General features: G+C 43.5%; 1 protein-coding gene across 3 annotated transcripts; it reads right to left on the minus strand.

Annotated features, from left to right (window-relative positions):
- Nucleotides 1–24,561: 24,561 nt before the first annotated feature.
- Nucleotides 24,562–110,902, minus strand: LOC147881602 (nuclear pore complex Nup85-like protein). Of its 3 annotated transcripts, XR_015543954.1 has the most exons (19): nucleotides 110,412–110,902; nucleotides 109,658–109,760; nucleotides 109,408–109,518; nucleotides 109,234–109,317; nucleotides 108,962–109,033; nucleotides 108,774–108,830; nucleotides 108,568–108,687; nucleotides 108,282–108,482; nucleotides 71,437–71,547; nucleotides 71,251–71,288; nucleotides 70,406–70,562; nucleotides 69,927–70,031; nucleotides 69,699–69,755; nucleotides 56,980–57,132; nucleotides 36,752–36,822; nucleotides 36,547–36,658; nucleotides 36,376–36,452; nucleotides 25,357–25,413; nucleotides 24,989–25,043 (listed from the first exon to the last, which is right to left on the minus strand). XR_015543954.1 is itself a non-coding variant. In XM_087401692.1 (18 exons), exons 1-18 carry the CDS (start codon nucleotides 110,786–110,788, stop codon nucleotides 24,846–24,848), a joined length of 2,184 nt encoding a protein of 727 aa, XP_087257818.1. In that variant the 5' UTR covers nucleotides 110,789–110,902; the 3' UTR covers nucleotides 24,562–24,845. The 3 variants fall into 3 exon arrangements, 2 of the variants coding, with proteins under 2 accessions (XP_087257818.1, XP_087257819.1); XM_087401692.1 differs by lacking the exon at nucleotides 36,376–36,452 and having other exon boundaries at nucleotides 24,562–25,043; XM_087401693.1 differs by lacking the exons at nucleotides 25,357–25,413; nucleotides 36,376–36,452 and having other exon boundaries at nucleotides 24,562–25,043.
- Between the last annotated feature and the right edge of the window lie 33,277 nt (nucleotides 110,903–144,179).

The raw sequence follows: 144,179 nt of genomic DNA on the forward strand, positions 1-144,179 counted from the left end.
CTCTCTTCATGTATGCAACTTATATATGAGGGAAATGATAGTGCTAGAATTGTGGGCCATGTCAATTGAGCATCCACCACCATATTAGTACTCATTAGATTCTTCATTCTTGCATCTAACAGGTTAAGAGATTCATCTAGTCACCTTGGATGATCTATGGTCATAATAGATGCATGGGACACAAGGATTCACCCCCTAGCTACATGCAACCAAGATGGCCTTCTACAAAGAGGGTTTTGTCCACTTCAATGAGGATGACTTCATCTACACACTAGGGTACCTAAAAATTCACCCATGTAGTATGGCTTATTATGTGATAGCATAGGACGTGATCTCACTAATTCTTCTGAGTATTGGATGTGAGATTTTAGCCACATCCATGGCATTGCAACATCTAGGATCTACACACCTTGTGACACACAAGAGATGGAGATAAAGGTGGAAATAGAGGGGTGTGTCCTATTGATAATCCCTATATACTATGTGATGCAATGGAGATATCATTGGATACACACTAATATGGGCAAAGTCATTGATTGTCTAAAGCATAGATGTGCCGCACTCTTTGTACACAAGCTTACTCAACTCAAGTCTACACTCATGAGACCCACCATGGATTTGGTCCCAAATAGTAGGATATCATAGACTTCTTCTTTATAGTAAAGTGATGGTTGGAATACATGATTGTGAGATGATTGTGAGACCATACTTACAAACACAATAGGTCAATGGGACACTAGATTCAGGTTCCATGAGCATCCATCCTAGTTGGGGTACTATCATTACTACATCTCATCATGTTGCCTCACATCACTTACAGAGTACACCCTTTGGAGAGGACTCAAGGATGCTAACAATAGACTTGAAAAAGCTTAAGAGTCATTATGACTCCTAATGGAACCATAGTTTGGCCCATGTAGAGCTCAAGCTATTATGCTTGACCAACACATGATACATGACACACAGTACAACATCTCAAGGACTACTCTTGACACACAAAGTTGTTCCTAGTTTCATCAATATCTTCTTAGGCATGTGATAAGACACCTTTAGCTCCCCCCACTGGGGATTTTGGAGATTTTGTATTCAAATCATGGCTCTTGGAAAACTAAAGATGTGGTGGGGTTGGGACCTTAGCAGATTGCAGGCAACATCAATACCAAAAAATTTGGGCTTGCCATGCTAGAACGAGTCAAGCTCCTAAAGCCTATTAATGGATTTCATTTGAATCCCTATTTCAAGAGTCCACAAAATGTCATGTTGCTATTGAGTATGGCACATATGTCTCTATGTGATGAAATTCTCAAAGAGAAAAATAAATGGCATCAAAATATGGCACTAACACCAATAGTTTTATATTTTACTGTTGAGCTATCAATTGTGAATCTCTGAAGTATGAGTTGTGGGTTGAGTGGCTAATTCTATAGCAAAGTTAATTAAGTCTATGGTGAGAAGATAAAGACCAATATCTAAATAATCTAATGATTTGGCAACTCTTGATTCTACCTTTATCCTATAGCTTTGTTCTTGGTATTTGACCACGAGATCACATAGGTTTTGGTTGACTAAGGTGTGGGTTCAAATCTCACATGAATTGCATTAGATCCTAAATGTGTGAAAGTGTTGATTAGAAGTCTACATAAGATCCAAAAAACATGGATGTTAAGGGACTTGGATTTAATTACAAGGTGAAGCAATGTTTATAGTTTTAGTTCCACATTAAAGGCTAAGATTAGAGCTAGGCACTAGATTTGAAGAAATTATTTGAAGAGGTATATCTCTAGATGGGTGCTAGGTGCCGCTCATCTTGAACAATCCATCCCATCACTTGTGGAGTAGATGTTTATTGAAGGATCTAGGAACAAAGTCTATGAAAAAGGCATTTGGATTAATGTTATTATAATTGAAAAATTTTAGTGATGGACTAAGTTTGTGTATTAGCACATGCATGAGTCCATAGCATTCTTTTAGCATTTCTATATTGGGACTAGTAGTTGCATTCTACACTATGGGGCTTAAGAATGACATTTAAGATTGCTACTCACTATGGCTTGAAGGTTAGCATGCCTACAAAATCTTGTTGTCAAGTCTATGGAAGAGAAGAGGCTAATAGCTCATGGAGTAGTGCAGTGCATGCAAAAGATTTGGGTTGATCAAAATACCACGTTTCGTACATCGAAGTTGTTTCATGTGTGTGCACACAAGCTGTTTAAATTTAATTAACTTCCAAAGCCATTATCTTCATATCCATGGCTTGGTGAATTCTATTCCCCATAATACAAATTCAAAGCTTCTAAAGTATTTGGGAAGAGTTTGAAGTTGCATACCTTGTGAATTCTTGAGAGCATGAGGCCTTGAAATTGCCAACAATTAAAAGCAATTGAAATCCAACATTTATGGATCCCCATCTCCCCTCCCCCTTGTCATTAGAGAGCACTCCCACATCATGTCATGGATTTGTCAGCTAGTGGCCAAAAGAGCATGACACTTGTCCTCAGGTGTCCATTTGTAATCCTATTTGACCTTTCTCAATATGTTCCCAGTGGTGCAAATAGGTTGCAACACAATCCATGCAAGGGTATGAATGAATTTTATGGGAAGTGCATATTGGATGCCATGAAAGGGGACCCTATCAAGATCCTAAGATAGGATTTATACATGTCCTTTTATATGCACTACTAGTTAAATATTTTTTGTAAAAAGACCCAAAGCATAGATCCATAACAATCCAATATCTCCAGATACAACTAGCACCACACATGAATATAAAGACAAGTTGCATTAGGATTCAAATTCAAAAAATAGGGTTTAAAAGACCTCTTGGAAATTAGATTACCTCAGTTGATCTCCATGACATTCATTGGATCGGAGCTTTGGTAAACCTTTACCCTATTGGGGGTAGATATTGGACCAATTAACAAATTTTGCAATCGGAATGAACACTCTCTCCCTCACCCTCATTCTCTCACAACTCAATTGTGGTCCACCTTGCCCTAACATGCTAGGTGTAGGAACAATGGACTACAATCTTGGTGAATGAAGAGTACTTAAGGCTTTTACAAAGATTTTTGTAATTAGAAGACAACTGGAGACCAAGGAAATATTATCATTGGTAATATGTCAATAATAGGTCAAATACCAATGGTAATACTTCAACAACTGATTGGTATTTAGCCTATTATTGCCAATTGTTCTTTTATTACCCCACCAATTATCAAAGTTATCAATGGTGAATTTCAGTTGAGTTCTCGTTCACTATTTTCATCAAGATCCTTTGCAAAATCTTATTAGTGGATTCTACCTAAGCATTTTTCTATAGATAGCACCATGTCAATTTTTATGTGTGATGTGTCACTAAGGCAAATGATGGATTGTGATACTCAAGAAGTGACCCCCCTTAATCACCCGCTGGCTCAATGTAGTAGCCAAACTGTGTCATGATCTTTCTATAAAGGGATTTATCCACCAAGTCTTCATGATTATCACACAAAGCATGAGCCTCCACCTACTTGGTGCAATAAGCTATCACAACAATAATGTATCCATTGCTAATACAACATGTAGAAGGCTTGAAGGGACTAAGAAAATCTAAGCACCTTTTTTGAAAGGATTCCAATGGTAGTATTTGACAGTGAGACATACAATTTAAGGCATTATGTTGCCCCAGCCACTAATAGCTATCAACTCTCTAGTGTACTACTAAGGCATTATGTTACCCCAACCACTAATAGCTAACAACTCTCTAGTGCACTACTAAGGATCAGGGTAGGCCATGACAACTAGCTTAGAATTATATTTCAAGACATAAATTCCCAAAGAATTGGCCCCCTTTTATTCCTCAATGGGTTCCCGTAGCACTACAACTTGTTCAACACACCAATGAATGACTTTGTCAATACCCATCACATTGTAAAGTTGAACCACAATGCTTGGATTTTTGGATGTCATCTCTGTTCATAATTCATGCCATCTAGGAAATTTCACTTCCTACAAGATTAGCCTGGAACCTCTCCATTTATCCAATTTCTTTTAGAACCTATCCATGAACTAGTCCCATCTCTACTTCATTGAGATGTCAAAACCCATTGGAATGCCTAATAGCCTAAATAGAACGTTTGGGTGTTCTGAGACAACCCAAGTCCTTTAGAATGATTTTTCTTCCCCCTTGAGAGTGGAGTAACTAGTCTTGGCATGATTAATTTTTGACCTAGAGGCTTTGTAGCAGTTCATTACTCCCTGGATATCCTAAACAGTATTCCTTGGTGTGAGATTGGTATCATCTGCATACTATTGGCACACAAACTATTTACTAGTAGGAATCTCTATTCGTCTAATTGCTCCCTCCTTAACCTAACTTTGGATAAGCTAGCCTAAAGAGTTAGCAACAATGGCAAAGATAAAGGAGCCAATGGGAAAACTCATCTTATTGACCTCCTGAGATGGGAAGGGTTGAGTCATTTCACCATTAGTGCAAAGTTTAGCTAAGGCATTTGTTAATAAAAGACTCAGATAAGAAACAAAGAGAGGACCAAGCCCCATGTCTTGCAAGTATTGAATGAGGAAATCCCATTTCAACTATCATAGGCCTTGTCAAAGTGAACTTTAAGAAAGCAAGTGTCTTCCTTTTATGAACCCTTTTTGCTCTTGTAAAATCCAAGTGTCCATTATCTTTTGAATCCTAAGGGATAAGGCTTTGGCAAATATTTTGTAGATGCACTTTAACATAGTGAGGGGTCTCCAATATGGTAGCTCATTTTTGGGTCCATCTTTGGGAATGAACTTAATAACACCTCCATTAATATGGCTAGGGAGTGCCTTATCTCTCTAACACTCTCTTGCCAGAGAAGTAGGAGGTAAGTCCCCACAACCTCCCAAAAAGCTTTATAGAATTCAATGGGTAAGCCATCCTCCCCTAGGGTCTTTCCATCATCCATCACCATAACAACCACTTTGAGCTCTTCAATGGTCAAAGGCTCTCAAGAAAGAAATTGTCAAAGTTCAAGACAGTTTTCTCTCTAGTAGGTTGACAAATCTTCCTCTCTCTTTGAATTTCATCATCCGGTATGATAGAGTAGGAGAGAAGGTTTTGGAAATGATGTTGAATGAGACAATATTTTCATCCTGTTGATTTCTTAATAGAGAGTCATCTCCTCTCTTTAGTATGGGCACCTCCTCGTTATCCTCTTTCTTCTAATTAGTTTTAAGGTTTCTTTAGTGGGTCTATCAAGCTTACCAGCCCACCACTCTCTAATATAGATTTTGGACTCGTTCAAAATAATTTGTTCTTGTTTTATGAGCTCCGCCCTCGTTCTTATTAAATCATCTTGTGCATTAGTGCAACCTTGCCTAGCAGCGGCTAAATCCCTAATGTTTTCTTGAATTCTGTCCATCCTCTTGGCCCTGATTTTGGCCTTGTTTTTTCTAGCAACTATGAAAACTTTGGGTCTACTCAATTGTAGTTGCCCAAGAAAGACCAGCAGGTCTGTTTTTAGAAAAAGAGTCTGTCCAAATAGACGTAACCCTCTGTTAAACACTCTTATAATCACACAATGAGAGAGAAGAAGACACTTGAGTTATGAAAGAAAGAATTTTACCAAGGTCCTGGGAGGCATAGAGCCTATCTATTATGGCTTCTCTCTCGAGATCACCAACCTGATTATTGCACCAATTGAAGTCACTACCAACATTAGTGTCTACCAGCTGCAAGGTATCCTTGAATTTTTCCCAAGTAGCCAGTTCCCCACCTTTAATCATACAACCCTTTCCTGCCCATCTGTTCCCCTTGTTTTCAACAATGTTAAAGTCCCTAAGGCACAACAATTGCCACCTACACCAATCATAGTCTCCCACATAGTTTTTCTATCAAGAGCATTATTGGGGGCATATATGGATATTCCAGCAAAATCCTGCCCCCCCTTAATCATACATTGCAGTGAGAGCCATCTATTTTGGAGGTCAACAATCACATTTAAAACTCCTTTGTTGTAGTGAGATGGGATTCCTATAGTAGTACCCCCTCTACCTTCCTCATGTTTGGTAAAATACCAATTCCTTCTTCTATCTACAATCTTTAACCTGGTTTCTAAATTGGCCCCAATAACCTTAACTTCTTGAAGAGCTAAAAAGATGGGTGAGAAAGAATTTGCTCTCAGCCAGTGAGCTAGTTTCTCACCTCTAACAAGGTTAGTAAGGCCCCTCACATTCAAAGTCAAGAAAGATATGGCTCTATTTGAAATTCTTATTGGGACCCTTGTTAGCCCTAGTGTTTGGGCTATTTGTCTAGGGTGTACTACCCTTAATCTAAGATTGTATTCTCTTATTTTGAACTGTAGTGAAGGCTTTACCTTGAACATTAAAATCCCTGGGTCGAGAATTGGCATTTATCTGCATGTCTTCAGGGTCATCATTACTGAGTCTTTCAGCTGCCATTGAATCCTCTCTATTTAGACCATCCTCAAAGTCCTTTGACCACCCAGCTTCTACCATGTCATCATTAGCATTTTCTTGCTATTCGATCCACTCATCTGTCTCTATATCCACTAGAGCTTCAAAGCCATTTTTTGTAGCTATGGAGGGAGAGGCAATCTCTTTTCATTTTACCTAAAGGCTATAGATTTTTCAACAAAAAGTCCAAAAGCATAGACACATAGCAACTCAAGCTCTCCAACTCTGCAATTCAAGCTCTCCAACTCTTCACAATTTTGCTCTCCATATCTTTCCTATCTTTGTTGAAAAATCTATTGATTAACTAGTTCATTGACCCACCCCTAAAATTTAGGATTGGGGTTATTAGAAGCTCAATAGATAGCGTCCTACATTAGTCCAACTATGACTAATGTCATTGGTACATGGTTAGAGATTTTAAGGGGGCCACACGAGGAGACATACCCTCACATACATCCAGCCATGGATGGAGAGGATGGGTGCCACATGGCACCATATCATAGGTCTAATTAATTTGTCTTTATGTCACACAAGCAAGCATTCATCACCTCACACACTCTAGTTAGATAATCAAAAGTCAATATTGCATCCATGTATGTGTTAGTGCATTCTAGGTAGGTATACAATGTCAATGCCACATAGAGTGAGGAAACTAGGAGGGGCTAAGGTCCTAAATTACGTCCGAAGCCACAAGGTTCCTTTACCCTCACAGTTTCACACCTCTTCACTTAGGTTTTACAATGTATTGGTTTCATTTTATGTTTAGCGGTTACTTGCTACACTTTCAATTGTGTGCATTCATCTAGCATTGTTAGCATTCTTTTGTATAAGATTTGATTGTTGTATCTGTATGTATTTCCACCAATGTGTGAAGTGTATCTATTATAGTAAGCCTCCTATGTTGTTTTTCATGGTATTAGATCCCAAGTTTTCCTAGACCTATGAAGTACCACCTATTAGGAAGTCATCTAGAGCAATTCTACTAGAATTCAAAAAACCATACAAAAGGCAATTTTCTATAAAAAGAGACTCCTTTTTTAAGTCATAGCCAAAGTGAAATATATCCATTGCAATAAGTGTAGAGAAGTATTTTGAAGAAGATTTTGTGACAAAGTTGACTATGTTAGATATGCTCAATGCCCCACCCTCCTGGTAACCACCAGTGGTCCAAGGTGCTCAAGTTGTAAGGCCCCCATATGAGGAGAATCCATGTGTGAGCCCGAGACATTGGATGGATCCTGACTTACATGTCAGATGAGGTCTATCAATGAGACCGTTGATGGTATAAAGGTGATTGTATGGGAGCCCCTTATTCTTGCTGGGGCCTGGGGGCCAGCAGCCCCCTTGGTGGGGGTTCGGGGGTAGGAGCCCCTGAGGCGACGGTATAGGAAATATTCCCTGAATATTCCATGGATGACCAGTCGGTTCCACCGACTAGGTTGACTGGTCGGCTCCATTGACTAGGTCGACTAGTCGATTCCACCGACTAGGTTGACTAGTCGATTCCACTAACTACGTTGATCCAACTACTGCCCTCATAGCTATAAAAAGGCAACCTCCCCTGTCCATCGTATCAGATCAGTTCAGATCAGATCAGATCTTCCAACTAGTAGCTCTTCACCTAGTATCTATCTAGATCGCCATCTAAGCTCCACTGTGGGAGCGCACGGGTGGACGAAGCCATCATTTGTACTACATCAGTATTGAAAAAAAAATTTGTTCCTCTCCAGTTTGCTGTACTCTCTATTCTTTGTTCAGTTTCTATTCCACTGCACCGTGTAATTTAACATGGTATCAGAGCCCAGGCGGCACTAAGGATCGAAGAGTAGAAGAGAGGCGAGGGCTTCAACAGCATGCAGAGTGATGGCAACAAGAAGCAGCTCGAGTTCAGCAGCTGCTGCTACACCAACAATCCAGGTGTTGAGGATTCGCCCACCAGCCTTCACTGTGAAGGCAAGCTAGATGGTACGAACTACACTCTGTGGAAGTTTAAAATTACTACTATTTTGGATTCATATGAGCTTCTAGGGACAGTACTGGGGAACCCCCGACCCAACAAATCCGGGGAGTATGATACATCCTAATGCCGACCTTCTACGAGCTTGGAAATGCAGTAATGCAGATGCTCTGTGTGCCCTGGTTACAAGTACTACTGATAGTGTTTTGATCTTGATTCAGCATACATCTAAGGCAGCTATGGCCTGGAACATATTGAAGAGTCAGTATGAGACGCGGAATCAAACAAGGATCCAGAACCTGGAGAATCAGCTCACAGCTGAGAAGTTTAATGAAGATGAGACAGTGGAGGCATTCATAACTTGAATCAAAAATTTGCATGACCAGATGGCTGGTGCTGGGATACAAAATACTAGTGAAGAGCTAGCTCGGCGGTGTCTCCGGATATGTCCACCAAGGTTTATTGGATTGGTAATAGTGCTTAACACTCATGTGAAACCCCAACCATTGTCATTTGAGAAGTTCTGTGCTTTACTTATGGAGGAGGAATTGAGGCTTAAAGCTCGAGATGGAGGCAGCAATGGGGATGTTGCATTCTCTGCCACTGCGAAAGGCAAAGGTGGTTCCTCCACCAAAGGTGAGTACTCTACTAGTGGTGACAAAAATAAGAAGGGCGGCAAGAAGAAGGGCCATGTGATTGTAAATTGCCAGGTCAAGAAAGCAGATTAAAAGAATGGTACCCTGAAGAAGACAGATAAGGGGAAAGAGATAGCTAACACAGCGGAAGCAGAGTTGGATCTATTTTTGGCCATTAAGGAAGAGTGTTCCTTAGTTCAAGAAGCATCAACCACTGATTCATGGGTGTTGGATAGTGGTGCCTCTCGTCACATGACCTGCAAGAAGGGTCTATATTGTCCCATGCAGCCTCTACAAGAACCCATCACTATGACGGTTGGAAATAATGCAAAATGCCCTGTTGAGGGTATAGGTATGGTTTCATTTGTTTATGTAAATGGAGATGCTAAGAAACTATCTAATGTGCTGTATGTTCCACAAATCAAGAGAAATTTGCTATTAATTGCTTCCATAACTAACCTTGACCATGAGGTGAGGTTCGACAAGACAGGAGCAAAAATTCTAGATAGTACTGGCAATCTTGGCACAGGAGTAAGGAGGAACAACCTGTATGACCTAAGTGCTCTTACAGCCACCGCTGGAGTGGGCACAAGCAGACTTTGGCAGGAAAGATTTGGCCACATTGGATTTGCAGTGCTGAAGGAGATGCAGAAGCAAGGTATGGTTGCTCACTTACTTGCAGTAGCAGAAATGAAAGAACCATGTGAAGCTTGCATGATGGGCAAGCAACAAAGAAAGGAATTCCTACAAGAAAGCAAGAATAGAGAAAATGCTCCTCTGGAGTTGGTGCATGTTGACTTGTGCGATAAGATGCCTACACAAGCCTTGGGGGGATCTTCCTATTTTTTATTGATTGTCGACGACTATAGTAGGAAGATGTGAGTGTACTTTCTTCATGAAAAGGCTCAAGCTTTTGGTAAATTGAAAGAATGGCTATAGCTTGTTGAAAATGAAACATGGAGGAAAGTGAAGAAATTCAGATCGGATGGTGGTGGTGAGTTTGTTTCTATAGAGTTTGGAGATTTTTGCAAGAGCAAAGGGATCAAGTGACAAACAACGACATCACATACACCTCAGCAAAATTCAATTGTTGAATGTCGAATGCAGACCACCGTGGAGATGGGGAGGTGTATGTTGAAAGCTGCTGGACTACCAAACCATTTTTGAGCTGAGGCTGTCAGTACTACAGTTTACATCCTTAATCGCAGCTATACAAAGGCACTCAAAGGTAAAACACCACATGAGGCTTACAGCAGCGGTAAGAAGCCATTTGTCTCCCACTTCAGAACGTTTGGGTGTGAATGCTATGTGCATGTGCCAGACAAAGAGACTAACAATCTACAACCAAAAAGCACCAAATGTACCTGTTGAGATATCGAGCTCCACTCGTGATATGCCAGGGTGACCATTGTGCATTTATGTCATCGACTTGTTAGCTGCAGATGCGGTTGGTACACCGCCCATGAATAATAGCTAGATGATAGCTATCTTTATGTACTCTAGTTAGTGGCTCAGTTAGTATGCCACCTAGGTTAGCTGAGTTTGGTTTGAGACCCACATATAGGGTTCACCTATTCCTTTTGTACTTAGAGAGAGAGAACATATGAGCATTAATGACTACCACATGAAGGTGAAGAAGATTGCAGATGCACTTGCTTCCATTAGGGCCGCAAGTGGAAGATGATGATTTAGTTTTTGTGACCTTGAATGGTCTAGGAAAGGATTATGCACAGTTCCGATCATCCATTGCCGTCCGTGAGAATTTTTTTGATTTTGGGGTGTTGATTGCTCTTCTAATTTCTAAAGAGTAGAGCAATGGTGTTGCATCTTCTTCAGGAGGAACTTCAAAAGAAACTATCTTCTACTCAAATGCTGGAAGAGGTAGAGGCAAAGGTAGAGTAGGCCGACCGTGGCAGAAATCAGAATATGCAGCAAATTCAAGAAAACCAGTCCTATGGAGGAGGACATGGTAACTTTAGAGGCAGGGGGAGCCAAAGAGGTCGTGGTGGATGGCAGAGAGGCCAAAATGCAAACAGCAATGTTGAATGCTACTACTATGGTAAAATGGGTCATATGGTTAAAGACTGCTATAAAAAGCAGAATGACATCATGACTAGAAAATTGCAGCAAGGCAATTATGCATCCTCTAGTAGACAAGGTGATGACAAAAATGAGCATTTGTTTATGGTGCAGCACATGACCAATTTTGTGACAAGTGCAGAAGACTACAACGATGTGTGGTATGTTGACTCAAGTGCGTCAAACCACATGACAGGTCATGCAGAATGGATGCAGGATGCAAGGAAAATAGAAAGAACAGGATTTGTGGAGACTGGTGATGATATTGCACATCCTATTGTGCAGATTGGTAAAATTCCTTTGTCTATGCAGGATGGGAAAAAGAAATACCTGTCTGATGTATTTCATGTCCCGAATATCACCAAGAACCTGGTTTCTGTTGGTCAAATGGTTGAGTAGGGCTTGCAGGTCAGATTTAATCCTCATGGATCCTTTGTTGAGCATATGAAAAATAAAGGTCTCTTGATAGCAAAAGGGAAGAAGAAGGGCAGGATGTTTACGTTGGATGCGGACATGCCTGAATTGAGTGCAGCAATGTTTGCACATGGAACCAATGTAGTTGCAGATATTGATATCTCGCATAAACGCATTGGTCATGTTAATGTACATCGACTTAAATTAATGCAGGCCCAAAATATTGTTGCAGGATTGCCTAAGTTCAAGGTTGCAGAAATGCATAAGGTATGTGAAGCCTGTCAATTTGGAAAACAGGCAAGGAAACTATTTCCTAGACATGTTCAAGAGAGTAAGAGGCCATTGGAATTAATCCACTCTGATGTGTGGACTACTAAACCTGCATCTATTGGAGGCTGTCATTATTTTGTCACTTTTATTGATGACTACAGCAGAAAAGTTTGGGTGTATTTTATGAAAAAGAAAAGTGAAGTGTTTGAGCATTTCAAAGATTTTAAAGCTATGGTTGAAAAAGAAACAGGCTTGCAAATAAAATGCCTAAGGTCAGATGGAGGGGGAGAGTACCTCTCAAATGAGTTTGCAAGGTTCCTGCAGGAGCATGGCATAAAGCAGCAATATTCATGCAGTCATACCCCACAGCAAAATGGACTTGGAGAAAGGAAAAACAGGCATATTGGAGAGGTATCTCGTGCCGTGCTCAACGAAAAAGACCTGCCATATTATTATTGGGCTAAAGCAGTTGCTACAGTATTCTACATAATGAACAGGACTCCCACTGTAGCAATACATGGCATGACGCCAGAGGAGAGGTATACTGGTAGAAAACCAGATATTTCTCATTTGAAAGTTTTTTGTTGCATTGCCTATGTTCATGTGCTAGATGAGTTGAGATCCAAGTTGGATCCAAAAGCTGAGAAGTGCATCTTTATTGGTTATTCTCTATAGTAGAAAGGGTAGTAGTCATTGCTATGGCTGCATCAAAGGGATGTTCTTTATATCAGATGGATGTAAAGAATGCTTTCTTGCATGGTGATTTGCAAGAAGAGGTCTATATGGAGCAGCCACCAGGTTATGTTCATGCTGTTCATCCTGAGTTTGTTTGCAGTTTGAAGAAAGCCTTGTATGGCTTGAAGCAAGCACCTAGAGCATGGTCTGACAAGATAGGACAATATCTTGTCACTATTGGCTTTCAAATTTCCAAGGCAGATTTCTCACTTTATGTGAGAAAAACAGAGAAAGGCATTATGTTCCTTGTCATTTATGTTGATGATTTGATCATCACAGGTGATAGTGATGAAGATATCCTTCATGTGAAAATGCTATTAAAGCAGAAGTTTGAGATGAAGGATTTGGGAGAGCTGCGTTACTTCTTGGGCATTGAGGTGATTAGATCCACAAGTGGGATATGGCTCTTGCAGAGGTAGTATGGATTGGACATGCTGTCCAAATATGGGATGACAGGCTGTAAGCCTATTTCAGTTTCTTTGGAGCAAAATGTGAAGTTGAGCGTAGATGCAGGTGAGCTTCTGGAAGACCCTACTATGTATAGACGCATACTAGGAAGTTTGATCTATATGACTATTACAGAGCTATGATGTTGGTTTGGTAAGTCAGTTTATGCAGGCTCCAAGGAAACCGCATTTGGATGCGGCTAGATGCATACTGAGGTATGTGAAGTCCACATTGTAGTATGGACTATTTTGTGAGACTGGGGTTCAGATACAGTTGCATGGATACACTGATGCTGATTGGGCTGGTAGTATTTCTGATAGACAATCTACCAGTGGATATGTGTTCTCTTTTGGGAGTGCTGCAGTCACTTGGAGCAGTAAGAAACAGCCTACAGTTGCCTTGTTGAGCACAGAGGCTGAGTATAGGGGTGCAACAATGGCTGCATGTGAGATAGCTTGGTTGCATAAGCTACTTTATGATATGCATCAATCTACAAATGGGCCAGTTGTCATTTATTGTGACAACATGAGCAGTATACACTTGGCAAATAGCCCAGTCTATCATGCTAGAACAAAGCACATTGAGGTGCATTATCACTATGTGCGAGAGAAGGTTCTAGTAGGTTTTATTGATCTAGTTTATGTCAGCACAAAGGATCAAGTAGCTGACATATTCATGAAGGCATTGGGCATAGAGAAGCTTCGCAAGTTCAAAAACCTGCTTGGTGTGCAGGAATTGGGATTGAGCTCGAGGGGGAGTGTTGAGATATTGAGCTCCACTCGTGATATGCCAAGGTGACCATTGTGCATTTATGTCACCGACTTGTTAGCTACAGATGCGGTTGGTACACCGCCCATGAATAATAGCTGGATGACAGCTATCTTTATGTACTCTAGTTAGTGTCTCAGTTAGTATGCCACCTAGGTTAGCTGAGTTTGGTTTGAGACACACATATAGGTTTCACCTATTCCTTTTGTACTTAGAGAGAGTTTTTTTGGCTTTCACAACTAAGAAGAGGAAAACTGTTTTCAGCCTCCACCTTTGTGTGTATTCCCCCATTGTGTATGTGAGAAAGCAGTAAGTGAGACTCCTTCCTTCTCTCCCACTCTGTTGAGCAGCATGCAGATGGACCAAGGCGGTCTTAGAGAATCGAGGAGAAAAGGAGGGCTTCTGCTCACATAGTCAATATGGCCTTGATGGCTAAGATTATTGCAGAAGTAAAGGAGCCTGCGAGTTTGGAGGAAGCACTTGCAGACCGAGATTGGAAAAATGCTATGCAAGTAGAATATGACAGCATCATGAAGAATGAAACTTGGGAGCTGGTAGATTGACCACCTAACGGAAGGGTTATTGGCACCAAGTGGGTTTGGAAGGTAAAGTACAAGGCCGATGGGACTTTGAAAAAGTACAAAGCCAGATTGGTTGCACAAGGATTTTTGCAGGTTGAAGGGTTTGATTTTTAGGAATCTTTTGCTCCGATTGCCAAATTGACCACTATTCACACAGTACTATCGGTGGTTACTCATAAAAAGTGGCCAGTTTATTAAATGGATGTTAAATCAGCATTCTTGAATGGTGACCTCAAGGAGGAGGTGTATGTGGCTCAGCCACCTGGGTTTGAGGCCCCTCATTCTGAGAACAAGATATGTAAGCTGAAGAAGGCTCTGTATGGGCTAAAACAGGCCCCAAGAGCATGATACCTATGGATAGACAAATTCTTTCATAAATTAAACTTTAAAAGATGTGCCTGAGATGCTAACTTGTATGTGTATAGGAAAGGTGGAAAATATGCTATTATTGTTCTATATGTGGATGATCTCCTTATTACAAGTGACTACGAAGACATGATCCAACAGACTAGAAAGGCATTGAGCACAGAGTTTGAGATGACAGACTTAGGCTTGATGCACTACTGTTTGGGGATTTAAGTCTGGCAAGAGCCAAGCAAGATCTTCATCTCTTAGCAGAAATATGCAAGGGAGATCTTGAAGGCATTTGGTATGTCCGAGTGCAAGGAGATAGCTACACCTATGGAGGTAAATGCGAGGTTGTCTATGGAGGATGCCTCACCACCAGCAAACATTGGGAGGTACAGGAAGTTGGTCGACAGTCTCATTTATCTGTGCAACACTAGACCGGACATCAGTTTTGCTATTGGCATTTTGAGCAGGTTCTCCAATAAGCCCCAAGAGAATCATTGGAATGCAGGGATGCGGGTGCTTAGGTATGTGAAGGGCACTCTTGATTATGGCATCACCTATGGTACGAGCACTTCCTTGGCTAGTCATTATGACTCAGATTGGGCTAGAGATGTTGATTCCAGGAAATCAATTTCTGGATATTGTTTCTCTTTAGGTTCAGGTATCTTCTCTTGGATCAGTAAGAAACAACCAACAGTGGCATTGTCTTCTATCGAGGCTGAGTACAAGGCATCATGTTTTTATGCTTGTGAAGTAGTTGGCTGAGGAGGATCTTATGGCACATGGGAGTGCAAGAGGATGAGGCAACTGTGCTGAGGTGCGACAATCAAAGTTGCATGGCCATTGCTAAAAATCCAGTGTTTCATGGGCGCACAAAACATATAGAGATTCAATCTCATTATGTGCATGATTTGATCGAGGATGGGATAGTGGAATTGGTCTATTGTCCAACAGAGCAAAATGGAGCAGATATCTTCACCAAGGCATTCGGGAAGGATCAGCTTCAGGGTTATCTTCAGAGACTCGGCATTGGGCCGAGAAGGTAGTTCACCTATGGGTGGACATTGAGGGGGGGTGTAAGATATGCTCAATGCCCCACTCTCCTGGTAACCACTAGTGGTCCAAGGTGCTCAAGTTGTAAGGCCCCCATATGAGGAGAAGCCATGTGTGAGCCCGGGACACTGGATGGATCCTGACTTGCATGTCAGATGAGGTCTATCAATGAGACTGTTGATGGTAGAAAGGTGATTGTGTGAGAGCCCCTTATTCTTGCTGGGGCCTAGGGGCCAGGTGGCCCCCAATTGGGGGGTCCCAGGGGGGCCAGCATCCCCCCTGATGGGGGTTCGAGGGAAGGAGCCTCCGAGATGACAGTATAGAAAATATTCCCTGAATATTCCATGGACGACTAGTCGGTACCACTGACTAGGTTAACTAGTCGGCTCCACTGACTAGGTCGACTGGTTGATTCCACCGACTACATTGATCCGACTACCGCCCTCATAGCTATAAAGAGGTGACCTCCCCAATCCATTGTATTAAATCAGTTCAAATTAGATCAAATCTTCCAGCTAGTAGCTCTTCACCTAGTATCTGTCTAGATCACCATCTAAGCTCCACTGTCAGAGTGCACGGGTTGATGGAGCCATCATTTGTACTACATCAATACTGAAGGAAAATTTTGTTCCTCTCCAGTTTGCTATATACTCTCTATTCTTTATTCAGTTTTCGTTCCGCTGTGCCATGTAATTTAACAGACTAAAACACTCACTAGCTATTATCATTATGATAGACTATGGAGTGTTGATCAGTTCGGGTTGACTTGGTAAAGATGTTGTGTCAAAATTCACAAATAGTTGCGCTTGTGGAAGATAGAACGAACTTGAATTTGGATCCAGCAAAATAAAATATGCCAACTATTGAACTCAATTTTGTGAATGCTACTAGCATGATATAACACGAGGTCTCAACTATGGTTTTGGATATGAAGAATGCACTATGGCTCATGTTCACTCACACTAAAAAACTCACAATATTTCCTTCAAATGATGGAATACTTAGCAAGAATAAAATTCCATGATTAATATGAAGCTCTTTGGCCTTAATTTTTCATGAAAGAAACTTATGGTATGCTTGATCATGAAAAGTATGCTATAATTTTGATCGCTAGAAAAACATGCACATTTTGTATGCCTTGCATATGAATGTAAGCATGGGGACAAGAGATGTGCTTGTAAGAATGTGAATAATAGGCCAATATAACACTCATGTGAGTTTGTAAAAAGTAAGGATTTTTTGCAAGGTTATGCATACTATGATAGTAATTTATGATACTAGGAGAGCGACCAAGGGACATGAGTTTTTCATCACACTTGGTCAAGTTGTTGGAAAGAGAGATATTTATAAAGCGCCATCAATATGAAGCTTTATCTTAACGAAGGATATACCATTAAGGAAGAAAGAGATCCCCCTTATTATCTTTGGTGGTGTGTTATACATTTATAAGGTGATCACGAAGCCATTTATGTCAAAGTCATATGCCAAAAAGTACTTTGATGATTCTAGCATGAATTTGGTACAAATCTTGAGGAAATGTGTTGAGAAGGCAAGTAAAATTTTATATACTTGTGCAAGTTTGACAAATTCTTAACAAGTCATCACCAATCAAATAAGAGAAATAAATTTATTAATGCACATTTTGTGGTGCATCAATGTATAATGCACATGGAAGAGGTGGCTTTCCTCTAGAAGGCATGGTACCTACTCTAAGACCATAAAGGAGGGGACTTCCCATGCCCCACTCTATTTCTAGGCTCACCAATTTGGATCTCTTCAATAGAAAACTTCCATTACATTTTACCTTAAAATTCATGGTACAAATCTCAACCTTTTATTAAAAACTTATTTTGCACCTTGCTAATGGCTACAAGTTTGTATGGTAGTCGGTAGAGCAAGTGAGAATTTGTTGAAGCGGTAGGAAACTCAAGTAAGCAAAGAAAGAATCTAAGTGTCCCATAAAATATTTCTTGAAGTAGAAGGTATTCAAAAGGGGGGTCATGTGTCACATTTCTTGAAATTGAGTAGTCCAAAATTAAGGACTATTTTAATGTGACCCCATATGGGTTTGACAATTACCCTAGGGGAGTCACTCATAAACATGTAACATAGCACGTTAGTACACTGAGGGGTATATTTTTAATGGGGGGACTTACATGCCATTATGTGCATGACGGGATTTATAAAATAGCAACTCAACGTAATTTATAGATCTAGATTTATGAAGGGGTGTCACAATTTTAAGATTGAAAATGTAAACACATACAGGGGTTTAACAATTACATAAGAAAATGTAAAAATGCAAGAACAGGGGTACTTTTTAACACATGCTTTATGGGTTTATAAAGAGTGACCCCCGAGCATGGCAATTACCCAAGGGGAGTCACTCATAAACATGTAACCTAGCACTTTAGTGCACTAAGGGGTATATTTTTAATGGGGGGATATAGATGCCATTTATATGCATGAGGGGATTTATAAAATAGCAACTTAACATAATTTATATGTCTAGATTTATGAAGGGGTGTCACAATTTTAAGATTGAAAATGTAAACGCGTACAAGGGTTTAACCAATCACATAAGAAAATGTAAAAATGCAAGAATAGGGGTAATTTTTAACACATCGAAGTGCGAATGATGAGCAACATAGAAGTTTTAGGACCTCCTGAGTCCACCGGAACAGACAGATCTGCAAATGGTTGCTCCAAACTTGAGTTTCAACACCCGGGCAGAAAAACGTAGAAATTGACACAGTGAGTCCAATGAAATGATCCCAAATTCAAGAATGAAGGTGTTTCCAAGCTTCTGAAGTGAAATGGACACCAAAAGCAAGCAATAGTTACCTCTACAAGTCAATACGGAGTCTCTGTCGTTGAACGGAACAGGGAAAAGCTTAAAAAACGACTTTTTCTTTGAAAAACACTTAATAGGCTCTCAAAACCACTTCGCAAAACCAAAGTGACCTTTCCAAAGGTTCCTTCAAGGTCTCTGCACACTCAGATGCAAGTAAAATCACCCACAAAGCTTCCCACAGAGCTTCTCCTTCCTCCCACAGAGCTACTGAGCTTCCATGCATTCACGCACGCTCAGCTAGATCACCCGGGCTCTGATACCAATTGAGAGTGCTCTCAACGGAAGTAAGAACGGAAGAGGGAGAGAGAGAAACATAGAGCCACACAAGTTTTGGTGGGTGCAGAACACCCTAATCTTCTTTTTCATTCATTTATATATGTGTTTGAGTATTGTACATGACTGGGGTAAAGGCACAGTGACCTTTAACCCCCACACGCAGCTCTTTACGAGTCCAAAAACCTTTCAAGATTCTCACACTGAGAAACCAGAGTTTCCACAATAGCAGTGAAACCGGTCATGCCTACGTACTCAGGATCAAGGATTACAACAATCAACTCGTAGTAGTAAGAGAGATCATAAATCCCACAAAAATGGTTCAAGTCATCCTGAATGGACTAGGAGAGGGATACGAGCATCTAGTCCAGAGTATTACCATTCAACGACAAATTCCAGCACTGGAAGAGCTACAGTCAATGTTACTTGGTGAAGAACTCAAGACGTAACCCATTCACACACGCAAAGGTCACTCCAATGATCAAGCATTCACATCTTTAGATAGAAGCAGAGACAAAGGCAAAAGCAGAGATAAATTATTTCAGCAAAGTGATCATCATCAACAACAAAGTCATCAGCAAAGTCAACATCAGCTTCATCCTCAATAACATCAACATGAGAATCCAAGAGAAAATCAATCCAACAGAGAAAGATTCCAAGAATAGAGAATGCATCCACCGTGTCAAACATTCAGTATAACTACTATCATAAGTTTGGACACTATGAAAGAGATTGCCACGAGCAGTACAACTAAGGCGATCAATCCAGTAGCAATCGAGAGAATTTTCGAGAAGTGGATATTCAAGTCACAGTCATTTTGCCAATGAACCTGAGAATATGTTCCTTGCAAGCGAGGATATACAGAAGACTAATACAACGTATCTTGACATACATTGTAATTCAAAAGGGAAATGCAGTTATCAAGTCGATCAAGTAGATCAAAATCCTTGGTACATCGACAACAGCGACACATCATCTCATATGACAGCATCAGAATGGTTCACAAAGATGAAACTATTAAAAGGACAGAAGAATATCATCTATACGACACATAATACACCGAATCCAGTTCAAGGGAAAGACATTGTCCCTATGAACAATTTCACTGGTACGAAAGAATTAGTGAAAGATGTACTCAATGTTCCGAAGCTCACCAAGAACCTCTTATTAGTTGGTCAAATGACGGAACACAACTATTGAGTGATCTTCGATGGAGATGAATACACTATCAGAGACAAATCCAAAAAATATCAACTAGTAGGAAAAGCAATGGAGGAGGAACACTTATTCAAAATGCTAGCTTCAGTACCATACTTGCATGCCATGTCAACTCAACCTCAACAGAGCCACTTTCCGCAGTATGGCACAAGAGATATGACATGTCAATTTCAAAATCTTGATAGCTCAAAAATCAAAATATGACAATTGAAATTTCTAAGCTTTAATTTCTTGGAAAAGTTTACGACGCATGTTGCTTTGATAAACAAAAGCAAATCAATTTCAACAGAAGCACCTCTCGAGCAAGATGTATTCTTTATTTGATACATACAGATGCATGGTATTATGCCCAGACCACATCAATGGTTTACTTTACTACTTGACTTTCATCGACGACTACAACAGATATTATTGGGTCTACTTTTAGAAAAAGAGATTTGAAGTCTTTTTCCAGGTTTAAAAAATTCAACGCCTTGGTTGAAAACCAAACAAACAAAAAGATGAAAGTCATGAGATCAGACAAAGGAGGTGAATACATGTCTTCAACATTCATGAACTTTTGCAAAAGTAATGGCATTAAAAGACAATTCACTTGTGCAGATTCTCCTCAACAAAATACAAGAGCTAAAAGACAGAACGATACTTTAGCAAACAATGCTAGAGCAATGATTAATGAAACATCTTTCGAATCAATATTGGATAAAAGTAATTGCCATTGCAAACTACTAGCTTAATCGAATTCCGACCAAACCAATTCAAAATATGACACCCTACTTAGCATTCACTGGACACAAGCCACATATTGGACATCTCCGCATATTTGGTTGCATATCATATACCCATATGCATGACGATCATCGCAAAAAATTACATGTAAAGTCATGCAAACGCATCATAATTGACTATAGTGAAGAAAGCAAAGCATACAAGTTGTATGATCCCATCAACTGAAAGGTTATTACCTCCACAAATGTAATCTTTGATGAGGAATCAGAATGAAAAATCTCAAATACACAAGAGATAGATACTGATTACTCAATTACCTACAAAAAAGGTTGAAGAAGAGCAAGAATTGCCAGAGATACCTAGAGAAGAGCAACAACTCAGACGGTATACTAGAGAAAGCAAACCACCAACCATGTTGACATATGCTCTATAAAAAAAAGCAATTCAAGTTGAAACTACCAATTATGCTCTTATGACTACCATCATGGCTACAAAAGAGCCAATGTACTTCAAAGACGCAGTAGCTAAGCCAGAATGATAAAACTGCTAAGAATGAAGAAATAGAAGCTTTGTACAAAAATAGTATTTAAAAATTATGCGCCCTTCCACCAAAAAAAGACGACCATAGCAAACAAATGGATTTACAAAGTGAAGCACAATCCATATGCAAGCATTGAAAGATACAAAGCCAGACTAGTTGCAAAAAGATTTGCACAACAAAATGGTCAAGATTATGATGAGACTTATACTCCAATAGCAAAGATGGATTCTAAACGATTCTGGATATCACTAGCGATACTCAGCAGATCGAATGTGTACCAACTCGATGTCAAGAATGCATTCCTCAATGGTTATTTAGACAAGAAAGTTTACATACAACCATCAAGTTATGTTGAAAGAGAATCAAATTTGTCATCTCAAGAAAAGTCTCTACGGCTTAAAGCAAGCATCCAAAAGTTGATACAATAGAATGGACAAGTATTCTTCTAATCTGAAATACATGAAGTCCAAATCATACTCTCTACTACAAAGTTCAAGGAAAAGACATTACTATTATACTTTTCTACGTAGATGACCCGATTGTGACCAGAAGCAATAGTATCTTCATCAAAAAGTTGAAACAAGACTTATCTGCAAAGTTTTACATGAAAGACCTTGGACTTATGCACTATCATCTTAAAATTGAGTTTTGAAGAGACTCAAACAACACCTTCATGAGTCAACTAAAATATGTTGACAATCTCTTGAGGAAGTTTCACACGGTAGATTACAAGATTGTAACCACTCCCATGAGTTTGAAACTTACAAAAGAATTAAAAAAGTCTACAATCAATAACAAGTACTATCATAAACTTATCGGATCTCTATATCTGACTATCACACAACCAAATATTTGTTATGCAGTAAGTTCACTAGCACACTTTGACAAATCCAAAACAGTTTCCCTGAAATGCAACCAAGAGCGTCTTTAGATACATCAGATGATACAAGACAGTTTGGAATAGAATACAAAGGAAGTCATCCAAGGTTGCATGGATACTGTGACAGTGACTATGCAAAAGATCATGAGATCAAGAAATCCACACAGAGAGATGCATTTCTTAAGAAAGCATCTACTTCATGATGTTGATCTTGAGGAAAGGTTTGAGGAATCATCTCAACATCATGTACGTAGCACTAATCCAATAAAGTGCTATAAAGAAAAGGATTAGAAACCCTAACCGTAACCCTAGTACATATATTTTACATTTTCAACAAAATCTAAAATACAGTTAGTCATTTGTGATGTGCTCTCTAGCTGTGCTCTCTCTCTTCATCTCCACTCCTCTCCTCTCCCCTCTTCATATTTTGTACACTTTGCCTTTATTAGTCATCTGTTGCAAACCTAAAGTTACACTAAATCAAGAATTAACCCCTCACAAAAAGAAGTCATCACAAGACTGCACATGTGCTCCAAAGCATCAATTGCACAAAGCATGTCATGACCAAGATTTCTTATATATTTAGCGAGTTTCAAAATAAGATTCCATGCCTAATTTAACCACATCCTTCTGCTCACCTTGAAACGAACTATAGGATTCACTTTAGAAATAGTAGCCAACTTTAATTCCACTACATTTCAAAACAGGATGTCATCCCCTTCTCAATAAGCTACTTTTCTTCTGGACATAAAACATCTCCTACTTCCAGTGCACTCCATGTTTGAGATCTTCTTGCTTCGACTTCAATATTCTTCGTTCCCACTCTTACAATAGATACCATACCTTTCATATCCTCATTACATTCTCTCCTTCGAATGCTTGATACAGAATATTTCCACCACTTTGCAAGGGGTTCAAAAAGAGAATTGACAAAATTAAAATGCACATGAAATCCAAAGCATGTGGCTCATGAAAGTATCCAATTAAAGACTTCAACTTTAGTAGATAAAAACACAATAACCAGTGGCACCTTGCAGCTCATGTATTCATTAACTTCAAAGTTGTTTTTGTGTTAGCTCGTTTGGCAAAGAAATAAATAAAGAAGGACCTCTCAATCCTTCAGTCAACCACATGCATTGAGGCATGGAAAACCTTGATCCCATAACAGAGAGATTGACTATTCAAATAGATCTAGTAAGTTTACACCTTGATGAGCACTGCGCAAGATAAGGTCTCATTCAAACAATGTTCAAATTCTTTCAGAACAATTTGAAGCAATTGTTACCTGGCAAATGACATTAGTAATACCCTAACATTCACATTCTTAACTTTCCAATAAATTCACCCCACTTCACTGCATTCTAAACTAGTTTATATTTGCATTCAAGCACCTGGATCTCACAACCAGTCTCCTTGTGAAACCTCATGATAAACACCTTCCTGCATCTCTCTTCACCACCACCCATCGATTGCAATCCTTTATCAACTCTGAAGCAATATTCCACGTCAGGCCTACCTTTTCCCTCGCTTGTAAAGCAGTTTCAGTTGAAAAAGTGTGATGCGATCCACTACGTCCCCGTCTCTTTCCTCTTTCACAAGCAATTCACTTCTTTTAAACCAGCCTGCTTTAAAGTTGACTTTATTTTGTGAGAGGCTTGCCACTTGTCACATACCTTTTTTTAAGCACTTATTGTTTCTTTTTAACAATATACAATGGATCTGTTATAAACGTCCTAAGGACCTTGATCGCCTTGCCCATGAACATGGGCAGCAGAAGTGTGGGTAGGGAATGCCTGTTCACATAGGTGGATCATCATTCCTTACATCCATACCATGTTGCATAGTATTGTCATCACGTCACAGCAGTAAATCACTTTATAATAGCAGAGAAACAGCCTTGTTTACACTTGACTCCAGTAATCTTCAGTGATCAACATGTTGCCCACTCAAATATTGTGATTGTGCTCTCTTAGCACAACTGTAACCTTTATTTTTTATTCAATACTAATAAGTTAAACATCTTCATTTGGTTTCAGATCTTAAAAGTGAGGACCAAAATCCTCTTTGTATTAACAAAATCCCTTTCATAAATAAAATTGAGTCAGTCAATTGCTTTTGATACCATGTATGAGAGGATCTTGCAGACAGGACTGCACATCCAGCATCTGCAAGCATCACCTTTTAAGATCCCTTCAGCATCCTCCTACTTTCATAGAAATCAAAGGAGCCTGAAAGCAGACCTGACATCCAAATTGCCATGTCCTATTTTTACATACAATCCTGTTACTTTTCTTTTAGAATCAGGTACCCAGACATCAGCCACACCACCTAGACGTCAATAACATTATTAAATTCTTTTCTATGCTGTGCTGCTGATCTTGTGTCCAGAATGTCCAAATATGAATCCAAAGTCTGACAGGGCATCGTATCCACCTCACTAGATTCCAAGTTTGCAAAATGGAAATTTTTAGTTTCTCCCCTTGAGTCCCTATGGAGGAGTGCTTTTTACTTTGTCTGGGTCTGAATACATATACTGCAGTTACGAATAATCTCAAATTGCCCAAGAGAATGGCACTCAAATTCAGTAAATGTTTGTAAATTTTTACAGTTCTTTGGTGTTCATTCTTTCAGTATAGCTCTTCCCAAGTTACATGCAAGCGCCAATCTTACCCTATCCAAAGACTGAGTTGGACTATCCCAAGACCCCCCCGTGTTGCCAAGCATACTGGAAAGAGAGAGTCCCTGTAACTTCAACAATAGTGTGTTGGTCTCAGCTACAGTAACCAGTACTCCCAGAGGAAATTCCAGCAAGTCTACCTGGCATAAATTACGATGTTCACATGATCATCAAAAGCAAAACAGAGATTTTTTTAGGGTTGAAACAAGCAAGGCTTTATGCAAATGTTGGGCTTAGACTGCATATTTTCTTGTCAACCCCCGATTTTGAATAATGAAGCCAAATAAAAGACACAGACTTCACCTAAAATATTGCTTTTAATAATGATGGTCACACTTGTTCAAATATAACCTTTAACCCCCCTCTCATGCATCTTAAAATTGTACAGTAAGTTCAAGTTGCTTATACAACCTACATATCTCACACAAAAGCTGTTGCAGAGTATGAACTTACAGACTCCCGCAACAAAGGAAACCAAAACTGCTGGGGTGTGACTTGTCCTTTCATCAACTGCAAAAAGAGAAAAGTTATACACTTCATCAATGTCCTCATCATGTAGACTGTGTTTTCGTATGTTGCATCTAAGGTTACTTTGTAAGGCACACAGTTTGACCACCATCAGACATGCCTCTAGGGACTTTGTTACCAGTCGATAAACCCCAGAACTTCATGGATGTTATATTTGTCCTATTGAACCCAATCGTCCTGATAGCCTCAGTTGCATCCATCAATTGCATTCATGGCATTCTATCTCAAAAGCACACGCTAGCATAGTTAGCAAGGGAAAATGTTCCAGAAACGTCCGATGCTGGCATGGGAACCTTTCAGGAGTCGGGGTACGTGGAAGGGGGAATGGGAACACCACATTATATGGCACATTGTCAAATCACATGGAAATATACCCGACTATGAAAACAAAATCACTTTCCTGGGCTGGGAAGAGGAGGGGCTGAGAAAAGTAAGGGTGGGCTGAGAGTAGGAAGAGGGCTGAGAGTACAGGCTGAGAGAAGGGAGCTCAGAGGAGCCACCTGTTGTAAGGGATCATGGTAGGCTGAGAGAGGCTGAGAGGATTGCAAGGTAGATAGGAGGGCTGGAGCAGGAGCGACACGAACAGTGCAAACAGGCACTGTTTCAATACTTTTACCAGGATCCGTGGCCACCAGGCAGGTACAAAAACTGACAGGCTAGGGAATGGGTTCAAAAAATGTCAGAACGGCTCAATAAACGTTCTGGGCACTCCTGGTTACCTTCCAGAACAAAAACCAGATTCCAGAACGGGGAACGGTGTTCCCTGGTAGCTATGCATACTAGCCCCATCCAGTCTGGGTTTAAAACCACAAAGCTTGGAACTGTCCCACTAGGCTATTGTAATATGATCCAACCCTCAAACAACATGTACTGTTTGAGGGATGCTTTTACTATGGAATCAAGAGCAATAATCAATCCTTTTGGCTACCTGATTAATAAGCATTTGTGTGCCAGTATGTCATGTCTCATCCCTATGGAGAGCAAACTCGCAGGCGACTCTTGATATCCTTCTTTGGGTCCCCTAGCACCAAATAAACATCTTTGGGATCTCAACTATCTCATCCTTTGAGGTGTAGAATAAGAGAAGGGGGGGGGGGGGGTGCGCTGATGATTAGCCTTTAGCATGACCAGTACTGCCCTTAAAATCCTCCCTCTTGTGCCTAGAGCTGATCACTCACACTCTTACTTCCATCTTGCCTTATCACATCTCACAATGAGCATATGCAGTTGCATTATCATGTTCCACATAGACCATCCCTTCCACATACCACTAGCGGTTTGACTACAAATTTGATGGCATAATATGGAGAACTAATCGACACTAGCTTGTAAAGCCCAGCTTCTCCCTCATTCTACCCACACGTTGCAGACAAGGGCATGCAAGCCTTAGGCAATGCTCACAGTAATCATTTCCTGCCATATCAGCAATCAGTAGATGCCCTTTCCTGCATCTGACACAACAGGAGACTCATCAGATCATCTAGAATGACCTATAGCAAGTATACATCCATATGCTATGGATATCCCCTCTGCAGCACATGGGACCAACATGGCCTATTACAAAGAGCATTTCCTCCACCTGAAGAAGCACAGATCGCAATGGCTTGGCTCAGGACTCATCCCATACGTTCTAGATCGAGGTAAGACGCAAGATTGCAGCCACACAACATTGCAGAGACCTGACACTCTGCATTCTTAGTGGCACACATGAAATGGAGACCGAGGAGTATGTCCTAATGCGATTACCAAGATAGTATGGAGGTATCACTGCCTTTTTACCCACGGATACACCGATATCAACGAAGTCATTGACTATCCAGACCAAAAATGTGCCACACCATACACAAGGTCACCCAAATCAGTTCCAGACTCATTAGACCCAACATTGGACACAACCCCAAACAACAAGAAATCGCAAACTTCTTCTTCATAGGAGAAGATATGCCTAGGACATGTCAGGATGGAGACCCTCACTTTTAGGCGAGCTAGGTCAGCAGGATGCTGGACACAGACCCCGCAAGCACCCACCCCTTTGAAGGTGCCATCATTGCAACATCTCAACATCAGGCTGCCTCACATCAATCATGAGTACATCGTACAGAGAGAAGTCGAGGATGCTAGTAGCAGATATAGACCACGTTCCAAAGACACCACAACTCTAGATGGACCCTAGTCGGGCCCACTCACAGCTCAGGCTATGCATGACCGACACATAACATACGACACACAACAGGACATTTTAGAAACTATTCCTGACACATGGAGTCTCTTTCATTTGACAAGGCTGTGTACAATCAACCACATTAAAGGATACATTTTTTCAGGTCTATTTTTTTGCCAAATAAGCTCAAGTCTTTTTTACCTTATGGGTTTGGAATCTGCTTTCTCTTATCTCTGATTCAGCAACCAGATCAAGTCAGCATTGTCAAGCTAGGGAGGGGAAGGAGTGAACTCCCAGCCCAGCTGAATTCTTACTCATAAAAACTTAAGATCCCTGTCTCCGAGTGTTACACCATAGACGCCAATTCTTTAGGTATCAAGCCCTCTTTCCCTATTAGTAAGGCTGAACTCTCTTCTGACCTCAAACCAAATTTCCACCTCAACTCAGCGATATTACACAATTCCCCATGTTTGAAGGTCTTTCCTGAATAATGACGAAGCATGAGCGAACACATCTGATAACTATTCCATCTTGAAAAGGAATAAGAGCCAAATGGGAGTCCAAAACTATGAAGTTGCTTAGGTAGAGCAGATCAAAAGAGATTTGACATCCTCGTACGAGAACCACATAAATTTCCGTAGAGCAATACCTTTGGAAGAACGGCCTTCAAGAAGACACAGAGCAACAAATTGATAGTAGGATTGCCACACAGGTTCTCTAAGAGGCCTCACTAAATGAAAATTCCTGAAAAGACTTTGAGCCCATATTTCGTCTTTGCACAGCTTTGACAATCCATGAGGCAGAAGTTTTTCAGCAGCATTTTGGATATCTACGACCCCAAGATCCCCGTCTTCCTTAGGACTTGTGCAAAAAAGCCATCTTATTGAAGATAATTTCCTCCTGTTGACACTCGTACCCCATAAAAAAGATCTACACAATTTAATTAACTTTTTGTGAGGGAGGCCAATATGATATATTAGAATATGGCCATTGGGTAAATGCAATGATTGGGGATCACCTTCCTACATACGATATTAGCTTGGAAGCCTTTCCATTTCTCAATTTTAGTTTGGAATTTGTCAAGAAAACAAGTCCCATCTTAGCTTCATAGTGACCTCGAAAATCATTGGGATGGTATGATTAATAAGAGAGCAAAAGGCGTCTAAGCATCCCAAAACATTAGTTATGTACCCTTTAAAGACCAACCGGTCATATGCGTTATCAAAATCCACTTTGATAAAAAAAATGTGCTGATATGCTTCCTTCGCATATTCATCGCCTTCCCAAAGGTTCATGATGACTTCAGGAATATGTCTTCATATGATGAAGACCTGCTGCTCTGGCTAAATGTTGTTGGAGGTCAACATCTCCTGATGTCAAATGGATAGGCTAGGTAGAGAGTGATGGCCTTGCTTGTGGGTGTGCCCACCATGTGAGAGGTTAAGTTACATCATGAGTGAGGGCTTTTGTTGGGGGTTTGCCCGCCCCCCCTATTGTAGGGTTTAGGGCAGATCTGCCCATTGTGGTGGCCCCACCTGAGGGCAGATGGTGGCTCAGGGCAGCCGGATGTTCCTATGAGGGTCATGGCATTGTTCAGGGCCTTTGTGTCATGTGCATGGTGTACCTAGGGTTGGATAGCACATTAACGTGGGTTACGGGATAGCATAGGGCTTGGATGGCTATTTTTAGCCAAGGTTGCTATATATAGAGATTGATTCATATATAGTGCTCGCTTTATATGGAGGGAGCTATTCATAGCATTGTGCTATCTATAGCAGGTTTCCTTCTATATAGAGGGAGGGCCAGTGCTATTGTGTAGATCAGTTGAGCACTCCTCAACTGATGGATGGGGCTTGGACCCAGGCCGAGACTCTGGCCATCTACACGGCGGATCATAGGTGGTGTATCGAAGGTCCTCTGGACGAGCTCAGGTGGTATGGGACGCCTAAGTTAGATACCGGCCTATGGATGAGTCGAGCTATAGCCCACGTGCTTGGGAGTGGTTGGGAGGATCGAGGCACTTGCGCTATGATTCTGGTTGTATCAAGGACAAGATTCTTGGTCAGTGATAGGGTCAGATCCTGCGGGGTCGTGTCATTTGGTATCAGAGCCGTCCTATCACATTCAACGCGAGGTATGCAGAAAAGATGTCTTCCAGGTATGCTTTTTAAGATTGCTTTTGCAAATCTGAATTTCCGCTCATGTGTGGGCTGAATCGTTGGCTGATGATGTGCGCTCATGATTGGGAGAGTTGTGGAAGAAATAGAAGTCCATAGGCTATGTGCTCTCTCTCGGTTGCTACGTGTTTGGAAATCGTGATTCCCTGAGAAGGATAGGCGATGAGAAGACTTGATGCTTTCAACAAGAGATATGAGGATGGATCGTTTCTGACCTATAACTACCCACGCTTGGGTTGTTGATGACAGTAGGCTGGTTAGGGAAAGAATTCGCTCTAGGTTCTCAAGGATAAGATTCCTACCCTAGAGACCTAGATTTGCTGCAGTTGAGAAGTAGGAGGAAAGAGAGAGCGTTCATAAGCCTAGAAAGCGGCTTGTCTAGGAGATTCGGGCATCAGAGACAGGGGCGATATGATTGGGGGCAGGCGCTTGGCTTTGGGAAGGAGCGTATGGCCTGATTTTAGCGCGTTTTGGCTATTTTTGGCTGGCTGGAGAAAAGCGGGACAGGATCTATTAAAAGCGAGACTATTTTTTGGTTAAAAAGCAGGTTGCTTTTTTGTTTTTCTCTAGCAAGGAAAGCACTTGCTCTAAATCAAGCACCCACCCTAAATTCGCCTAGCTTTTGATGGCCCTTCCTGGCTATTTATATACCCGGGATTTCTCTCTCTTTCTCACTTCAGCACTTCAGCGCATGAAGGCGAATTTCCCACCCTCTTCCCGTCTGAGATCAGCCTATCAGATTCTGCCATCTTTCTTGCTGTCCTCTACTCGCCTTCATCCTTGATTCCACGCAGCCCCAGATTCTCTTTTTGTTAGTGTGAAGAGCACGCGTTTGGACGCAGTTGTTTTTCTTCTAGTCCCTCTCCCGTGCAAGATATTTTCCAACCATGGAAGGACATCAAAGTAACAAGACACCTACGTTGGATTACTGTCTTCAAAAACAGGAAAAGACAATCAAAATAAGTCAATAACCATGTACCCATTGTCCGTGGAAGAGGGGCAAGTTCTGCTCTTGCACCTATCCCCTATCCAGGCTCCCAGCAAGGTATAGGTGTCTTCCAGCCTTTGGGTAAAGAGAAAAAGGGAGAGATAGAGAGTGGAAGTTAGGCAAGAAAGAGCTGTAGAGGAAAAAGGCTAACTCGCTAGGGCCTCCTTGGGGAGTGTGCCCGCTTCGAACTGCATGCCAATATACTAGGAGTGAGCTTCGAGCTAATTAAACCCAACTTATGCATGAAGGTAAGTGACAACTTCGAATAAGCTTCATTTAGGGAAGGGGAAGGTATAGAGTGATGCAACTATGAATCTCATGGAGAGTTTGATCCTAGCTCAGGATGAACGTTGGTGGCATGCCTAATGCCCCATTGGTGATGCTCGCTCGCCTAAAACCCTCCACTCTTATGGAGGGCTGCCGAATGCATCTAGTCCGTACAGTTCGTGCGGCAACTGAATTGCCTTGGGAGTCGTGCCAAAGACCGTACAGCATAGAGGCTGCCTCGGGTTGAGTGCAAGGGCTGAGGTAGAGGTCAGAGCAGCAGCATGTGGGTGCAAGAGCAGCAAATGCAGGCAGGGAGAGCAAGAACATGCATTGAAACCCACACACAGAGCTTCTGTAGATTGGCAAAACCCACCTCACCAAGGACAACGTTGGTTGTCCTTGGGCCCAACTTTAAGACCCCTCTTTAGTGCCTTTGCCTTGCCCCTAGGACCTAGTGGGTGCACCTAGAATTTGCCCCTAGGAACTTCTAGGAAGTTTGCACTTCCTCTAGCCAGTCCCTCACGGCAAAGCTATTACTTGACTTAGCCACGGTTAACCTCGGGTTAAGCACGGGTTGAGTTACAAAAGACTTTTCATGTCCCTTTCACGTCCCTATGACACCAGAGGTAGTAGGACAGCATCCTTTTGGTAAGGCCAGAGGACCATGAATTGGTGGAACTCTAGACTCTTTTGTATTGTGTGCCTTGGACGGAAATATGGTTGGTTCCATATCTCTCTTGGAGCATTGTATATTTACTGGCTTGCACATGTTTGATTAGCACACAAAGTAAAGAAGTTTGTGATTCCACCCCCAACCCCATTGTGTGAGCTCTTGGGCTATTCTATCAGTCTTCTACTGCATCTATACCCTCTGTTGTCATTTCTAACACAAAGTATACTTCAGAGATTGGTGGGCAAGGAAAATGGACAAACCGACAAAAAATTCTACATTGATCAGAAATAAACGTTTGCAAGAGGAGATCCCGTGACACGTGTTTTTACAAAGCTGATGGTTTCAATTCTTTCTTCTCAGAGAGAAAATGCTCGAGCCATTCTAGATCATTTCAAGGCTCTTCTTGCAACTGAAGCTGAGGTTATTGATGCGGGAAGACATGCTTGATTGAAATGCCAATAAGTCAGATAAAAGTCAGTAGCTAGATTAGAGCTTCTGAAGTTGGACTTTCCTATCACTCTCAAAGAGCCGGAGGAAGCAGTGAATGTTATGGCAAATGGGAAAAATCTTACAGCAGATGAATTGCCAATTGGTTTCTACAAAGGATTTTGGAATGTTGTGGTCCCTACCTAAGTAAGGTGTGGGAAGTGAGTGCATACAGGTTCTGTTTCCCCTCATGTATCATCAAACCCATTCCCAATGGAGGGAACAAACAAGAACAAAAACCTAGAGATATTTGACTTGCTCAATTGCAATTACAAGATTTATGTAAAAGCTTTGGTATTAAGGATTCATAAAAAGATGAAAGGGTGCCTTTGTGAGAAGTGTAGCGGAACTTAACAGAAATGGAGAGAGAGAGAGCAAACCACACACAAAAGGAGAGAAAGAGGCAAGAGAGACTGCAAGGGATCTCAGGACAAAACTCCTAAAATACGGGGAAAACCTCCGCTTTATATAGGCACAACTGTGCTCCACACTGAGATACCACAAGTGAGGGACGTATATATGCAGCCACCCCCTCCTTAGTCATCTGGTCTACTAGGCAGACCAGCAGGTCTGAGGTGGGCCGACCCTCCCCTACAGTCCTGCAAAGGCACTCCCCCCCTGCCTATGGACTGACTCAGCAGCTCCTAGGTGCTGACCCCCTCAGCCCTATAAAGAGGCTGCTTGACAGCCATATGGAGGGCTGATCCCCCCTGCAAAGGAGCCGACCAGCAGGTCGGCCCACCTCAGCCTATAACAGCCTTTATGGGGCAGGTCTCCTCCTCAAAGAAATGGCCACACAGGCCCCCATGGCTGGCCAGCACAAAGTGACTCCATATGGGTTGCCACGTGGCAGCAAACAGACCTGCAAAGTGACACGACCCCGCAGGATCTGACCCTATCACTGACCAAGAATCTCGTCCTTGATACAACCAGAATCATAGCGCAGGTGCCTCAATCCTCCCAACCACCCCCAAGCACGTGGGCTACAGCTCGACTCATCCATAGGCCCGTATCTAACCCAGGCATCCCATACCACCTGAGCCCGTCCAGAGGACCTTCGATACACTACCTATGATCTGCCATGTAGATGGCCAGAGTCCCGGCCTGGGTCCAAGCCCCATCCATCAGTTGAGGAGTGCTCAACTGATCTACACAATAGCACTGGCCCTCCCTCTATATAGAAGGAAACCCGCTATAGATAGCACAATGCTATGAATAGCTCCCTCCATATAAAGCGAGCACTATATATGAATCAATCTCTATATATAGCAACCTCGGCTAAAAATAGCCATCCAGCCCTATGCTATCCCGCAACCCACGTTAACCTGCTATCCAACCCTAGGTACACCATGCACATGACATAGAACAAGACAGTTTATAATTCATACAAAATTGGGGAGCTTCTTGAACCAAACGTGGTTCAAAAGATCTAGTCGAGCCAAAAATAATTGGGTGTCGGTCAAAACTGAGGATTTCAACCTCTTCATCGCTTCTCAATAGCACGGAAGCGGTATAAAGACTCTAAAACAAGCTGTCTACATTTGGAACAGCATGAGCCTTCTTCAATATATTTCTGGTACTGAGGGGTTTTATAGTAGTGAAGAGCTGCCCAGAGTTCTCATCCATCAAGGAATCCATCTCTCGTAGCAGGTCATGATTTGGAGCCCTTTTCTGGTCCCTACAGGCTCAAGCATACACTCTGAGGGTGTGCCTGGGGAAAAGCCAGAGGGTTTCTGTGGTGCATGTGAAAGCCTTGAGGCTACCTTGAGCACAATTGCATGTTGGTTTAGATGCGTTGATGCTTTCAGTTGGGTCAAGTCAGAAGTGGATGCCTAAGATTGCCTTTCCAGTTGGATTCTAGTGGTGCACTATGGAATAGATGCCCAGAGGATAGTCGAAGGAAATTCGAAGCGGAACAGTGCAGGAAAGAGCCCTCTGCTGTAAAGCTTTATCCATTCAGAAGAATTAAATAAATACCGGAAGGGGCGCCAAGGCATTTGGGGCCAAGGGGTGTCTTGTGTACTGTTGTTATTGAGCAGGGGCATTCTAGCCTCCACACTGATGTTTTACAGTTTATTTCTAAGTAAAGTAAGTAAAGGAAGTGTTTGGTGTGATGCATTGTGGCTGTATTTGAGGCACTGGATAGGTTGGCAGAGGTTCACCACCCTTTAGTTATCTGAAGGCTGGTTACATCCGTAGCACTTCTAGATCCCTAGCCTGTGTGCTCCTCTCTGAGCTTCAGTAGACTTTGAGTCCTTGCTTCAATCTCTGCTCCTTGCTTGCCCTGGAAGACAGCCAAGGGTACAGCCCCTTGCTGCACTCTGCAGCCCCACTGGATCACCTGGATGGTGGCCCAGATCTTGCTGCTCTGCTACTCCAAACTGCTGCTGGAAGTGCTGCTCCAGATGATACGGAATGAGGCCCCAAGGGGGCCCTTTTATAGGGGCTGGATGCCCCCCAAAGTGGGCCGACTGGCCCTGGTCTGTGAGCTGACCCACCAGCCTAGATTTGGGGCTGTGGGACCCTCCATGGGTCTGTGTGCTGGCCGACCTGGTTAGCCAGCCCAGGCCCCATATGAGGGCAAGGGGACTGCCCACTGCAGCCCCTTTCCCTGCCTTTCCTGGCCCTGGCTTCCCTTGCATCTGTCCCCTTCTGGCCTCCCTGATCTAGGGCTCTCTCTCCTCCCCTGATCTGTCCCAAACAGTCCGCCACCTGTGCACCTCTTTTCTGGAACCTGCTCCAGCCTGTAGACACCTGTCCTAGGCCCGTACCACAAGCTTTCCCTGCTCTGTACAGTTGCTGCAGGCCTCCAATCAATCGCTTGGCAGATCCGTACTGTCATGGGCCTCCAGAGGACCTCCAACCTACGTATGTCCTGTGGTATCCTGCCCACATGGCAGCCTGTGTGCTGCCCATGAGGCAGCCCCCTTTCCAGTCTCTTACCCTTGGGTTTGCTACCCACATGGCAGCCAATAAGCTGCCCATGTGGTAGCCCTAACCATAATTCAGCCTCCCCCACGCTCTCCTCATATGGGGGATTATAGATGGGGAGGTGACTCTTCCAACACTATTGGAATTTTCGAGTAACAGCCTATGCAATTTACTAAGCCGTCCTTTAACATTTTCAATTCAAACTGAGCATTTGGTGTCTCCAAACCTCGCTAGCTGCTCTGCTCTGTTGGTGTCTGACTCAATCTTGTCTCTTCTTCTGGCTTTTATTGTTACAGCCTCTTTTCTCACGTTTTTGAGTAGGAGTTGAGTAGAGGTGATGGCAGCAGCTTGCCAACTATCTGTTTTGGACTGATCATTACTAAAAGAGTCTCCAAAGTTTCACGACCTACTCCTGAACATTCTTCAATTTAAAGAGCTTAGGGTCAGCTTTAAACCAAGAAAGAGATCTAGACCCTCTCCAAAATCACTTGGCAATAGCTGGCTTATGGTCAGAGAGCAATATAGTAGAGTAAACACATGTTCAGCCTTGAGCATTCTGTCCAATATAATTTTCAAGGCATATATCCTAAGTCAAACTTTCATGAAAACGTCTGTTCAGCATATATCTTTGGAAGACTAGAATATATCCAATCGTACAAATATAAATATTTTGTTGTTCTAAAGTCCAAAAATCTACACCAAAAATAAAAGAGAAAACGAAAGAGAAGAAAAAGAGGTTTAAAAATTTTTTGGAAAACAAAAGAAAGACATACTTAGCAAGCAAAGCAACACTTATGTCATCATCAATGCCCAAGCATAAGCGTCTGTTCAAAATATCCAAACCTCATATCATTGTGATAGAGGCAGAAAAAACTTTCATAAGAAATTTCATTATAGAACATAGTGCACTTTTATGAAAACATCTGTGTTCAACATATCGAAACCTGATCTTCACCAGCCAACATGACTCTGTCTCCCAATGCCATACAAACCTGGCAAACAGTTATAACTAGTCCTGGCAAAAAGTCATATTCTCATCTTCTAGTGCTCCAGTTATCATAGGAATCTTATCCATGCAAGTGTATTTATTTCATCGGCAAAAAACAATTATATGAATTCTGGAAGACTTTCAATATCATGTAGCTATAAGACTACCGACACACTTATTATGAAACTGTATCATTAAAGGCATTACTTGGTCACTACCAAGATGAGGAAATTGTCTAAAATGCAATTCTTTGCATGTAGCCATAAAGACTACCTTCTTATTGTGAGTTTTCCCATTGTTGACAATTTGTGCTACCAGTGTACCACTAGATGATAGTAAGAGATACTAATCTTGCATTGCAACGAAAACAACATAATTATGTATCAGAAATTCAACAAGTAAGAGCAACCCCACAGGAATAAGCAATAGTTCACAGCTCTTTACCTGCATCAAACACTTTGTGGCTTCCTTTCCAACTGCAATGAGCTCGTCCAAACCTGCATTCTTGGCTCGAACTTCTTGGAACTTGTTTAATGACATTTTGAAATCCCTATACCTGCAAACCATGGATTTCAAAGGAGTAGTTCAACACATGAATCCACAACCAATTAAACTAGCAGAGAGAAAAATATATGTTTTTTCTAAATACCTGGGCAAAAAAGACAACCCTCCAAATCCTTCAAATTCTGGTCCTAGAACATCAATAAGACCTTCAAGTTCCTGGTAGAAATAGCAAAGCACAGCACATCAAAACCAAATGAATATTTAATTCCCGATCAGCCACATCTAGCACTACAAACAAAACACCTTTGTGAGCGTGCATGTGTCTGTGTCTATGTGTGTGCGCAAGCGCACATATTATAAAAGGCTCAAGGCAAAGAGAAATCGTGAGGAAGCAAACACGAAGCAAAGAATTCCATATAATAGAAGGCTCAGGGCGAACAGATAAAAAGCAAACAATTTCGATACACACATGAATCCAGAGGCACCAAAAAAGTAGTACACGTGAATTCAAAGGCACCATAAAAGTAACATTCCAACTTGTAGTGCTAAGGAGTTCACATGAACGTATTTCTATCATACATCTTTCAACATTTCCAATCTGTCCTTCCCATTAGCTCTGTTGCACCAAGTCAGTGTATGAAAGTCATCCAATATTTTCACCCTTGAACTACCATAAATCTAAAGAAGAGACCTCGTGATGGCAAATCCAATGCAAGTACCACAATCCAAAGGGCAAAACGAAAGAGAGCAACACACAGACACAACCCCCACCCACCCACACATAGATGTGTGTGTGTGTGTGTGTGTGTGTGTGTGTGAAATTTCGGCTACCTCGTTTTGAGGTCGCTACTCTTGTAATATAATCAATCAAAAGTTTCCACTTAAAAAACAAGTGTGTATGTGTGTGTGTGTTGGTACCTATGAATAAAATGTACATATATGTATATGTTTGTACATATTACATATGTAAATACAAGTATTGTGTGATATATATCTTTGTCCATCCTGGGATTCCAAAGTCCATAGTGTTTCCATCTTCGAACCTTTGAGGGTCCTCATCTCCCTGCTGCTCCTCCTTCCCTCTTCATGGACCCCCTTCCTCTTTACTGCCACACCACAACGTCCCCCCACCCCTTAAGTCTGCCAGTACATCTGTACAGGTTGTACAGCTGTTTTGTACATCTCATCCCTCTCCACCCAATCCATACAGCCCTGTACACCCTAGCCATATCCTCGTCCTATTCGTACACATCCCTGACCTTGCCCATATAGATGTACTGGCTGTAAGGACTTTTTCCTTCCTTTTTTCAGCCTGAAACCTGCATAAACAGCCATACAAGCTGTAGGTACTATGTAGCCCTTTGTCCTGGCCCATCCGTCCCTCCCTCTGCCCGAAAATATTGTTGGTCTGTTTATCCCCTTCCTCTTGCCCTCTAGCCTATTCTCTCATTCTTGAGCAGCCCCCACTTCCCTACCCTCAACAGCTTCCCCTTCCTTCAATGGACTCGTCTCCCGGATCTCATCACATCGCCTCCGTATATAGAGTGGTCGAGCGGAGGGCATACCTTGAGAGGGCTGCATCTGCATCTGCCAGTACAGTGGAATCATCTCTTAAGTCAAGAAGTGGTACTTGACGGGCCCTTGTCCTCGCGTTGAAGTCCCCCACTAGAAGGACTTCTCCGCGGCTCATCATCACCTCGATGGACTGATAAAGGGCAACAAATGGGGATGTCTCATCATCACCTCAAATATCTCTGGCAAAGTGGGAGGTCTCCGAGGGGAAGTAGCAAACTGCGACAAACAGATCCCAGCTGTCCATGTGTCGTATCCAGATCCAAAGAAATTTGGAATGTGTCTCTCTCTGCTCTACTGAAATGATCCCCCGAAGTGTGGATCTGAAAAGGACTGCAACTCCACCTGAACCTCGAACTCCTCTTGTACTCCTTGTCTCATCTCTGTAGGCAGACTCCTATGTATATCCGCTGACTATTGGAAGAGGGCGCTCTGGACTCTGATGTGTCTCTGCATAGAAGACTATGTCATAGCCTGTATAGGATTCCGAGAAGTAGGATCCCGAGAAGTTTCCTGGTTCTGACCATAAGGTACCATTACAGTTTCAAATGGTGCAGGACAGGGTCTCGGATATCTGAGTCTCATAGACCCCACTTCCCTATGTAGCGGAGGGGGCAGGTGCCCTACGGGGGCTTGTAAGAAGTCATCCCTCTCGTACCACTGCCCACTTCCCCTCCTTCTAGGCCTGATCCCGTTGCTGCAGCAAAGAGCACCTCTCCTCAACCTGTAGAGGTGTGAGGTCCTCATCCATAGAGATCGCCGGCCGATCTCGAAGGACTGACCTGCGTCGTAGAGCTAAAAGTCGTGCCTGAGTGTCATGGAATCGTATGATCAAGGGTTGCTCTCGGTTGGGATCTCTCCCCACTCGCCATGCCCTCTCTATCCTGTGCTCAGCCACACCCAGGGTAGCAACCACAAACGCAGTCGCATCTACCATCGGTGTAGTCTCAGTGCGTGGGATCCCACGTACTCTCTTGTTGAGAGCCTTACTGGCTTTCTGCTGCTGTTCCATGAGGGTAGCTGAAACGGTTACCCTTGCAGGTTCCTGTTTGGCCACGTCAACCCATCTGGAAGTCTCCTGAATAGGAGATTGCATGTTGGCAATCTGTGCCTCGACCACCGGGGTACTCCCTAGGACAGTGTGTATGGCTGTGACCTCCTGTCGGAGCTGCATGATATCCTGTCTGAGTCCCTGAATAAGACCCGCCTGCTCCTGAATGGCCCTAGCCTGCTCCTGTATGATGCGGCTCTGCTCCTGGTTGAAGCAGATCTGCTCCCGTGCAAAGCGAGTCAGCTCCATCTCACGCTCACAGAAACTATGTATCTCCCTGAGCAAGGTCTCACGGGCCTCTGGTGTATTAGCCCAACCATGTCCATGCTGAAACTATGGTGACTGGGGAGAGTGAAGCGTAATGCGGCACAGTGTATGACACCTCCGAAGTAGGGGTCATAAGCTGTGCGAGAGCTGTAACAGGAGAAGAGGGGAAGGGAACAACAACCGGCACCATGGGCATGAGTATGTGACTGATCGTAGATGTAGAGGGAGCTGAGATTGGAACTCGAGCTCGGCCTGAAGCGGGGACTGAAGTCGAAGTAGAGATAGAGATAGAGGGAGCTGAGGCTGGAGGTGAAAACGAAACTGACACTGTAGCGGGAGTTGAGGTTGAGGTAGAGATAGAGGCTGAAGAAGCTGAGGCGGGTCCTACCTTTGCCTTGCTGTCTACCCCGAGTCCACTTCGGTTGTGACGTGTGTTCACATCCTCCAATTTCAATTGTGTCGTTTGCTTTCTTTTGTTGTTGTTGTTGTTGTTATTGTCGTCTTTCTTAGCTTTGTCCCCCATTTCTCTTGGGGTGCGGGTGCAAATCTTAGTGTTCGACCGGGAGCAGGAGCACCGATTCTCCCCATAATGGGAGGCACGTCCAGTGCGAGGTGGTGGAGAGGCAGGACGGAAGCCTAAGGTGGAGAGGCAGCCAAGAGGTGGAGAAGGAGGAGAGGCTAAGATGGCGAGGATTTTATTTTTTTTGTGAAGTTCCCAAAAAAAAAAAAGAGCGCGAAGGTGGCGATGGGAGCAGATAAGGGGGGGCGGTGGATCAACGGAAAAGGAGGGAGGGAGGTGGCTGAGTGAGGGGGTAGCGGGGAGCGAGGGGTGGCTGAGGGGAGCGAGGGGCTGAGCGGGGGGCAGGGCTGAGCAGAGAGCAAGGGTGGCTGACCGGGGAGCGGGGAGCAAGGAGCGAGGGAGATGAGCGAGGAGCGGGAGAGCGAGGGAGCGGGGAGCGAGGGGTGGCTGAGTGAGGGAGCGAGCTAGCGGGAAGCGAGGGGTGGCTGAGGGGAGCGAGGGTTTAGCGGGGAGCGAGGGGTGGCTGAGGGGAGCGAGGGGTGGCTAAGGGGGGCGAGGGGCGGAGAGCGCGAGGGAGCTGAGCGGGAGAGCGAGGGAGCGAGCTCGCGGGGAGCGAGGGGTTAACGAGGAGCGAGGGAGCTGAGCGGGAGAACAAGAGCATGTGATTGGGGAAAGGATAGCAGAAAGGGAGCAGAAGCATGGGTCTGGGAAGCAGAGAAGTCACTAATGTGTGATGTGAAGGCAGGGGATCCCATGATATAGTCAACCACAGTAGTACTGCCTCCATGTGGGAAACGGGTGAATCCACCTAAGGAGGGCCATTGCTCAAGACCATTGTAGATGACGAGATCATGCCTAAACCCTAAACCATGCCTTCCTTAGCAGCAACCAACCATGGAAGGATTTCTTCACCCACCAGGTTCATGGTTGTACATGGTGAATTTTCAAAGAGGCTGACACTAGAGTCTAAATGTCCAAATTCATGTTGTGGTAGGTTTTGGTGTTTTCGAACACTACATGCTGTAAATCCCCAAATAGATCACGCGATAGTGCGATCTCTGGCATCCCTTCAAAATCTATATTTCATGCCCCAAAGCACATTCCCTTCTGCACCACGATTAGATTCCTTCACCCGCTAGGTTCATGGTTGTACTCCCTTTAGGGTGAAGAATAGCTACCAAGCACAGGGCGAATTTTCAAAGAGGCCGACACTAGAGTCTAAATGTCCAAATTCACGTTGAGGTAGGTTTTGGTGTTTTCAAACACTACATGCTGCCCCAAAGCACATTCCCTTCTGCCATTCCCTTCTGCACCATGATTAGATTCCTTCTCCTACCCCTTCAAAATCTATATTTCTTCATACAAAATCATACATAGTAAAACATAGAAAATGAAATATTTGCAATATGATGTAGCAAAAGATATCTTATTGGAGCTTTTCATCTTCTTGCACTGGACATTTTAGGACGTCGATCCGAAACTATTTTGGTCCACCAAGGTAGCATGGAGTATCATTATCTTACCTACTAATGAGGATGGATTGAACATCACCATTCCACACATCCGATATAGAGGTTAGCTTGACACTAGAGCCTTCCTCGGTAGCAACCAGCCATGGAAGATTTCTTCACCCACCAGGTTCGTAGCTGTACTCCCTCTAGGGGTGGCAATTAGCTACCGAGCAGAAGGTGCATTTTCAAAGAGGCCGACACCAGACTTCCCACGTCCCTCTACTGTCAACAATTGTAAGCTTGACCCAAAACCAAATGCTCACACACACGAATCATTCCACAGACTCAAGATGAGATCGTAGACAGCCCATCATGCAGATGATGCCATTCTGAGTGATTCAATCCATCCTCTGGGTCACTCACCTACATGCAGTGGTCTAGACGAGAGGAGGATTTTGCATCCACATGCGGATGCCCAAAGAGCATTCAAACAACTGGCTTCATTAGAGAAAAGTATCATTATACAAAGATGCTTGCAAGTGTATTATGCCCTCTAGACAGTTGGACGGCAATGCAATGATAGGGACACGAAGATGCATCCATTCACTAGGATTTTTCTCCGACATAGATGTTCCTCTATAGGTTATTTGCATTCTTTGAACCAGGAACGTATATGCAATGCAAGAGGGTTGGAAAGTAGTCAAACAACCAATTCACGAACCCATCCAAGATTATGTTCTTCACACTATCACCGTTGTTAGATACAATCAAGGACCGCTAGTGTATTGACCCACATCCTTCTCTCATCAAGGGTAGGTTCATGGCAACTTTGAAATATGGTGTTTGTCCCCTTCAATGCGACCATATGAGCGGAAATGAGCTAAAGTGATGGTCCCATGCAAGATAGTACATGTCTTCAACTACACTATTAGAACCAACAAGAGATAATAGATTCTAAATTTGCAATGGTTACCCACCACAAGAGCATGGGAGAGTTTTGATGTCACCCTCCTCCCTGCATACCTACTTTTGGAGACACCTTTGGTGTTCTTACAAGAGGAGACACATCTCCATACTTTTCTATCAATTCCAACACGGAGGTCTAGATGCGAACCTCTCGAGGGAGGTTTGGGAACCAAACACCAATGCCTAACAAAAAGAAAAGAAAGAAATTTTATGATTGTTGATGATACATTTGATTAGGGAGGGCACAAGGCAACTCCCAAGGAGTGCAAAGCAACTCCAAGTTATTTAAATTACCAACATTGTAAACTGAAATAAAAAGGATATAATTGGTCATACAATCTTTTGATTTTGATTTAAACTCCTTGATGAGGGCTGTGCCCTCACGATATACTGCCCGTTTTCCTTCCTTCCTAGCAGCCCTAACCTTGGCTAGTTCCGTTGCATTTGTGTTAGTTGAGCTTGTGCGAGTTCTTCTTCTATCCAAATCTTCGTACCTTTTAGCATGTATGATTGGTAAAGGAGCTTTAGTCTAGATCCCTTGAGCTAAGTGTGAGTACCACATGTCCATTGGAATTGAGAATACTAGTCACGGAATCCTCGTCGTCATCTCCCACCCATTCAATGCTAGGGGTGGCTGCTGCTGTGATGTTTGCTAAAGTCTCACAGTATGAGTCCTCGGCTTGAACCAACCTTCCAAAATCCCCCCTATCCTGATCTTCAATGCATCATCTCGTTTGGCTTCGTGCTCCTTGATTTCCACCTGAATATCAGCCTTGCTTGCCTTTTTCTCTACCTCTACAAAGATTACCTAAGTACAACAATGCCTATGGAGTTGTAAAGATGCCTATAGGAATTTGGTAGGGGTCTTGATTTCGTGCTAGGCTGAGTCAAGAGAGAGAATTTATTTATCATCTAGCAATAAGTTGCCTAGGTTATTCAATCTGAACTATAGATGCTTTTTGTGAGAGCAAATGCAGATATTGTTCATGAAGGAAGCCACCAATTCATTCACCTGAATGTGGTGCCTCTTACTACTTTCACGTGTCATCCTTCCTCGATAGCCTCAAGCATGGGAGATAATCGCTAGTCTGACAACATGGCAAATCCACAACCTAGATGTATAGATGGCTCTTCCACTTACCTATCTCAATCTCTTTACATCATATGGCATAGCATCATGAACACCCTTGTGGCCACTTGGAGAAGATTCAAATTTCTTTCTGTAAGACCAGAGCTAGTAGAGTAGCTTTCATGAGGAAGTGAGACCATGGAGGATTCTTCTTTTCACACACATCCATAGGCCTTTCATGGGACACAAGCACCTAATTAAATGTAGCATTTTCATTGTCAGCCAGATTATGTGGAATTATCTTTAGGAATGTTTTTTGCTCAAAAAGTTGCTTTTAAATGGTCATCTTAATAGAAGTCTTTGGTGGGAATACTTTGTACATGCATACATGCACAAGGGCAAGCGGGCGGACATGCATCCATGCGTGCATGCATGTGCACATCTTGCTTCAAGAAAAGCAATCGCTAATAAATATTTACAAAAATTTTAAGAGGCTGTAATGAACAATGTTTTTTTTTTAAACGGGATAGGAAGCCTTAAATGATGAGGGCTGTCAAAAAGCAAGGAAAGGTCCACGAACATCGCTCAATACAAGTGGGCAAGGCAACAGATGAAAACCCTTATTACAAAGGAAGGGGCATTATCTTGAAACGAAGTAGGAAGCCTTTCCATGCAATAAATGATTAGGACTTTCCGAAAGCAAGGCAAAGGTCCACAAACACAGATGAGCACATGTGGCTTGTTAGAAATGACCCAACAGAGGGTACACACAGCGGAAGACTGATAGTAATGCCCAGGAGCTCACACAGCGTGGTGTGGGGTGTGCAATCACAAACTTCTTCAACTTATGTGCATAGAATAGATGTGCAGACTCATCAATAGACAATGAACCAACCAGATAGAGAAACCACCAAAATAATATATTTCCGTCCAAAGCTATGGACACAATACAAAAGAGATAGATCCAGAGTCCCACCAATGGTGTGGTGTGGTCCTCTAATCTTACCACAAGGTACTTCTCCTATCTGCTGGCTATCTCTAGACTCGAGCCCACGTGCTCCTTGTTGAGCGTCTGTAGACTTTCTGTCCAGACTTGATCTCTACACCTTGCTGCCCTGGATGTCAGCCTAGGTGTGCAGCCCTAACTTAGCTTGTCTGCAGCTCTTCAGCATCCTATACACCTCTTGGATGTAGGCCCTATAGGTACTGATCTGCTGCTCCAGTCTGCTGAGGCTCTGCTGCTCCAGATGATGTGGAATGAGGCCAAGAGCCTCTGCTTTTATAGGCCCCAAGGGGCTGGGAAAACCAACCGACCAGTCAGGCTGCCTATGGCCGACCCAAACAGGCCGACCAGGCCCTGACCTGGTCTGCCTATAAATGCCCCTTTGGGGCCCTCTTTTCTAGGGCCTTTGGCCCACACTTCAAGGCCGGGTCCAGCCCCTAGTTCTGCCCAATAGCTGGCCTGGTTGGCTGGCTCCAACCAGCCCTAACCAGCCAGTTCTATGGCAGACACTCCTGCTGGTCCCCCCCCGCCATTAATGCACCATGTGCTGGCCTTGCTGCTGCAGAAACCTGTTGCAAGCGCCTCTTCTTCTGGATCACCACGCAATCATGCTCCTCATCAGATCCTTTCTGCCAGGGCAGATTCAAGACATCCTGTCCCCGCCATCTCCCTTTCACAAAGGTGTCCTTTGACGCAGCCATGCTGATCTCTCCAGGTAATTCACTCTTTGTTGTCTGACTAGCACCCACATGGCAGCCAGGATGCTGCCCATGTGGCACTCCCTCAAACCCTAGGTTCACCCCCCCCAATGCTCTCCTCATATGGGGGCTTACAGATGGGGAGGTGACCTTTCCAACATGGCTAAGGTAGAAGATGAAAACCAATGGTGGGCTTTTAAAAAGGCCCCACTAGAGGGGGCCTAGGGGCAAATGAGGCCCTTGGGGGAAACCCAAGGCATGGGCTGCCACGTGGCAAGCCCATGCAAGCCTTTTTAGAAGGGAAGACCTTGGAAGGTCTGAGAGAGGGAAAAAATGGCACACGGGAAGGTGACGGGGGAGATCGGTGGTATGCAAGCACTTAGGCGTGGAGAAATATCTCACACGGAGGGGGCTGCCAGTTATCCAAGGCTGTGCACGGAATCCCGTACGTAAATATGCGTGCAAGAGTTGGCTTCCTTGAGTAGGTGATCGCACGTACAAGTGCCTGACAACATACGGATGTACGGAAGGGCTGCACAAACATTGAATGTGGCTATACGGACCATGCAGGGAGTAAATGTCCATGGTACAGAATTAATGCAAGGAGTTAATGATGTTGGTACAGAGCTGTACGGTTGTTGGTACGGACAGCCGTACGAATGATTTACTCCTTGAGGGCTATGTACGGACAAGCGTACGGGCTCCCAAAAAGTGCATGTGGTACTCTTGGCTGCAGCTGAGGACACTCCCGTGGCTCAAGTGGAAGGCTGAACCGTTTTCTCAGATCTGCCGAACAGTCGGTATGGGTGAGAGTAGGGGTTGGAGTGGCCAACTACAGAACTCATGTGGGCTGTTTGTAGGGGCTTTGGGCTGCATGTTTTGGGTCAAGGGTGCTTGGTATAGCTAATCACGTGGCCAAGTGAACAAAAAGCTAGCAGGAGTTGTGCGTTGGCTCATGGAAGAGCTTGGAATGAACACTGTGCTGGTAAAGGGTTCACACATGCTATCTCGTGTATGCCCGTGAGCATTGGGCTGGTTTGTGAAGAGACTTGCTTGGCAAAGTGATCTCAATGAATGTTTGCAGAGATTGATTGTGCTTCTAAGCACCGGGAGCAACTCAGTTATGCTTTCACCCATTGTTTGGGTATTCCAGTGAGTTAGTGGACACTTGTGATTGTATGGAGAGCGTGTGGCCTTGTTTGGACTGCACTGCAAGTCACACCTTCCAGGTTAAATGCAAGTGTTTGCACTGAGTATGGATGCCTATGGTCACATGGGTGTGAGAGCAAAGCCCCGCAAGGCTAATTTGTTGTGATATTGATGCCTGCGGAGTGTGGGAAGAGCATTGAATGCAAGCGGGTTTGAATTCATTGTGCATCATATTACAGGCTTTGGCTAGTAACATGTTCCGTGTGGGAATATGTTTTTGGTTTCTCTAGGAGATGGGTCACATGTAGGCATGGTTTGCTTGGCAGACCGCACATCTTTGATACAACCTCGCTGCTGAGTAGGCAAGGGTCGGGAAATCCATGCTTGGAATGGGAAGTACCTCTGGAACCCCGAGAGGGATGGTACAGATGTGACTGCCGTAGTGTTTGTTGTATTGTGATGCTAGATCTCTTTTGGGAAAACAAGTTATTGTATCAGGATATGTGCGACCCATAGGGTGAGAGACTATTGAGCAGTCCTGGACAGTGAAGAAAGCTTGTGTATGCTTTCTTTCTCTGCTTTGAGCAGATGGATGGCTAATTGGGCACTAGTGACAGCTGTGGGGAACTGAGTGGCTGAGTGGGCTGCTAGTAACAGTTCCAGGCTGAATGCAATCAATCTGGAATAGAGATGGATGCTCATTGCTAGGTTTAGTGAGAGCAGTGAATAATAAAGGCTATGCAGGGTATGTGAATGCCCACTGGGATCTGGAATGCCCAAGTTGTAAGAAGAAGTGTATCCTTTAGGTAGCCTGGATTTCGGGGCCTCTCACTTAATTAAAGAAATACCTAAAGGGGCGCCAAGGTTTGGGGCCAATCTGTGTCTTTGTCTTTGGTGCAGGGGCACTCTAGCTCCCAATCTGCTGGTAATACTTTTGCTGTATTGTTAATGTAACAGTGTTGACTAGTTACTTGTTAGTTTTACTGCCCTTTGATTTATTGAAGGCCGGTTTCATGGGACAGGATGCCACATGGCAACCAGCGACATGGCAGTCAACTGCTGATGAGGCAATGGGCCATGTTAGAAATCAACCAACAGAGGGTACACACAGAGGAAGACTGATAGAATAGCCCAAGAGCTCACACGGTGTGTGTGGCGAGTGGAATCACAAACTTCTTTACTTGATGTGCATCACATAGATGTGCAGACTCATCAATAGACAATGAACCAGCCAGATATAGAATCTACCAAACAATATATTTCCGTCCAAAACTATGGACACAACAAAAGAGAGAGATCCAAAGTCCCACCAGAGCGTGGTCCTTTGATCTTACCACAAGGTACTTCTACTATCTGCCGGATATCTCTAGACTTGATCCCGCGTGCTCCACCTCGAGCGTATGTAGACTCTCCGTCCAGATCACAACACCTTGCTGCCCTAGAAGACAGCCAAGGTCCAGCCCCTAGGGAGCTCAGTCTGCAGCACACCTTCAACTCTCCTTCACCTCCAAGATCAGGCCCAAGGGAATTCCTTCAGGCTGCTCCTGTCCGCTCCTCTTTCTGCTGAGCTGTTGGATGCAAAATGAGGCCCAGGGCCTCTCCTTTTATAGGGCACAAGGCCCCTTCAAACTGACCGACCAGCCAGCCCTAAATGGGCCGACTGGCCTAGCCCTAACCAGCCGACTGGTTGGCTGCCTTCCCAGCCCTATATAAGGGCCTATGCCAGGCCCTTTTGGGCTGCTGTCAGACCCCAAGGGCAGCTCCCATTGGGCCCCACCCTTGGGCACATCTATGGCCAGGTGGCTGGCCCACCATAGCCTCCACCTCTGCCCCTTTGCTGCGCATCTTTGCGGGGTCTCCTTCGCGCCATGGAACTGTTCTACCAACAGCCGTACGGCCTGCAAACCTTTGCTGATGTCATCGCCACGTGGCAGCCCTATTTCTCCTGCACAATCAGGTCCTCTCTCCATGTGCACAGCCTCTGGATCTCCTTCCGCCAGATCTGCCCTCCAGGAAGGCCTTCCATTGCCAAGTATCTCTTCATTTGTGCTGCCCACATGACAACCATCATATTGTCGATGTGGCAGACCCTTCTTTTCACTCTTTTCTCTTGGCAAATGCCCTAGGTCTCCCTCCCCCATGCTCTCCTCATATGGGGACTTACAAATGGGGAGGTGACCTTTCCAACAGGCCATGTTGCAAGGTATCTGCTCTTCTCCTTTGAGGAGTCACGACTCTCCCTTGTAAGGGTTCCCCCACGTGCTAGCCCTGCAATAGAGGGGAGTCAAAGCCACAAAAGAGCACTTTTGCAAGAAAGAGGGCTGCTTTGCAGTAGCGGCAGTTTGCCGGATACCATATGGAGAGGCAGACTCCAGCGTCCAACAGCAAGAATCGTAGACAGTGACAAGACAGCAGGGCAGGCATTGTGTATGACTACATACTGTCTAGTTTCTCCCAATGGAGACTACACAGGGGCAGCAGCCATACAGTGTCTGAGACAGTCCGTACAAGCAAGCATTTGTGGAAGACAGGTAGTTCATACGAGGCTCGAGTGAGACAATCAGGATTCTGTAGGATCCGTGTTTCATTGCAATTACCAATACGTAGGTCATAGTGAAACCCAGAGAGCAATCTGCTGTGTCGCTCAATTCTCTACAGACAGCTCTGTTCCACATTTCTGCGTGCAAAGCGTCACGTAACAACAGCAAACACTCTCTTTTCCACTACCCTCTCATTCACGAAGGCAATACGTCCTGTTCTTTACAGATATAAACACTCTTTCTTGCTCTCTTTCACTCCCTCTCTCTACAAGCACACTAGGGCCCAGGACAAATGTCGGGCTGGAACCCCCCGAAGGTTTCTATTCATCATAGAGAATTGGAGTACATCAGTTAATGCCACTAAGGGCAACTCTGGAGTTTTCGAAGCACTTGGTCACGCGAACTGCCTCCTAGACTCTTGTTAGGCTCCATTGCGCTTAGGAAAATAACTCTTCCTAGTACCTGCAACAATTAATTAAAGCGCACCACCATGGCACCCATTGATTGTTAGCGCTTTGCATGCAAATAACACATTGTGGACTAATTCTAGTCACGGTGGGCCTCCCCACTGAACACATGTGCACACATAACAAATATAAAAATATATTTATCCTCTGGTTGAACGAAGTCAACGCTCTTGATCATAATTAAGGAGCTTTGACCAAGGGTCGAGACGCCTTAATTATAGTCAAGTCTCTCCAACCGAAGTTGGAACATCTTGGTTAACCCCAGTTAACCTTCTTGGTATAAACCAAGTCCTCCTGACCGAGATCAAGCTTACTTGACGGAAGTCAAGTATCTTTGACCGTAGTCAATTCTTTGGCCAATTTAAAAACTCTTTTGATCATAATTAACCCAAATGGAAAACTCTTTAATTATGATCAAATAAATGGTCAACTGTACTTTAACTTAGGATATTTACATTGTAGTGACATCCCCTCGGCTTCTATTCAGTTGACCACAACTGAAAAGCTTCCTTGTAAACTTCCAAAAGCTGTGGATGATCGGACAACATGTCTTCATCCATCCACTTGCCATCCAATGCCGTATAATTCTTGAATTTTACAAGGTACCTGTAAAATTCCTTGCCCTGAGGGCCTTTGCGTACAGTATGATACACAATCTGCTCTCGCTGAACGACCTCCTCCAGCTCATCGACTTCTGATGGATCCTCTGATATTGCCTCTGTAGACTCTGGCCCCTGAAATTTCTTTGGAAGACTCACATGGAATGCATTCTGAATCCTCCAATGCTCTAGCAATTCTAACCGGTATGCAACCTCATTTATTCTTTCTGTAACCCTGAAAGGGCCATAGTACCTCGGAGATAACTTTGCATACACTTACTCTTTTATGCTTCTCTTGAGACCTTTCAACTACTGTCTGGACTTGGCTGTAAGCTGTCTAGAGGTCTCTCACAAACTGATCAGCTGCAAATATTTCATCCTTGGTCCTCAGGATAGGTGGCAGAATCACCTTCCCATAGATGACCTCAAAGGGGGCTTTCCCTGTAGAGCTATGTACTGTATTATTGTAAGCAAACTCTACCAATGGTAGGTACTTTTCCGAGTGTGAACCTTGGTCACCCACGTAGCATTTCAGCATATCCAATGCTGTAGAATTTGCTACTTCACTTTGACCATCTGTCTGGGAATGGAAAGAAGAAGAAAAATTCATATTCGTCCCCATATTATCAAAATAAAGCTCTCCAGAATAGACTGGTCATTTTGGGATCTCGATCACTAACAATGGACTTAGGCATACCATGATGCTTAAAGATCTGTGCCATGAAAAGCTTAGCCATATGATCTTCCTTTATGGTTTTACGAACCGGAATGAGATGAGCTTGCTGGCTGAATCTATTAATGATAGTCCAAATCCCATCATTCCCTGACTTTGATCTTGGCAAATCAAAAATGAAGTCCATTGTAATACTTTCCCACAGTGCCTGAGGCACGGGAAGAGGCATGAGTAGGCCAGGTGCCTTCCGTCTATCATACTTCACTTTCTAACACGTAAAGCATTCAGTAACAAATTGATGTATATCTTTCCGCATCCCTGGCCAAAAGAAATACCTCTCTAGTGCTAGAGTTGTTGCTGTAATTCCTCTATGTCCAACATAGGGAGGTGCATGGCATTCTTCCAAAATCTTTTTCCTCATCTCCTGGGTGATACATAGGCAGTCATCTTTCATTAATACCCATCTTTCAGGGAAAAGTGACTAGTGGACTGCCCCTCTTGCATTTGCTGTAAAATCTCACCAAAATCTTCGTCATTAGCATATTGCTCCCTCATGGCTTCCAATACCTGATGATAAGCAATGGTCACATTGTTGACTTGGGGTCTTCGGGACAAGGCATCTGCCACTCTGTTCCGAATTCTTGGAGTATGGACAATCTGAAAATGATACATAGACAGCATATTTGCCCATTTCATATGTTTCTCGAAAAGTTTTGTCTAAGTTATCTCAAACTTTGGTGATCTCTTGGACAATCTGAAAATGATACATAGACAGCATATTTGCCCATTTCATATGTTTCTCGAAAAGTTTTGTCTGAGTTAGAAAATATCTCAAACTTTGGTGATCTGTTTTAACAATAAAATCTGCACCCAAAAGATAATGCTTCCATGTGTTCACAGCATGAACTACAGCTATTCCTTTTCATAGATTCCCAGATATCTCTCAACATCACGCGCTTTCGTATGCTACTACATGTCCATTCTGATGTAATGCAGCTCCAACACACTCTCCACAGGCATCGCAATCAACATCAAAAGGTTGATAAAGATCCAGGACTACAAGAATAGGCTCTCTAGTCAAGTTCTCCTTGAGTGTATTGAATGTTTTCTTCTGTGACATTCCCCATGTGAAGGCTGCATTTTTCTTAGTAAGGTCATGTAGTAGAGCTGCGATATCAACAAAATGCTTGATGAATCTCCTGTAATAGGAGCAAAGTCCCAAAAACTACGGACCTCATGCACAGTTTTCAGCTCAGGCCATTCTTGGATGGCCCGGATCTTTGCAGGATCCATCTATATCCCATTCTTGAATATTATATGCCCCAGATAATGGATGTCTTTCAAAAAGAACTCACTTTACTTGCTATTGGCAAAAAGCTGATGATTTCGAAGTTCTTGAAAAACCAAAGCAAGATGTTTCCGGTGCTCTTCTTCTGCCTTTGAAAAGACTAGGATATCATCAAAGAAAGTATCCGTGAAGTGCCTGTACTTTCGGAAGATGCAATCCATCATTCTATTGAATATGGCTGGAGCGTTTGTCAACCCAAAAGACATCACTAAGTATTCATACAACTCAAAAGTAGTGTGAAAAGCTGTCTTATGCACATCTTGTGGTTGTATTCTGACTTGATAACCACTCTTCAAGTCTATCCTACTGAAAATTGTTGCTCGTCTGAGCTGGTCAAGCACATCATCTATCCATGGTATCGAGAATCTATTTTTGATGGTCATCTTATTCAATGCACGGTAATCAATGCACATTCAAAAAGAAACATCTTTCTTCTATACTAAAAGTACTGGTGAGCAAAAAGGAGATGAACTAGGCTGTATCAACCCTTTGGACAGCAAGTCCTGCACCTGAGCCATAATCTCCTCTCTCTGAGTCACACTGACTCTATAAGGTGGTCTATTTGGTGGCTCACTACCAGGTATTAATTCAATCTGATGATCTTATGGTCTCTCTGGGGGTAACTCCCCTGGCAAAGCATCGAAAAAGCAATCTTTCAGAGTTTACAAGAAACTGAAATTTATATTTGTCTGCATCATTCATTTCAGCATGCATATCATTCTCTTTTTCTTTTACAAAAACCATGTACGCGGAAATTGCAGACTTTATTGCTTTACCACATATAACATCACATACAATGAGGATAGTTTCCCATTTATTCCTAGCAACTAAACATTGGTTTTTCCCCCTATGGATAAAACTCAGCACCCTCTCAGGGTATTCTATCGTTACTTCCTTTCGATGGAACCACAGTGTACCCTATACAACATCATGCTGCTTGAGAGGAGAAATTTAGAAGTCCTCCAGATCTACATAGCTCTGCACATGGACACGAAGCTTTCCAATCAAAGGAGTAACTTGCACTAGATTCCCCTGGAACATTTGATCAGCATCAAGAGCTCTGCCTAGCTCTTCAGATTTTATCCCTAATCTCAAGGCTAAATCTTCATATATGAAATTTTCTGTAGACCCTGGATCAAATAGGATTAGTGCTTGCTGATCTCTTATCTTTCCCCATGATAGCAAAAGCTCTTTTTCCTTTGGGTCTGAGATACTACCCAAAATGTCTGGGACTGCTCCCACCATTGACCCGAGTGGTACTTGTGGCTTTTTCTGCTCCTTAGAACCCGAAGGCTTCTCAGGGAATATGACTTTGTAAACTGAGTACCCCTCGGCTTTTGAGGCCGAAACCCTTTCTTTTCAACCTCGGGATACTCTTTCTTTTCTAATTTTGAAAAATCAATTTTTGTCCTTTCAACACCTCCTGCATGCAAGGATAGCACTGTGGATGGATCTTGTGACGACACGAGACTAGCTACCGAAGCTGAATGCATAATGTCCTGAATGTTCTTTGCCCCCAAAGCATTCACCATTGCCTGAATTTTTGGATTGAGACCTGCTCTGTACTTTCTCATTCGGGTTCTTTTGGAGATCTTTTTGAAAGGTGCAACCTACAAATAAGCATCCCAAAACTTTTGGTTTTACACATCCACTATATCTCTTGCATCCATATGCAAACTGTCCCAATCTTGAAGAACATGATCTCTAAACTGTTTAGGCATGAACTGCTGGTAGAAGGCTTTCTTGAAGCCCTTCCACCTGTTTGGGGCTGACCCATCTGTGGTATGTGCACTCCACCATGCACTAGCTGCCACTGTCAAGTGCAAGTTGACCATTCTCAACTTGGAGGATTCTCAAAACTTTTCTGTACCGAATGCAGCATCAAACTGTCTAATGAACTGCAGTGCTTTATCGATATGACCATATCGTCCATTATAGATCATAAACTTGATAGATTTACCTCCATCTTTGAATTCCTTGGTCTCTCTGCAAGACTTGCTCTTCTTAGACTTCTTGCGTTTCCTTCTTTTCCTGGATGGTTTATCTGATAAAGAAGAAGATACAGAAGTCAAGCTCGGGGTAGACAGGGAAGGGCTTGGAGATCAGTGATGATGCCTCGATCTCTTCCTGCTATGAGACCGTCCCCTATGAGATCTCTCTCTCTCTGGCTGTACACGAGAGTGTGCCTCTGGCATTGGCACATCATACGCTGCATTAGGCATAGTTTCTGCTTGAAACAAATGCTGAGCTCTTGGATCCCTTATGAGATTTTCTATCTCCTGCATACGAGTGCGTACCATCTGCTCAAATTCTTGCTGAGTTTGCTGCACACTTCTCTGTCTTGGATGTGCATCCCTATCTTGTAAATCCCATTGGATAGGTGATTGAGCCATTCTCCTATAACTCGTTTGAGATCTGCAAGTTTCTCACACACACTGTGTTTGCAACTGATGCACGCTGCCGTTGCTTTTCAAAGAGAAAAATTACCTCAACAAGAGGTGTCTTGCATTCACAATCTATGCCAATACCGGGCTGTCAACTCAAGGCATATACCCACAAAGTTGCCAAAGCATCAACAACTATATTGTCCCTTTTCTGGCTACTGCAAAAAGCACTGAGTATGCATCTGATTCCCTTTTTCTGAGCACAAAGGCATGCATTCCTTTACTTGTGCAAATCTCTGATTTTCTCTGATTTCTGCTTTTTCTGAGAGTAAATACTCTCTCAGGTAGGTGAGAATTGCTAGCAGAAACAATCTCTGCAACTGTCTTCTTTTATTTTGGACAGTAACTATGGGTAACTGCTGATTACTCTAACCAGACTGATTGGTTTTGGTTTGGTTAGATTACAACTAGACTAACTTGACTGGTCACAGTCTGGTTACAATGACCAGACTAGTCTGGTTGGGTCAACTAATTGGACCTCTAACCAATCCACTAACCAAAGGTACGTTAGCTTAACCTCAAGTCTGCCACCTCAGCTCTAGCTGGCAGTCAGCTGCCACGTGTCCTACCACGTCATCTGTTGGGTTGGCTGCCACATCATTTGGCACGTGTCCATATGACACATCAGCAAGTTTCTGTGCACTGCCACGTCAGCACCTGTGTCACGTCATCAGGAGCCTAAGGTTCCAAACCTTCTGACTGGTCCACATCGCGCTGGCGTCCTTCTCCTTCAGCAACGTCTATGCAAAGTGCCACGCCCGCACATTGGTGACCGTCGCTCTGAGCCTGCACAGGAGCGATGCTCACAATTAACCTTCACGCCTTCCAAAAATTATCAGCTTTGCACGTCGCGGGACCTTCAGCATATGACGAATCTGTGCACCCTTGTTTGGCTGGTTGCCTTCGCCATACATCTACAGCCAAGGGTCCCTGCTACTTATCTCGTCTCAACAAATAAATTCCCCTTTCTGCATTTAGAAGCGTCGAGATCATCCAAAGCGGCGAGTCCCTGTTGCGGGTGGGAATTTTGGCCTTCTCTGTCGAGCTACTGAAAGCTAGCGCTCTCGTGCGTATCCCAAAACTCCTAGTGGCTGGCAAAACTGGTTATTTACTTGCTGGCAATTAAATTGCTGACTTAGATCGTCATTTCCAAGAAAGGAAATGATAACCTTAGGCTCTGATACCAATGAAACCCAGAGAGCAATCTGCTCTGTCGCCAGTTCTCTACAGACAGCTCTGTTCCACATTTCTGCGTGGGAAGCGTCACATAACAACAGCAAACACTCTCTTTTCCACTACCCTCTCATTCACGAAGGCAATTCGTCCTGTTCTTTACAAATATAAACACTCTTTCTCGCTCTCTTTCACTCCCTCTCTCTACAAGCACACTAGGGCCCAAGACAAATGTCGGGCTGGAACCCCCCGAAGGTTTTTATTCATCATAGAGAATTGGAGTACATCAGTTCAGCGTGGAAGCTGACCATACCAAAAATCAAAACGTGAATGAATCATTACATGAGCTCTTAGGCTCTCTTTCTTGGCAACAAGCCACTTGTCAAACTCTACATTACTTTCCTAATTACATGCCACTAAGGGCAACTCTGGAGTCTTCGAAGCACTTGGTCACGCGAACCGCCTCCTAGACTCTTGTTAGGCTCCATTGCACTTAGGAAAATAACTCTTCCTAGTACTTGCAACAATTAATTAAAGCGCACCACCATGGCACCCATTAATTGTTAGCGCTTTGCATGCAAATAACACATTGTGGACTAATTCTAGTCACGGTGGGCCTCCCCACTGAACACATGTGCACACATAACAAATATAAAAATATATTTATTCTCTGGTCGACTGAAGTCAACGCTCTTGATCATAATTAAGGGGCTTTGACCAAGGGTTTAGGCGCCTTAATTATAGTCGTCAAGTCTCTCCAACCGAAGTTGGCACAACTCTCCAACCGAAGTTGGCACATCTTGGTTAACCGCAGTTAGCCTTCTTGGTATAAACCAAGTCTTCCTGACCGAGATCAAGCTTACTTGACCGAAGTCAAGTATCTTTGACTGTAGTCAATTCTTTGACCAATAGAAAAACTCTTTTGACCATAATTAACCCAGATGGAAAACTCTTTAATTATGATCAAATAAATGGTCAACTGTACTTTGACTTAGGATATTTACATTGTGGCGACACATAGGTCCTGTTAGTATATAATATAGGTCCTAGGAACTATTACCAAAGTCACCATTGACGGAGTGCCATACCAAGCAAGTACCTTTTTAAAATTAAATTGAGGACACCTTAACGCCCCTACAGTGAGAGGCGTGTTTCAGATCCAAAGGTGGATTGGTTAGAGATAAGTTTTGAACCAAATCCAGAGTCACAATTAACATTAACAATGCTGTTCCTGATCCTTCAGTGGTGTCTATTGCATAGACAGATATTCCATTGAGACTCATCCCACATCTTCCTAAGCAGAAGAAAACACAGTTGCCATATAGAGGCAAGCGAGGCAAGCGAGCTCAGATTGATTGAGTCACATACTATAAGGTAAAGTACCTGAAGCGTATTGGAATCCCCACAATTTGCCTGAGATATTGTGGAAAACAGTTCATTTGCCACAGCTGCCAACCTTCTATCTTCATGTGCATTCTGTAACCAAGAAATTCCTATTCCTTTTTTTCCATGTTTCCAATGATGCACACCCAGGACCTGTAAAGCAGAACACAAGCCAAAAGCATAAGGTGGTAAAGAAGTTAGTCTTTGAGATTGGAAAACTTCTTGCCTGTGTCAAATTTTGAAGAGTCTCTTTATACAAGTTCTGGTAGACATTCTACATATAATGAAACATTTATCCAATTACTCTCGTACAGGCTATAAGGGACCATATGTCAATCGATCAGCTTATATACAGCCATAGGAGTCTCTAGAAGATCAATAATCACATATTTTGGCCAACTTTCTTAGAAAGTCTTCACATCTTTGGTCAACTATCTTACAAAGGTTTGAAATTTTCTGTGAAAATTAAAAATACATGAATGTGAATCTATTTGGAATGCACAATTATCTCAGGACTAGCCACTCTAGACAGGAGCCAAATAACAACCTGTTGAACCAACCAATCTGTTTTTCTATGATTCTTACAACTCCATGATCAGCTGTAAAGACAACATGCACAATCAAAGTCCAATTGTTGAATCAGCCATAGCTTCTAAGTTCTCATACATTTTATCTTCCCATTAACCAAACCTTTTACCCTTGTTTCATTTGCCATAAGCCACTCGACTCTACCAACATCTTCAAAAGCATCACACTGACCTACCGTAACTGTCAACGCCACTGGGGGGCACACCAGCCCTCATGTTAAAAAGGGTGATATGTTCCTAGCCCCCCTTAGCCACAGATATTGGATGAAGGCTTTAGAAAATATGATGTTTCCAACCAGCCCAAGCCTGACCTTGAGGATATCCATCCTTGCTGCTGCTCCCCTTCTGTCAACCTGCCGTACCCTCTCTACCCTTCCCGCTCCTCTGTGGCTCTTCACTCTCAATCGCCCTCCTCCCCTTCTCCTCGGCCTCCCCTCTCTTCTCCCCTACACGACCATCTCCCCTTGCACTGCTTGCGAGGTCTAGACATCAGAAAGTCTACACGTGCCTTTCAAAAGGCCTTTGACGGTGTCTCACGATCTCGCATGATCGGGAGACTACAGAAGATGCAGATTCCAGAGACACTGATTGGGGGGTGATGAGTCTATATGAGTCAATCAGAGGCAAAATTCGAGCCCCAGGTGGTCTATCGGATTGGATCGAGAGTACGATCAGGGTGAAACAAGGTTGCCCCCTCTCACCGACTCTTTTCGGACTTTACATTGATGAGATCACTTCCTTCATAGACCGCTTGGGAGGCAAGGGATCTTTACTGGCTGATCTCATGATACAACTATTGCTTACGCTGATGACATAGGCCTCATCTCATCTTCGTTGAGGATTGAGACTGGAAGAGCAACTCGTATACCCAAGGAGCAGCAAATTTGCATGCTATGCACGCTAGGAGTGATTGAGACAGAGGAGCATTTTCGATGTGCCTGCCCAACCTACTATGAGATCAGGGGACGATACCATTGCCTCTATCAAGATGGGAGTGGCTTTGGCCCACTATCACAATTAATCCACTTCTATGACCAGGTCTGCATTGGGCTCTATCTGCTTGAGATGCGCCGACACAATGAGACTCTGCTACGACAAATGAGAGAGCAACAAGAGGCAACCAGACCACAGGATACAAAGGCAAACCAGACACACCGACATGTCACAAATTTTGATGCATTTGAGTCAGCTCCAGGACACAACGAGGTGGAGGAGGAGGAGATAGCTGATATGCGGGCAGTCTGGATTACAGAGAGAGTGACGCAAAGGCCACCCGCGATACGGAGAGCGACTAGAGCACATTCTATTGCGGTCCGGCCTATCAAAGCTTTCCTCGGAGAACACCCAAGACGAGGTGTCACTCTGAACACAGCTCAACGAGTTCAGAGATCGAGGAGACCACATCCCCCTACGCCACCACGTGAGACAACCCGACAGGAGACATTTTCACCGCTCACAAACGAGCCACCACAGTGCCGGGTTTTGGCTTCTGAGTACCAATTCTTAGCATATTTCAGATAGCATATGTTCTGTACTTGTTTTTGCTCAAGCTATGGACCTCTTTATTTCAGCATAGTACTCAGCAAGGGTCTTAGCATGCGCCCTTTGCTCCATCCCATTGAGGCTTGTATGAGTTATCTTTTTGGTGTACTTTGCACTTTGTCCCATAGGCCTACGAGGCCTCTCGCAGACGTTAATAGATCTTTCTTTCTTTCTTTCTATTGGTGGTCTTTCCAACCCGCTGCTCTTCCTCCCTCTTTGACCTCTGCCCATTCCCGCCTTCCTTCCCTCCTCTTCCGTCCTTGCCTCCCCTCCCCTCACAAGCATTCAACCTTTTCAATTTTTAGTTTCCCTCACATCTCGCAGTAGTGGACTTTTCTTTAAGTTTTCAAATAGGAGTTATCCCAAGATCAACGATCAATTTCTCTCAGCTCTGCTCTCCCTGCCCCCTTGGCTCTTCTCTCCCCGCTCCCTCTGCCTATCTCTTCCAGCCCCCTCAACTCTACTCTCCCTGCTCCCTCTGCCCGCCTCTCCTCGCATGTAGCTCGCCCACCTTGCCCCGCCCCTCAATTGCTCCCTCCCCTCCTAGGCGCATTGCTCCCCCCCAACCCTTGCCCACATAGGTCCCCCGCCACCCTACTTTGCACTATCCCCCCCCACCCGTGCCTGCTACACGCTAATCTCCCGCCCCTTGCTACTGCACAAGCACCCCTTGCCTCTCACAGCCCTCCCCCTTGTATCACACAGCTCTCTTCCACCAGACCCCCTCACTCTCACCCCTACCTGGCTGCTCCCTGCTTAGCTGCTGCTCCTCCAACCCCCTCCCTCTTTCCTCTCAAACCCTGCCCCCTTCCATCCTCTACCTACCTTTGCTTTTCTAATGCAGGGCATGAAGGGCACTATGCACTTCTCCCCGCCAAGAAGCTGATAAAAACAGCAGCAATAACAACCACCATAGGAAGAGTGGGAGAACGGGAAAAGGTCAAAGAGTGAGGAAGAAAGATTAAAAAATTAACAGACCAAACAACAAAAAGGACAGCAGGACACAATCGACTGAAGTGCACCAGACTACAAACTGATAGTACACTTGTGTGCAAGCCTGTAGCCTCAGCACCAAACAACAGTAACGGCAACCTCAGCATCATCATCAACATCATCAGCAGCAGCATCAGCAACAGCATCAGGCTCAGTGTGTCCCTCCAGTCCAAGCCCTGCTACCACAGTGCCCGCTTTTTCCCCCCACAGTATTCTACCTTCCTGTCACCTCTCCCTCTTAGCCAGCCCCCCTTCCCGCTTACTGTCAGGCTCACCTCAGTCCCCTCTCAAATGTCTCCCCCTCCCTCCCAGTCTTCTATCATATCCGTGTGGCATGCCCTACCCCTATCCCCTATACCCCACAGCCAGCCATAGTTACCAGGTAACGCCACTCCCCGTTCCGAAACAAGGTAACACCGTTCCGTGAAGGGAAACCCAAAACACTTTTCACATCCACGGAATGGGGACCTTGTCCAGAATGCCAAGGGAACACATTCCCCCGTTCCCAGAACATGTTCCCTTGCACATCGTGGCGTTCCAGACTTTGGAACAGCATGGGACTGGTTAAAGTCCCAAAACTGTTGCGCAGGCACCTGCTCACTCCATTCTTTGTTCTCAGCCCACAGTCCACTCCTATCCTCTCTGCCCTCATTCCACTCTCTACTACCCTCTCAGCCCTCACCTCTATCCTCTCACAGCTCAGCCAACCCTCAGCCCCCTTCTCTCAATACCCCTTCTCTCAACCCACCCTTACTTCTCAGCTCTCTCAGCCCCCTTCCCTCAGGATTCAGCCCCCTCTTATCCCTAATCCACCCCTCAGCCTCTTCTCAGCCTCACCTCATATCCCCCGCTCCCTACCTCAATGTTTCAAATTTCAGCCCCCTTTTTTTCCAAGTTCTCCACTGCTCAGCCCCTCCTTTTTTCTGAAAAATTGCAGCCCTTTTGCTGCATTTTTTGCAGGAGTCCCTACCCTTCTCTCTTCCACTCTTTCAATGGTTCCTGCACGTGGCATTGAGATACACAATAAGTCTCCTTGGTGGTTGGAGGTGCATCACCTTGCCAGTACGACAAAGAAAAAGGAGAAGCATGCAAGTGGCATTGGTGCTTCTATAAGCATCAAAAATTGGAGGCGCAGACCAAGTTTGGGCTCATTTATTGGGAGTGAAGGGCATTGGGTAAGGCATCACCCCTTTCCCTTCAGTTTCCAGCAGCAGACCTCACATGTTAGAAGGCAATTACAGAAAGTATTGGATCACGACCTGTGTTCTTGATCCTCTAGGTCAAGCCCCAAGTGCGGCAGGTTTTTCCATAGCACACCTTCTTCTACTTCTATTTCTTCCTCATTTGAGAGTAGAGCTTCAACTGCACATACAAATGAGGCTACCACTTCACTAGTCGCAAGAGCCATACAAGCTAGCCTTGTGGCCTTATGGCAGGAGCGGGGCACACGTAAATGCAACAGTGGGCTGTTTCTTTTATGAAGCAAATCGGTAAATGTCTGAAATCCTTACTTCATTGATATTATGAAGGAGATTGCAGTCTTTGGACTACCATCATACACTGCTCCCTGATGTGAGGCCCTACACACTACAATTTTGGAGACAGAGAAATCCTCCTTAGAGCAGGCTTTGAGTGCAATCAAAGACATATGGCTCAGATCTGGAGTCACATTGATGGGAGCTGGATGGAGCGAGTAGGAGCCGTTGTATTGAGGGCATCATTGCACCTCCTCCAAAATATGAAGACAGTAATCTCTGTACAAACTCAGCTTCACTGGAAGCTCCCTCGGCTCCAACCAGGTCCTAAAAGTGTGTAGCTGGAGAAGATCCTCTCGAATGACCTGGTTGGTGTATGGCCCGATCAGGATGGTGGTTGGGAGTACCGAAGGGGCATCTAAACTGTACTGAAAGGGAAGTATCCTATCGATGTGAAACCCTAGTCTCACAAACCATCCGTGAGTCCGTGCATACCAGCATCGCTCGTCTCCCTCTACTATCAGCCTCATGGAGGAATCGAGAGTCAACCATGGTAACCTCTATCTCCCTGATGTGCAGTCCCCGTATGATCTAACCCGGTGTAGATATGTGATGGTCTAAAAGGCTGCATGTAGCTGGAGGGGAGAAGCACCAAACTCGGCCTGAATGACGTGATGTGGTACAGATGGTTTCCCCGAATCATCCGTGAGAGCATGAGGATCTGCAGGCGCTCCACCCGTGTCTACTCTATCTCTGACATGTCAAGTCCCAAAGAAGGGCTGCCATACATACCGACTGCTCGGACCAAGGAGTCGAAGAGAAGAGCCTTGGTCCGAGGGTCCTGGAAGTGGGAGTGACAGCATTGTCTCTCTAGCCACGCTAGTGAGGCGTATCCCCTACTCAGTCTGGCCTGCATCGCTAGTCTCATCGTCAAGATCGGGCCGAAGAAGATGACCGCCAAGTAAGTGTATGAGGATACAATCTCAACTAGTAACCCACCGAAATTGAACTGCTTCCGTTGCATGTTTGCTCGAGAGGTGTTAAAGATCATGACCTTGGTCTTGCCAAGGTTGACCTCCAAATCATGGGATAAACAAAAAGCATGCGGTGCATCCAGGTGTCGCTGGAGCCCCTTGTGTGTGGACGACAAGAGTGCCACGTCATCTGCATAAAAAGGAATCCTGATGATGATCCCAACAAGTGAGCAACTGGTCCCTCCGGAAGCCCCCATGAAAGTCTCAAGCTCATCGATGTAGAGGCCAAACAAGGTTGGTCATAAGGGACAACCCTGTTTGACCCCTATGTTACTTAAGATCTCATCTGTCCAGCGTGCGCCTGTCCGAACTCGGCCTAAGACTCTCATAAAGTGCCATGACTGCCCAGACAATCTCCTGATCAAATCCCAGTGTTTGTAGACGTGTGATGAGACGAGCTTGAGGAACTGTGTCAAAGGCTTTGCGAAAATCCACAAAGCAACAATATACTCTCTCCTTGCGTGATCTGGCCTCCTCAATGACACTCCTCAGTGTGAGTATGTGATCCATAGTCCCATGGTCTCGCCTGAAACCAGCCTGACCCTCTGCTCTAAGCCCTCTCATCTCTGCGAACAGGCTGACCAACGCATCCAATACAGCTGCATAGATCTTGGACATCACATGTCCAATCATGATAGTCCTGTAGTTACTCGGGTCCATGGGATCCCCTGCCTTCTGGATGGAGGTGATGGTGTTGAGTGTCCAAGTGCGGAGGAAGCCAAGGCAAACAGCATCATTAAATAGCTTCGCTAGGAGCGGGGCTAACGTGTCGATCCCATATGCCCTTAGAGTTGTTGCTGTACAAGATGTTCAGCAGCTCCTCTTCATTTCGACGAAGAAATGCTTGCTTCTTCCGACGTACGAGACGTCGGTACTTGCGTACCATGTCTGGTGTGTTTGGGAGGTGACATCTGGTTTCAAGTCGGGGGAGGTGACATCTGGTTTCAAGTCGGAGTTGTCGGCAATAAGTCTTGCACTCCGCATTGTACCAGTTGTTGCAGGGTACAGAACCAAGAGGTGGTGGTCTAGTGGACCGTGTGGTGTGGGGAAAGATTTGGAGAGCAGTCTCGTGGAGTGTGCGACTAATCAGGGCAGCACGGTCCTCTATGAGTGGTATGTGATCGATGTAGGTTAGGAGTCTATTTAGGCGTCCAAAGTAGGCAGGTGTGAGGCTATGATCAAAGTGTATGTCGTGGTAGGTGTCGTGCTTCCTATGTGGTGTGTGTGGTGTGACTAAGTGTGGGGTGGTGATAGTGAAAAATAGGTATGTGTGATCAGCTCCTGGAGAGAGTGGTGCTACGGTGAAGTCAGTGATACATGAAGTGAAGGTAGGGGATCCCATGATGTAATCTACTACACTAGTGCCCCCCCCATGTGGGAAGCAAGTAAAACCACCTAAGGAGGGCCATAGGTCAAGCCCGTTGTAGATGATGAGATCATGCATCCTGCCCAGATCGAGGAGCACGTGTCCATATGGAGTAACAGGCCCGTGTCGGTCCGATGAGATGACCTGCTCCATCTAGGTCCATGTCTGATGGCTCCAACGAGGGAAGACCTGTACAATACTGCGACCCCGCCTGATCCTCGATCTCCTCATGTATCCCTCGTCTCATCCCTGAAGGCTGACTCCCATGTGTAGCCACTGACTATCGGTAGTAGACGCTCTGGGCTCTGGTGTGTCTCCATGTAAAAGACTATGTCTCGTCCTATATAAGACTCCGAGAAGTTCCCTAGGTCTGACCATAAGGTACCATTACAGTTCCAAATGGTGTAGGCTAGGGTCTCGAAGACCTGAGTCTCATAGGCCCTGTCCCCTAGGGGGTACGAGTGAGAGCCCAACAGGTGCCAATCAACAACCTACCATCACGGACCACGGCCCATTTTTCCTCCTTGCGGGCAACATCCCGCTGCTGCAGAAGAGCTCATCACTCCTCAATCTGTAGTGGTGTCAAATCCTCGTCCATGGACAGGGTGGGTTGCTCTCGTAGAGCGGCTCGTCGTCGGAGTGTCGCTAGTCGAGCATGTGAATCTCTGAAGCGAATGACTAGGGACTGCTCTTGGTTGGGGTCTCTCCCAACACGCCATGCTCCCTCTATGCCATGGTCGGGAACCCCCATGGTGGTGGTCACAAAGGTGATCGCCTCCTCCATGGACGTCGTAGTGGTGCTGGTGCTGTCTCACGTGATCCCTCGTATCCGGATGTTGAGGGCCTTCGAAGCCCTCTGTTGCTGCTCCTATATGGCGGCTGAAACGGTTGCCTTTGCGGGCTCCCGTTTCGCCACATCCACCCACCTAGTTGTCTCTGCTATAGCCGACTGTATCGTGGCTATCTGTGCCTCCATCTCTGTGACTGAAGTTCCTCCAAGCGCTGCTCTCAAGGTCCCAAGCTCCTCTCAAAGCTTGATGTCGTGTTTGAGCCCCTGGATAAGGGTGCCCTGCTCGTGTATAATGCAGACTGCTCCTGGGTGTATCGGGCCTGCTCCTGAGTGTAATGTGTCAGCTCTGCCTAACGGGCCCGGATGCTGTGTATCTCAGCTAGTAAGGAGTCCCAAACATCTGGTGGGGACCTAAGAATTCCTGGTCTAGGTGGGAACTGGATCTCAAGAGGGGTTGGAATGAAGGTGGGCTGCTGAGGTTGTACTGAGGGTGGGGACAACGTGATCTGGGCGGGGGAGTGGTATGTAGGAGTAGCGAGGCCGAACGAGGTGATGAAGGGTGGCTAACTGAGAGGTAGAGGTGATACGAGGGAAAAGTATTGTGGAGCCGTGGCCGGTGGGGCTAGTGGTGAGGCTACTGGAGAGGAGACCTGTGATGATGATGCAGGAGAGGGGGAGGAGAGAGGTGGCGTAGATGATGAGACGGAGAAATGATAGTGGTAACCATAGAGGTCGAGGATGTGGTGAGCGGTATGGGCTTCGGGTGGGCCCCTTTCTTCTGGGCCGCGGTGCTGTCCACTGTCAAACCACTCCAGTTGCTGCTAGGATTGGTGCCAGTAGGGGTCCATATCCATGTGGGCAGATCATAGCATCACTCGTGGCCCAATGGGCTGGTGGGTAGGTTGCTATGGTGGTGCAATGTTGCGAGGTGTTCCTAGGAGGATATCGGCCAGGTACAGCTCTGTTTAGAGCTCCTTTGTGGCCTGCTTGTTGCCGTGTGGCAGGTCAGTGTGGGGGCCTGTCTGGCCACCCTTTGGTGCTGCAGCCCCACCCCTAGCAGGCTATATATGAGCAGGTCGGCCACCTAGGCTTCTGGTTGGCTGGTTGAGGCAGGGGGTCAGCCCCTATATGGCTGTGTGGCAGCCCCCAATTTGGTGCAGGGGTTCGGCCCTATGAAGCAGGTGGGTCGGCCAACCTTGGTCCTGCTGGTCAGGAGCTACAAAGGACGGCACATAGAGAATCACTGGCTTCCACGCCGAATCATCACCAGCCCGTGAGTCCTCCTAGCTCCCACGCCTGAATTGCGACACCAAAACACCGACCCTGACCAACCCAAGAGCCCTCCATGGATGGAACCGTGACCTCAAGCCAAAACCACCGTCAGCCCGTCAAAGTTCCATTGTTTCCATCTCGATGACCACGCGATGTGATCCTAGACCATTCCAGAACCCCCTGCCTTGTCCATTCGCATACACGTGAGGCCTTTAGGGATAGAAGGTACGACGTGGCAATCCACGATCTAACTTGCCCTTGCCCCACTCTTTGAACTACTCCAAAGCCCAAACAATTAATACCAAGGGGACCTTGGCACTTAAATCTCTAAGGCCATCACAATTAATGCCAAGAAGTGGCCTTTGGCACTAGATTTTCCAAAACCTTGCCCACTAAAATCCCCACGAGGATTCCAAAATATTGCCCACGTAGCTAAGCAAAGTTTATTAAAGTCTTCGGAAGACCGATGGGTCTATGAGACTGTGAAAAACCTGATACAATGAGCTGTGGTAGTGGAGCTACTAAACGAGCATCCACACCAATGCAAAATGCAAAAAATGCAAAATGGCAGTACTAATTCCTAAGTACAACATAGTCATGTCAATAGCAGGACATCAGGATGAATGAGGCAGTGAAAGTGGAGGCATGAGGTCAGCAATAGAGCGATGTCGCCTTCCCAAGGGTGCAGTCCTGGTATGTCTCCTGGTCGTAGCTCTGCGTCTAACCAAGGCTGCTGTGACCCCCGTCGGTCGGGCTCTAACCCTAAACAAGGAGGGGATGTCCCCAAGTATGATCTGTGAGTCAACCCTCTGTCTGAGCTGTCGGGTCACAGGCTCCGAGTCACGGTCATGTCGAGGTCTAGTCTCGTGGGGGTCTATGAGATCTGCTGAAAGAACTCCGTGATAGAGCTCTGAGAGGTATCAATCGAGGAAGAAGTTTGCTCATGTCTCCGTGCTGGGAGTACTCTCTCAAAGGTATCAATCAAGGAAGAAGTTTGCTCCTCTCACGGTGTCTGAGCACCTCATGAATGAAACCAATCAAACATCGCTGGTCTGGGTAGGAGAGAAAACGGGCCAAAACCCCATAACTATCTCTGAAGAGACAGTAGAAACGCCCTCGGATCTCATAGTAAATAGGACACCTGAAGATGAAATGCTCCTCTATCTCAACCTCCTGCATGTCACACAGTGTGCATATGCGCCTCTCCCTAGGTAACCGCTCTGCTCTGCCGCTCTCGATACGAAGTCTGTGTGAAGAGACCCGGAACTGCCCAAGAGAGATCCTCAGCGAGTGGGGTAGGTGAATCTGCGTGTATCCTAGTGGATCAATGAAACCCTCCGCTTTGATATGTAAGAAATGATCTCTGGAGAAGCCCAGCTTCACTGAAAGATCACTTGGGCCCAACCAAGTCCGGAATGTGTGTAGCTGTAGTAGATCCTCACGGATAACCTAGTTGACCTCGTGTGATAGGAGGGGAGAGAAAGGAGCTTCCATGCTGTATTGGAATGGAGGTAGTCTGTCCATGTGGAGCCCTAGTCCCACAAACCATCTCTCTGTGCTCCCCCCTGTTGCAAGTGCCATAGAAGAGGACAGTGCTAGCCATGGTATCCTGCTATGCCCGGATGTGTAATCCCCATACTCCCTGACTCGGTACAGATACGTAATGACTTGAAATACAGCATCTAGCTGTAATTGATGAAACTACCTCAACAGGGTACCCATCAAATACGAACTGCTCCTCGCGTAGAGATGTATTGAAGATCATAACCTTGGTTTTACCCAAGTTGACCTTCAAATCATGAGACTCACAAAAGAACTGTAGTGCGTCAAGGTGTCTCTGAAGCCCCTCTGCTCAGGAAGACAAGAGAGCCACATCATCTGCGTAAAGCAATATCTGGATCAACGTGCCCGCAAGAGAGCAACCTACCCCCCTTGTGTCTGCATCACTGTCTCGAGCTTGTCGATGTAGAGGCCAAACAAGATAGGTGATAATGGACACCCTTGTTTGACCCCGATAGTGCTCATGATCTTGTCTGTTCATCCAGATCCTGTCCGGACTCTGCCTGAAACTCGCTCATAAAGTGCCATGGCAGCCCAAATGATCTCCTGGTCGTAACCCAAATCATGCAGGCATCGTATGAGGCGAGCTCTCGAAACGGTGTCAAATGCCTTGCGGAAATCCACAGTAAACCCTCTACTTCCGTGCCCTCGCCTCCTCGATGATACATCTAAGCGCGAGAATATGGGCCATGGTCCCATGATCCCGAAACCGGCCTGTCCCACTACTCTAAGTCCTCGACACTCCGCAAATCTGCTGACCTCAAAATCAAGTACTGATGCATAAATCTTGGACATGACATGTCCAATCATAATGGTCCTATAGTTCTCGGGGCTCATGGGATCCCCTGCCTTGTGGATGGGTGAGATAGTGTTGATGGTCCAGGTGCCTAGAAACCCCAAGCAAACAACTTCATTAAATAGCTTGGCTAAGATCCGGGCTAGGAGGTTAATCCCATATGCAATGAACTCAGTGCATAGTCCCTCATGATCCTTCGCTCGGCCATCATGAAGTTTCATTACGGCATCCTTTACCCCCCCCTAGTGAAGAGGGTGCAGGATGTGGGGCGTGGCATATGTCATAGGTTAAGGGCTGGCTGATTTGGGATATCATAGAGCGTGCATGCATAATCAGACCACACCTGAGTGTCAGTGAGTGGTGAGGGGGACCGTCCCTCTAGAAATCACCTTCAATGGGTTGCAAGTAGAGATTGTTGCATCCTACACATACCTGAGAGTGAGCGCATGTGCTTTCACTCTCATTTCCAAGATCCCCATACCAAGTTTCTTCTCTTTAATTTTTTGATCCAACCAGCCTGTTGGGGCCCTGATCTATCAAAGGTGGATGGGGCTAGGGTGGAAAAGGCTCCAGGCTCTATTACTCGCATGTGAATGATCCACAGTAAGCCGTCAGTCCCACACAAGATATCTTGGCTGAGTTCGCCATCATAGATTACCTTGCCTCATCCTTCTTCACCAAAAATATAATTTCAGAGAACTCGGCTTGCATCTACAACTTTGACAGTCCACCATATGCCAAAAGAAGACATTGAGCAGCATTCCAAAAGTATAAACCCACTAGTATATACGCACTACAACAAGCACTTGATATCTGCATTCACTCCAAGACTATAACATCATTCTACCAGGGACAACACAATGCTCCTCCAGTCTGCCACCTTATTTTTCTTAATGAACTAACAGAGCATAGCACCACTAAATTATAGACCGCAGTCGAAAAGGAATTCTTCAAAATGGATTTACTCAAGCGACATGTCCCACAAATAATTAAAAATGAATAAGCTGAAAGGTTTCTAGTTAACATGTCAGACAATGTCATTTGCACACAAGAGGAGACATAAAGGCCAGACAAACATAAGTCATGCTCGAAAAAGCCCATTCTTTGGCCTTATCAAGATGTCAACTCAACACAAGTTGTGCAATTCCTGCGAACTCTCTACCCCTCTCTGAATAAAAAGGCTGTACAGGACTTGTTCAAGGAAACTTCTTGCAATATTTCAGCTTCAAGTGTCGAAATTATGCCATCTTATTTCCAAAAAAGGGCTCCAAATATAGACAGCTCAACAACGTATCACTGCATACCCGCATTAATTTCTCTGCAACAGTTTGAAGATCATAAATACGGCAAATGTCCAGAACCTGCGAAAATCAAGCAGAATGGCGACAATTAGTTGTTTAATTCTTTACAACCACGGACTCTACATCACAGATGAGAAGGTGCATACAATCTTCCAGATTACTAGGGCACAATGAATATAGAAGCACGATCATCCAGATTTCAGTAACCAAAATGGCCAGCATATTATGTACTTTGAGAGCAAGCCGATTCTGGCTAGAAACTGGTTGCATGAGAAGCAGATTTTCTAGCAGTCCACGACCTAGCCGAGGGCAGGATGCCAAATAGACAGGAGCCAGCTGCAAATACAAGAGTTACTAGCATAATCAGATTCTAAATATTTCAGAGAAGGTTGAGGTTTTCTTTCCATTAGGACTCAGTAAGATTTCAAATCTGATTCCACAACTATAGTGCAGACTAAAATAGAATATACCAAGTTCTCTAGCCACCAAAAAAATACAGTAGAATCAAAAGAACGCAGAAAGCAAAAGAAAAAAATACGTTCTCTGACCAACAAAAAAATACAGTAGAATCAAAGGAACGCAAAAAGCAAATAGAGAAAAAAACTTCAGGTTCCGAGATACAAATTGCAATTTCACAATCTTAAAGAGAAAAAATAATAATAATCTGGACCCTAATGAATTAATGAAACCACGACATACTTAATCCAAACCTGCCAGGAGCAAGGATGTGATGATAAAAGTTGGGCATATACAAGTCGATGAAGCTCTTCCAGACTAATGCCACCAAGTGTGTCCCTTTCTTCAAATAAAAATCCCTGTGCATATGGGTTTCTTGCTGACAATAGCTCTATCATGTGCGTTAACATCCTGTAGCACACATATTCAGCAGAAAATCATTAGAACGGAAATGAAGGTGGCCTTTCATCCAGCTAGAATTAATACAACTGAACTGTGCACTGGGACACATTGCCTGGTTTCCCCACCCAAAAAGAGAAACACCCACTCCCCCAACACACACACATATTGATCTGCTGTAGCAAAATCATGTTTCAGTTTCTTTGTTTAAAATCCAGATGGACCTTCCTTAAATGTGAATTGTGCTCAGATTTGCACCAAGCATAATCGTATTAAGGCTTATTGAGTAAAGCTGCAGTCCCTAAACCCCTCCCATTAGGCACTTCTTTTTTTAACATAGAGAAAAAGGAGTTTACAGCCTTTAATCAGCTTTGCAAGAGTCTTGCTCTCAATCAGCTCCTGCAAATGCATGTAGAAATTCACCTGCATTCTTTATAAGCATCCAATGAGTGCTTTTTCAGCATAGAAGGAAGGATGTAGTTAATTGTGAAGCCCAAAATTTCTAATCTGGAGGAACGGTTTTAACATTATGTGGACAATTCTCTGTTTTTAAAAAAAACATTATGTGGACAAATACTTGAATAGCTGCAGAGCAATATCCTATTACTTTAGCTACCACCTTAAATGATGGGAAACACGCTGAGTCCCATCTCTTCTTCCATAATACAAAGGCACCAAAAAAGGATTCTGGGAGGCTTACCATGGATCAAACACCTTAGAACATTCCACAAGCACTACCTGCAGATACATATACAGTCATTCAAATATATATGCAGAGAAGTGAATATTCTTGTTATATCTACATGAAAATCACCTCAATCTCACTGACTTGCGCACATTAGAGTGCAAAGAACAGGGGCACAGTTAAGACTAATAACGAGCATACCTCTGTGTTCTCTGCCAAGATAGCCAGAATAAGCTCAAGGAGTTGATCATTTTTTGAAGGCGGTTTGCGTTCTATGCACTTCCTTGCTAAGCTCAACATCCCTTCAGATATCTACAAACAATGGTAAAGCACTCTCCTTAATATATTCTAGAAGAACTTGATGGAGCCAAGAGTGGCATCTAGAGCCAATTCCCAACATCCTCATTGGTCTCCTAAGTCTCGAGTACCCCACAAGTTTATCCCTGGACCAAACCTTGCTTTCCCAAATTCAACTCTGCCAGAACAACGCTTTGATTAAGCTCTGAATGTACTTTTAGTGCAATTTCAGCAGAATTAAATAGCACACAGGAAACACTGCAAACACAAAACTGTTTACAGAGGCAAGACTCCAGAGCATGCAGGTTCAAAAGTCAGTGTCACCACGATGTAAATATCCTAAGTCAAAGTACAGTTGACCATTTATTTGATCATAATTAAAGAGTTTTCATATGTGTTAATTATGGTCAAAGAATTGACTACGGTCAAAGATACTTGACTCTAGTCAAGTAAACATGACTTCGGTCGGGGAGACTTGGTTTATTACCAAGAGGATTAACTACGATTAACCAAAGAACTACAGAGCTGACTACGGTCAGAGAGTGTTGACTTCGGTCAACGAGACTTGGCATGCGCCAAGAGGGTTAACTACGGTTAACCAAGATGTGCCAACTTCGGTTGGAGAGTTGTGCCAACTTTGGTTGGAGAGACTTGACTATGTGTCTATGGAGCAGTGATGAGGTGGCAGCTATGTGTCACATGAAGTGCTTATGGAGAGGTAAGTGTGCCTGTCATCAGGAGACTGTTTGGCAGCTGAGTGGTCACATGTAGAAACTGTGGGGCTGGCAAGGGATCTGCTGACTAGTCAAAGGGTGACATGGCACTTTGACTTTGATTGTTGAGGTGTTAGAGGTGACATGGTAGTAAGGAGGGGATGAGCATTTTTCGAGCAAAATCTTCCGAGCGTCCGAGCGAAAGAAAAAGAAAGCTTCCAACTATGCAAAAATATGGCAAAAAATGGATCAGAAGAAAACATAGTTTCACTTAGAAATATGCAAAGTATTATAGCAATGCCTATTTTATACAAAAATCTTTACATGAATCTTTAGGAATGGTGAGAACATAATGGGATGGCTTTTGAAGAAACCCACATGTAGAGTAGGCTTCTCTATGAAAATTCCCTTATGATCCTTCTTATAACTTTTACTTAATAGGGGGTGACAATAATTAAGGCGCCTCGACCTTTGGTCAAAGCCCTTAATTATGATCAAGAGTGTTGACTTCGATTAATCGGAGAATGAAATTTGAATACATTTTTTTATATTTGTTATGTGTGCACATGTGTTCAGTGGAGACACCCACCGTGACTAGAATTGGTCCACAGTGTGTTATTTGCATGCAAAGCGCTAACAATTAATGGGTACCATGGTAGTGCGCTTTAATTAATTGTTGCAGGTACTAAGAAGAGTGATTTTCCTAAGCGCAATGGAGCCTAATAAGAGTCTAGGAGGTGGTTCGCATGACCAAGCGCTTCGAAGACTCCAGAGTTGCCCTTAGTGGCATGTAATTAGGAAAGTAAAGTAGAAATTGACAAGTGGCTTGTTGCCAAGAAGGGGAGCCTTAGAGCTCATGTAATGATTCATTCACGTTTTGAATTTGTATGTACAGCTTCTACGTTGAACTCATGTACTCAGTTTTTCTCTCAAGTAATAAAAACCTTCGGGGGGGGTCCAACCCAACGATTGTCCTGGGCCCTAGTGTATCTGTTGAGAGAGGGAGAGAGGGAGAGCAAATGAAAAGTGTTTTGGCTGTCCTTTACGAGTAAGATTTCATAGAAAGAAAAGAAAGAAAAAGAAAGTCTATTAACGTCCACTGGAGACCAAAAGGTCTATGGGACAGCAAGAAACCCTCTAGTACATCTGCTTTTTAGGGAGGGCACATGGCAGCTCCCAAGGAGTGCAAAAAGCAATCCCAATTATTTAGAGTACCTACATGATATTCTAGAGAGTAAACAACCACACATCAGTTTAAGACTGAGAGTCTTTTGGTTTTGATTTAAACTCTCTGATTAGTGCTACCCCTTCACGCTAAACTGACCATTTTCCATCCTTTCTGGCAGCCCTGACTTTAGCTAATTCAGTTTCCTTAATCTTGAGTTGGGTTTGTGTAAGCTCCTCTGCTATCCATACAGTTTCATTGGTATCAGAGGATGGTCCCACATTTTCCTCAAACTGTGACGATCCGAGAAGGTTTGTGGGCGTGAAGACGTTGGGTGATTAGAAGATCATTGGAATCATCGATACTTTAATTTGGTTGCCTACTAGATGCGCTAGTGGTAGAGGCTACCGGGGTTTTGAAGCTAGCAGAGGAGAACTCAAAACTAGCAGAGGAGAACAAGGTGCGGTGAAGCGGCTCTGTGAATGCACAAATGCCATGGCTGATGAACGAAATCGAGGGCTCAAGCAAAATTTACACAGGAGCAGTCCGTCGTATTAACAGAGCTAGATGGCACTTCTGCTGGATAGGCCTTGTGAGGGTGCCATGGATTGCAAAGGTGTCTGACAGAGAACCCACGTAGGGAGCGGAGTATTACTCTAGTGATCAAGAGGATTGAGGACGGAGCGACGCCCAGCCAGGCAGCAAAGACCGTCGATGAAATCCCGTAAGTAAGCGCACGTCTGACGGAAACCTTGTGAGATCATCGCACGAGGCCACGTGTGCGGCGTAATCTTCATGTGTGCTACGAAAGAAGAGCTTCCGAAGCGTTCGTTGTGAAGAAGATGCAAGCAAAATTGTTCCGTCACTGTTCTGCGATGCTAATGGAAGTGCGTGACAACCTTGGTATTTTTCCAAATCTTAGGCTGCGCTGACGTGGCGCCTACCAGGCAACAGATGATGTGGCAATATGGCGCATGCAGGTGGCTGACGTGGCCCTGACCTGGCCACCTGACACGTGGCAATGTATGCTTGCGTGACACATGGCAGTCCACGTAGGCAAGACACGTGGCAAATGCTGATGTGGCAGGCCTGACAGACAACTGACATGGCATTGACTTGTGGCAGCCAGCTGGATTGCTCAGGTGGCAAACCAATGGCTAGACTAACTCTGGTTAGTTAACCCTGGTTAGAGGTTCAGTTACTTGGTCTAACCAAACTAGACTGGTTAGTCAAACCAGGTCTGACCAACTAACCTTAGTTTTAGTTAACCAAATTATAGCTGGTTAACTAGACTACAGATGGTTGAGGTCCAGTTGAGAGCCAACCAAACCAGAGCCAGTTAGTCTGGTTAGAGTAACCAGCCGGTTACCCATCTGGTTACTGTCCCCCCCCAAAAAAAAAAATAAGACAGTTACAGAGACTGTTTCTGCTAGCAGTTTTCACCTATCTCAGAGAGTATTTACTGTCAGAAAAAGCAGAAATCAGAGAAAATTCAGAGATTTGCACAAGTAAAGGGATGCATGCCTTTGTGCATGGAAAGATGAATCAAATGCATTCTGAGTGCTCTTTGCAGCAGCCAGAAAAGGGGCAATACAGTTGTTGATGCTTTGGCAACTTTGTGGGTTTATGCTTTGAGTTGACAGCCCGGTACTGGCATAGATTGTGAATGCAAGACACCTCTTGTTGAGGTAATTTTTCTCTTTGAAAAGCAAAGGTTGCGTGCATCAGTTGCATACACAGTGTGTGTGAGAAACTTGCAGATCTCAGACAAGTTGACGGAAAATGGCTCAATCACCTATCCAAAGGGATTCACAAGATAGGAATGCTCATCCAAGACAGAGAAGCGTGCAACAAACTCAGCAAGAATTTGAGCAGATCGTATGTAGGAGATGGAAAATCTCAGAAGGGATCCAAGAGCTCAGCATTTGTTTCAAGCAAAAAATATGCCTAATGCAGCTTATGATGTGCCAATGCCAGAGGCACACTCTCGTGTACAGCCAGAGAGAGAGAGATCTCATAGGGGACGGTCTCATAGCAGGAACAGATCAAGGCATCATCACCGATCTCCCAGTCCTTCACCATCTACCTCGAGCTCGACTTCTATATCTTCTTCTTTATCAGATAAACCATCTAAGAAAAGAAGGAAACACAAGAAGTCTAGGAAGAGTAAGTCTTCCAGAGAGACCAAGGAATTCAAAGAGGGAGGTAAATCTGTCAAGTTTATGACCTATAATGGACAATATAGTCATACAGACAAAGCATTGCAGTTCATCAGGCAGTTTGATGCTGCATTTGGTACAAAAAAATTTTCAAAATCCTCCAAGTTAAGAATGGTCAGTTTGCACTTGACAGCGACAGCTAGTGCATGGTGGAGTGCACAAACCACGGATGGGTCAGCCCCAAAGAAGTGGAAGGACTTCAAGAAAGCCTTCTACCAGCAGTTTATGCCTAAATAGTTTAGAGATCATGTTCTTCAAGATTGGGACAGTTTGCATATGGATGCAGGAGATACAATGGATGTGTACAACCAAAAGTTTTGGGATGCTTATTTGCAGGTTGCACCTTTCAAAAAGATCTCCAAAGGAACCCAAATAAGAAAGTACAGAGCAGGTCTCAGTCCAAGAATTCAGGCAGTAGTGAATGCTTTGGGAGCAAAGAACATTCAAGACCTTATGCATTCAGCTTCAGTAGCTAGTCTTGTGCCATTACAAGATCCATCCACGGTACTATCCTTGCATGCAGGACGTGCTAAAAGAAAGAAAACTGATTTTTCAAAATCAGAAAAGAAAGAGTATCCCAAGGTTGAAAAGAAAGGGTTTCAGCCTCAGAAGCCAAAGGGTACTCAGTTTTCAAGGCAAATCCCCATTCACTCTTGAACAAATAGCTCACTTCTGTAAAGATGGGAAATGCTTTAAGTGTGGGAAAGAGGGGCATATGGCTGCCCAGTGCCCTGATAAGCCTTCGGGTTCTAAGGAGCAGAAAAAGCCACAAGTACCACCAAGACCAATGGTGGGAGCAGTCCCAGATGTTTTGGGTAGTACCTCAGACCCAAACGAAAAAGAGCTTTTGCTATCATGGGGAAAGATAAGAGATCAACAAGCATTAATCCTATTTGATCAAGGGTCTACAGACAATTTCATATTTGAAGATTTAGCCCTGAGAGATTAGGGATAAAAACTGAAGAGCTAGGTAGAGCTCTTGATGCTGATCAAATGTTCCAAGGGAATCCAGTGCAAGTTACTCCTTTGATTGGAAAGCTTCGTGTCCATGTGCAGAGCTATGTAGATCAGGAGGACTTCTTAATCTCTCCTCTCAAGCAACATGATGTTGTACTTGGTACACCGTGGTTCCATCGAAAGAAGTAACAATAGAATACCCTGAGAGGGTGCTGAGTTTTATCCATAGGGGGAAAAACCAGCGTTTAGTTGCTAGGAATAAAGGGGAGACTATCCCCATTGTATCTGATGTTACATGTGGTAAAGCAATAAAGTCTACAATTTCCGCGTACATGGTTTTTGTAAAAGAAAAAGAGAATGATATGCATGCTGAAATGAATGATGCAGGCAAAGATAAATTTCAGTTTCTTGTAAGCTTTAAAGATTGCTTTTCCAATGCTTTGCCCAGGGGAGTTACCCCCAGAGAGACCAGAGGACCATCAGATAGAGTTAATGCCTGGTAGTGAGCCACCAAATAGACCACCTTATAGAGTCAGTGCGACTCAGAGAGAGGAGATTATGGCTCACGTACAGGACTTGCTGTCCAAAGGGTTGATTCAGCCCAGCTCGTCTCCTTTTTGCTAACCAATACATCTAGTATAGAAGAAAGATGGTTCTTTTCGAATGTGCATTGATTATCGTGCATTGAATAAGATGACCATCAAAAATAGATTTCCGATACCACGCATAGATGATGTGCTTGACCAGCTCAGAGAAGCAACAGTTTTCAACAGGATAGACTTGAAGAGTGGCTATCAGCAAGTTAGGATACAACCGCAAAATGTGCATAAGACAGCTTTTTGCACTACATTCGGGTTGTATGAATACTTAGTGATGCCTTTTGGGTGGGCAAATGCTCCAGCCACATTCAATAGAATGATGGATCGCATCTTACAAAAGTACAGGCATTTCACGAGTACTTTCTTTGATGATATCCTAGTCTTTTCAAAGACAGAAGAAGAGCACAGGGAACATCTTGCTTTGGTATTTCAAGAACTTCGAAATCATCAGCTTTTGGCCTACTTATGCCTCTTCCCGTGCCTCAGGCACCGTGGGAAAGTATTACAATGGACTTCATTTTTTATTTTCCAAGATCAAAGTCAGAGAATGGTGGGATTTGGACTATCATTGATAGATTCAGCAAGCAAGCTCATTTCATTCCAGTTCGCAAAACCATAAAAGCAGGTCATATGGCTAAGCTTTTCATGGCACAGATCTTTAAGCACCATGGCATGCCTAATTCCATTGTCAGTGATCGAGATCCCAGAATGACCAGTCTATTCTGGAAAGCTTTATTTGATAACTTGGGGACAAATCTGAATTTTTCTTCTTCTTTCCATCCCCAGAGAGATGGTCAAAGTGAAGTAGCAAATTCTACAGCACTGGATATGCTGAAATGCTACGTGGGTGACCAAGGTTCACACAGGGAAAAGTACCTACCATTGGTAGAGTTTGCTTACAATAATACAGTACACAGCTCTACAGGGAAAGCCCCCTTTGAGGTCATTTATGGGAAGGTCATCCTGCCACCTATCCTGAGGACCAAGGATGAAATATTTGCAGCTGATCAGTTTGTGAGAGACCTCCAGACAGCTTACAGCCAAGTCCAGACAGCAATTGAAAAGTCTCAAGAGAAGCATAAAAGAGCTGCAGATAAGCATAGAAGACTGTTAAATCTCAAGGAAGGGGATTGGGTACTTTTAAAGTTCGAGAAAGCTAGGCTTTGTAAGTTTAAAGGCAAACAGTAAGTGTATGCAAAGTTATCTCCCAGGTACTATGGCCCTTTCAGGGTTACAGAAAGAATAAATGAGGTTCCATACAGGTTAGCATTGCCAGAGCATTGGAGGATTCACAATGCATTCCATGTGAGTCTTCTAAAGAAATTCCACGGGCCAGAGCCTAAAGAGCCAGTATCAAAAGATCCACCAGAAGTGGATGAGCTGGAGGAGGTCCTTCAGCCAGAGCAGATTGTGTACCATACTGTACGCAAAGGCCCTCTAGGTAAAGAATTTTACAGGTACCTTGTAAAATTCAAGAATTATACGGCATTAGATGCCAAGTGGATGGATGAAGACCTGTTATCCGATCATCCACAGCTTTTGGATGTTTACGAGGAAGCTTTTCAGTTGAGGTCAACTGAATAGAAGCCGAGGGGATGTCACCACGATGTAAATATCCTAAGTCAAAGTACAATTGACCATTTATTTGATTATAATTAAAGAGTTTTCATATGTGTTAATTATGGTCAAAGAGTTCTTTTAATGGTCAAAGAATTGACTACGGTCAAAGATACTTGACTCTGGTCAAGTAAACCTGACTTGGGTCGGGGAGACTTGGTTTATTACCAAGAGAATTAACTACGGTTAACCAGAGAACTAAAGAGCTGACTACGGTCAAAGAGTGTTCACTTCGGTCAACGAGACTTGGCATGCGCCAAGAGGGTTAACTACGGTTAACCAAGATGTGCCAACTTCGGTTGGAGAGACTTGACTATAATTAAGGCGCCTCGACCTTTGGTCAAAGCCCTTAATTATGATCAAGAGCGTTGACTTCAATCAACCAGAGAATAAATAGATATTTTTATATTTGTTATGTGTGCACATGTGTTCAGTGGGGACGCCCACCATGACTAGAATTAGTCCACAGTGTGTTATTTGCATGCAAAGCGCTAACAATTAATGGGTGCCATGGTGGTGCGTTTAATTAATTATTACAGGTACTAGGAAGAGTGATTTTCATAAGCGCAATGGAGCCTAACAAGAGTCTAGGAGGTGGTTCGCGTGACCAAGTGCTTCGAAGACTCCAGAGTTGCCCTTAGTGGCATGTAATTAGGAAAGTATTTGTTGCCAAGAAGGGGAGCCTTAGAGCTCATGTAATGATTCATTCACGTTTTGAATTTGTAAGTACAGCTTCTACGCTGAACTCATGTACTCAGTTTTTCTCTCAAGTAATAAAAACCTTCGGGGGGGTCCAGCCCGACGATTGTGTCCTGGGCCCTAGTGTATCTGTTGAGAGAGGGAGAGAGGAAGAGCAAATGAAAAGTGTTTTGGCTCTCCTTTACGAGTAAGATTTCATAGAGAAATGAGAGAGAGAGAGGTTTCAGTCAGTCATAACTCAGTTGAAGACTTGTGTACTTTCTGCAGCTTCATAAATGACAGGAATATAATTCTTTCCAAAAAATCGGGGAGAATAATTAAAGATTTGAAACATATGTCAAAAAATAATCAAATAGAAAGCAGCAAGCCAAAAAAGGCAAGCAGAAACATTTTGAAGTATATGGATTTAGCCTGGGAAACAATAGAACAAGCTATAGAGCAATACCACTTGCTCACGTAGAATTTAACACCTGTGCACACCATCTCGACATGTTCACAAAAAGTAAATGCAACTACTACAAACAGATTGATCTTTTCATTGCAGGATGTCCCAAAAACATTAAACGATGAGAAGAAAACAAAGAGTATTAGGAGAAGTCAAGGTGGGTAGCATACGTTAGGTACCATATGTACAGGACGAGTACCGGTATGTTGCGCCATGTAAGAAATCCTAGATTTACTATATTTAGAAATGTGCTAAGGAACAAAAAGGAGACTCAAATAGCAGAGAACAAGGAATATTTGTATTGCTTGAGTGTCTGTAGTGTGTCATCCATACAATTGGGCCTCTCTTATATAGAGAGTGAAGAGTCACACATGAAAAGGTGTGTACTCCAAAGTGTATGTGCATGAAGAGGTGTACCCCTTGTGAAGGATGTGACCCTTGATGAGAGGGTACATTACAATGGTAGTGTCTCTTCAATAGAATGTCTCTTGTGAAAGGTTCCAAAAGTGACTGGTAAACTTAGGATCTCTGTCAGAGACGATATTCTTGGGCAATCCTTGGTGTCGGAAGATATGTTATATGAAGAGTTTGGCGATGTCCGAAGCCTGTGCACTTCTTTTGCAAGCAACAAAGTGTGCCATTTTGGACAATCGATCAACAATTACCATAATCTGAGTGTTACCTTTGGATGATCGTGGTACTGTTGTAATAAAATCCATGGAAATACTTTCCCACCTTTCAGTTGGAACTGGAAGAGGCTGAAGAAGTTCTGCTGGAAGTCGTCGGCTTGCTTTCATTTGTTGACAAGATAAGCAAGATGTAACCATTTTGATGACTCGCTTTTCATCTGAGGCCAGTAGTATGTTGCACTGAGTAACCTGTAAGTCTTGTTGATGCATGGATGGGCAGCATAAGGAACTACATGATGCTGTTTGAACAAAATACGTCGAACATCCTTGTCATGTGGTACACAGACGCGATCTTGATAAAACAGAAGGTCGTCCGTATAAGAATAGGATGAGAAAATCTTCTATTCAGAAGTCAAAGGTTGATCTTTCGAAAGAACTTGTACTGCTGTGCCAAATTCTTTATCATTGAGATACTTCCCTTTGAATGAATTCAGAACATCCACAGATAATGTAGAGATTACCATAGCTGATGCTAGAGTTAACCTGCTGAGAGCATCTGCAAATACATTGCGTAGTCCTGGAATGTACTCAATGGTCGTGAAAGTTGGCCAAAAACTCAACCCAGCGTGCTTGTCGAGCGTTCATTACTGGCTAAGTAAAGATATACTTTAGAGAGTGATGGTCTGTCTTTACCACCGAGTCGGCTCCCATGAGATCATGTTTCCAAGAGCGATAAGCATGTACAATGGCAAGAAACTCCTTATCATAAACCGAGTATCTGGTTTGGATATCGGAATGTTTATGGCTGTCAAAGGCAATAACTCTCCTTCTTGCATCAAGACTGCTCCTATGGCGATGTTAGAAGCATCGGTCATGACCTCAAACGGAAGGTTTGGGTCAGCTCTAACCATAACAAGTGTGGTAGTGAGTGCTTGCTTCAGTTGTTGGAAACTATACTCTGTTTCGAGAAGCCACTGAAAAACTGCTGTGCTTTTCAATAATTCGGACATTGGAGCTGTAATCTCGGAAAACTAATAGACCTTTGTATGGTAGAAGTTTGCCAATCCAAGTGTACTCATGTAGGGATCTGCTGAAAACGAGGATGTCATCGAGGTAAACAATGACGAACTTATCGAGGAAAGACCTGAAGATGTCATTCATTAGTGTCATGAATGTGGCCGGGGCATTGTTTAACCCAAAAGGCATGACCAAACATTCATAGTGTCCATACTTTGTTCGAAAAGCTGTCTTGTACTCATTGCCTTCTCGTATGCGGATTTGATGATAACATGAACGAAGATCAATATACCTAGATGAATCCAGGAACATTCCCAAACTCATCCTCTAAAAACACAACATAGTGCAGTTTCAATCTCATGATAGTCACTCACAAGGTTGAAAACCATAAACTCCATCATGCATAGCACGGACTAGCTACCATGACATCCCCACTGACGTCATCAGCGCCCAACAGTGGGTGTAGACCATAGTATAAAAATATGCTCTCACACATACAAATCCACACACCCACACATACTTGAGCATCCATTTATACAAAGTCTTCGTACTGAGTTTTTGTCGTCACTCCGGAGGTGAAGGGCAGACTCAGCCATGATGAAGGCTAGCACTAAAGGAGAAGGCTAATCAAAAGGTAGTCCAAAATCTCTTCATTCAAGCTACAACTGCTTGTGAAGTCTAAACATTTTCATTTTAGTCTCTTCCCAACGAGCATCTAAAACTAAATCTAGCTGATAGGGCAACGCACCATTTAAGATAGAAAGATTGAACGAAGATCAATCTTTGAAAATTGTGTTGCGTGTAGAAGTTGATTGAAGAGGTCATCAATGCGAGGCAATTGATACTTGTTTTTTATAGTAAGCTTGTTGAGGGCTCGATAGTCAATGCAGAGGCACATTAACTTATTCTTTTTTCCACAAGTAGTACAGCAGATCCGAAAGGGCTGCGACTGGGCCGAATGTGACCTTTGTCGAGTAGTTCGGTCACCTGTCTTTGGATTTCTTCATTTTGAGTGTAAGAAACCCAATAAGGAGGTTTTGACGGTGGATTACAGCCGGAAATAAGTTTGATTGGGTGATCCATTGGTCGTCAAGGTGGTAACTGCTTTGGCAATTCCTGTGGAAAAATATCCAGATAAGGCTCGAAAAAAGATTGGTTGAGGTACTCAAAAGGATCCTTTGTCGATGTCTCCTCAACTGCCGTAACCAACAGAAGTGAAGTCTTTACTTGACATTTACGAACCCACTTCTTTACTTGTAAGGCGAAGGCAACTGGAGTTGAAGGAGAGTCCCTAGAACTAGTTAGCTCAATAAGTTTTCCCTGGTGGACAAACTGGATGGTATGGCTGCAAAAATTGATGGATGGATCATAATCGTAGAGCCACTGTTGTTCGAGTATGACATCGTACCGGGAAAGAGACATGATGTCAAAGTTCAACTTGTCCGTATAATGTTGGATGCAAAAGGACAGGTTTTTTATCCTGGTGTTGCACAAGAAGGTAGTTCCATTTGCGAGTTCAATCTGATAGTCCATGGGACTAGGAATGGTGGTCAACCGAAGTCTTTCGACCATAGAACTAGCTAGGAAATTATGAGAGCAACCACTGTTGATGAGGATAGTGACTGTTGTTCCTCGAATCGATCCTTGGACGCAAAGTACTTGAGTGGCTAGGGAAGATTCGGGGTTGCTGGCAAGGCTCATGTGGATGGTATTTGCCAATCGAACTTTGTCTTTCTTGTCTTGTGATGGGGTAGCATCTTCTGTTTGGGAAGTGCTAGGTTCCATATTGGAATTTTGCTTTGGTCGCTTTGGACAATCGAACCATCTACGGTCGCCCGTGCAGATGGTACAAAGTCCTTTTGTGCTGGAGTTGTTCTTCTTGTCAGTGGTCGAACCTTTATGTTGGTGATGACGGTCATGACTTTATGAAGACTCAGAGGAAGAAGCGCAATCCTTAGAGGAGTGCTTCTGTTGGAATCCAGCATACGATTTCTAAGACTTGTTGGGATCTTGAGACTGTCGCTGACCTTGATTACCCGAGTTTTTTCTGAACTTGGGGTTATCTTGAGGGTGAGCACCCTTGGCCATAGTAGAGTTCTGTGTTCTATTAGAACTCTGCTTCCCTGAATTTTGGAAATCTGTAATGTGCTATGCATAAGCAATAGTGTCAGCTGTGGTGGTGATGTTTGCTTTGAGGACATCAATGCGTAACGAGGGATTTAGACCTGAGATGAAAGCATGAAGGCAATCTTCATCAGTTAAACCATCGATCTCCAACACCAATGTGGTGAACTGAGAGATGTAGGAAGACAGGGAGCCTGTTTGCTCCAACTGTCGAAGTTTTGAGCGTGCTTGAAAGTCCGCATTGGCAGGTATGAACTGCTTACGGAGCACGTGTTCAAAACGTTCCCAAGTTAACACACTTTTGCCATCCTTTAAGCGTCGTTGCCACCATAGGAAAGCTGTATCTTTGAGGAGGGAGGCTGCCAAGGCAATCTTCTTGCCTTCAGTGAGGTCGACAGTATCAAAGTACATGCGCAATTTTGCGAGCTATTGGTCGACTGTTTGGCAATTTCATTGACCAGTGTAGGCTTCCGAAAGTTCAATGTCAAGTCTTTTAGTTTTGGAAGCTTGAAGTAAGCGGTAGAGGGCACGGAGTTTAGTGTTTTCTACCTCTAGTAGAAACGGGTCCACATAGTCATCCGGTGGCATCACGTCATCCTCTGTATGTGTGATACTGCGAGAATCTTGGAGTTGTTAGACTTTCTGGACCAAGTCGGAGATGCTGTCCTGAAGCTAAGAAATTTGAAGTTGAAGTAATGCTTCGCCTTGTATGTTTACTTCAGGGATCTTTTTTGGATTAAGGTCGCTGATTTTCGAAGAGGCTGCACGGGAGCGTTGCGACATATTTGAGGTCCCTCTAAGAAGAGCACGAGACTGCGCTCTAGGTTGTACCATTCCTGGAAGAAGATCCGGGCTGCTCCCTCAGATTGCTCATGTTGGAGGGGACAGGCGAGGCAGGATGGAACCACCCGTGGAAATCTGGCAAAGAAGGTCTTGTCTGAGGTAACACTGGTGATGCCAAAATGGGTGTTACTACTCGTGAGAGGATAGGAGTAGGTTGTCAGAAGCAGAGGATATCCAAGAGAAGGGGTGCCTTCAGAGTGTAAATACTATCTTGGGGAAGGTAAACCCTGTTCCAGAGGATATCTGGGAGCTGAAGGAGGTGGAGAGTACCCTGGAGATGCTGAAGCTTAAAGATGGACAACAAACTCGTGTGGAATATCGGGTTCTAGGTATCTACGTGTCTCGTGAAACACAACCTGGACTGTGCTGAGGAAGTAGTGTAATTGAGGTGCCTCACGCAGAAGATATAGGATGTGGTCCAAGTCACTAGAAGGAAGTCACTGGAAGGGCACGTGACACAAAAGACCCACGATGCAAACGAAGTGGGCTGGTTGTGCAATCTGAACATGATATTGAGTGATAGGTGATGCCTGAGGTGTCCTTGAAGGGGCTGAGGCATTACCAGGGGTTTCCATGCTTTAAGGAGGGGACTTTCATTTGCTGTAATTTGATAATGAGCAGCAAATAACAATATGAAAGAGAATCCTTAGAAATAGAATGGAAAGAATCCACCTGGCATAGATTAGATCTGCCAATTAGTTGCGTAGAAAAGGCCTGTAGATCTCTCTCCAGAGGTCCATGTTGCTGTCTTTGCAAGTCCACATGGATATGTGAACAAGAAACACGTGCCTTGCGAGACTGGCGAAGTAGATAGGGCATTGGCAGACGCGTTTTGCAGATTGCGTGAAAACTGGCGCACTTTTCCTGTGTTGAAATCCGTGTCCTGGCTAAGGTGGCCTGCGTTGAAACCTGTGGGATACTTGAAACAGGCCCGGGCCTCGCTAGACGGAGTTTGAGGGCAGCAAAGAGCCGCTGTTCACAGGCTATGAGCAGCAAAGACCAGACTGATTTGATTCGCTGGCAGAGGCTGCTTGCATCTGGCGCTGCTTGAGGGAAGTGCGTTGCTCGCTTCCAGGGCTGATTTGCGGGCAGCAAGGGCTGATGATCTGGGCCAGGAAAGACTGGCTGGAAACCAGGGCAGCAAATCGGTTGATGGAGAGCAGCATATGGCATGGACGAGAGGCGAACTTGTGTGACAAAATTCCGTACAGATTGCGTCAAACGGGAATCGTCATTTGTTTTTGGCTGCCTAGGTTGGGTGGTTGCCAAAAATTAAAACGTGGGTTGCCTTGTCCCTAGGGTAGTCTTGGGTTAGGCCTTGGGTGTAGGGCTGGTTGCCCTTTTTAGGCCCTCTAGGTAACCCTTTTGTAGGTTGGTGCTTGGTACCAAAGGGTGTGCCTATTCTAAGGGGTATGACCCTTGGAATAGGTGTACCTTTTCATGAAGGGGTGTAACCCTATTTTAAAGAGGGGTGTCCCCACACGAAAAGATGAGTCCTTTTTTCCACGATGGGGTGTGTCCCTTGGGTGAGGAGTCAAAAACTCTTCATCAAAAGGTGCATCCGATGGTGAAAAAGGTGCGTCCCTTGGTTTTGGGACAGCCCAAGCATATCAAAAGACACGATTTTTGTCGTGTCCATTCACATCAACTCGTGATGTGAGGGAGATGGAGAAGCCATTGATGACTTTAAGTGGGGTTGGCGCTAAAAAAATTTACGCTCATTCTCTCCATCTCTTCCATGCACCAAAGTGCGTGGTTATCCTTCTAGCGGAAGTAGATGTGTATCAAATAGGCGCTCAAAGGTGGGGGGCATTTCCTACACGCAGGAGTGAAATTTGCTCTGACACCACTGTAAGAAATCCTAGATTTACTATATTTAGAAATGTGCTAAGGAACAGAAAGGAGACTCAAATAGCAGAGAACAAGGAATATTTGTATTGCTTGAGTGTCTGTAGTGTGTCATCCATACAGTTGAGCCTCTCTTATATAGAGAGTGAAGAGTCACACATGAAAAGGTGTGTACTCCAAAGTGTATGTGCATGAAGAGGTGTGTATCCCTTGTGAAGGGTGTGACCCTTCATGAAAGGGTACATTACAATGGTAGTGTCTCTTCAATAGAATGTCTCTTGTGAAAGGTTGTGCCTCATAGGAAGTGTCCCGTCGAAAGGGCATACCCTTCCACAAGTGTCCATTCATCAAACCATCCATAAGTCTAAGGTATAGACAAAGGAATACATCACAGATCGTGACACGCCATATGAAGTTCTCCTGCATCATGCATTGTGAGTTTCAGCCCCGGCTCCATGGGAGTGGCTATGGGCTTACACTCATGCATGTTAAATCTGTCCAAGAGTTTCTGAACATACTTGGACTGAGACATAATAGTGCCACGTCTCTCATGAGAGAACTGGATCCCCAAATAAAAGTGAAGCAGCCCCAAATCTGACATGTCAAAGTTGGTCTGCAAATCAGCTTTGAAATCTGCAATTTTGTCTTCATTGGACCCTATGAGCAGTAAGTCATCGACATAAAGAAGGATGACTAAAATTTCCCCCCCATCCATCTTGATGTAGAGGGTGCTCTCAATAGGACTATTGTGCAGCCCCTTGCTGGTCAAAAAGGCATGGATCTTGGCATACCATGCACGAGGGGCCTGTTTCAGCCCGTATAAAGCTCTGTTGAGCTTGCATACTTGAAGTGCATTTGTTGTAATTTTAAAGCCCGGAGGTTGTTTGACATACACCTCTTCCAGCAAGTCTCCATTTAAGAAGGCTGTTTTTATGTCCAACTGATGAACATGCCACTCAAAATGTGCAGCCATTGCAATAACGGATCGGATGGTGGTCATCCGGGATGTAGGAGCAAATGTCTCCTCATAATCTATGCCCTTTTTCTTAGCATAGCCTTTAGCAACCAGCCTTGCCTTATATCTGTCAATGGAGCCATCTGGCTTCCGTTTGACCTTGAAAACCCATCGTGTGCCAATGGCATGTTTACCCTATGGCAAGTCTACAACATCCCAAGTCTGATTTTTTGCAATGGACTACAACTCATCGTGCATGGCATTTCATCCAATGCACATTGTCCTTTGCCTCTTCAAATGTGGCAGGCTCCTCCTCATCAAGGAGAGTACCTGCATATGCTGATTCCACTGAATTAGCACCTTCCATGTGCCTTGCTGCACTGCGAGTCCTACCAGATAACGGAGCATCAATTTTACTCTCACTGAGAGTCTGTAACAGCCAATTTGGGACTGTTTTTGCTGCATGTATGTCTGCAATTTCTTGCTGCACCACCTGTTCCACTGCCTGTGGAGGGGGCAAGACATCCTGTGGCGGAACTGAAGCATCTGGAGGTTGCTGTAAATTCTGATTTGCATCAGAAAAATCAGCAAGGGAACCCAAGGCAATGGGTAACAACCCCTCAAAGACATCCTCTGAAGACGAAGGCATTTGAAATTCAGCCTGAGTGTGAGCTGAATTTTCAGAAAATATCACATCTCTACTTACTATGTGTTATGCTCTAGCCGAGATAGCATGACCTCGGAAAGATCGGTGGGCATTTTCTCTTAGATGACCAACTTTTGTAATAGTTAATGCGCGTAATTGAAATGGTCAAGAGAAGTAACTGCCAAGGTCCTAGGTGAGGGTGAAATGGCATTGACTAGGTAGTTCTGAGTGCTAAGGCCTAGGTGCACCTAAATGTGCAATAATGCCAAGGGGCAAGTGGTTTTTAATGTGCCCCAAGAGAGGGGTAAAAAGGTGCACCAAGTGGAGAGGCTAAAATGATGACATTTGGCAAGGAGAACTATCTAGGGAAATGAGGGTCTCGTGGATAAGCATGAGAAAAACAAAGGAAAGAATTAAGATACATGTTATCTACGAGAGTAGGCTGGGAGGAAAAATTGAATTGCCATCACCCGTGATCTGTGTCAACGTAGGTATAGAGTTTCTTCAAGTAGAGATTGAGTCTTTGATAGTTGGTATCAGAGCCTTGTGGAGAGAGTAAGGGACAAGAGAGGGGATAAGAAAACCTTCACGTGAACGAGATGGAGTTGGATCGTCGAACGAGCTGAGAGCGAATCGACGGATTGACCGGGTGAGGTAGGAACGTGACTAGACTACGTGACGAAACGAGGCGGTGACGGAGCTGCTGGCGACGCCTGATCGATGGTGTTCCCAACTGTCAACGTAAAAAGGCTAGCGGGGTAACTTTGGAGTCACGTAAGGCAGCAGCTGGTAACCTGCGATGTTATTGAATTGGAGCGGAAGGTTCCTGGATAGTGTTTCGACGTCGGTACTGGGTGGCTGATTGCCTGGGCGCTACAGCAATCGTGACGTGGACATTCGTCGGCGAAGGCGTAGGATTGACGAACTTTTGCTGCAAAACTAGTAGGTGGAACGTAACGAAGGCCCGTGATCAGGGTTGACGAGCTCTTACGTTCATTTACGCAGGCTTCCCTCCATCAGAATGCTGTCATCTATGGCTTACGGAGGTCCTAGCTGATTGACGGTGTAACAAGAAATCAGGGAGCACCTTCTGTCGATACAGTTTTATATATGGTTCTGCTAATTCTGCACCGTAAAAGGAACGTTCAGAGTATTTTATAATTGGGAGTTTAGGGCACAAGAGAAAGAAAAAAAAAAACAGAAAAAAGAATAGAAAAGAAGTGTATATATATCTTTCATTTGGGTTCTAGAAAAGACTGAAGAAAAAAAAAAAAAACCATTTTCCATTGTGAAACTATGGAGGTAGAAGGGCAAAATTCTAGAGCGAATCCTAGTGAGTCTAGAGTGCAGTCTACACAACAGATGTCACATCATGCAGCACCTACTTTGATCGGTAGGATTTCGATATTAGAAGATGCTTTACAGCAGATTATGAACCAGCAGCTTCAAGTGAATGCTGGTCAGAATGAGATTAGGGAGATGGTACAAGCCTTGTCGGCTAGACCGTCTAGAATTGATAAGGGCAAAGCTCCAGCAGAGCCAAAGCCCAGTATCCATTCATTAGAGCGCGCAAGGGTCAAAGTGCCTAATATCGCTAATTATAGACCGGAGAAGTACGCTGGTCGGATGACCGAGCGCAGCTCTCATGTGATCGAGGTTTGGTTACACAAGTGGGAAGAAGCCTTCGCCATTTGTGAAATTAGATCCGATCTAAAGAAAATCCGTGAGGCCACACATCTGTTTATTGAGGCAGCGGATAGATGGTGGATAAAGCAACAGAAGGATCAAGTTGCTCCTACCACCTGGGAAGGGTTTAAAGCTGAATTTAAGAAACACTTTCTCCCACCCGATGAAGAGTCCCAAGCTTGGGATGCTTATAGAAATCTTCGTCAGAGGAGTCTATCGGTGGCAGAGTACACCGACAAATTCAAGGAATGTGTCATGAAAATAACAGACCCTCTCCCTATGTCGGTTCAGTTAAAAGACTATATCTATGGACTGAACGACAAAATCAAAATGGAAGTTCGGGCTAAATATGTGACTACATTAGATGAATCTATTGCAGTAGCCCTGAACTATGAGGATGCCAGGGGCAGATCTGGTGGATTTGTGCAGGCAGGGACTCAGTATGAGTACCCGAAAAAAGGGGGATTTCAGAGGAAATGGATTTCAAAGACAAGTGTCTCGCAGCCAAGTGGCCAAACCAAGCAGGTGAAGCCGGTTGAGGGACCAGTAAAAACAAGTACCACCGTTGGGGTGAAAAGGAAAATAACTCCAATGGCAGCCCGGGCTTGGTCAAAGTCCTCGTTGACCCCTGAACAAAAAGAGAAAGCTAGAAAAGAAGGATTGTGCTTCGACTGCCTTCAGCGACATCAGTGGAAGGATTGTCCACTGAATAAAGACAGTCGCACGGCTAATATGATAATATCTGAATGCGACGTGGAAATGCAGGAGAGTCCCAATGCGGAACATATGCAAATGCAACTGGCGGGACCTTCTCAGAGGTTAGTACCTTGTTTGTTATGTGTATCTGTTGCTAAGTTAGTGACGAGTGCACCTGATAACATCCTATCTAAGCCCGCAGCAACGGGATATACGGCCTTTAATGATACGGAGTTAATTTAAATGAAAGGGCAAGTGGCCAATCATGATGTCATTGTGTTGTTTGACTCAGCGTCAACTCACAATGTGATTAACTCCAAGCTCGTGAAGAGGCTGAAATTAAAGACAAGTCCAGCTGACTATGCGTATACAGTCAGAATGGCAGATGGAAGTTCAATTGAAGTATGGGACCAAAGGGTTACCCAGTTGGAGCTTCTAATTCAGGACTATGCTGAGAAGCTTGATTTTGAAATGACCAATCTTGCTCATGCAGATATAGCCCTAGGTATGGCGTGGCATTCTAGGAAGAATCCAGCCATTGATTGGAAAAAGCACGTATATCAATTCAAGATGAATGATGTACTTTATGTCTTGCGAGGTGAGAAAGATATACCTCAAGGACCGTTGGTTTCCGTGATGGAAATCAGAAAAGCTCAAGTAGGGTTTTTATTCCTTTGCACAGCATCGGTAGAGCCGATGGATGATTCTTCGGCTAGCACTGATGTTACGCAAAGTGGTGAGATCGCCAAGCTGGCTAATCTTATAACAGAGGAGTTCTCTGAATGTTTTAGGGATGAACTACCTTATGGGTTACCTCCAGAGCGGAAAGTTCAACATAAGATTAAACTGATCCCGGGGGCAGAACCTGTAAATAGACCTCCCTATAGAATGAGTTTTACTGAAGAGGCGGAGGTGCGTAGACAACTGGAAGAATACCTCAAGTTGGGGCAGATTCAACCAAGTTTCTCACCTTTGGCTTCGCCAGTGATATTAAAGAAGAAAAAGAATGATACGTTTCGCCTCTCTATAGATTACAGAGCATTGAATAATATCACTGTTAAGCACAGGTATCCGATGGCTCCGATTGATGATTTGCTAGATGCATTACATGGAGCCGTGATTTTCAGCAAAATAGATCTTAAGTGCGGCTACCATCAAATCCGGATTAGAGCCGAGGATGTGCATAAAACCGCTTTCAGAAGCAGGTTTGGTCATTATGAGTTTTTGGTAATGCCCTTCGGACTTACCAATGCTCCAGCGACCTTCGTCATGCTTATGAACGATTTACTACGTCCGTATATCGGAAAGTTCGTAGTACATTTTATTGACGATATCCTGATATTCAGTAAAAGTATTACTGAGCATCGTGAACACTTAAGAATAGCGTTCAGTACTTTGAGGAAAGCCAGTCTTTATGTGAATAAGAAGAAAACTATACTATGTATGGTTAGGCTTGAATATTTAGGGTTCATAATTACTCCACAGGGGGTAGAAATGGATCCGAAGAAAGTGGCTGCGATACTAACTTGGCCAATCCCTCAGAGTCTGACCGCGTTGGGATCATTCTTGGGATTTGTCCAGTTTTATAGAAGGCATATCAAAGGATATTTCGGAATAGTATCGCCATTGACTGATCTGACCTCAGATAAAGTACCTTTTATCTGGGGACAGAATCAACAAGAAAGTTTTAACACCATAAAACAAGCTGTGGTCACAGGACCAGTGTTAAAAATAGTTGATCCCCAAAAACCCTTGTTCCTAGAAACCGATGCAAGTGGCATTGCGGTAGGAGTTGTTCTCCTTCAAGAGGGAAGGCCAGTAGCCTTTGAAAGCAAGAAGCTTTCTCCCTCTCAAAGGAATTGGCCAACTCATGAATTGGAGTTGTATGCTGTTATCTATGCTTTGAAAACATGGAGGCATTATTTGTATGGTTCAGAGTTTTATGTGGATGTAGATCATGATACTCTGAAACATTTTTGTAAACAGCCTGACTTGAGGGGCCGCCAAGCTAGGTGGGCAGAGCTCATGCAGGAGTTTAATCTAACGATTCGGTACCGAAGAGGAAAGACAATAAGGTTGCTGATGCGTTGTCTCGCATTATGCACAACCTGAGTTTCACGGTATTAGAGAGTGCTCTAATGACCGAGATAAGAGAGACTCAAAAAGTGGACGAGTTTGTCCAGAGCTTGTGGCCTAAAGCTCATGTGTTAAAACCCGAGGAAAATGAAAAGGATGACCTGGCATCCAGAAAAGGCCAAACTTATGCAAGATATACCATAAGGGATGGTATGCTAGTTAGAAATGGCAAGGTTGTAGTACCTGGTCAGAATGATCTCAGGCAAAGAGTCATTCGACAGTGCCATGATAGCCCGTGTGCGGGACATCCAGGTGTCGAGAAAACATATGATCTCATGAAGCGAGATTTCTTTTGGCCAAAGATGAAAAAGCATATTCATGAATATGGGACACGGTGTTTCTCGTGTCAGGTAAGCAAGGCCGAGCAGGTGAAGCCACCCGGACTTTTACAGCCCTTGGAAATACCACTAATATTTCGTCTGCATGGATTGCCTAGATCCATAGTGTCAGACAGAGATGTCAGATTTACCGGTCATTTTTGGACAGCGGTATTTGAGACACTAAAGACTGAGTTGGGAATGAGTAGTGGGTATTATCCTGAGACGGATGGTCAGACGGAGAGAGTCAACCAGATTTTAGAGGACATGCTGAGGGCATATGTGTCATTGAGGCAACATACATGGGACAAGTGGTTGCCATTGTTGGAGTTTGCCTACAATGATAGGAAACATTCCTCTACCGGGTTCAGTCCGTTTGAACTGAACTATGGTTATAGACCAGCCAATCCAACTATAGTTGGAGTACCTCAGAAAGTGCCTAGTGCCGCGAACTTTGTAGTTCAGATGCGGGAGATGCTAGCACTTGCGAGAGTTAATATCCGCCAGGCTATGGATAGAGCCAAGGTGTATGCGGATGAAAATCGGTCTATAAGAGTATTTAAGAAAGGAGAAAAAGTTTTTCTCAAAGTTCCTTCGCACTCGAAGTCGTTGACTTCAGGGGAGTGTGCTAAGTTATCACCTCGATACTGTGGGCCGTGGTTAATTCTAAAGAGAATAGGTAGTGTAGCCTATAAATTAGAATTGCCACAGGGGTGTAAGGTGCACCCGGTTTTTCATGTTTCGCGCTTAAAGAAATTTTTACATACAGGTGACTCACTAATCGAAGGTGTGGTTTTATTTCAGGAGATAGAGGATATTGCAAGGCGCAAGCCAACAAGAATCCTGGACCGAGGAACAATGCAAATACGAAATCGGAAGATACCCACGGTGTTGGTTGCATGGCATGGTCAGCCTCTATCGGAAGCTACCTGGTACGGAGAGTGTTCCCAGATTTCATCATCGAGGACGCTGATGCTTGAAGAGGAAAGGAATGTTATGCTCTAGCCGAGATAGCATGACCTCGGAAAGATCGGTGGGCATTTTCTCTTAGATGACCAACTTTTGTAATAGTTAATGTGCGTAATTGAAATGGTCAAGAGAAGTAACTGCCAAGGTCCTAGGTGAGGGTGAAATGGCATTGACTAGGTAGTTCTGAGTGCTAAGGCCTAGGTGCACCTAAATGTGCAATAATGCCAAGGGGCAAGTGGTTTTTAATGTGTCCCAAGAGAGGGGTAAAAAGGTGCACCAAGTGGAGAGGCTAAAATGATGACATTTGGCAAGGAGAACTATCTAGGGAAATGAGGGTCTCGTGGATAAGCATGAGAAAAACAAAGGAAAGAATTAAGATACATGTTATCTACGAGAGTAGGCTGGGAGAAAAAATTGAATTGCCATCGCCCGTGATCTGTGTCAACGTAGGTATAGAGTTTCTTCAAGTAGAGATTGAGTCTTTGATACTATGATCTTGCGTGTAGCAGGATTGTAGAGACGGTACCCCTTGCTTTCTGCACTGTATCCAACAAATATGCATTTGATGGCTTTATCTGACAACTTGTGCCTAAATTCAACTGGCACATGAGCATAAGCAAGGCATCCAAAGACTCGGAAGTGATCCACTGAAGGCTTCCTGTCATTCCAGACCTCATAAGGAGTTTTTGTTTCTGAAGCCTTAGTGGGAGCCCGATTCAAATGGCACACATCAAGCCCTCTAGCCAGAATTTGTGAGGCATGTGTTTGCTTTTCAGCATACATCTGTCCATCTCCATGAGGGTTCTATTTTTCCTCTCAGCTTTGCCATTTTGCTGAGGGGTCAGCCTGACTGTGAGCTGATGCACAATATCCTTGCCTTTCAGAAAAGCATCAAATTCTGCAGACAAGTATTCCCCACCTCTATCTGTGCGCAATGTCTGTATCTTGAGTCCGGTTTCATTTTCAACCATGGCTGAAAAGTGTTTAAACACCGTGAACACTTCAGATTTGCGTTTCAGCCCATAAACCCAAGTAAAATTGGAGTAATCATCAATAAATGTAACGAAGTAGAGATGACCACCCAACAAAGGAGTCCTCATGGGACCACAAACATCACTGTCTACAAGCTGTAATTTGCGGACAGCTTTAACTGAACCATCCTTCTTGAAGGGGAATCTATGCATCTTGCCTAAAATGCACCCTTCACAGGCATGTGGAGGAGGTATCTCAAGAGGTGGCAATGCATCAACCATGGAAAACTTCTGAAGTGTCATCAAGCTGTTGTAATGCATGTGGCCATATCGGGCATGCCATAATTCTGCATTCTGCATGGCAGCTGTAGGGGTAGAAACTGCAAGAGCATGGGCTGCTCTTTTCTCAAAAATATCAAGCTGAAAAAGCCCACGCAGCAGAGTACCAGATAACCTTAAGGCATAGTCATCTTCCCTGTCTCGGACAGCACATTTGTCATCCTCAAAGATGACCTGAAATCCACCTCTGTTAAGAGTGGACACTGAAAGAAGATTTTTGGTTATGCCAGGCACATATAAGACATCTAAAAGTCTGAAAATTGAGCCATCAATGGCAGTGAGCTCAACATCTCCTGTGCCACGTACTGAATATGATGAGTTGTTGGCACAAGTGACTTTCTTACCAACGGGAGGTGGATGCAAGGAAGTAAAAAGACACTTTCTAGAAGTGATGTGCTTCGATGCACCGCTGTCAAAATACCAAGTGTTCAGTGTTTCATTGACACTGAAAGCAGATGCATCCGTAGAAGACTCATAACTGCAAGTCAAAAATGCATATGTATCATCACTGCAAGTGGCTGTACTATCCCGAGCATCTGGAACAGCCAGCCTAGAACCCCCCTCAATGATAAGTTCAGCGAGGTATGAAAGCTGAGATAAGACTCAGGAAGAGAATTCAGAGTGGTTGTAATCATCTCTGAATCAGGAATAATTTCATCTATATTTAACAATTGCTCTCTGAGATCCTGTAGCTTTGTGAGGTGGACTGACATGGAGTCACCCTCTTCCATATGTGTATTACTCAACTCTCTTTTCAAGAAAGATACCCTTGCATCATTCCGAGCTGCATACATGCTTTCCAAAATATCCCACGCTGCCCTGGAGGTCTTACACGACCGGATATGCGGAATGATAAATCTTTTCACTGAAAGAGAGATGCATGACAAAGCTAAGGCATCCCGTGAATCCCATCTCTTCTGCTCTGGAGTAGTGACTGTAGCTGCACCAACAACTTGTCCTGCAGCTGCACCCTGTGCACGACCTCTTCCACCTCCTTGCTGGGGAGGGGTAGCAGGTGCAATATCTGCTGGTCGGAACTCATCCCCATTGACATAATCCCATAAATTGCGAGAAATCAGAATATTGCGTACCATGAAACTCCAGAGGGAGTAGTTGGTACCATCCAACTTGTCTTCCTGTGAAAGACCACCGAACTAGAAGTCATTCTGATTTTGATGGGCCATATCTGAGAAAGAGATTGAAGCAGGTACAAAACTGAATTTCCTTACTGGGAATGAAATGCACAACTTCCAAAAAAAAAACACAACCAAGCACGGGCTGTAAATGCAACTTAGATTTCTATACTTGCACTGTCAAAAATCTGTCCAAGCATCAAAAACTCTCCAGAATCTGCCAAAAGTGCTGCAACACACTCCAAGAAAGGCAGTATGAACTGGAAACTCCAGAAATTGCTCTCCCAACACAAAAGCCCCAAATTTTACTGCAAAATTGCAGTGTAATCACAAAATCCCCAAATTTCTTCAAGAAATTGTACTGCATAACTGAAAGCCCCAAATTTCGAGCTCGAAATTGCAACCAGAAAGGGGCACAAGTACTGAAAGCCCCAAATTTTGCAACTTCAGCCTAAAGCCCCAAATTTCAAACCAAATCTGCAATTTTTGCTCCAAGTGTAGCTCCAAAACTACACAATGATTGCAATGTCTGCAACAAACAAAATGCCCCAAATTCTTCCAGAAAACTGAGCCAAACAATGGCTATCTGCTAACAAAGCCTACCCAAAAAACTAACTGCTCGAGTACCTGCAGAAGTAAAACTCTGCACAGAAGGCCTGCAACAGAAGTGTACGGACAGTAAGCTGAATGAGAGATAAGGTTTTGTCCTAGTGACAAAACCTTAGTAGTCACTAACCATAGTTAGTGAACTAACTGCGGTTAGGGGAAAAAACCTCTTAAAGAGGGAAAAGTGCCCCTAACTAGCTTATTATATTACATTGGTCACTGCTGAATTATATCTATAATTCTAACAAAAGGGGCCCAGGGGTTCAGTTCTCAAGAGAGCCGATGGGAGCAAGTTTCGTTCCCAGGTGCTAGGTCTGATCCTGGATTGAGTCACGAACGCGCGCCTGCATCATAGCGTAGCCCAAGGCCCAGTAGTAGATCCCAGGCTTCATAGCGCCACCTGGTGGTATGGGACACCAGCCTGGTTTGGATCTGGTTGGGAGTTCGTGCCAGTAGCTCAGCTCGTGGCTCGAAGGGGACATCTCCTGATTCGGAATCATATCCCGTAGATGTCATGGTTGGGTGGTGAGTGGCCTGCTCAGTTTCTCACGTTGTGTGTGTGTTCTTGTGTTTGCTTGCAGATCAGAGGTTTCAGGAGTGCTGGGACGTATCAGTTGGTATCAGAGCCAACTCCTGAGGTAGGAACTTTTGTTCCAAGAATTCTGGACGATTTGTTCCTCCAGGTATGCCCTAATTTCAAATTTTGTTTTGCAAGATCTTGTTTTGGTTCATCAGTTATGGAAAGTGGTCAGACTTTAGGGAAAAGGTAGGAAGAAGAGAGTGAGGAATTCGAGATTACTAAAGGGTTTAAGTAAGAGAGGGTGTGAGGTGTAGCTAGGAGAGAGTGGAGAGGATTGGAGGAGAGGCGTGAGAGGGGCTGTTGGGTAGAGAAGGGACGTCAGGAACCCTAGGGGATTCCGAGTCTGGTCAAGGCTGCGCAGTAGGGTAGGTGACGTAAGTAGGTGCGCCAAGCTGAAGCCAGGCTGGAGCGGGATTCGGCCAGGCAAGGGGGTGCACCATAGGCTGGAGCAGGGTGCGGCCAGGCTGTTCGGGGAGGCTGATATGCGAAAAAGCACCACCCTCCAAGTTGGGAGGGTGGGGCGAGAAATAGCATCGACCCTCCAAGGTTAGGAGGGTGTGCATGCTTTAAAAAGCATCAACCCTCCAAGTTTGGGAGGGTGGGCTTTTCTAGAAAAGCATAGCTTCCTAGATTAGCTGCACCGTCTCCTTTATAGCTTGGCGAGATCCCAAGCTCAGCCACAGCTTATGCACATGTGCGCAAGAAGTCCTCTTCACACCTCTACCAAATTTCGTCACCTAGGTACGGCTATAGCTGCAGCAAATTTCCGTACAATGCAGCCTGCAGCGGAACCAGCAATGGGAGTCTCCGGGTTCACCTACGCGAGCTGATTGACAGCTTAGTACCCCTTCTTCTCGGCCAGCTTCTCTTCTTTCGTCACCTCCTCTCGGGACGGTTTTTTTCTCTGCTCCACTCTCCTTCCAGCTTCGATTCCCCCAGTCACTTCTCTCAGCTCGCTACTCTTTTCAGATCAGATTTCAGACATGGCTGATTCTGTAAATCCTGAGTTTGCCATGGGAGATCAGGATTTGGACTACCCTGCGGAGGAAGACCAGGGTCTCTACGACGATCTGATTACGAAGAAAGCCTTCAATGAATTCACCACTGCTCTTGATGGAAAGTTTGAGCAAGTTAATGCGAATCAAACGGGGTTGATGCAACAACTCCAAGGGATTCAGACTACCCTCACACTTCTGACTAGCATTGTTCAGGCGCTCACGCATGTGGATGCCATGGCTTCAGGGTTAGGACCGAACATAACTCCAGATCCTTTTCCCGGAGATCAGAAGTCTCGAACCAAGGAGGTTGTTGACACTTGGTTGCACAAGTGGCAAGTACACTTCCAGTTCCACCCGTACTCAGATGACAAGAAAATACAGCTTGCAGCCGGCTTCATGTCAGGAAAGGCTTTGTTATGGTGGAAGGAACTCCAACCTAAGCCTGTAACATGGATAGATTTCGAAGGGGTCTTCAGGAAGGAGTTTCTGAAGAAGGAGGACGACTATGATATCGTAGGCAAGCTTAAAGCCCTCGATATGTCCAAGCTGAACTTGACTTTTGAGGTTTATCTTCAAAGGTTTCGGGATCTGCAGACCAGAGCCACAAAGATGGATCCAGTGACCTTGTTAGGTTTCTTTGTGGATGGTTTGCCAGATTCGTACAAGTTGCAAATCAAGAACAACAAGTGTACCACGTTGCAAGAGGCCATGAATTACGCGCGTATTAATGATGATACCATGGCCAGTGCAAAGGAAACCACAGTTTCTGACACTAGTGGAAAGAACAAACGGAAGTTCTTCCAGTCTACCACTGGTACCGGGGAGACGAAGTCTATAGACAACGCCTCCAAGAAACACTTGACTCAAGCGAAGAATGGTCGAGCCTGTTTCCTTCGTACCTTGAAGCTTAAGAAGGAAGGACGTTGCTTCTTCTGCGAGGAGCGGGGCCACACTAAGAATGAGTGTCCAAAGCGCAAGAATCAAAAGCAAGCGCTGGGACCGAAGCTCCAGGTGGGTCCGGGTATCAAAGCCAAGGGAGCGAACCAAGTTTTGATGACGGGTATTTCTGTAAATGTCATTACCTGCCCACTTTTTTGTAATTGCACTTTTAATACTTCGTTATTTGGTTCCCATGATCTTTTCCGAGTTTGTGGAGAAGTTAGGGACCAAAGAGTTCACATTCTCTTTGACCCGAGCAGCTCTCACAACTTTGTTAGTTACAAATTTGTGCAGAAGATGGGGCTGTCCACGATACCTAGCGATCACACCTATGAGGTGCAGCTTCCAGCTGGGAAGCAGTTTTGGGATCGCAAGATTGAAGCGCTTCCTATCCGGATTCAAGAATACACAGGGGCTCTTACGTGCTATGTTATGCACTTGGGGCATGTGGACTTGTTAATCGAAATAGAGTGGTTTAAAACCCACGATATTCGGATTGGATGGAAGAAACATACCCTTTCTTTTTTAGATAAGGACACCCAATTTTGTATTCAGTGTGATAATATTCCCTCTTCTCAAGGACCTATTGTATCTGCGATGCAGCTTCGGAATATATTAAACACTTCTCATTATGATGTCTATCAGTGTGTTTTGATTCCGCTTTCTTCATTTGTTGTCTCTGTAAATAACAAGAATGATTTAAGTGTGTTTGAACACTGTGAATTGAGAATGTTGTTAGATGGTTTCAGGGATGTATTCCCTGCTCAACTGCCGGAAGGTTTACCTCCAGAACGGGTAGTAGATCATCGCATAGACTTCTGGGGCTCAACCTATTAGTGTACCACCATATAGGATGAGCCAGCTTGAGGAGGATGAGCTAGCTTTACAGCTACAGGATTACCTGAATATGGGCTATATTCGCCCAAGTAAATCACCTTGGGGAGCACCTGTCATCTTAAGGAAGAAAAAAGATTCTACATGGAGAATGTGTATAGATTATAAACGATTGAATAAAGTGACAATTAAGAATCGATACCCTCTACCTCGTTCCGATGATCTAATAGACCGTTTGGCCGGAGCGAAGTATTTCACTAAGATTGATTTGCGTACGGGTTATCACCAAATCCGTATCTATGCTAAACACATAGATAGAACCGCATTCCGAACTAGGTATGGCCACTACGAGTTTCTTGTATTACCTTTTGACCAATGCTCCTGCCACCTTCCAACAAATGATGAACGATTTGTTCCGAGATTTTTTGGGCAAATTCGTTGTAGTGTTCTTAGATGACATCTTGGTATATAGCCGAACGCTAGAGGATCACATAAGACACCTCCGGATTGTCTTAGTTATTCTAAGACAGCATAAGCTCTATGCCAAGATGAGTAAATGTGACTTCTTTATGAAGGAGATCATTTACTTAGGACACAAGATTTCTTCTGAAGGTATTAGCATTGATCTAGATCGTATCCAGAAGGTTTTAGAATGGCCTATCCCTCAAACTGTGAAACAACTTCGTTCTTTCCTAGGATTTATGGTATTTCTACGAAAGTGTGTGCGTGATTATTCACATATCACGGCACCCTTGACAAACATATTGAAAAGTCGTGGACGCAGGTCTACCCAGCCGATCTCTTGGAATGATGCAATGAACAAGGCTTTTGAAACCTTGAAGTTTTCTATCAAGGAAGCACCCGTTCTTGCATTACCCGATCCTACCCGGCCTTATGTTTTAGAGGCCGATGCGAGTGATTTTGCGATTGGGGCAGCATTATTCCAAGAGGGCAGACCTGTAGCTTTCGAGAGTAAGAAGCTAGACGACACCCAATATCGTTGGCCCACACTAGAAAAGGAACTTTATGCTGTAGTGTATGCCCTTAAGGTTTGGAGACACTACTTGTATGGTTCGAAGTTTCTTGTATTGATTGATCATCAGTCAATTAAGTATGTGTGTGATGGATTTGAATTGAGGGGACGGAAAGCTAGATGTACAAAATTAATGCAAGATTTTGATTTTGAAATACGTTATCGAAAGGGTTCGTTGAACAGTGTGGCGGATGCCTTAAGTCGAGTCACGTTTGTAAATGCTATGTCATTTACGAAAATATCCTCAGACCTATTTCGATCCTTGAGAGGGCTTTACGCAACTGATAGTCATTTCAGTTCTTATTGGCAGAGAGTCCACGATGGGAGCTCCATGGTTGACCAGGACTCAGGGATTGTGCCACCTACGGTACAGGCGGCGGGAGGTCAGTGGATGATTAGGAACGGCTTGCTGTTCCGGAATGGAAAGATTTGTGTGCCAGATATTCTGGAACTTAGATCCAAGATTCTGTGGGAGTGTCATGATGCTCCTAGTGCTGGACATCCGGGTATACATCGGACTCTGTCTCTTGTGAAGCATACCTTTTATTGGCCTAAGATGCGTGCATTCATTGAAAACTATGTAGTAGGTTGCCGGGTTTGTCAGGTTACTAAGGCAGAACGCCTTAGAAGCGCGGGTTTATTACAGCCATTATAGATTCCAAGTAAGAAATGGGAAAGTATTTCCATGGATTTTATTACTGGTTTGCCTCGAACGCGCAAGGGTCATGATTCCATTTGGGTCATAGTCGACCGTCTGACAAAAATGGCTAGATTCTTACCTACTAGAACAACTATTTCAGCTGTTCAGCTAGCTCACAAGTTTGTGGACCACTTGTTTAAGCTGTATGGTTTGCCATCTGACATAGTCAATGACAGGGACTCAAAGTTTACAAGTAACTTTTGGACACTTGTTTTTGAGAAGTTAGAAACTACTCTAAGTATGAGTTCCTCAGATCATGCACAATCCGATGGCAGTACAGAGAAGGTTAACCAATTGGTTGAAGATATGCTTCGGGCATATGTATCTAACAGACAGTCTTCATGGGAAGATTATCTACCTATGATAGAATTTGCTTATAACAGTGCAAAGCATTCGAGTACTGGTTACAGTCCCTTTTATGCTTATGTACGGGTTTCAACCTAAGTCACCACTTATGGTTGGGTTAAAAGGGATTCAAAATGATGCTACAAAGAACTTCTTGCAAGACATGCAGGAAATGTTGCAGTTTGCCAAGGAGTCTATTAGAAGTGCCCAAGATCGGGACAGATTTTATGCTAATAGACATCATTCACCTAGAGAGTTCTCTGAAGGAACGATAGCTCAGGTAGCCTGGGGAGGCTTAGAGCTAGGCAGGCTTGATTCTCGGGTTGAGTGGCAAGGGTACGAACCAGTTAGAGGTCTTCGCTATTTTTGGCGCTTGGGGCCCAAGTCTATAAAAGGGGCCCAGGGGTTCAATTCTCAAGAGAGCCGATGGGAGCAAGTTTCGTTCCTAGGTGCTAGGTCTGATCCTGGATTGAGTCACGGACGCGCGCCTGCATCATAGCGTAGCCCAAGGCCCAGTAGCAGATCCCAGGCTTCATAGTGCCACCTGGTGGTATGGGACACCAGGCTGGTTTGGATCTGGTTGGGAGTTCGTGCCAGTAGCTCAGCTCGTGGCTCGGAGGGGACATCTCCTGATTCGGGATCATATCCCGTAGATGTCATGGTTGGGTGGTGAGCGGCCTGCTCAATTTCTCACGTTGTGTGTGTGTTCTTCTGTTTGCTTGCAGATCAGAGGTTTCAGGAGTGCTGGGACGTGTCAAGTAAGGGGAAAAAAACTTTTTCCTATACATGCACCGTACAATACAGAACGTGCCATGCTGTACCATACACTACATATGATTGTGATGTGTCTTAATCTATTGAAGACAAGGAATACTGCTCATGGTGCTTTGACAACATGGCTTATGACAATCAATTGTATCACTATTACCAAAGAATCTCGTATTTCGTACTCGCAAGAAACACAATGAAAACTGTCCTCGTTCCATTGAGGATCACGATGAGAATGGTTTCATTGACCTTATCTAATGTCCATCTATAGACAATATCGAAGGTATTTTTAAAATCCCAAGACCTTCACACGGACCCATTTATGAAATCTCAAACCAAGCTTCAAGATGAGCGATCTCACACGATTATTGAGGGTTAGTAAAATTACATTTTTATTAGTATCCCTCCTAAACCTTTTTCCATAGGTTGCCTATATTCCCATGGGATAAAGATTTTCAACAATGGTACTTCACATACACTAGGTAGTCTCATGATTTTCCATCTGTATTAGATCCATACCGTTGAAGAATACAGTTACATTAGTATGGTAATGCAGGTTAATAAACTAGCCTTTTACATTCTAGGTTTCGGACTAAGGTTATGGTTGGGCTAGGACCAAGGTTAGGAGTAGGCTTAGGCTTAGACTAGAGGTTTTGGCTCAAGCCGAGGCTTGGGCACTTGGGTTTCAAATTACATTAGGGCTCCCTGCCCCAAACAACGGACCAGCAGGGGGGCACATGGCCGACCCCCTGCCCTATGCAACCGACCAGCAGGGAGGCCTATGGCCGACCCCCTGCCCTATATACAGGGCTGGGTATAAGCTCTAATGCATCTCTAGAGGATGTAACCCCCTCTGCCCTGGGACCCGCCACAAGAAAGGCTGCTAAGTGGCCGACCAGCAGGTCGGACCACCTCAGCAAAGCACGCCTCTGCTGGGGCCTGCCAAACCGACCTGGCAGTCGGATATGCTGCCCCACAGGACTGCCTACAAGGCCACCTCTCCTGGCGTAACAAGGGCGCCTCCACAGCCAACCACCGTGGCATACATACAGGTCGTACTAAGCTGGATCTGAGCCACCCTGCTCTGCTCCTACTCTATCCTCACGGAGGGCGAGCACACCCACAACAAGGCCCCCTCTCACTAAGGTGACATCAGGAGATGATGACCTCCAGCACACGATGGAGTCCGTGTTGCAATCATATGATTTGGCAGACTTCAGAGTGGTGGGAGTTGACAAGCCTGATCCCCTTGTGTCCAACCTAGGGATCCTGCAGCACAAGGAGGCCGAGACCATGTCTCAGCTGTGGGACCTTGTCAATGCGAGGGTAAGGTCATTTATTTTTTTAAACTATGTACTCCTCATGTGATTAATCAGGTGAAGCATATGACGGTGGCCAAAAGTAACTGGGAGCATTTGGCGTCCCTGGATAACATAACCTCTCCCATGAAGAGTGTCTCTTTGGAGGTCCAGATGAGCTTGTAGGATCCCACGGAGTCTTCATTGATGCGGGAGCACATCAACAAGTTACAAGCACTTCGGCAAGAGATTCTCCAAGCGGGGAAGCAGATATCATTCGAGGACATGGCCATAACATTGCTGTCCCACCTGTCTTTCTCAGTACTCTCCGTTCTATTCGTCCCTTGATAACCATTGGAAGGATGAATGCGTTGACCTGAAAGGAAGCCGATGGTGCTGGACCAAGAGGAGAGATTTTTGAATCGTTCTTATGACACACTCAGAGGCTTTATCAGCTGAGCAAAAGGGAGGGAAGAAGATGACAGCTGAGAAAGGGAAGCTTTAAAAGCTTCACTACTTAACCATTGTGGCCCGAAAGGTCACTATTGGCGGCAGTTTCCTCAAAGGATTAGTGAGGGGACTAGTGAGCAAAAGGAAGGTTCTGCGGCCGTCATGTCAATTGTTCCAGCCTTCTAGTAGCAAGAGGCAAGATGCGCTGCCAGCAGGCTCTCTCGTTCCAGATGGAGGATTGCTTGCTTATTTGTGGCAGTGGGACCTGCTGGACAGGTGCAATGGTGAAGGAGTCTTTGTTTGAGGCAAGCTTTCAGGCAACACCTCGAGCCAAGGGGAGTTGTTCTTGTTGACTCAGGTGGTAGTATGTTACTGATTTGTATTTGTTTAGATATCATGACCTAGCAGATCCAGAGGGAGTTTCCTTGTATTCTGTTGCAGTTATTGTTTAATGTTGCAGATCCGGATGGGTCAGATAACTGCCAGTGCAGGAATCCAGACACCGCATATTGATCCTAAGGAGCAGCCGGATGCCCATAGTTTATGGAGCACAGAGCTTCATCGATTTGAGGGCAATGTACCAGTTTGGACCTGAAAGGGAGCTTCAGAGGAGACTGAGATACGGGTGCCCATACAGGGAAGTAGACCTTGCCCCGATAGCATTATAAGTTGGATTGTTGTACCAGTACAGTACCAGACCAGAGGAGTATTCCTAGTACATGTGACCTGGCAGCAGCAGTACCAAGGTTTCCAATGATCGTGCTGAGACGGTTTGCACCAAGAGGAGGCTTCTTCAACAATACCTATGGTGGTTTCAACGATGGAGCATCACACGACAGAATCCACCAATTGTCCAGCGCCAGACCTAGCTCCCTAGAGATCATGTTCCATCCAAGAGCTAGGAGGGAGTGTTGGAGGTTAGCATCTCCCCATGTATCATGGTTAGGTTAGGACATGAGTGAGGGCCTTGGTGTGGGTGTGCCGGCCCCTGTGAGGGTAGTGTAGACTAGGGCATAGGGTACATATGCTTGTGTGGTGGTCCCACTTGGGGAATGCGTGGCTATTTGGGGTCTTTGCAGCCTATATGCTATTGTGTGGCAACCCATGTGGAGGCACACTGTGCTCGCCAATGTGGGCGGCATGTGTGGCCACCCTTGGATCTGCGGACCCGCCCCTTGGAGGCCTTTTATAGGCAGAGGTGGGCCCACCTGCTGGTCGGCCACCTAGCCTAGTTTGGTCGGCCTATTAGGGAGGGAAGTCAGCCACCTGTGGCTGCATGGGAGCCCTCTTTAAGGCAAGAGGGGGTCGGCCCCTTAGAGCAGCTCAGTTGGCCCTAGTGGCAAGGGTTCAGCCCCTCAAAGGGCTGCGTGGCAACCCCTTTTTTGCAATTAGGGGGTCAGCCCTAGGAGCAAGTGGGTTGGCCCACCTAGGCCTATTGGTGGACCTATTTGACCAGCCGACTAGGGGAGGGTAGAGTGCCTATATACAGGCCCCTCCCTCACTTGTTCAATATCTCTTTTGGCAGAGGTTTTCCCAAGCAATTCAAGGGTTTTGCCTGAGATCCCTTGTAGACTCTCGTCTTTGTCTTTCCTCTCACTTCAGTGTGTGTGTTGTTAACTCTCTCTCTCCCTCCATTTCTATTCAATTCCGTTGCACTTCTCACACCCTCAAGGTTCAATTCTTGCAGCAATCCCTTTGGCTCTTTCCGCCGTAGCTGCTAGAGGGTGGGGACTAGGGGCCTTCTTCAGCCAGAGACAGTAGAGGACCTAGAGCAAGAAGGGGCTATGGAGGTGCAAATGATCAAGGTAGTGGGACGCTCGGGCAACGACTGGACTATTGGCCCAACTCCTTTACCTCAAGGGTGGACAAGGACAACATGGCGCCTATGGCTATGGGAGGGCCCTCCTCTCGCGGAGGTTCGGTGAGATCCAAGGCACTGGTTCTGGCCAACACGTAGGGCATTCGAGAGGATAGAGGATGTACCTTCTTCTCTTACACCACTAGCATTGGCCAACGCCTTCAGTTGGAGGCAATTGGCTAGACCCCTTCGAGGGAGAGACACTGGGTAGAGCAATATGTTCCCCATGAAGTCATCTCATGTTTTTGGTCTCGCCTATGGTCCAATTTCAGGAATGGCTGGAGCACATGCATGTGGACGGCAGATGCCACTGCTGTGCAGATAGAGATCTAGAGACGGCTGCCCAGCAGTGCAAAGGATTTGGATCTCAAGATAGTTACCAGTAGGCAAAAGACGCCGCGGAATTTCACATGAGGGATGGTCGCATGGCTGACGACCGAGGGCCACGCCTTCTCTATCGATCTCTCTTCCCCAACTTACAAGATTCACGGATGGCAAGCTCTCAAGATAGAGGCATACGATGCAGCTTCCCCCCTCTCAAAGACGGCGAAGTTTGGGAGACGGTAGCTAGTATCACTACCTAGAACATTTGGGTGGCTCATTGTAGCTTGGTGATGGGAGGTCAGTAGGTCTCTCTGTCAACCACTCTCGTTGCCCTTTGGCAAGACATTATTTATACACTCCGTGCCATCTGGGAGCGTGGGACTCTGAGATCAAGAGCAACCACCAAAAGACATGAGCTTTTTTGCAAGGCTTGCCCTGCAAGCATTTTTTACACTCTTAGTGGGCGAGGCATTCGCTAGATGTATAGACCCCCACCTTGGCTCTTAGCCCCTATTTTGGAGATTCCATAGGCACAGAGCCGAGTTCTTGGGGAACAGGCAAGTTTCTTTCTGATAGTCATTTTTTTTTTGTACTAACCACTCTTAGCTCCCTTCAGAAGCTGATCTGTGAGGTGTTTTTCAAGCATTAATAGAAGTTTCTTTTCTCTAGGGAAAAAATAAATGGATGCTCAAGTGTGTGTGGCGTGTGAATTTGTACGTGTGACAGCATATGTTTATAATATGGTCTATTCCCACTATTGCACGTTGATGATGTTGGTGGGGATGTCATAGTAGCTAGTCCCTACTATGCTGATGGATTTCAACTTTAAGAGTGACTATCATGAGGTTGAAACTGCACACTGTATTGTGTTTCAACTTCAACTTTCAATGAATCCACCACTCCATCAAGCCCACAAACAAAGCTTTAGCTCAAGTATGGAGCATTGATACTTCAAACAGAGCTCCAAAATGGGTGCTCAATTGCTTAGGATTCACGATCGTCAGTATTCTTGTTTTCAAGCACACTGTTCAAGAAAGCGGCCTTTCAAACTCAGTCCTCTAGATTGAGCAAGAAAGCAAAGGATTACTTTGGATTCTCATTGTGCAGAGTAATTAAACTTAACAGATTAAAGGGTTGCTCCCTTCTTGCCAAAAAAAAAAACCCTTCGTGTACTTTCATTTCTTTATCATCAATTATGTATTTATGTCTCCAAGATCACTTCGTTACATGTCCAACAATTTTCCATGCACCACTAGCAAAGGACACAAAGACACCAGAAGGAAAACCCTTTACCATTGAAAATGGCCTGATGAAGAGAAATTGTGACACTAAGAGCTCCACCCAATGAGTCGTGGCCACAACAAGGGTATCAATGTCACCAAGTAGCAGCTGTAACAGACTTTTCAATCCAAGGATAGTACCTTGGTGTGTACATTCAGACCAATAAGCGCTCCCATTAAGCTTTGCAATTTGGTTGCGCCATCTCTCCCAAGCCTTAAACAGTTTCATAGTAAGCAAACTGAGAGGCAAATTCAAACTCAATACGACAGCAAAAACTGATCAATTTAGCAGCATTTACCTTGGAAAATTCTGGCTTGAATGAGTACGATTTCCCCAAGTTATCAGTTGTAGAATTCGAGCGCATCCTCGGCATCTCAGATATTAGGACTGCAACAGCTTCAACAACCCCATTCTCTGTCTGCCATAGACAATATGAGTATTTCTCATACCATGGATATACTTTTCATATACGTCATAAAAGCACGTCTGATCTGGTTAAGATACCTTTCTAGCATCTATCTGATCATGTTGATATGATCCATGCATTCGCAGAAACTTGACCTGAACCACAGCTTCACAGTTGTCAGCATTTGCATCAACAGATTTTGACTAGATATAAAAGAGCGATTGCATCAACAGATTTTGACTAGATATAAAAGAGCAACTGCAATTCCAGCTGGAAGAATATGTACCACTACATCAAGCCACCCAACTGCGAGGGCTGACGCAATGCAATCCCAGTATTCTCTATCATTTTCTGGAAACTGATTGATAACAGCATCAAGAGCTATTTAGATTCATAAAGTAGCTTTGTAGGAAAAGAAGTGTCCTTGAAACTTGTCAGCTCTTTCTGTAAGGGTTAAGCAAGCAAAAGAATGACAAGTTCTTGGGAGAGACCAAGCTCAACAGTGTAGAGAGTTATGATGAGCTGACATTTTCTTTAAATGATACACAACACCCTTACCCGCAAGTTCGACAGTTTAGGCTGAAAGGATACAAGTTTGGAATATATTGTCGATTCAGTCCCTGAAATCACCCTGTCATAGGTCTGCCAGAATTGCATATATGACTTAGATAGTAGGCAGGGAAAGACTCAACACTTCAATCGTAAAGTTGGAAAAAATAATTAATTCCTCACCTGCAGCCAATCAATAAGCTGCTCTGGAAGCCAGGATAAGGCATGTTTATCCACATAGATGATTCCAAGCAAGTCCCAAACAGCCTTCAACACGGTGGGTCCCTCTGTTTCCTGATAACAAGGTGGGTTGGCCATCAAGCAACACATATGTGTCCACCCTCAACTGAAAATCCACTTATTCTAAACCTTGTTAATCCAATGTTAAAACACAGATACATTATGCGGAGAAACAAAGGCACGTTGACCTTGCCTTTGTCACTTTACATTCATGCTTCACTGCTGCTCCGGAGTAATTTTTACATGATCCAAGAACTGCACTTATACAATGGCTGTAATCAAGCACAGTTTCCCACCTGCAATATGGATCAATGAATGAGCTTAAGTTTTCCATATTAGATCTGATTTAAACATGAAGGAAATTTTACACGGGTACCAAAATTCAAAAAAAAACAGCAAAGATGACTTTTGCTAGATGGAAACTATAGAAGTTTTTTAAACGGGCAACAAAATAACCCAACAAAAAAACAAACAAAACAACCAGTATTCCAACTTTGGAAAAAGATCATCTGAAGGATGACACTGTCGGAATAATAGGGTCAGCTCCCCACTTGTGAGCCCCAGTGGCAGAGGATGAGTTACAGTATAGGACACAGAGGCTAGAAGATACCATTTGCACAAAAGAATTGTTTTGAGGCAATAAATGGGGCTGGATTTTCAGCTCAATCTCAAAGCATGCAGCTGCAGAGATTGGACGCTAGGATGGCTGCCCATTTCACTTGATCAATGAACTCATAAAAAGTTCTAAATTCGATGCCAGGAAATTGTATTTAACAGCTATCCTTACAGAGGCAAGGTTGGACGTACATGTAGAGCTTGGATATAGACTCTGGAGGCCACGTGAACATCAACGATACCTAACAACATTTTTTAAGAATTCTCAAATACAACTATATTAACGGCTTGAACGACGAAATAATTCGATTGATTGTGAACTAGCACAGTACCAGTCCGAAGGCAAGCGTCCGCTGACTTCTGCAGTCTGAAGCAACATTTGTTTGCGATTCTGTAGCAAAGCGTAAGCTGGAAGAGACTCGTATGCTAATCTCCTCTGCACTGAGGCTTTCCCAGCAATGAAGTCGGTGTCACTGCCCCCAAGTCTAACTTCCACCACCTTACCGCCCCCGCTGCCATCTCTCACAACTGCTGAAACCTCAGGGGGTGCATTTGCAGGAATGGGAGGCAGATATGAGAGACGGAGTTTGTTTCCGCGGCCCCAGGAGATAGAAATTTTGGAGGTAGGATCGAGTCGATGTTGCAAAGAAAGGCGTTGAGTGTGGTTGCCCTCCGAGGCAACGTCGCTGCGATCAGGGAACCCCGGCATACTTGCAGGCGGAGATTTTACTACCTGGAACTTTTCATGGAGCTTTGAGAAGAAGAAGAAGAAGATGCATTTTTTTTGAGAGTGTCCTCCTTTCTACAAGTTGCCATGTTCAGTTCAAAGGTGCCGCCAAAATGGATTTTGGCCCTCCCAAAATCCACCAGGAAGAAATGCATAACTTCAAGGGTTGGACCTCACCTATGTTCACACCTCCGAACTACCCGGGTTGCTGTCATAGTAGCCCAATAGGAGGGACGTGCCCGACCACCATTGACACAAAAGATTTGTGTCTTGAGTCCTACTTGGCCCAATAGGAGGGACGGGCCCGAACACTGGCACAAAAGATTTGTGTCTAACTCTAGCCCATGAAGGTTGACTCCAGCCCATGAAAGCCGCCCACTCCATGGCCATATCTACATGATTGGCCCATCCCATCTCCTCCACCCGCTACACCAATCACAAGTTGGTGACATAAATTAGCAACTTGATGACCGCAAACCACCACACCTAGCAACCATCCCCAATTCTATTTCCTCCTCCATGGGCAAGCAAGTGGTGTGAACCCAACCTAATAATACTATGTGGTGACATCACTTAGGCCTTGAAGAAATAAATATATATAAAATTTTGAGAAGGAAATAATGGGTTTAAAGTAGGGAAGATAAGTCCATGTTTTAATGTAAGGACTATGCATGATTGGAGAAGTTGAAGTCATGCACAAATGTAAGTGATGGAGTGTTCTATCTAGTATGCATAAGCACAGTTTGTTCTTTTGGAATAATTCCAAATGTGATCAAGTTGGCTTTCGTAAATTGTTGTGGGCTCATGGATATGCAAGTAGTAACTGTATTTTCACATTATCATTTGAAGCAAGTTTGAATTTATTGTCGTGTTGGACATATCAATGTTAAAATCTCCAATCAATATTTTGTGTTTATTTTCATGATTAATTTTGGGAAGTATAAAGAGGTGTGAAAATGGTTGCTGGTGGCTTATAGATGTTTAGAATTATGTAGTGTTGATTCTTCATGCTTCAGTGATTTCTCTATGCCATTTAGTGCATATGTAGGAGATTGATGTAGGATTACAGTTTTTGCTCAGTGAAATACAAGATCCACAAGAGTAGTAGTTGATCAATGCTGCAAATTTTAGAGGCATGAATGTTTTAAGGTTTTTGGTTCGTGTTTCTTGCATAAACAGATGACATTTGATTCAATTAAATTTTGTATTTCTTTTATACCAATGTTGTACTTGGTGAAAGACCTTATGTTCAAAGATTGAACTATTATGTAAATGCTTGAGAACTAAATTTTAGTTCTCTTATAGTTTGCCATCTTTTTGTAGTGTTCATCCTTTGCATCTCATTGTGGATATCTTTTTCTATGTTAAAATTATCCTTTTTTTGTGCGTTTAGCAAGTAAAGATTAGCAATTTTTTAAAATATGAGATGGTAGTGTATGCAAGGCCATGAGCACATACACCTTTTGGAGAAAAATTATGTTAATTTTCCCATAGTTAGTCATTGTGCTCTATGTATTGTTCTTATAGCTGCAGGTTGTATAGGAAATTGCTCTCTTGTCAAAATGCTTGTTTTTAAGGTTCTATTTGCAATGCATTCGCAATACTAACAATAGTAAGTCCATTCTTGGTTTATTTTTGTGGCCACACTTCACTTACTAATCCATATTAAGAACCTTCAATCATTTGCACATGAAAAACTAGATACCCTCAGTGCAGTGTACAAACAAATCAAACTGCTTGTCTTTAATGAAATTTCACTTGTTGGAAGAACTTAAACTTTGCAGACTTATGTACGCATTCCTTGAAAATGAATTTTAATGAATACTTTCGCAATGTGGATGTCATCACTTGTGGCGATTTTTACAAAGAAAAGCCAATGAAAGATGCATGGATCTTCAAAACAAACAAGGGGACATTGGACTCCATGGCAAATACATACTGGGCAAATAAAATCAAATGTTATGAACTCAAAACAGCAATGAGACAAATAGATAATGATTTAATAACAATTTTAAGCTCCTTTAGAAAATGTGCTCATATAACAATTGACTATATAAATGACAAATGCTTTCATCCACCACCACAAGATCATACCTTCACACACCTCTTCTACACAAACATGCAAATGAACAAACACAATGACTCTATTCTTCAAATTTTACAAGAAAGAGTTATGTGTGCTAAAAGCAATAGATCACTTCACATAAACCCCTTGTCATAGCCAAAGTTTTAGAAGACCCTAACATGATAGACGGCTTGAGAACATCTTTAGAATATAAAGAGGGAATGTTCCTTGAGCTATGCTCCAGAAACATAAACCAACAAGATGGCCTTGTCAACGGAGAAGATGGAGCATTCAAAACAATGTCCACATACAATGAAAATAAATTGTATGGATAAAATTATCATACAAAGACAGGCTATCACACAGGAAAACCACTTGCTTTTCCCCTATCCAATTTTCTTGTGCATGTTGTCACATCGCAATTCTTCTTCTAGCATCCTTGATTCCTTCAAGCTTATCTAAGTTAGAACTCCTCCTTTTAAGCTTCTTGCTTCAAACAGTCCCCCTTTTAAGATTCTTACTTCAAACATTCCCCTTTTAAGATTCTTGCCTCAAACAGTCCCGTGTATCGTCTCCCTTCTAGCTAGGTAGTAGTCCACATTCTTCTTGGTGCTTTCTCAGTTTTAGCCTTTTTCTTTGCAGGTTTTCCTTGCTTTTCCAATCAAGCACTCTCTATTCTACTGTGGAGGTGGCTCGGCAACAACTCTTTCAAGACGAGCCTAGTTCCTATGGGATATCACCTTCTTTACAACTTCTTTCAACCTTCAAACTTTCCTCTATGTAAACATTGGTCGTGTAGTCAACTAGAGAGTTTTGCTTCTGCATCTAGCCTTCATCTTGCTCTTCAAGCTCGTACATACTCTCCTTCTACGTAGCCATGCCATCAAGCTATTTTTCATAATTATAGTTAAAGTTTTAATTTCTTTAGCTTACTTTGAACCTTGTGCGATCTTACTTGGCTTCAAGCTAGCATGCACTGCTGGTATTTCAATTAAGAGCCCCCACGTTAAATGTGAAGCTTCTCGTTTCCAATTCGTACATTCAAATGCAAGCTCTTGTATGTGTGCTCCTTTATTTCTCTTGTTTGGGACATGAATTAGTAGCCCCCGCTTTGAATGTGAAGGTTCTTATAGTCGGTTGCTGGCTCTTGTACTTGAGGTTGCTTAGCATATTTCTCTTATTCCTTCTAGAGCTACATGAATTAGTAGCCCCCGCTTTGAATGTGAAGGTTCTTATAGTCGGTTGCTGGCTCTTGTACTTGAGGTTGCTTAGCATATTTCTCTTATTCCTTCTAGAGCTACAACCACCTTGAAGCTCTACTAGGATACCTTGCCCTTCTTTCTCATCTAAGAGTGAGCTTTATGCTTATGGCCTTGGCCTTCACAACCATTCATAGCTTCTACATTTATTCTAGCAACGAATTCAAAAGCATTTTATGTATGTCTCGATGAACTAGGAGGAGTTTGCTCGAGAGTTCGTAGCTCCCTTTATTTCTTTAAGTAGTAGAAAAGAAGATTATATTAATAAAAAGAAAAGGTACAACTAGTAAGGCTTAAAAGCAAGCCCAAAACATCATGTTCCTATGCAACCTTAGCAAACTCGAGAGAGAGAGTGTTGTGCTTAATTCAGAACCCCTTTGTCATTGAGCCCCACTATCTTCTTTTGGGGCTATGTGCTTCGTGCTCCCTTGTTAGATGATATGGATCAATGGGTATAACCATTCATTGATAAATATGCTATGGTTAATCTCTAAGGCTATTGCAACACCTTGTCCACTATTGTCTCTTTTAAAGTGACTTCTATTTCTGTCTCCTCAAAAGTAGTAATCACACCTTTTAGTTTTGGGATTTTTTGAAACGTTGTATTTTTATCATAGCACATGAAAAAAATATTGTCTAGTTTCCTTAGATGTTATTCTCTTTGCAAATGATGCATATTGATTCATATAAGGTTAAATAAATACCAACAATTGAAAGAACTCCAACTATCTAAAGTAAATTGAAAGTTAAAAAAAATTATGTTGGAGATGAGAGCACATTTTTTGAAACGTTGTATTTTTATCATAGCACATGAAAAAAATATTGTCTAGTTTCCTTAGATGTTATTCTCTTTGCAAATGATGCATATTGATTCATATAAGGTTAAATAAATACCAACAATTGAAAGAACTCCAACTATCTAAAGTAAATTGAAAGTTAAAAAAAATTATGTTGGAGATGAGAGCACATTATTCTTTATTTTCATAGCCTATCTATTCAGTGTGTGTTTCAAGAATATATTTTATATGTTAGCTAAAATTGATTGGTGCAGTTATTATGGCATTAAGCATGCTTAGTGCTATAGGTTGTGTGTTTCTCTTGTAGCCAACATTGCACAAAGGAATTGGTTTCAAAGCAAAAGCTCAAAACAAAAAGGATCACCTGATGTCTCCTCTTATGAACTGCCTTCTTTCACAATCCATTCGCTTCACGATTTCTCTATGTGAATCTTGTCTTCTTTCATGATCTCTCCATTGGCTTCACAATCTCTCCTTGTGCATCAGTCCATGAAAAGATAAAGTTTTCTATCCCTAAGTTGTAAGAGATCTAGGGAGGCCAAGGGTTGTTGCGTGGTGGGTATGCATACAAGATGAACTCGAGGGAAAAGGAAAGCTTGAGAAAATACAATCAAGAAGTTTGGTATGTCATGGGTATCTGAGGGGGATGGGACCTGGGGAGGAAGGAATACACTACGTGAGAGAAAGGGGACAAAGTCAGAGACTAGGATTGTCCGAGGGGACTCCGAGATAGAGAAGAGAGAGGGGGGGGATCTAGATATGTGGTGGTGCTATCCGTCTAACTCCCGCTTGAGTCATCCTCCTGTTGAGCTGGTCTTTGGTACTATCCATGGGTTTGTCATTAAGGGATTTCCTTTGTGTGTACTTTCTAGACCTTTGCACTAGATAGATAGAAAAGTGAAGCGTTCTATCACACTTAATCTAGCATCTCAATCTTTTTTGCACTTTAAGGTTTCATCAAGGCAGAACCACCTTTTGACAAATGTAGGTTTTTTCAAGATGTACAACGAAGAAAAGGTTTGCAAGCACCTAGAAAGCTCCATGAAACACAAGTAGCAGCCACCACCAAGTAAGCTCGGTGTCCATTAGTCTCTCTTTCTATAAGTGACTAAAACTCACAATCTAGAGATTTAGATTTTGAATTTGAATCAAAAATGGAATTTGAAAAATGAAAGTGAAGTTTGAATTTTGAAATGGAATTTAAATATGGAAATAAAATAATTCAAACTTAAATTTTTGAAATTTAAACCTTCCAGATCGACCTAAGGTCAATTTAAGATTTCAAGATGTTATAAAAACGCACAAATTTTTTATTTTTTAGAAACAAAACACACAGAAAATCGACCTTGGGTCGATTTAAGGTGTAGTGTTTATTAGGCATTCCCACAAACTATAAGGCTTTTAGAGATGCAAATCGACCTTGGGTCGATTTGAGAAGAGATAGTATAGGGTACCAAGTAGGACACCCACACACACTACAAGACAACATTAGGTCAATTTGATAAGAAAGACTGGGATCTACAAATTGACCTTGGGTTGATTTGATGATTGCTCCCCTACACACAAACACATACACAACCCATACAATCTTTAAATCGACCTTAGGTCAATTTAAGAAATGCTAGGGTATTAAACACAATGGACATGCTATGAAAATCGACCTTAGGTCGATTTGATGATCACTCAAACACAAATTAGCTTTCCCAAAGCTGAGAGTTTTCCCAAAGCAACACAACAAATTAGTCAAGCTTTTCGAATCGATATTTGAAGACTTATGTAGATGACCACACACACACACACATGCTTACTACCCCTTTCTCCCTTTGGTTTCAACCTTCGCTCCCTTGTTTTCCCACTTTAACCCCCCCCCAGATCCCCATCCTTTCCCCCCAAAGTTAACTCCCTCATCCCATACTTAGCTCTCTTAATTTTCCCTATTTCTTTATAATTCCAAAATTTTTCTCTCATTTTCCTTTATTTTTTTCTCCCCTTCTTCAATTTAGTAAATTTTCCCTGCTATCCCTAACCCTCCTCACTTTCTTTTTTCATATTTTCATCCTTGCCCCTTACTTTACCTTGCTTTCACTACTTTAAATTTATCATTTTTTGGGTTCCCCCTTTTTTCCTTTTGAAATTTAAAATTTAAAACTTATTTCCTTTTCTTATTTTGTTAAACTCCCTTCCCTTTTTCTTTACCTTTTTTTTATTTTGTGTTTTTTAATTAAGTTTTTCTACTCCTTTTATGTCTTATTCTACTTTCTATATATATATATATATATATATATATATTTTTTTTTTTTTTTGCTCTTATTTGTTACTTTCTAATATCCTATTTTTCTTTTCTTTACTAGCTCTACTTAATGTTTTACTCTTAATTAACTATAATATCTTATTTCCCTACCCTTATTAAACTCTAGTTAATTAAAATTTCCTTATTCCAACCCTTTTTTTACTCCTTAACTCTCGCACTACATGACATTAGTACAAAGGCCCCCACCTCCGAATTTATTCCCCTGAACCAAACCCCATGTGGCCCATCACCGCTGACTGCAGACTCTGCACCACTGTCACACTGTGTCGCCGCTGCTATCCACACCTCGAGGTGCACTCTGCACCTCATAAATCATCGGACTCCCCACCTCTTAGCCCCCCTCTCCTACCTGACCCTCCGGACTACCCTTGTCTCCTCCTATTTAAACCCCTCCCTCACATGCTCTAAATCCCTCCCGTTGCACGATACCCGCTACTCTCTCCTGGCTCCTACTCCCTGCACTGTGCTCCATACACTGTTATGGATAAATTTGACCAAGGTAAAAGCCATAAATATGTGTGTGTGCTTGTATGTGTGGCAATAGTATAATAAAATATGGTGTGCATAGGGCCCAGGGTTGAGGTGGCAGGGCATGACCATGTACCACCCTTCCAAGTAAGAGGACCCATAGGTGTGTTGTACATAATCCATGGTAGTAATATTATAAAATGTTAAGGTGGCATGGTTCCTCCATGTGCCACCCCTCCAGCTAGGCGGACCCATGCCTGCATTTAGTGAGACATGGCCCAAGGACCATGGGAGAAGTAATATAAAATAGGTGGAGATGGATATTATATTGGATTATTCCCTCCATGTAGGATAGGCCCATGTGGGGGGGTGTAGATAGTCCAAGAATGCATGTTAAATAATGGGGAAAGTAGGATGAGGTGGTAAGATTCCTTGTGCCAACCCTCCACTTGACCTCCTGGATGTTTAAACGTATTATAAAATTGAGAAGAGACTAAGGGAGTATCTTAGACTTGGGATATGTGGTTTGATTTATGTGGAAAAATGAGGCAAAAGGTTGTCGCACACAATTGAGAGTGTGTACCCACCTAGCCCACATGGGAGATTCCTCCACACACACCATGCATGTGGGAGGCCTCTCTTGGCTATAAAAGGAGGGGGCTATTCCTTGATGGCACATGCTCATTCTTGAAAAGCCATTATGCTAGTACCTTGATTTCCCCCATCCTTCCTTTCAAATAAAGCATGACTCTCTTCCCTTGATGTCTCTATCTCTTCATTCCACCTCCCATCATGTACATGCTCCTCTTCCCCCTCTCCCTTCCTCTTTGTGCTATGGTCTCCCTCTTCATTCCCACCCCTATTAATCCCTTTTCCCCACCCATGTTAACGCTTCTTCCCTCACGTTCCCTTTCCCCCATGGCCCTCGAGCGTCGCCATGCCTAGCGTCTAGCTTCATGCCTTGATTTATTTTCTAGTTAATAACACTCACCCTTTGCAAGCTACCCTGAGCTCCGTGCTTCGCTCCTGACTTCCCACTACAAACTACCCCAATCACAGTGACCTATTCTCTAGCCCCTACGCCTTGCTTATCGTTAATCAAGCTGCAAGCCACGTAGTACACAGGCTTCCCATACCTCCCGTACGTGGTTTAGATCTTCTCCTTGCACCTCCGCATCGAAGTGTGGTTGCTAGTTCCCTGTTAGGCACATCTTGCTTCTCGATTTCTGAAGTCTTTTGGCCCTCGAGCTCCATGGACTCACAGCCTCCAGTGCCTCCTTGTCGCTCACCGTAAACTATAGCTTCTCGTTCCATATTGGATTCATGTCCTTGCCCTTCGTCTTCATTCTTAGCCTCTACGAGTCGAAGGTCACCTCCACATACGGACTCGTTGATCCTTCCCCATCCTTCGGCGATAAGTTCAATGCGTGTAGCACCTCCACCACTAGCTTCATGTTCATCATTCTACCCTCGCTTGCTTAGATTCCTCTCCTCCGATGCTCAATGTTATGCCCTAATGATCGCTCCCACAAGGCATTGCTTATGAGTTTGCTTGATACTCCTAGCCAGTAGAGAAACCTTTGAAAAAAATAGAACACAAATGCGAATCGTTTCAGCCAAGTATGAAAAGAGCTTTGACCGAACTATCTATGGCTATGGCGAATACTCCTCACCAACAGTCTCTACCATTCAACTGCAAGACTTTTCCTTTAGCCTCATTAAGTACATGTTTCTCTCTCTTCCTCCTCTTTTGCATCTGTCGGACCTTCACTTGGAGGTAATATAGCAGGAGATACTGACATGGCAGCAGCGAGGAATGAAGTTTACATAGCAGCTATCATGTGCTCGTTATGAATGACGATTCTAGATTTGCTTCACCGCCGACAGTCTACAACACTCGGTAGCATCGACAAGAGCCTTTCTCTCCTTGGTGTTGCTTGTGTGTCACAATTGCTTCTTTGGATGAAGAGTGATCACTTGATGCAACCCATTGTTGTTGTAAGATGCTTTGCTAGGTTGTGGTTCTCCTCTCTATCTCAAGACCTCACTAAGAACACTCTATGAAGCGCATTCTCAAGATTTTCATCTCTAAGAACGAGAAGAACATGAGCCATCTTGATGAAGAGACAATGAACTAAAAACTAAGCTATGAGAGCAAGACCTAGGCTCTGATACCATGTTAAAGTGCGGATCGTGCTCTCCTAGTGCAACGTGGAATTAGCAAAAGATCAAGGAGGATCAAACCATAGAAGAAACTCCATGAGAGAGACACACGGTAGGCAATACTCAATCTATTGGAATGTGTGTATTCAACAATACAAGAAGGCTTCTTATGTAGAGAGAGCCCTTTGAATAGTCAGCACTTGTGGGATCCTCTGATCCACGTCTCTCCTTGTCGATATCCTTGATCCACATCCCCCCATCATGTAGTCCACATCCTAGGGTTGCTACTTTAAGTCTTTCCTATATCATACCTTAGCCTTTAATCTATGTGCTCATGGCACCATATCTCAACATTTATTTCTAAAGTTCTCCCCTCACAAATATTTATATCTAACCCCCCTGCCCCCCTCTCTATATACACATTTTTCCCTTCCTCCCCCTCCTCTCTCTCTATATATATTTCCCCCTTTTTTCTAAATATTTATTTTCTTTTATTCTCCTCTCTTTGTCCCTCCCAAGCATACAACATAGATTGCACAATGTTTAAGTTAAAGCAATGCATAAATCCCTAGTAGATCTAAAGAATCACTATTGAATAGGGAAATCTTTGCCATTCATTTATTTTTTCTCAATACAATGTTAAAAGAGTGAGTAGTTTTGATACCATGTCAAAAGATGCATATGGAGCCCTAATACCACGAAACAAAATGAGACAACAATGATGCAGCAAAATAGAGGGGAGCTTGAGTACAATTGCACAAGTATACACACAAGAGAGGAGTGCTTCATTCACATGAGAGATGGAGGCATACACAACACTTTAGCCACAATGCACAATTGAACAATGGCTACTCTACACACACACTAGCTCCACAACAATACATCACCTCCACACAATAGTGACTCTCCCCCTATACACTAAACAATGGTAAATGATTAAGTATGTGGCTGGCTGTTAGATTTAGGGATACCATGAATCACGTTGTAGCCCACCTAATCTATCATGCGGATGGCTTTAGGGTCCACTACCTAGGTGGAGGATCATGTGGTGAGCTCTCTGTTTAAACACTCCCACTCAAGCTGATCCCAAACTCATCACACGCAACATGCTCTAAAACTTTTGAAGCTTCTCTAATGACTTTGTGAATACGTCAGCCACATGACATACATCAAATCAATCTCTCTAGCAAGGACCTTCTCATGTGTGCTCCCTCTTGATCCCATGTGTATCACAGAAATGCTGAAAGACATGAGAGAGATACTCTTCACCATGTTAGTCCGTAGGCATTTAAGTGTTCTACCTGACTGATTTTCATCCAAAGCCAACCATTTTTTAAATACTTGGCCAAAGCCAACCATTTTTGAAATACTTGGAACACATCGCTCTTCCAAGCTATAGCATAAGCCCATACTTTCCTAGTTGCATCATCAATGAATGTCACATAGTATTCAGCCCCTTCTAATGACCATGTAGGCATGGGACCACATAGTATTCAGCCCTGCCTAATGATCGTGTAGGCATGGGACCACATACTTTCCTAGTTGCATCATCAATGAATGTCACATAGTATTTAGCCCCACCTAATAATCGTGTAGGCATGGGACCACATACATTTGAATGCACCAAATCAAGCTTTTCAAGTTTTTTTTCTCCTTCTTTTATGGGCTGATTTAGTCTACTTCCTATAGAGACAATGCTCACAAAATTCAAAGTCCGGGCTCAAATGCGGTACATAAACCAAATGGCATAAGAGTTTCATTCCATTCTGGCTCATGTTCCTTAACCAGCAATGCCGCAAAGAAGTACTTGGCTGCTCAGTTATTGCAACAACATGATTAGACACCACTTGATACATGTAAGGGATACTTGATACACTTGGCACCTCTTGCCAAAACCATAGAGCCCTTTTGAATTTTTCAACTTTGAAAGCCAAAGGTGTCATCTAGCTGACCCATTGAAATGAGACTCTCGGTCATCTTAAACACGTCTCACATTTTTCAAAACAAATGCAAATCCATTTGCAAAAGAAAACTTTATGTCACCTCCTCCCAGTATGTCACATGCATAGTTATTTCCAAGATGCACACAACTTGTCTTTCCACTCTCATAAGTGGAGAACCATTCCCTATGTGGAGTAACATGCAATGAAGCACCAGAGTTCAAAATCCAATCCAGGGAATATGCATCATCTGAAGTGGTAAGCAAGTCTGCAGGTAGACTAGACATAAAGAGAATGTCATTGTCACTATTATCAGTGACTGCATTGATCTCCTCGATCTTCACTTTTCCTTTGTCCTCCCTTGGACTCTCTTCCTTCTTATTTGCACCCCAATGTGCATTCATTTTCTTATCCTTTTTCTCTCTTTTCACCTTGTAGCAGTCCTTTTTCATGTGGCCCTTCTTGCCATAATCGTAACACTCAATGTTCTGTGCTATGGATTTGCTAGAGACTACCCTCTTTCTTGGGACTTCCCCTTGAACTATGATATGCCCCTTTGCACATTTAAGGCTGCATCCTGCTTGTTGCCATCCATAGACTTCCATCTAATCTCCTTGGCCAACAAGCTACCCACAACATCAACAAATTTCAGTACTCCACAAGGTGCATAGTTTATGACAGCTATATAGGAGGTATCCCATGATGATGGCAATGAACATAGGAGGAATATTGCCTTAATCTTCGCATCAAAATTCATCTTCAGATTCTGAAGCTGGCTGAAAATAATATTGAATTCATTCAAGTGAGAAACAATGGAGACCCCTTCCTTCATCTATAGCTCAAACAACCTTTTCATGAGGTAAACTTTATTAGATGCAGTTTCCTTCTCACAAGTGACACATAATTTCTTCCACAAATCTTTCATTCTTCTCATTTACTATTGTGAGATAAATTGACTAACTCTGCAAGATGAAATCTAACAATAGACTTTGCTAATGCATCCAACTCATTCCAATCCTCCTCAGACATATCTACAGGCTTAGCTTCAATCCCTACCAAGTGTTTAATATGCTTCTTTGTTCTTTCCACAAAGAAAAATTTGTCCCATTCAACTTTTAATGCTAAAAAACTCTTTTTTAGACATGGAAGAGGATGCCATGATGCAAATAAAGCAAAATCCCAAATGCTAGTGTTTGCAAGAAAGAATCACACCAAATAACAGGTGTACCCAAATATGTTTGCCAGAATGGAGGGTAATATCACCCAAAACTCAAAGCTCAAAGCATCAAAATGCATGTGACTCATGTGCATATACTATGCATCCATATGAGCAAATCTCGCACAAAAGAAAATGCCAACTTGCAATGACAATACAATGGCAAACCAAATGCCAATAAGAGCCAAATGCCTCAAGCATAAACACCATCCATGGGCATAAGCAACAATAATGTCTCATCCAAGAGAGCATAGTACTATCAGTGCATCAACTGCAATGTGTCAAAGCTATCCCTCAGCATAAAATAGCATCCATGTGCAAAGCGTCCATCAAAATAGCATCCCACAAGGCAATCTAGGACTATCATCACATCCAACAAGGACCACAATGCATCCAAATGGCTAATAAGGTATCCACTATAACTCAATACAAGCCACAAATGAGCGCACATGGCTCAAACTGCAACTAGAGTGATCTGCATAAGGTATGTCACAAAAATCACCACCCCATGGAAATGACCGCTACTGAAAATAAGACTCGAGATGCCTCAAAACATGGGCATCACTGCATAATTAGACTCAGCAAGACAATCTGCAAATATCTCTCTTCTACAAGAACTCAAAAATCCCAACCGATGAATGGGAAACGGGGAGTCAACCCTTGCAATTGACCCATCAAAAAATTAAAGGTTTGACAAATGTCCATGAAATCATGCAAGAGCTGATAGGTAGGGGTTTTTGGGCCTTTAAAACACCATGGAATAGACGGTTTTGGAAATCGTGGTCCCAATCACTGGGTCCAACACATGGATAACAAAACGTTTTTGCAAATAGATCTGTTTGTAAACACCACCGGAGTGCGCGAATAATGAGCAATACAAAAGTTTTAGGACCTCCTCAGTCTATCGGAGCTGACAGATGTGCGAATGGTTGCTTTAAACTTGAGTTCCAACACATTGGCTGAAAAACGTTTAAGCGGAGACAGTGAGTTAGAAATCGAATAAAATGATCCCAAATTCAAGAATGAAGGGGTTTTCAAACTACCAAAGTGCAATGGACAACAAAAGCAAGGAATGGTTGCCTCTGCAAGTCATTCTGGGCTCGTAGTCACGTTGAAAGGATTAAGAGAATCATCAAAAACGTCTTTTTTGCTCCAAAAGCCACTCAGAGAACTTTCCAAATGTTTTTGCATGGTCTCTACACACCAAGATGCAGGTAAAGTCACCCAATGGAGCTTCTCCTTCCTCCTATAGAGCTGCAGCACATCAGACTTTGGGCTCTAGGCTCACACCCAAGCTCAGCCAGCTAGAACACTCGCGCTCTGACACTAGTTGAGATATCTCAACAATGGAAGCGAAATAGAAGAGAGAAGAAGAAGAAGAAGAAGAATATATTATCGTCCTCTGAAGACCAAAACCGGCCTATGGGACCTGAGCAATACAATATCACAAGTACATGAAAGCTCCTCCCGAAGATGGGAGGGTGGAAAGAGAAACCACCTTCTAGGATTCAGGTGGATTCCTATGCTTGAAGAGCTTATACACAAATGTTCCTAAAGCTGAAGGTGACCCTTTATGCAGCAAATCAGCCAGTTTGTTATGTCCCTCAAGGAGGTGATTGAACTCTTCCCTAATGTGTGCATAGTGAGGGCATATCATTACCATGTGTTCTTCTGTTTCAACCATACCTTGATCACATAGTTGGCATATTCTACTCTCCCTTGGCATCTTTTTCCATCCCCCTGTTTCTATTTGCAGCTGGTGTGATCGGGTGCGAAGTGAGGCTAAAGCCCTCCGTTTATGCACTGCTATAGGTGTACATATGTACTTCTGCATTGTTGTCTCCCTTCCTGTATAAATTGACCAATATTCGGGGTTGATATATGTGCGATAGTACTCAAATTTATCTTTGTTTTTTGCTGTTTGCCATTTCCTGTGTAGTGCATTCAGCAGGTCATAATGAAAAGCCTCTTCATCAATCTCCTCTGAAGAGTAGTTTAAATACTCTTCTACTTCCCACTTCTTGAACCATTTTTTTAGGTCCTGTGCCCATCCGGATGTCAAAATCTTGCCCTTGTTTGTCTTTTGAAGCTTCTGACTTTCATTCCATGCTCTCTTTGGTAGCCTTTCATTATCCATGCACTTGACCTTTGTGATGTATCTGAGTACTCTCTTCAGAGCATGTAGCTCTATGGGTATACATCCTGTCTCTAGGAGTAACAAAGAGTATGGTGTAGTAGCCTTGATGCCCAGGTGCCTCCTAATGAAAGACTTTTGCATTTTCTCTATCTCATTCCACGTTGATGGAGATATACTCCCACCCCATACCTCTACTCCGTAGAGTACTGTCTGTATCACATATGCCCCAAAGATCATATTTCGTACTTGCCACCTTCTCGTATTGCTATTGTTGCACTCATTTTCAAATTGGAAGTATTTTGCCCATCCTGCATCAAGTCTCCGTTGCACACAGCTGTTCCATCTATTATTGGCGGGGATTTCAATACCCAAGTATTTGAATGAGTGCATTGTCTCAATGGGTTGTCCTTTATATAAGATTTGGAGGGGGCTGCTTGGCTGCATAGTCTTGACTATCATGAGTTTAGTTTTGTTGACATTAATAGCCATCCCACTCTCTGCACAAAATATGCTGAAGATATCCATCATTTTTTGCATCTTACTTTCACTATCAGTGAAAACAACCACATCATCTGCGTAAAGAAGCAACCAAATCACAAGACCTGCTAGATGAGGGCTGTATAACTCATCTTTACATGCTTCTTCATTCACCAACTCCTCAAGTCTATCAATGCATAGGCCGAACAAAGTGGGTGAGAGCGGACATCCTTGTTTTACCCCCATATTACTATAGAACTCTTGTGACATCCCATCCTTACATTTTAGTTGACATTTTACTTTCTCATAAAGTCTAAAGACAGCAAACCTTATTTCCTCGGGCACCCCTATGCATTCCATTCTCTCCCATAGCACATCCCTAGGCACTGTATCAAATGCCTTCTTAAAGTCAATGAAACAACAGAAGAGTGGCTTCCCCTTGAGGCGGCTTTCCTCCATCAAAACTCGGAGAGTGACTAGGTGATCCACTGTACAGTGTTTTGGTCTGAAACCAGCTTGTCCCATTGCTCTTTTATTTTCTTTCTCTGCCCAAGCACTCAATTTTGCCTCTACTATTGTGCTATATAGTTTGGCTAGAGTGGAACATACCATAATTGTTCTGTAATTTGTTAATTGATTGCGGTCACCCCCTTTGTAGATTGGTTTGATCCAATTCTCTTGCCATTCTGTTGGGAAACCATGCATCAAAGCCTGATTTAGTGCCATTGCTATGTGCCTTTGCGTGTGCTCATTGGTCCACTTAATGAGTTCAGCCACTAGGTGTAGAGTGTCTGTTGCCTTTCCATTTACCATTTTCTTGAGGCCATCTTGTACATCTTTCAATGAGAAAAGACCCTGAGTATTACTGCTGAGAGGTATGCTCACCATGGGCCGAGCCTTGGGATGTGTGTAGAGCTGTTGAGCATATTCCAGCATCTGTGTTTCTGTAAAATCTCCCATAATGTCATTTGACCTTTGTTTAATTCCTTTCCATGCTCTTCTAGGATGCTTGATAAAATCAATTGCATCAGTCCATTCCTTGTTCACAATATGTGCACGTCTTTTTTTACGTGTAAGTGCATGGAGCTGTTTCTCAGCTGCTCTTTTCTCATCCCCCATTGGGATCCCCTTTAGTGCATTCCTAGCTGCCTTGCACTCAGCATCAAACCAAACATTGTATGGTAGCCCTTTCTTGCATTCTTTATTGCTCTTTTTGTACCCCAAAACTGACTTGGCTGTAGTGAGAATAGCATTTTTCAATTCTGTCCACCCAATTTTCTGTTTTCCCAGCAGACACGTCTCTAGAGTTTCAGCGTACTCCACCTTCTTTGCCTCATTTATATGATAGTTGCATTCAACTGTTTTGCGCTCTTCTAAAGTTGCCTTGGCAAGTAATATATTAAGCTCCACATATAGTGGTGTGTGATCTGAATCAGGGGACTTTGAGCCAAGTGAGAAATTGTGAATGAGATGGCAAGCTTCCAAACCAATCAATGCATAGTCGATCACACTAGCCCCTCCACTGGCAGGGAAACAAGTAGGGGTATTTGATTTTGGGAAAAGGGCTGTGCCATTCACCACCAACATGTGCATTCCATTCATCAATTGCTCCAATGCCCTACCATGTGCATTCACTTCCTTATCCTTCGAGCATCTACACCAAATGGGGTCAATGTCTATCTCATGTTCCTTGATGTATTCTTGCTGAGTGGGATAGTGAAACTGTAGATCTCCTATCCGTGCATTGAAATCACCAATGAGCAAAACATTTCCTTTTTTGTTGAACATAGCTATATCCAAGCACAGGTCTCCAAGTGGCTGGGTTGGGTCAACCTCATGTCTTTGGTAGAAGGGAGATTCTCTATGAGGAATGTAGCACCCTGCAATGTAAAGTGGTGAGTGCATTCCTTTTACCATGATCCATATGAAGCGTTTGTGGATGTCATCTTTGGCTATGGAAATCATGTCTTGTATATGCTCCTTGTATATGCATGCTACCCCTCCTTGCCCTCGTAGGCCAATTTGCTTTTGCCAGATGGAGTGCACCACGTATCCATTAATTTTAGGAATTCTGCATATGTCCCTTTCCCAAGTCTCTGCGAGAAAAATAATGTCTGCATCATGCATAACTTCATTCAATCCAGCCCCTTTATGCCAAGGGAAACCTCTACAATTCCAAAACATGATCTTCAACTTCTTTTGGGTTCCATAGGCCGCGTGTTCCTAGAGGGCCTGTTCAGCTCCTTGCTCTTTTTTTTTGATTCGGGCCTCATACATACGTCTCCTTTCTTCTTGCTGCTTGGGGGTGCGGTCTTCTGTCATGTAGAAAGATGTTCCCTTTAAGTAAATCTTGCTGCTGTCCAAAATGATTTCTCTCTTGCGCGGGTCAAGCATGGTGCAAACAATTGCTCGCTGACTCGAATTTTCATCTCTCTTTCTCCCTACTCTGTGTGCCCCAAAGACCACAACCTCTTGCATGGCAAAGTGCTCCACAAAAAAGTCTCCTACATCCTTTGCAAGTGAGAGGGGTGTTTCCTTTTCTTTTTCTACTAGACCTCGTATGACAATGTTCTGTGATCTTTTTTCTCTCTCTCTATACTCATCAACATCTATCTTATCTTCTGATTTTTCCCCCTTGTCTAGATGTGCATCTGGCGAGGCATGTCCATTTACTATATTTGCCCATGTCACTGAGGTGTTTGTCTGTGGCTTGCATTCTATTTGAGGCTGTGGTGCCGTATTTTCTTTCATCTTTTCCAAAGTCTGTTCCAGCTCACATAATTTTTCCTCTTGACTGATATTTTTTTCCTCCAAACTGTTTATGGAGCTCTCTTGTATGGCCACCTTTTGCTCCAAATCTTTATTTCTGTACTGTAAGTGTTGGCACTTCAAAGAGAGTGCATGTATCTCTTGCTGTTGGCGATCCAATGTGCTTTGCAGAGCTGTTAGAAACGCCCAAATTCCAGATTCATTAGGAAAATTGTCTATTGTAGCTCCTTGCACTGACATGAGCGGGGCTGCTAAAATGTTTCCTTGAACAGGAATAAAAGGGACTGCTTGTCCATCTAAAATGGTGGGGGGTGGCTCATCTCCGACTGTCATTTGCAGAGTACCTGTTTTAGTTGGTGTTAGAGAAAAAGAGTTTTTCATACTTGTACTTCCTGCAGAGCTCTTCGTCATTGGAGTGGAGGCTGCTGCCAAACCACTCCTGTTGACTCTTTTGTTGAGAGTGTTGGACGCCAGGATGAAGACTGGCGACGCGCGCGATAGAAAACAGGTGCACCTGATATCACAACAGCATGCTATGTGCTGGGGCGTAAAGGGATCCTGACGGCCAACCGCGTTGGAGTTTTACCCCCCCTTTCGGAGCTGATGGTGGCCTCAGATTTTTGATCTGAATTGAGCAACTACCTGGAACTTCTTTCGCGATTGCCGCGCGCGGCAAATAACAGGAGCCATCGGGTACACAGCAGGGCTAGAGATGGGGGACGCAGAAGGATCCTGACGGTCAACCGCGTTGGGGTTTTACCCCCCATTCGGAGCTGTTGGTGCAGTCCAAATCGCCATCAGAGAGAGAGAGAGAGAGAGAGTTTTGGTGGGCGCAAAACACCCTAATCTTCTATGTCATCCACATATATGTGTGCTTGAGTATTGTACATAATGGTATAGTGGCCTTTAACCCCTACAACATACCCAAATCTTCCTTGAGTAATCATCAATAAACCTCACCTAAAACCTGCTCCCACTCAATGATTATTTTTTTAGTGGGACCCCATACATCTGATTGTATTAAATCAAGTGGCTTTGAACTTGTATGTCTTTCTTGTGGAAAGGATTTTCTAGCCTGCTTCCCAAACTAACATGCTTCAAACACCTTATCTATGTCTTCAACTCTAAACTTAGGCGAACCTATAACTATACCTCTAGATCACATTGAATTCGGCCTCTACACATTCACATGGCCATTTTGCTTATGCCATATCTCTATGTTTGCAATAACTCTTTGTCCTTTTGCAAACATTTCAGCATCCATAAATGGCATGCTCACATTCAAGGTGAACATCCCACTAACCTTGCATCCTCTTGCAATAACTCTATTGTTATTTGTGCAGTCCTTAACAAACGCACCCTTTCTATTAAACTTGACATGCAATCCTTGGTCTACCATTTGACCAACAAAAACCAAGGTCTTAGTAATACTTGGCACATGTAATACATTAGTCAAGAACTTTGTTTGTCCATTTTGCATGTTCAAAGGAACTCTACCAACGTCATTCACATACATGTTTGACATTCTTGAGCCTTTATATTGCTCTACTATACAACCTTCAATGTTTCACATGTACAACATTCACTTGTGCTAGATCTCTAGCTATGTAGGCTTTGATACTATGTCAAAAGAATGAGCAACTATGATACCATTTCAAAAGATGTGTGGAGCTTTAATACCACAAAACAAAACAAGAAGAATGTGGCTGGCTGTTAGGTTTAGGGCTACCATCAATCATGCTGTAGCCCACCTAATCTATCATGCCGATGGCTGTAGGGTGCATCACTGAGGTGGAGGATCATGGTGAGCTTACTATTTCCACATATAGTATGGCTTAAGAGCTTTTCACTTATATTTCTACATGTAATTACAACAACTGATTTAAATTCTGATTTTTCCAATATAAATCAAAATATTATATACTAATCTTTTCATGAATAGATGACTTTTACCTCATTGAAGAAATCCTACAAATTCAAAATGTGTTCCATATAGTCTTTGACAAAGAAATGTCAGTTATAATAATCGGAAGTCCAAATAAACTTGTTACCAAATTCATGTGTCACAACACATTTTCCATGAATGAAAGTCTACACATCTGATTTTAATAGCTTAGAATATAAAATTAGACTTGTCTCCAATACAATTTCAAATCTCTAAAAAGACCTACATTCCTACATATAATAATAGATCTATTCTTGTAATAGTTCACTTTTACCAAATGGTGACTTGAATATGAAGCTTTAATGACTTCATTAAGAGACAAATGAAATTGTAACTCCTGCAAATAGCTGCACATGCATATTTGAAGACTTTCTAGTTGCCATATCATAACAAATGCACATGATACCATCCATGCAATATCTTGGAATGCTAAAATGTTTAAAAGGACTTCTTCCACTTTGCATGTCTCCTTAAAGTTTTGAGAGATACATAAGCTTCCACTTGCTCTAAGTGTAATGAAAAGAACACAATATTAGGTCAATACAAAATACTTGTTAAAATGGAAGATAAATACAATGTAAGCAAGCTGAATACTCTTAGAATCCTCTATCTTCTCCACAAATAGAACCACAATATTAAGGATAAATAAAGTATCAATATCCTCTAAGATATGTTAAAAGAACATGACAACATTAAGATCCCCTTCTTGAACTTCAACTATGTAATATCTCTACACTTATATTCTTCAAAAAACTATGTAATATGATTCCAAACGGGATTTTGATAGGAAGAGTACATAAAGAAATGATATAGAAATAGATAGTTTTAGAAAAGAGTTCCTATATAGCACGCATGAAAATAGCTCTATACACTCTTCACATTAAAACTAATCCACAACTATATCTAGAACCTCAGCTCATGTTAAAAGAACTCCTTGCAATAAGTTGAGGCTTCATTAAACCAATGTAGGAAAGAGTCCTTTTATGCTTATCACATGAAAACTGATGGAGATATCGACACTAAAGTAATACCTTCATAAGACTATAATATATCCAATCTTACAAATTAATTCTTTCATAGAACAAGCAAAAGAACAAATGATTTTTTTTCAAAGAAGACCTAAAAAGAAAAAGAGAGTAAACGAGAAAAATAAACAAGAAGAAAAAGAACTTAGTGAGCAAAGCTATATTTATGTTCTCATCAGTACCCAAGCATAAGCTGCCATTAGGGTTGTGAAAGATTCTCAAATCTATTGGGTAAACCCAGTGCTCACTAAGTTTTGAAATCGCAACCAAACAACAGAAACTTTGAAAGCAAAAAGGAAGAAACACACAAAAAAATGGAGAGAGAGAGAGAGAGAGAGAGAGAGAGAGAGAGAGAGAGAGAGAGAGAGAGAGAGAGAGAGAGAGAGAGAGAGAGATCCTCAAGAGGCCTTGTGGGCCTATGGGACAAGGTACAAAGTACACCAAAAAGGAAAATCTCATACAAGCCTCAAGGGGCTAGAGCGAAGGGTGCGCTAGGGCCCTTGCTGAGTGCTAAACTAATCTAGAGAGCTCAATAGCTCGAACAAAATCAGATACAAATATATGAATCAAAGTCAGAGACTAGCTGAAGTAGGCTGAGAGCTACGACAGTGTGGCTCATCTCTTGGCGATGAAAATGTATCCGATCTACGTCGGTCAGGCTATCTTACATAGTGGTGGTGGGGGAAGGCATGGGCTCCTTGATCTCTGAACCCGATGCACTTGAGGAAAGCTGATGATAGGCCCGAACCTCAATAGAGTGAACTCTAGTCACTCTCCATGCTGCATGTGGTCTCTGCGTCCCTCTCTCAGCGATCCACACTACCCACATGTCAACTATCTCCTCCTCTACCCCGTTGTGTCTTGGAGCTGACTTAAATGCATAGAAGTTTATGATGTGTCACTGTGCTCTGTCAGCCTTTGTATACTGTGGTTTGGTCACCGCTACTTTCTAATCTATCGTAGTAGAGTCTCCATGTGTTAATGCATCGCTAGTAGGTATAGGCCAATGCAAACCTAGTCATGGAGGTGGATTAGTCATGAAAGTGGCCCGAAGCCACTCCCCTCTTGGAAGAGGCAATGGTATCACCCCTAATACCACCTTAGTCAACCACTCCTAGTGTGCATAGCATACAAGTTTGTTGCTATCTAGGTATGCATGTTGCTCTTACTGTCTCAATTCTCAACTGATGAGACAAGACATGCATCTATCCAATGGAAATCCTCAATGCATGCGAGACTCCTCTATCCTTGAGATACTAGGGTCTGATGATGAAACCCTCCTCTGATGCTCTCAGGAAGTGATCACTATAGACCTGGGACTTGGTGGGGAGCTCTTGGTCTCCCCCCCAAGTCCAAGATGTGTGGAGCTAAAGAAGATCTAGCCATATGATACGGTTAATCTCGTCTCGTAGGATTAACTCACGGGGGGAGGGGGGGCAGAGAGAGAGAGAGAGAGAGAGAGAGAGAGAGAGAGAGAGAGAGAGAGAGAGAGAGAGAGAGAGAGAGAGCACCACAAACTGTGAATAGTGTGCATAAAGCGGGGTGTGGTACATGTGAGAGATCAGGTGTTGGTTAGTTAGGGACATCATATAGGGTGCACACATAGGAGTGCCAGGTTCTTGTGCCTGTTAGAGGGGATGGGGCTCACTACTCTAAGAACCTCCACCAGAAGTCTTTAGAGTTGTTACCAAACAAAATGTTTAATAACTCATCCTCATTTTAGCAAATGAAAGCTTGCTTCTTTCGACAAACCAAATGGAAATACATGTGTATAGTCTCTACCTCACTTATAAGATGATGCTTGATTTTGAGTCATAGTTGTCGATGTAAAGCTTTACACTCATCATCATACCAACTATTGCAGGTACTGAACTGAGAGGTGGAGGTTGCATGGACCGGGTGGTATATGGGAAAGCGTGTAGGGCAATGACATAGATCGTGTGATCAAGTTTGCTCAATCCTGTAGGAGTAGTATGTGGTCAATGTCTCTAAGCATGTCTAAGAGGCATGTGTAGTATGTGGGTTTTAGCTTGTTTTTGAAGTGTATATCATGGTAGGTGGTGTGCATAGTTGATGTCATAGTGTGTGAGCTAGACAATGGTGTGGATATTTTAAACAATAGATAAATGTGGTATGCTCCTGGGGCTGGTGGTGGTGAGACAAAAAATTTAGTGATATGTGATATGAAGGTAGGAGATGTGGTCTACTCCTGGGGGTGGTGGTGAGAAAAAATATGTGAAATGAAGGTAGGAGATCCATGAGATAGTCAACTATGCTAGAGGCCCCGCCACGTGGAAAACATGTGAACCCATGTGAGGAGGGCTAGTAATGGAGGCCATTATAAATGATAAGATCATGTATCATGCCCATATCTAATAGTGCAAGCCCATAGGATGTGACTGGTGCCTGTATGTTAGTGGAGACTCGAGACATTCCAGCCTCATCTTTATTAACATCTAGTAGTAAGATAGAATTTTCATGAAAATCTAGAAGTGATACCTGGTGTGTACTTATCCTCGCATTGAAGTCCCTAATTAGGGGAACTTCCCCACACCATGGCTCAAAAAATCCATGATGTCCAACTAGAGGGCTGCATATGCTAAGGTCTCAACCTCCTCATGTAGGTCCTTGGAAAAATGCAAGGTCTCGGGGGGAAGTAGTAGACTGCAATGAAGAGATTCTCACATGGAGGTCAACGAATTTCGACCCATAAGAACTTGGCATGTGAATCTTGTCTCTCGATGGAGGTCATCTTAATAAGTGATGATGCATATAGTATTGATATTGCTCTCAATCCTCGAACTCCTATTGTCTCTCGAGTCTCATCTCGGCATGCTGTCTTCCATGTGTATCCACTGACTATAAGCAAAGGTCACTTTGGACTCTCATGTGCCTCTGTATCAAAAGTTATGTCTTGACCTATGTAATATTTTAATAAATTCTTTGGATCTGACCATAAAGTACCATTGTAGTTCCAAACACTACAAGTTAGGGTCTTGATGCTTTGAATCTCATAGATTCAGTCCCCTCTATGTAGGGGGGCCACTAGATGCCCATCCGAGACCTATCGAGACCCACACCTATCGGACTACTGCCCCCTTTCCCTCCTTGCGAATGACATCCTGCTATTGTAGGAGGGTATGCGTCTCCTTCACCTAAATGTGTGTAAAATCTTCATCTAAGTATATCTTTGGCGGGTACATAAGGCTATCTATGTAGTGCTGTGAGGTGAGCTTGGGCATCTCTGAAGAAAGTGATGAGAGGCTACCCTTCCGGCCCAATGCTCTAGGTCCCCTCAATCCCATGCTCTTGAATCGCAAGGGTGGAATTCATGAAGCCGATCATGTCATCCCTGAGGGTTATAGCTATGCAAGCAATGGCACGTACTCAAACATTGAGAGGGTTACTAGCCCTATACTATTGGTGCTCTAAAATGGTGGCCTTCATGGGCTCCCGTTTTGCAACATCGATCCATTTGGTAGTCTCTACAATGGCTAATTGCATATTGGCTATCTGTGCCTCAACTGCCTCTCTCCTGGTCCACTATGTGGAAGTGTCAACATGGTTGCCATCTCCTTTTAGAGCTCGGATGTCTCTTGGCTCAAGCTGTGGGGATAAGATGGTCTTGCTCCATCTCCTGTGTGCAAAGGTGGTGTATCTCTAGAAGGACTTGATCCCAAGAGCCCGATGGGATCTTGTGACCATGAGGTGTGTAAGGATAGGGTGTGAATGGGGGCTGGATGATGGGGGATGAGAGTGGAGACTAGTGGGGGGACAACTGGAATGTAGGCACGGTGAGACTGCTGACTGAGGTGGGGAAAGGTGGTTGAGTGAGGGATAAGGGTGATAGAGATAAGGTATACTATGGGGGAGGGGCATAGTGGATCAAGCTAAGAGGAGCACTCCTTGATCCAAACATTGATGGTGACAATAGTACAACAAAATCTACTTGTTGCCCCTGAAACTACCACACCCAAAGATGGTGGCGAGCACCTCCAAAGATGGTGCAGAAGATGATGAAGGTGATATTGAGGATGACGATGATGGTGATGTAGAGGCTGGTGCAGAGGACAGTGTCAGATTCAAAGTTGGTTGAGTAGAGGGCTATTTGTTGCCTTCTATGTGGCGGTATTGTCAACCTATAGGGCACCTCTATTGCTATGTTTATTCACATCCTCTATTGTGAGTTGCTTTGCTGCTGCTTCTCCTCTTTGAGTCTCTCTTTCGCCTTATCCCCTTTATTCTCTTTTGCCTTTGTCTCCTCCTCCTACTGCATTGTCTCCTCCTACTACATTCTCTTTTGCCTTTGTCTCCTCCTACTACACTGTTTCTTCTTTTGCTTGATTGAGAGAGATTTTTGTTGAAAACTATTGAGGGGGGAGAAGATATACAACCCTTCCTACTTTCCATCACATGAGTGGAGATGATACAATGGTTTAGTGGATTGAAGAGGGCTCTCGTGGATTATCCATAAAATGAGAGAGAGAGAGAGAGAGATAGATAGATAGATAGATAGATAGATAGAGAGAGAGAGAGAGAGAGAGAGAGAGAGAGAGAGAGAGAGAGAGAGAGAGAGAGAGAGAGAGAGAGAGAGAGAGAGAGAGAGAGAGAGAGAGAATAGGTTAAATCTCCATCACAACCCAACCTAACCTTAAAAAAATTTAAATTGTAAAAGAACAACTAAAGTGCTAACACAAGGAAACAAAGATAAACCACTGTACATATAAAATGATAAATTAAAGACCAACGCAAGCACAATGAAACATTATTTTGTAAGTATTTGGTCTTCTATTTGTTAATTTCAAATTTAAGATAAATAAAATAGAGAAAAATAAAGAAAATATTTATATGTATATACATATAGCAGAACTAAACTAAATAGGTACCTAAGAGTACATGGACTCCAAAAATAGCAAAAATATAAGAACTAAAAAGAAAATGGGCTATGAACCTGCCCACTTTGGTTTTAATTCTATGATAAAGGATCCTAAACATACCCAAAGCTGAAATTCCAAAGATAGAATGACTACAACAAAGGATAGAGCTGAGTTTCTTCATTACTTTTCTTGTACTATAGCCCTTTCTAAGAAGCAATAAAATTAAAGTACTAAATTGAGAGATAAATGCACTCTTACTTGTGCAAAAATGAGAGAACCAATAGAATTAGGAAGTAATCACTCTATTTAGCCATACCAGAGATGCTTGAGTTATCTTAGGCATTCAAGTGATATTCAACATAGCATACTTAGGTTGTTGTCATTTATCATAGATATCAACGTCTAAACCTAAGAATGTTTGAGTAATGCTAAGGTCCAAGAAACTAGAAAAGTTTCCACTAGCTATACAATTAAGTTCACAAAACTCTGGAGGATGAATTCCTCCACCAAAAGAGTTTGGATCTTTGGACATAAAATCTTTAAAGTTTGGAATGTCTTAGACAAATATGTTATCTATGAATCTCCTAACTTGACTTAGATTCAATCGCTCCATAATCTTTAAGGTTTGGAATGTTTGAGACAAATAAGTTATCTATGAATCTCCTAATTTGACTTAGTTAATCTCCTAACTTGACTTAGTTTCAATCACTCCATAAACAATTATCTAGAAGGACATTCAACCAACAAAGGACATCTTCAACAGCTATAGCTTTTGTGCACTTCTTATTTTTCAAGTCCATGTCATTCTTTTTAGATTTCATCCAACAAAAATCAAAATGCAAGGCTGATTTTTTCAACTCGTAAAACCTTGCATCTATCTTTTTCATATCTATAGTTGAAAACTTGCAAAACAAGTTTTCCTATTTGTGACTTTAAATCTTCCAAGTCTATCTTAGTTAGAGTGTAGTAAAATCAAATGTTTCAAGCAAGATTAGAGTACACTTCTCTTCTACATTCTGAGAGGAGATAAAAAACTTTATGAGTGGTAGAGCTCCCAACAAAAATTCATCTTAAATATATTGAAACATCAGCTTTTGTCAAATCAATATATTGAAAAGAGATGTCTAAAGTATATAGCACTTGAAATGCCTTGAAGAAGTCCTTAAAAAATGCAAGAAGTATGGAATCTCTTTGAATCCTCTAAAAATGCCAATTCTTGGTCATGCACGAAGTAGTCTTGGGACACATAGTCTCTCGACATGGGATTGCAACTGACATGGACAAAATAAAGATCATCATGGAACTTCCCCCCCCCCACTAAATGCCAAGGGAATTCAAGTCTTCATGGGACATGCCAGATACTATAGAAGATTTGTACTGAGGTATGCCATGATTGCAAGGCCCCTATATAAGCTCCTAGTCAACTTCATCTGGACAGACGAATGCGAACAAGCATTTAAAACCCTCAAGTGGAGATTGATCACAGCCCCTGTTCTAATGGCACCAAATTGGAACATAGAATTTCATGTAGATATTGATGGTTCCAATTATGCAGTAGGGAGTGTGTTATGTCAACCTGGAAAACACAATAAAGACTACCCAATATACTTTACAAGTAGACAGCTAAATGATGTGAAGGTGAATTACATGACAACAGAAAGAGAAGCTTGGAAATGATCTATAGCGTGAAGAACTTTCGACACTATCTATTGGCTACTGACTTTATCTTCTATGCATCATCATCAAGCCTTATTATATCTTGTGAGTCGACCATGTACCATAGGCCAGATCACTTGATGGCTTCTACTGCTACAAGAATTCAATTTCAAAATTGTGGTGATAAAAGGAGCTCAACATTTCATTGCCGATCACATGTCATGATTGAGGACAGGAGAAGAGCCAGAAGGAATAGAAGATGACCTACCATATGCCGCATTATTTCAAATAGACATTGTGCCTGATTGGTGTGCAAACATCATTGGGTACTTAATGGCAAGAAGACCACCTCCTGAATGAAAGTCGTGGATGCTAGGAAAGTAATTCTAAAAGCTGCACCCTATCAGCTCATTGCAGGACAACTATACAAGATGGGCAAGGACCAGGTTTTAAGGAGATGTGTGATGCGAGAGATCATGCCAATCCTTAGTGAAGCACATGAAGGCATTGCAAGTGAACATTTCCAAGGGGATGCTCGCAAGATATTGACCAACACTTTGGTAAGATGCCTATGAATATGTCAAAAGCTGTGATGTATGCAAACAAACTACTAAATTACAAGACAAAGACTTCAATCCCCTAACAACATTCGTTGCACAAAAACCCTTTGAAAAATGGGGGATAAATTTTGTGGGTCCCATCCATCTAGCAACAAAAGGAATACAGGTACACTACATCATTGTGGCCATTGATTACTTTACCAAATGGGTTAAAGCTGAAGTCGTCAGAAAGGCAGATGCCAGAAGCATATAGCAAGGTTCTTGTACGAAAATGTGATCACCCGATTTGAATGTCCCATTGAAATTGTGTCAGATAGTAGAGGCACACATTTTGTCAATGAGGTCATTCACGAACTCTTGTCTGGCTTTATGGTGATCCATAGAAAGAGCACACCTTACTACCCCCAAGGGGATGGACAAGCCGAATCCACCAACAAAATTTTATGCATTGTCCTCACCAAGGTAGTAGAACCAAAGCTTTCTGATTGGGCAGAGAAAAATGCAGCCTTATGGGCATGCCAAACCACACTCAAGGTCTCAGTACAGGAAATACATCTTTTCAATTGGTGTATGGCCTTGAAGCTATGGTCCCACTGGAATTTGTAATACCCAGTCTATGCATAGCAGTACAAGAACATATGGGAGATCATGCATTGCTGAAAGAAAGACTCTACCAATTAGAGAAGCATACAAAGACCAGATAAGTTGCCTACCATGCCATGACAATGGAAAAGCGAAGAAGGAAGGCATGGTTTGATAGAAACCTCAAAGACAAAGACATCAAGGAAGGTGACCTGGTTCTATTGTACAATACCAAAGTCCATAAGGGCAAGCTCAAATTTCTAGGTTAAGGACCTATAGAGTTAAAAAAATGAATCCCATCGGAGTTGTTCTGCTAGAAACACTGGACGGAGTCCAATTCACAACAATAATAAACGGGAGCTGACTAAAGCACTACTACATCAACATGCAAGCCATCACTGACAATAATGAAGATTTGGGGGCCCCAAGTCTGCCATAGCTAGGACTAGATTGTATCACGAGCACTCACTAGCATATGTACGCCTTCGCACATATAGGTAGTTTCAATCGATTTCAACCTAGGGCTCAGAGCTGATGATTGAGTCCTAGCTGCCCTATGATTCCCTTAGCAAATTAAGCATATAGGAGGAATGCCCACCTCACTAGTCATGCATAGCGCACCCACACATTTTGAGAACCATGAATAAATTGCATAAATAAAAGCCCTAAGAGATGCTTGTTTTGATCCAAACACGGCACCCTCATCACAAAAAGAGTATAATGCATTAGCCACTCACAAAAGAAACAGGCACTCTTAGCACATGGCACAATATTGGCAACTGTCAAACTGGGACCTGATTCATGTGTGAAATGCCATCGTGAAGATAGTCCAATAAGATGTGAAAAAGGCCTACAACGCCAAAAGAGACACCATGCCAGATGGCCCAAGCCTCAGCCTCAATAGCCCTCCTCAAATCACCAACTTGAAGAAGGACATGGTCCAGAATCACTGATCTAGAGGTCAGCACCAAAACGACCAAGGCTAGTGGTCTTGGACAGTGATACTGATGAGAAAAGAAATGCAACATGCCAAGAAGAAATGCCATAGAACATAAGGACCCTAGAGGCAGGAGAAATTGAGGCAGAGCAAGTGACTATGCAGGATGCAGGTGCATAACACCTTGATGACCAGACCAACAAAGAGCTAGCAACAATAGATGGAACAATACAGCTTGTATGGCCACGAGTCTCAACGTTCACCATGTCACCCGATGCTTAAAATTTCTTGCAGTCAAAGGGACTAGGTAGTCTTTTTGAGAAGCTAAAGTATGGCACAATAACATATAAAGAAAAGCCCTTACAAATCTACCTCAGTAGATCCACTATGCAGGAGGCTTTCTCATTTCTAAAGGCACAAGAAGAATATCCAAAGAAACATTTTTTGGATGCAAGATTATCTAAAATTCAAGATTTATTCCCACCTAACATAAAGTCATAAAGCGGGGAATACGCCATGATATGATTTTGGATCCCATATGCAAAGAGGCAACTAAGTTTTTGGCTGACATTTTCAATCATACAAGAGAGAAAAAACTACATGTTAGTAAAAACTCTTGCACTCCACTCCTTGGTCGAGCAAAACTACAAGATTGGGCTCAACACATATCCTTGCTAACCAATTATGTATCCACTACACATAATGGCAAAATCTACATTGCCCATCTATTGGCCATAATAATTAGGCTTGCAATAGAGCAAGAGGATGACTCTGCATCCCTCTCAACACAAGATATAGAGGACTTTGAAACATTGATATTATCGCCAGAATGGGAATTAGACCCTCCACCTACTCTCAATGCAAATAGCATGGATGGGCAACAATCCAAACAGATTCCAGAGAATGACAATGTGGAACTCTGCCAAAGAATACTGCAACTCAGTTCAGTCTTGCTCCTGCAACAGAAGGACTCGAGCATGGAAATCCAAGAGGATACCATGACACATAATGACTTTGTAAGTGAGCCAAATAGCATGCCTCTCCAGGAATCACAAGTCACCAACGTTGACGACTCCACGATTCTAAAGTCACAAGTCTCTAGTGGCACCATACAACAGACTACTGTTCAAGAAATAGATTAAAATTCCACATGGGCACATTGGAGTCAACTGTATGTCCAATACAGGCAAGGCCATAGCACATTCCAGATCATACATCACAACCAACAATTACAATAATGGTCCCAATTATTTGCTACCATGGCATCAGCAGATAAGCAGGAAAGAAAAATGGAAAGACAGATGCTCCCATCACTCCAATCCAAGTTGCAAAGTGCCGAGATTGAAATTATGAAGCTCAAGGAAAGCATGGCAGAACAAATGCAGCAATAGCTCTTTGCGCAAAATGCTCTAGTAGAAAGTAGAAAGGATGCACTACTAGCCACGGTTTCTCTCCAAGAAAAACACCTACAGCTATCTGATGCCTTGAACCAAAAGGAAAAGGTCGAGTTATCCCTCTCCCAAATGCAAGCCACTTGTGATGATATCAAGAAGGAATTGGTGCACTTAAATGAAAGATTACTACTTAACGAGGATCAGCTCCATGCCACATTAGACACAAACAATGAGTTGCAGAATAGCCTCAAAGAAGGTAAACGTTAAATTCAAGCACTAGAGAAGGAATGCATGGCATCAAGTGAGATACTTTTTCACACCAAAGTAGAACTGGATGCTCAAGAGCAAGAGATACTCCAACTACACGTGCTTAATGATCAATTTCCAGGGCATCCAAAAGTAGCTCAACAATTCAATAATCTAAAGCTTGCATACACCTCCACATTAGGTAAGTATAAAAACAAGTGCATGGAGTGGCAAAATCAAAAGGCAATAATTTTCAAGTTGGAAATTCAACTACTAGGTCAAGTCGATGGTGATGCATAGGGGTTAGCACAAGATCTTTTGCTACAAGGCATCACTACATTATAACAAGAGCTTGTTGCAATCCTCCAGCAAGAGGATCACCTTGAAGGAAGAATACGCATACTCTAGAAACACTTGCAAATCAAAATGTTACATGCAGCATCTGGTCTTTATTGGACCAGACTAGTAAGCACCAAGACTCTCCGAGATCTATGCCAACATATGGATGAAGACGAGAAGAATGTGTTCTATCTCTCAGTGCATGCAAATCTCATACAGATAAAGGATGATGCAATACTACTATATGAATGCTTGATGGGCAGCCCACCTCTTCGGGTAGTAGCCTGACTCCTACCCTTACTGCAATAATCACCAACAACTTCCATGGGATATAACTCCCAAAAAAATCCAACATTAAAGCTGTCAATGCCTACCAGAAGCGACAAGGATCTGCTGGAGGAATATGTGGTCTACCTTCAATCTAATCTCCCCTATCTTGCCACTCTCTATTCTGATCTACTCACATCCCTCCCTAACTCTAGTACTATCCTCCATACCTTTCTAGAAATCCACGCTAACCCATATTCCTTGCCATGCCTCTTTTCCCATGCCTCTCAACACTATCGCCTAATCCAAGAATCTAACTCCTATCATCCAATTACACCTAACTTTTTTCCAACACTTGACAATACATCCCTTGAGGACTATCAAGTTGCTAAATCAATTTGCCCTACTCTCCCTCCACTTTCCACCAACATCCCTACGTCTACCTTCTTAAATTCACTACTTGCTTCAACCTCAAGCTTTTCCACTATAACCTCTTCCTCTCCTCCAAGATCACATATTCTTCCAATCTCCCTTGAGTTTTCAATGGAAGACGCCATTAATGATTCCATAAATGAGCTTCAAGAATTGGATAATCAATTTGCACACCCACACGGGAGTTGCAACATGATATAGATAGGATTTCCATGCCTGATAATCCCATTGGTGATTTTTGGAGGCAATACCCAAACATGTAGTCAAGTGGAGGATAGGACCTCTCCAGAATTTCAATGAGTATCCGCCAAGCACAAATCACTCCAGACATCAACATGAAATTAGAGCCACAGCCTACTTGGGGTAGACCAAAGCTGCTCAATGAAAAGTATCTCTTTGAATACATACAAGCTCCATCTTCCTTTCACATGCATCCCACATTTGATGCGGTACCCTGTCGCTACAGGTGGGATGCCAATCATCATGATCCAGCTAATGCGAATGCTCCTTGCAATTGTCCTTTGACCAATAGAAGCTCTAAAATCAAATGGACAAGCAAGGAAACACTCATCAGAGCCTTGGACAAACATGCATCAATTAAGAAAGGTAGTTATGACAAAACACTCAAGTGAAAAATATAGTGAAGCCTTAGCAGTCATCCTGGAGGTGTCCCTCACCATTGATGACCATTTGCCCAACCTCAGCTTCAATCCAAATCAATAGCACAGATAGATGCTCAAACAACAAGTCGCCTCTTTCAAAGAGCCATATTTCTTCAAGGGTGTTATGTGTGTTTGTTCGAAGAAATGGTTGACACCGGCTTCTTAAAGATTGAGCAAGCAATCTACGATGTTCGTGGATTACAAGGAAAAGATCAACAACAAGCTCGCTCCATCTATCACCGTTGCCATGTTTACCATACACGTTGGGTAAAGACAACCGTAGCACAACATCGTCTGTAGACTCAACCATAACCCAAGGATGGGTAATCAAATTGGTCTAGGGGAGTTGTTAACCCTGTGGCAACAAGGGCGAGAAGTGTAGTTTAGGAGGACAGTTATGAGAGCATTGTGTGTGTAGAGTAGCGGCGGCAAAACTCTGCTTGTAATATCTTGAGCCTGAAAGATGGTATGACAAATCTAAAAGGATGAGGATAGCCAAAATCCTATCTAGAAAAGATCCAATCATACTTGCAAAATCAGGATCTACAGAGAGAAATACTATATCTAGAGAGAGAAAGACTAAAAGCCTACACTTTCTGAGGTCCCTCCACTTTGTGTAGAGATCCAAAAGGTCCCCCCACTTTGTGTAGAGACCCAAAAGGCCTCCATCAATCGTTATAACCAAGCCCTCTTTCTCATTCACACACACATGAGATCTTCTTTCCACTTTTTAGCCTACACCTCTCACTAGAACATGACCCGAGGACCTATGCTACACTTGTGAACACCTATGCTACAACGAGTAACGACATGACTGTAGGTGACCAACACCCTCAGAACCTACACTTG

The sequence above is a fragment of the Dipteris shenzhenensis genome, chromosome 30, assembly GCF_047967505.1.
Source record: "Dipteris shenzhenensis isolate YYH24624 ecotype China chromosome 30, Dip_SZ_1.0, whole genome shotgun sequence".
In the NCBI taxonomy this organism is placed as follows: Eukaryota; Viridiplantae; Streptophyta; class Polypodiopsida; order Gleicheniales; family Dipteridaceae; genus Dipteris; species Dipteris shenzhenensis.

Excerpts from the sequence above, each read along its gene's own strand:
- LOC147881602 (XM_087401692.1), bottom strand. The coding sequence starts at position 110,788 with ATGCCGGGGTTCCCTGATCGCAGCGACGTTGCCTCGGAGGGCAACCAC. Across the intron at positions 108,688-108,773 it reads ATCAGATAGATGCTAGAAAG|ACAGAGAATGGGGTTGTTGA; the intron begins GTATCTTAACCA and ends TGTCTATGGCAG. Across the intron at positions 36,659-36,751 it reads GGGTTGTCTTTTTTGCCCAG|GTATAGGGATTTCAAAATGT; the intron begins GTATTTAGAAAA and ends CATGGTTTGCAG.